Source organism: Scyliorhinus torazame, chromosome 2 (genome assembly GCF_047496885.1).
Source record: "Scyliorhinus torazame isolate Kashiwa2021f chromosome 2, sScyTor2.1, whole genome shotgun sequence".
Lineage (NCBI taxonomy): Eukaryota > Metazoa > Chordata > Chondrichthyes > Carcharhiniformes > Scyliorhinidae > Scyliorhinus > Scyliorhinus torazame.
The window spans coordinates 275121599-275245271 of NC_092708.1; the positions used below are offsets into that span (position 1 = coordinate 275121599).

Genomic DNA, 123673 nt, shown 5'->3' on the forward strand with positions numbered 1-123673 from the left:
CCCAGCTACAATTTTTCGTTTATCTTGCCCAGCGCAGGATTCTTTCCCGGTCTTGATACCGGTGCATTTTAGCGATTATTGCCCTCAGTTGTTTCCCAGCCTTGGGTTTTGGACGAAGTGACCGGTGGGCTCTGTCTATTTCTGGTGGGCTGGGGAAGAACATAGAACATAGAAAATACAGCACAGAACAGGCCCTTCGGCCCACGATGCTGTGCCGAACTTTTGTCCTAGATTAAGAACAAATTAATCTACACCCCATCATTCTACCGTAATCCATGTACCTATCCAATAGCCGCTTGAAGGTCCCTAATGTTTCTGACTCAACTACTTCCACAGGCAGTGCATTCCATGGGAAGCTATCCCTTCCCAACAATTCGGTGACGTTTACGTTAGTGATGGAAAGGGATAAGTATACACCGCAGAGCAAGAGTTATAGCTGGGGGAAGGGCAATTATGATGCCATTAGACATGACTTGGGGGGGATAGGTTGGAGAAGTAGGATCCAGTTGGGCACACTGGATAAGTGGAGCTTGATAAGTACGTACCGATCAGGCAGGGAGGAAGGCGTCGAGCGAGGGAACCGTGGTTTACCAAAGAAGTGGAATCTCTTGTTAAGAGGAAGAAGGAGGTCTATGTGAAGATGAGGTGTGAAGTTTCAGTTGGGGCGATTGATAGTTACAAGGTAGCGAGGAAGGATCTAAAGAGAGAGCTAAGACGAGCAAGGAGGGGACATGAGAAATATTTGGCAGGTAGGATCAAGGAAAACCCAAAAGCTTTCTATAGGTATGTCAGGAATAAAAGAATGACTAGGGTAAGAGTAGGGCCAGTCAAGGACAGGGATGGGAAGTTGTGTGTGGAGTCTGAAGAGATAGGCGAGATACTAAATTAATATTTTTCGACAGTATTCACTCAGGAAAAAGATAATGTTGTGGAGGAGAATGCTGAGACTCAGGCTATTAGAATAGGTGGCATTTAGGTACGTAGTGAAGAGGTGTTGGCAATTCTGGACAGGCTGAAAATAGATAAGTCCCGGGGGCCTGATGGGATTTATCCTAGGATTCTCTGGGAAGCCAGGGAAGAGATTGCTGGGCCTTTGGCTTTGATTTTTATGTCATCATTGGCTACAAGAATAGTGCCAGAGGACTGGAGGGTAGCAAATGTGGTCCCTTTGTTCAAGAAGGGGAGTAGAGACAACCCCGGCAACTATAGACCGGTGAGCCTCACGTCTGTAGTGGGTAAAGTCTTGGAGGGGATTATAAGAGACAAGATTTATAATCATCTAGATAGGAATAATATGATCAGGGATAGTCAGCATGGCTTTGTGAAGGGTAGGTCATGCCTCACAAACCTTATTGAGTTCTTTGAGAAGGTGACTGAACAGGTAGACGAGGGTAGAGCAGTTGATGTGGTGTATATGGATTTCAGTAAAGCGTTTGATAAGGTTCCCCACAGTAGGCTATTGCAGAAAATACGGAGGCTGGGGATTGAGGGTGATTTAGAGATGTGGATCAGAAATTGGCTAGCTGAAAGAAGACAGAGGGTGGTGGTTGATGGGAAATGTTCAGAATGGAGTTCAGTTACAAGTGGCGTACCACTAGGATCTGTTCTGGGGCCGTTGCTGTTTGTCATTTTTATCAATGACCTAGAGGAGGGCGCAGAAGGGTGGGTGAGTAAATTTGCAGACGACACTAAAGTCGGTGGTGTTCTCGACAGTGCGGAAGGATATAGCAGGTTACAGAGGGACATAGATAAGCTGCAGAGCTGGGCTGAGAGGTGGAAAATGGAGTTTAATGTAGAGAAGTGTGAGGTGATTCATTTTGGAAGGAATAACAGGAATGTGGAATATTTGGCAAATGGTAAAGTTCTTGGAAGTGTGGATGAGCAGAGGGATCTAGGTGTCCATGTACATAGATCCCTGAAAGTTGCCACCCAGGTTGATAGGGCTGTGAAGAAGGCCTATGGAGTGTTGGCCTTTATTGGTAGAGGGATTGAGTTCCGGAGTCATGAGGTCATGTTGCAGCTGTACAAAACTCTGGTACGGCCGCATTTGGAGTATTGCGTACAGTTCTGGTCACCGCATTATAGGAAGGACGTGGAAGCTTTGGAGCGGGTGCAGAGGAGATTTACCAGGAGGTTGCCTGGTATGGAGGGAAAATCTTATGAGGAAAGGCTGATGGACTTGAGGTTGTTTTCGTCAGAGAGAAGAAGGTTAAGAGGAGACTTAATAGAGGCATACAAAATGATCAGGGGGTTAGATAGGGTGGACAGTGAGAGCCTTCTCCCGCGGATGGAAATGGCTAGCACGAGGGGACATAGCTTTAAACTGAGGGGTAATAGATATAGGACAGAGGTCAGAGGTAGGTTCTTCACGCAAAGAGTGGTGAGGCCGTGGAATGCCCTACCTGCAACAGTAGTGAACTCGCCAACATTGAGGGCATTTAAAAGTTTATTGGATAAGCATATGGATGATAATGGCATAGTGTAGGTTAGATGGCTTTTGTTTCGGTGCAACATCGTGGGCCGAAGGGCCTGTACTGCGCTGTATCGTTCTATGTTTTATGTTCTAACAGATTGCCCAGCATTTGGGCCGCATAGTCTTGGGGTCCATGCCTTTGATCCCCTCCGGCAGGCCTTTCCTTTCAGACTCCTCTTATGTCGCGATTAACCTTGATATTTCCTTCTCTAGGGCGGTGATCTGGTCGCCGTGGTTTGTTGCAGCCTTTTTAAGCTCCTTTATGGTGCTTCCTTGGGCTTCCAATTGCCTCTACGCCTTGTCTAGGCCCACCTGCATAGTCACCGGAGCTTCCGTGACCTCCACCCTGACCGCCGCCTGGATGTCGGTTTTCGTCTCCTCTCGATGTTCTCTCCGTTCCCTTGAGAGAAACATCCTCCACTTAGCCACTTCCACCCATGTATCCACCTCACTCATTCACTCTTTCATTTATTCATCTCTGGATTGACATTCAAACTTGACCTTTAAATTTACCATACAGCAGCTAGTGCAGTATAAAGGGAGATTGTCTCCTTCAGGTCAGTGTGGATTCGTCCACCGAGCAGGGTCTTCCGGATACTGCATCAATGTAACCAGCTAAACACACAGTTTGCTGACTGATCTGTGTCTGACACAGCGGCGGGATTCTCCCTTTCTGCTCTAAGGTCAGGAACACCATCATGGGACCTGTGCCGTTCTACGATGCCAAAATCCAAATCGGGGACCGATGAGGGCCTAGCAGCTGCCAAAACTGGGAAAACTCCCAGCTCCCGCGCCAAAAATGGCCGGAGAATGCCCAGGGCCCAGGTCCGTGGCCGCGCACGGTGACAGCTTACATCGGTCGCGTCGTACAACATGGCGCCGGCCCTGGTCAGCGCCACGGCTCCCCCGGCTGTGACACAGCCGCCACGCGAGGTTGACGAAAACTGAGAGCACACTTGTCCCGCTCCGTCGGGAACTCGGCCGATCAGATAACATCCTGAGGCCATCCCACCGCCGTGCACCGCACGCCGCGATGATGCAGATTTGATGGGGGCGGAGCATATAAAACCTGCGACAAACAGGCGCCGCCCCCGATTTCAGCGCAGAAGGGATTCTCCACCCAATCGCCAACTATGAAATTGGCGTCGGCAAGCGGAAAATCCCACCCTAAGTGTTGACGCCGACACAGAATCCGTGGAGTTCCACGACAACAAACCTGGCGCCGCACCTAGACCGATTCAGCTACTGTTAAGGGTCCAGCACGAGGGCCACGTGGAACACAATCGATTCCAATGAGAAACAGTGTGGCATTTGCTGGATTCGTGCTTAACACTCAGGAGGCTGACAGGCTGCAGCCGCAGATACACACTTCACTCCCCACACACATCCTAGCCAACAAGATGACAGCAATACACACTGCCCCACACTTCACGGATGCTGAGCTGTACACCCTCCTGGTCGCAATGCAGGAGAGGTGGATGACCCAATACCCTGGCTCGGGAGGAAGGCTGCCAGCCGCCACCATTCACTGTGGGCCCAGGTGGCTGAGGCGGTGATCGCCGCCAGCAACACTCTCTGGATCGGCCAGCAGTGCAAGAAAAAACTGTACGACTTCCTCAGGGCAGCCAGGGTGAGGAGGCAGCACTGTGCCCCTGGCACAAACCCCTGTCCCACACACCCGTAACCCCACCCCCCCAACCCGGAGGGCGGCAGAACCTCCACCCTGCACCAAACGTCGGCACCCATACCGGCTGCCATGGCCGGGTGCACTGGGGTGCATGGCCAGCAGCTACCCACACCCTGGGCTCTTTAATACTGTCATTTTCTGTTTGCCCCCCCCCCGCCCCCCCCCCCCCCCCCCCATCCCCAGCAGGAGGCCGTCAACAACCGCCAGGAGTGGGTGAAGACTGGAGGGGGACCGCCGTACCCGTGGCCCCTGACCATAACAGAGCAGAGGGCCCTGGATGTGGTCAGCGGCCATGAGGAAAGGAAGGCCGCCGAGTTGGAAATCAACCGCGGGCGAGGAAGTGAGACCCTGCAGAGTTGCGGTTCCCCATGACATCTGTGTCAACCCCTCCCGGACATCGGACACCTCACCCGACACCACTCCCACACCACCCACACCCTCACCCCACACCACTCTCAACCCAACACCCTCACCATCACCCCCGCACTCACCCCACACCACACTCACCTTCGTCCCCACCCTCACCCCACACCACCCTCACCCTCATCCCACACCACCCTCACCCCACCATCCTCACTCCCACCCCCACCCTCACCCCAAACCACCCCCACCCTCACCCTCACACCACCACCCTCACTCCCACCCTCTCTCCCACCCTCACCCCACATCACCCTCACCCAACCCTCACTCCCACCCCCACCCTCACCCCAAACCACCCCCACCCTCACCCTCACCCCACCACCCTCACTCCCACCCTCTCTCCCACCCTCACCCCACATCACCCTCACCCAACCCTCACTCCCACCCCCACCCTCACCCCAAACCACCCCCACCCTCACCCTCACCCCACCACCCTCACTCCCACCCTCTCTCCCACCCTCACCCCACATCACCCTCACCCAACCCTCACTCCCACACCACCCCCACCCTCACCCCACATCACCCTCACTCCCATACTCACCCCACATCACCCTCACCCCACATCACCCTCACCCAACCCTCACTCCCACACCACCCCCACCCTCACCCCACATCACCCTCACTCCCATACTCACCCCACATCACCCTCACCCCACATCACCCTCACCCTCACCCCACATCACCCTCACCCCACCACCCTCACTCCCACACCACCCACCCTCAGCCCACACCACCCTCACTCAAATCCTCACCCCACATCACCCTCACCCCACATCACCCTCACCCCCACCCCCACCCTCACCCCACATCACCCTCACCCCACATCACCCTCACCCCCACTCCCACCCTCACCCCACATCACCCTCACCCCACATCACCCTCACCCCACATCACCCTCACCCCCACCCCCACCCTCACCCCACATCACCCTCACCCCACATCACCCTCACCCCACACCACCCTCACCCCACTCCACATCACCCTCACCCCACATCACCCCCACACCACCCCAACCCTCACCCTCAACCCCACACCCCCCTCACCTCCACTCCACCCGCACTCCCCCCTCTCCGCCTCACGGTCTAATCATGCGCCTTGCCTTGTGTCTTACACGACCTGCTGGAGATGGGGCGGATCCCTCTGCTGTCCCTCGCCTCCAGCCAGTGCCACAGCCGGATCCCCGCTGTGATCCGAGCAGTGATACTGAGAGCACCTCGGACACCAGCCCTCCGCCCGAGACTCAAGAGACCCCGGAGCTCGAGTCTGAGAATGGCACGGATTTCCCATCACAGCTGTCTCCAACACCTCCACCATCCCAGAGACACACACCTTGGTTGGGCACCTTCGTGAAGAGGCTCTTGGGACACTCTCTGGTGCTCACCACACAGCTGATCTGGTACAGCAGGTGGAGGCAGGAGCACCCGAGAGGGCGGATGGTCAGAGGGCAGGCCAATCCCAGGTACTAGCTGCCGTCCAGAAGGGTTTCGGGCTTCTGGAACGGACAGTCCCATCAATCATGGTGATGCAGTTGCAGAGCCAGGGACGACATGAGGAGTTGTCGGCGAGCACCAGCACCTGTAGGTGCAGTTGGAGGAGTCCAACCGCGTGTAGGAGCAGGAGATGGTGCCGACCGTCTGTGCCACCCAATGCCAACACCGCACGGTGGAGGCATTGGGGGCGTAGGTCGTGGCTATGGATCGGCATGTCCAAGGCCTGGGGCATTCTGTGCAGGTGCTGGCCGAGGCCCAGGACAGGGTGGCCGCCTCACAGGCGACCATGTCCCAGAGCCACCTGGAAATCTCAGCGGTGCTCCTAGCATGGTCCAGTCACAGTAGGCCATGGCTGGGAACGTCGGCGGCATTGCCCCGACTCTGGCTGACATGGCGCAGACACAGAGAGAGGTGTCCCAGTCCCAGAGGGAGATGGTGCAGTCACTGGCTGACGTGCCACAAACCCAGAGGGTGGTGGCACAGTCGCAGCGTGATGTGATGCAGTCCAGACAGAGATGGTCCACTCTCTGTGCTCCATGGCTGCAAACATGCATATCCTGATCGAGACCAGAGAGGGCCTCCAGGACTGGCAGCGCCAGGTGGTGGGGGAGCCTCAGGGGATAGCTCCACTTGCACCCCCATTCCCTGGAGTAGCCCAGGGGTCATCGGGCACCTCAAGGGAGGAGGAAGTGATGAAACTTGCCATAATATGCACTCGTGTACATCATGAGGTAAAGACAGGCAGCGACAGACACGCAGGTTAGCTAATCAACACACAGGACAGAACACAACCAATCACCAGACAGAACACTAGAGGGGGACGTCCTATGATAAAACACACGAGGCATCAACACTCCGCCTCTTTCCACTGGTGTCAACTGTAGAGACAGTCAGGCTGTATATATCAGTTAGCACCTTCTACACGTGGCTCAGAGCTAGTCTGGTGTAATTAGTTATAGTAAGCACGCTTAGAGTAGTAGAGTGTCAACTAACAGCAAGCTGTGTGCATTGTTACAGTAGTTCAATAAATCGTATTGAACCAAGGTCTAAGTTTGGTGTCTGCTTTCCAGTCCAACTGCATCCAGTTACAGTCCGTGTTACTCCAGGGTGAATAACACAACATGATACCAGGTGACTGAAGACAGAAGAAGCTTTGGAAGAATATCAGGAATGTAGGACCAATCTGAAACGAGGAATCAAGAGGGCTAAAAGGGGTCATGAAATATCTTTGGCTAACAGGGTTAAGGAAAATCCCAAAGCCTTTTATTCATATATAAGGAGCAAGAGGGTAACTAGACAAAGGGTTGGCCCACTCAAGGACAAAGGAGGAAAGTTAAGCGTGGAGTCAGAGAAAATGGGTGAGATTCTTATCGAGTACTTTGCATCGGTATTCACTGAGGAGAGGGACATGACGGATGTTGAAGTTAGGGATAGATGTTTGATTACTCTAGGTCAAGTCAGCATAAGGAGGGAGGATGTGTTGGGTATTCTAAAAGGCATTAAGGTGGACAGGTCCCCAGGTCCGGATGGTATCTATCCCAGGTTATTGAGGGAAGTGAGAGAGGAAATAGCTGGGGCCTTAACAGATATCTTTGCAGCATCCTTGAACACGGGTGAGGTACCGGAGGACTGGAGAATTGCTAATGTTGTCCCCTTGTTTAAGAAGGGTAGCAGGGATAATCCAGGTAATTATAGACCGATGAGCCCGACGTCAGTGGTAGAGAAGCTGCTGGAGAAGATACTGAGGGATAGGATCTATTCCCATTTGGAAGAAAATGGGCTTATCAGTGATAGGCAACATGGTTTTGTGCAGGGAAGGTCTTGTCTTACCAACTTAATAGAATTCTTTGAGGAAGTGACAAAGTTGATTGATGAGGGAAGGGCTGTAGATGTCAAAGATCAAAGAACAAATAAATGTACAGCACAGGAACAGGCCCTTCGGCCCTCCAAGCCCGTGCCGACCATGCTGCCCGACTAAACTACAATCTTCTACACTTCCTGGGTCCGTATCCCTCTATTCCCATCCTCCCCTCAATTCCCATTCCCATCCGTCATATACATGGACTTCAGTAAGGCATTTGATAAGGTTCCCCATGGTAGGCTGATGAAGAAAGTGAAGTCTCATGGGGTCCAGGGTGTACTAGCTGGATGGATAAAGAACTGGCTGGGCAACAGGAGACAGAGAGTAGTAGTGGAAGGGAGTTTCTCAAAATGGAGAACTGTGACCAGTGGTGTTCCACAGGGATCCGTGCTGGGATCACTTGTTTGTGATATACATAAATGATCTGGAGGAAGGTATAGGTGGTCTGATTAGCAAGTTTGCAGATGACACTAAGATTGGTGGAGTAGCAGATAGTGAAGGGGACTGTCAGAGAATACAGCAGAATATAGATAGATTGGAGAGTTGGGTCGAGAAATGGCAGATGGAGTTCAATCCGGGCAAATGCAAGGTGATCCATTTTGGAAGATCCAATTCAAGAGCGAACTATACGGTAAATGAAAAAGCCCTGGGAAAAATTGATGTACAGAGAGATCTGGGTGTTCAGGTCCATTGTACCCTGAAGGCGGCTGCGCAGGTCAATACAGTGATCAAGAAGGCATACGGCAGGCTTTCCTTCATCGGAAAGGGTATTGAGTACAAGAGTTGGCAAGTCATGTTACAGTTGTATAAGACTGGTTCAGCCGCATTTGGAATACTGCGTACAGTTCTGGTCGCCACATTACCAAAAGGATGTGGATGCTTTGGAGAAGGTGCAGAGGAGGTTCACCAGGATGTTGCCTGGTATGGAGGGCGCTAGCTATGAAGAGAGGTTGAGTAGATTAGGATTATTTTCATTAGAAAGACGGAGGTTGAGGGGGGACCTCATTGAGGTCTACAAAATCATGAGAGGTATAGACAGGGTGGACAGCAAGAAGCTTTTCCCCAGAGTGGGGGACTCAATTACTAGGGGTCACGAGTTCAAGGTGAGAGGGGAAATGTTTAAGGGAGATATGCGTGGAAAGTTCTTTAAGCAGAGGGTGGTGGGTGCCAAGTCATGTTGCAGCTGTATAGAACCTTAGTTCGGCCACACTTGGAGTATAGTGTTCAATTCTGGTCGCCACACTACCAGAAGGATGTGGAGGCTTTAGAGAGGGTGCAGAAGAGATTTACCAGAATGTTGCCTGGTATGGAGGGCATAAGCTATGAGGAGCGGTTGAATAAACTCGGTTTGTTCTCACTGGAACGAAGGAGGTTGAGGGGCAACCTGATAGAGGTCTACAAAATTATGAGGGGCATAGACAGAGTGGATAGTCAGAGGCTTTTCCCCGGGGTAGAGGGGTCAATTACTAGGGGGCATAGGTTTAAGGTGAGAGGGGCAAGGTTTAGAGTAGATGTACGAGGCAAGTTTTTTACGCAGAGGGTAGTGGGTGCCTGGAACTCGCTACCGGAGGAGGTGGTGGAAGCATGGACCGTAGTGACATTTAAGGGGCATCTTGACAAATACATGAATAGGATGAATAGAAAATGATAAAGTAACGCAGAAACAATTAACAGTGTTATGAGTCCATCGTGAGAAATGTCCATATCCGTCTTGTGGGTGTGTTGAAGTGTCGTTACAAATCTATCAGTCGGGTGCCTTACGGCTTCTGCTGGAGTGTCTTAACGGTGGTAGTAGGGATGATGGTTTGATGTCATCAAGAGTACTGTCTGGCGTTGTGTGGTGAGGAACGTCCTGTGGACAAATGGTCTCGGTCACGTCCAGCGTGGGAAATATTGGCGTTTTAGTTCGAATCTCCAATAGATCCCGGCGGTTACGGCGAAAAAGTACTCCCGCAGACGATTTGACAATGTAGGACCGCGGTGCCTCCTGCCTGATCACCGTAGCTGACTCAGACCATCCGCCTTCTGGGTCCCTGATTCTGATGGCGTCACCTATTGTCAGTGGCCTGAGTGGGATCGCATGTTGATCGTAGTAGAGTTTTTGTTTGGAGCATATTGCCCGCATGTCGTCGAGAACCGGTGCGTTGCTGGGGTCTCGGAATTGCTTTGCCAGTAGGGTTGTCCGGATGTCTCTGCCTGAAGAACATTTGCGCTGGCGACAGTCCTGAGCTCAATGGGACTGCTCGGTACGATAACAGAGCTAGGTTGATGTCGGAACGTGACTCGGCTGCTTTGCTGATGAGCCGTTTAATGATGTGGACACTTTTTTTCCCCTGTTCCATTTGATTGCGGGTAGCGATTCTGTGTCGCACCATTGTCTGACCTCGACCTTTTCTTGTGTTTGTGGTATTGATTTTGTATGTCATCGTTCGTGAAAGCTGTTTTGCTTGTTTGTTCTGGAGCAGAGATTCTTTATCATGCCATGGCATGTTTGCAGTCGTGTCATTGTTTCGCAGTGTGCTGTGGCATTGTCCTTCACGTGCAGAGTTGTACCATGTTGTACAGGTCGTTGTTTCATTGTTGTCGTTCTTGTTGTTCTTTTTGTCGTGCTTGTTGATTCTGTTTTCGTTGTTTTTGCTTTTATTCATGTTCTTTTTCTTGTCGTGCTTGTTGTTTCTGGGATGCTTCTTGTTGCTTTTGTCGTTCTTGTTGCGCTGCATGTTGCTTTTGTTGTTGCTGTTGTTGTTCTTGTTTCTGATGTGCTTCGTGCGGTTTTTGTTGTTCTTGTTGCGCTCAATGAGTGTGCCATGTGGATGATTTGAGTCATTGTCACAGTTATTGGTGTCCGTGTCCTTTGTGGTCTCTGCTACATTGAGCGTATCTTCTTGAGAATTGTGAGAATGATCTGATGTTGCATTGATGTTGGTGACATCAGTCATTTGTGGTGGATTCGATTCCTCTGCTTTGCTTACTTGGTGCTCCTCTTCTAGAGTCATTTCTGGTTCACTTGAATCATCATTGAGTTCTTGGTGCTCCTCTTTTGGAGTCATTTCAGATTAATTTGAATCATCTGTGATCTCTTGGTGCTCCTTTTCTGGAGTCAAAATCTTCAGGATTTCTATTGACGTGGTCTCTCTGGACTCATGGATGGCCGTCCTCTGATTATTGAGAGTGCTTCTGTGCAAACGAGCTGAGATACGTCAGTCTTGCTGTGATCCTGCACATCCTGTATGGGAATTGTGATTTCTACGTCACTTGTCCAGGTCATCCCCACCCCCCCACTACTTGCCTTCAAACAACCGCGCAACCTCAAACGAACCATTGTTTGCAGCAAAATACCCAGCCTTCAGAACAGTGACCACGACACCACACAACCCTGTCATGGCAATCTCTGCACGACGTGCCAGATCATCGACATGGATACCACCATTACACGTGAGAACACCATCCACCAGGTACGCGGTACATACTCGTGCGACTCGGCCAACGTTGTCTACCTCATACGCTGCAGGAAAGGATGTCCCGAAGCGTGGTACATTGGCGAGACCATGCAGACGCTGCGACAATGAATGAATGGACATCGCGCAACAATCACCAGGCAGGAATGTTCCCTTCCAGTCGGGGAACACTTCAGCAGTCAAGGGCATTCAGCCTCTGATCTCCAGGTAAGCGTTCTCCAAGGTGGCCTTCAGGACGCGCAACAACGCAGAATCGCCGAGCAGAAACTTATAGCCAAGTTCCGCACACATGAGTGTGGCCTCAACCGGGACCTGGGATTCATGTCGCATTACATTCATCCCCCACCATCTGGCCTGCGAAATCCTACCAACTGTCCTGGCTTGATACAATTCACACCTCTTTAACCTGGGGTTACCCCATCTCTGGATGCTAATGGTCGCATTCCAAGCATTGTTTGGCATCTTTGAATTTGTCTATATATGTGTTTCTGGAACATATCTCTTCATTCACCTGAGGAAGGAGCAGCGCTCCGAAAGCTAGTGACATCGAAACAAACCTGTTGGACTTTAACCTGGTGTTGTAATACATTGTTCTCTTTGTGGAGTCGTGAAGTGTTCTCACTGCAGAGTCGATCTGTGCTCTCTCAGCGGAGTCGTTCTGTGCTCTCTGTGTGGCGTCGTCTTCGTCTTGGGTATTGCTGTCATCCAATGTACCGACGATCTGCCATGGCACCATGGTATTGGATTCATCTACCATGAGAAGAGTCGTATTGAGCTTTTCAACCGTGTTGCTGATGCTGTGATCAGGATCTCCGAATAACTAGGTCATGTCTGAGCAGTATTGTGTGTATTGTTCGTTGGACAAATCATCGCTTTCTGTTTCGGAGTTGTGATCGTTTTCTTCATGTTCAATGAACAAATCATCTTGTGTGGAGGCTGGGACCCTTCGTGGTGCGTGGAGCACTCTCTGTTTCTCGCCGTCAGGCCGCAGCATAATCCTGCACTCACGTGTTGGGATGTCATATATGCTGGGCTGAAGATTCTCCAATCCGAAGAACTCATCGTCGGGGTCTTCACGGTACAACACCTCTAGTTGCGGTTCGGATTTGGTACTGGGGTAGCCACCTCCCAAGATGAAATCTTCTTCTGAGTCGTAGTCTACAAGGACCATATCGTCTTCGAGGGCGGTGCTAACTGCTTGTTCCAAGTTGTTGTGACAGTTATTTTCAACTGCTGGTGTAAGTTCAGGCATTGTTCTGTTTTTTGAGGCAAGAAAATTGGGTTTTGCAGCTTTAAATTCATTTTCGTTCATTTTCGTGCATTTCCCTTTTAAGTGGGCATGGTCCTGGTCCTCTGACGTCATGACGCTCGTGACGTCATGCGTAGGACTTGATTGCCCATGCGCACTCCGAGTTTCCTGTCCTGTGCGCTCTTTTCGCAACTGCGCATGTACGGCTCCTTCCTCAAGATGGCTGCCGCTCAGAACTTCCTTCAATCCTGCCTCTGCCTCGTGGTAAGATTTGGCGCCATTTGTTCTGATTTTCTTTCCTAGTCAGTGATTCGGTGTTTGTAAAGACTGACAATATTGATTTTGTTTTTGTTCATAAGCAAGGCATTTTTGTATAGCAGGTTCTAGAGTTGGATGCTTATTTTGTGATAGTTCTTCCCTCAAATTTTTATCAGATAGTCCAGAAATTAATTGATGCATTATCACAGTGTCTCTGAAATCAGCATAATCACAGCCTTGTGGTGTTAACTTGAGATTTGTAATAAAATCAGAGATGGGCCCTCCGTTTCTCTGACAAGAGTTAAATCTTTCCAGCATCGCACCAGCCTGACTGTTACAGCGTTTAGCAAATTTTTGCAGTATACCGTCTACTTTGTATTGTCTTCACCTTCTAAGTAATTAAAGCAATTATACATTTCTCTAGCTTCATGCCCTCCTGTTGAGCGTAGTAGGGCTATTTTTGTTGCGTCAGAGGCAGTGCTTAAATCATTCGCTGTGATAAATATTTGGAAGAGCTGTTCAAACATTTTCCAGTTATAACTTAAATTACCGGCTGTTTCCAGCTGCCATGGAGTTCCAACAAGTTCCAACGAATCAGTTAGTCGTTGAGGATCCATTTGCTGCGAAGTCTTCCACAGTCGAATATCCAGTTTAAATTTTTCTTCTCTTGCTGGTGTATAGATAGCTTTCTGAAATCACTCCGGGTACCATATGTTATTCTCTAAGTCTGAATAAAGATTGTAGACTTCCAGTTAACACAAATACTTTATTCAATGGGTTTGTTCTGTTTCCAGAGCTTAACTAGATATAATACAGTCAAGAGGTATGACCAGCGAAGCTAAGCTAAGCTGCCTATGCTGAGCTGTCTCTGTCTGCTGCTGCTCCCTATGCTTCTGAAAGAGGCGGATCCTGCCTTGGGCTTGACCCTTTATACCCGTCTCTGATGCTGCCCTCTAGTGATGCTGTGGCTGTTACATCTGTCTGTGGTCCCTGGTGTATGTGCAGATGTATGTACAGATGTACAGATCACTACACAACCCTTCAACTATCCACCCTGTCCAAGCCCCTAATAATCTTGTACACCTTGATCAAGTCGCCCCTTAGTCTTCTCTGCTCCAGCGAAAACAACCCAAGCCTATCCAACCTCTCTTCATAACTTAATGTTCCATTCCAGGCAACGTATAAGATACTGCAAGGCCTGGATAGAGTGGACGTGGAGAGGATGTTTCCACTTGTAGGAAAAATTAGAACCAGAGGACACTATTTCAAATTAAAGGGACGATCCTTTAAAACAGAGATGAGGAGGAATTGTTTCAGCCAGAAGGTGTTGAATCTGTTGAACTCTTCACCGCAGAAGGCTGTGGAGGCCAATTCACTGAGTGTCTTTAAGACAGAGATAAATAGGTTCTTGGTTAATAAGGGGATCAGGGGTTATGGGGAGAAGGCAGGAGACTGGGGGTGAGAAAATATCAACCATGATTGAATCAATGGGCCAAGTCGCCTAATTCTGCTCCTATGTCTTATGGTCTTATGGTCTAACATCCTTATGAATCGCCTCTGCACCCCGTCTAGTGCAATCACATTTTTCCTATAAGGTGGCAACCAGAATTGAACACAGTACTCCAGCTGTGGCCTCACCAAAGTTCTATACAACTCCAACAAAGACTTCCCTGCTTTTGTAATCTATACCTCGATTGATAAAGGCAAGTGTTCCAAAAGGCCACCCTATTAACCTGCCCTTCTGCCTTCAGACATCTATGGACAAACAATACAAGCTCCCTTTTTTCCTCTGAACTTCCCAGTGCCATGTCATTCATTGAATACCTTCTTGTCACATTACTCTTTCAAGAGTGCATCATCTCACACTTTTCAGACTTAAATTTCATCAGCCACTTTTCTGCCCATTTGACCATCCCGTCGATATCTTCCTGTAACCCAAGAGGTAGGCATTTGTTTCCTGTTTCTGTTTTGGTGAATGTCTGAAGACCTATGCATAAACATTCACCTTTTATATTGTATTTGGACAACTTGTAAGTTATTGAACTAAGAGAACTGGCCCCACCTATCACAATCCCCTGATGAGATCACACTAATTTTGTAAGAACAAAAACGCAATATAACCAAGACTGTTTTGATACTTTTGCACTCTACACATTGTGTTGAATAGTGAGAGGATTCACAGGCTGATTAACGGACAGGTTTTTATATAAGAACATTAGAAAAAGGAGCAATAGTAGATTACAATTTGGGCTCTGAAGCCTGCTCCATTATTCAGTGCTATCATGGCTGATCTTCTACTCTAAACCCGCACCCATACTCCCTGAGATATCAAAAATCTGTCTATATTAGCTTAAAATACACTCAACGCTGAAGCATCCACAACTCTCCGGGATAGATAGAACATAGAACATAGAACATTACAGCGCAGTACAGGCCCTTCGGCCCTTGATGTTGCGCCGACCTGTGAAACCACTCTAAAGCCCATCTACACTATACCCTTATCGTCCATATGTCTATCCAATGACCATTTGAATGCCCTTAGTGTTGGTGAATCCACTACTGTTGCAGGCAGGGCATTCCACGTCCTTACTACTCTCTGAGTAAAGAACCTACCTCTGACATCTGTCCTATATCTATCTCCCCTCAATTTAAAGCTATGTCCCCTCGTGCTAGACATCACCATCCGAGGAAAAAGGCTCTCACTGTCCACCCTATCTAATCCTCTGATCATCTTGTATGCCTCAATTAAGTCACCTCTTAACCTTCTTCTCGCTAAGGAAAACAGCCCTCAAGTCCCTCAGTCTTCCCTCATAAGATCTTGCCTCCATACCAGGCAACATTCTGGTAAATCTCCTCTGCACCCTTTCCAATACTTCCACATCCTTCCTATAATGCGGCGACCAGAATAGCACGCAATACTCCAAATGCGGCCGCACCAGTGTTTTGTACAGCTGCAACACGACCTCATGGCTCCGAAACTCAATCCCTCTACCAATAAAAGCTAACACACTGTACACCTTCTTAACAACCCTCTCAACCTGTGTGGCAACTTTCAGGGATCTACGTACATGGACACCGAGATCTCTCTGCTCATCCACATTACCAAGAATCTTACCATTAGCCCAGTACTCTGTCTTCCTGTTATTCCTTCCAAAATGAATCACCTCACACTTTTCTGCATTAAACTCCATTTGCCACCTCTCAGCCCAGCTCTGCAGCTTATCTATGTCCCTCTGTAACTTGTAACATCCTTCCGCACTGTCCACAACTCCACCGACTTTAGTGTCATCTGCAAATTTACTCACCCATCCTTCTACACCCTCTTACAGGTCATTTATAAAAGTGACAAACAGCAGAGGCCCCAAAACAGATCATTGCGGTACACCACTAGTAACTGGACTCCAGTCTGAACATTTCCCATCAACCACCACCCTTTGTCTCCCTGAATCCCATGAGAATTCCAATGACTCAGGATCCTTTGACAGAAAATATTTCTCCTCAACTCACTCCTAAATTCTCAGAGCCTTATTCCTGAGACTTTTGCCTTGTGTTCTTGATCCCCCAGCCAGGGGAACAAGCTCACTGTGTCTATCCTGTCAAGTTATAATTTCATAAGATATAGGAGCAGAATTAGGCCATTTAGCCCATTAAGTTGCTCCGCCATTCGATCATGGCTGATCTCATCCTGGCCTTAACTTCACTGTTCTGCCCATTCTCTGTAACCCTTCAACCAATTACAAATTAAAAATCTGTCTAACTCTTCCTTAAGTCTCTTCAGAACCCTGTAGGTTTCGATGATATCCTTCATATTCTCCAATACTTTTTCTCTACTGATACTAAACATCATAAGTTCCTCACTCTTATTATCCCTCTATTTCGGGTATGTAATTTGTGTCTTCTACTCTGAAGATGGACAAAAACGTTTTGTTCAACGTTCCTGTCATTTCTTCATTCCCAGTGATAATTTTTCTGATCTCTGTCTCAAAGAGCACAATGTTTATCTTAGTGAGGTTCTTTTTTGTCTACTTGTAAAAATACCTGTTTTTATGGGCGGGATTCTCCCGCAATCGGCGGGGCGGGCCGTACCAGCGACAAAGAGTGGCGTGAACCACTCCGGCGTCGGGCCGCCCGGAAGGTGCGGAATCCTCTGCACTTCCGGGGGCTAGGCCGGCGCTGGAGGGGTTGGCGCCACGCCAACCGGCGCTGAAGGGCCTCCGCTGGCCGGCGAGTTGGCGCATGCGCAGGAGCGCCAGCGTGTTCTGGCGCATGCGCAAGGGTTTTCTTCTCCGCGCTGGCCATCGCGGAGCTTTACACAGGACGGCGCGGAGGGAAAGAGTGCCCCCACGGCCCGCCCGCAAATCAGTGAGCCCCGATCGTGGGCCAGGCCACTGTGGCCCCCCCCCCCCCCCCCCGGGGCCGGATCCCCCCGTGCCCTCCTGAGGACTCTGTAAGCTGCCCTCAAAGCCAGGTCCCGCCAGTATGGACCTTGTCTATTCCATGCCGGCGGGACTGGCCGAAAACGGGCGGGTGCTTGGTCGATCGGGGCCCGGGGAATTGCCGGGGGGGGGGGGGGCACTGCCAACGCCCCCTGACTGGCACAGTGCAATTCCCACCCCCGCCCAAAAAACGGTGCCTGAGAATTCGGCAGCCGCCGTCGGAGTGGCGGGACGCGATTCACGACGCCCCCCGTGATTCTCCGACCCGGTGGGTGGTCGGAGAATCCCGCCCTATATTCCTGGCTAATTCCCTTCATTTATTCATTTATTCCCTTTTCATCGACCTTTTGATTGCCCTTTGCTGGTTTCTAAAACACAACCATCCTCAGTGTTACACCTATTCTTTATTTTCATCTCATACTATCCCTAACTTCCCTAATAGCACAGGGATGAATCTTTCTCAGAGATGTTTTTAATGGAATGTTTTTTCGTTGAACACTTTGAATTGTTTCTTTAAATCATAGAATCCCTACAGTGCAGAAGGAGGCCATTTGGTTCATCAAGTCTGCACCGACCCTCTGAAAGAGCACCCCACCTAGGCCCACTCCCCGCCCTATCCCCATAACCCCACCGAACCTGCACATCTTTGGACTGTGGGAGAAAACCGGAGCACCCAGAGGAAGCCCACGCAGACATGGGAAAAATGTGCAAACTTCACCCAATGCCAGAATCAAACCGGGTCCCTTGGTGCTGTGGGGCAGCAGTGCTAACTACTGTGTCACCATACCTTTAAGCCTGTTTACCCAAACAATCCTTTGCTCCTTCCTTGGCTGTAGTCACCTTTACCGCAGCACATAGGAAAATGAGGGGTTGGTCCAATACAATGGGATGTACCAGATGGTTTCATAAGCTCCCACAATCCCCCAAATTAGGTGGTGGGGCACCCATTAGACTTGAGCATTGCACTGAATGTCAACCTAGAATTCAGCTCTATGACTGTCTGGAGTGGACTTTGAACCCTGGACTTTCTGATCCAGAGGTGTCCGCCACTAAACCAAAGACTGTATCCTGGTAATAATAAATCTTAAAATAATTCATGCAGCCTAAACTTTTGTATAGCACCTTTAACATAGTAAAATGTCCCAAAATGTTTTGCAGGAGCATTATCAAGAACATTTTGACATTGAGCTACATAAAGAGATGTTTGCTTTAACTGGTGGATTCTAAGGAAGGTCTGGCAGGGGAGAGAGAGATGGTGAGATTTGTGGGTGGGGTGGGGGGAAATGGGTGCATGATTTCCAGAGGTTAAAGTAAAAAATATTTCCCACATCAGTGTGAAATCTTGAATACTCATTTCAGATTTTTCACTGGCAAAAGATAGATGACTTTTTGCTAATACAGTACTGTCAGGTCTGTATAGTTAAACAGTCCACCTCACAGGACTGGGATCATTGGTGTCAATAATTACAACCTGCATTATTTAGCACTTCTTCACTCTGTAATTGTCTCAAAATAACTTTATAAGGATGTGGATGAGGAAAGAAGAGAGAAAGTATTAACTTAGCCATGTTAAGCCACAGTGTGAGAAGTAGACGTAATGTAAAGTTTGGTGAAAAGGTGGGTTTTGAGGAGATTTTTACAGAGGCAGGGATTGGTTAAGGAAGGGATTTGCAAGTGGCATGGTCACTGTGGGCTGAAGGCCATGCCACCAATTGTGATACAAAGGGAGACAGTGAACATAAGGGGCGAGATTCACCCCTACCCGGCGGGGCAGGGGGTCCCGGCGGGATGGAATGGCGTGAACCACTCCGGCGTAAGGCTACCCCAAAGGTGCGGATTTCTCCGCACCTTTTGGGGCCAAGCCCTCACCATGAGGGGCTAGCCCCGCGCCGGAGTGGTTGGCACGCCGCCGACCGGCGGGAAAGGCCTTTGGCACCACGCATGCGCAGGGTGGGGTGTCTCTTCCACGTCGGCCATGGTGAAGACTGTGGCCGAGGCGGAGGGAAAAGAGTGCCCCCATGGCACAGGCCCGCCCGCGGATTGGTGGGCCCCGATCGCGGGCCAGGCCACCGTGTTGGCACCCCCTGGGGCCAGATCGCCCCACGTCCCCCCCCCAGGACCCCGGAGCCCGCCCGTGCCGCCTAGTCCCGTCGGGAAGAGAGGTGGTTTGATCCTCGCCGGCGGGACAGGCATTCCAGCAGCAGGACTTCGGCCTATCGCGGGCCGGAGAATCACCGGGGGGGGGGGGGGGGGCTCGCCGACCGGCGTGGCGCGATTCCCGCCCCTGCCGAATATCCAGTGCTGGAGAATTTGGCAACCGGCGGGGGCGGGATTCACGCCAGCCCCCGGCGATTCTCCGACCCGGCGGGGGGTCGGAGAATCCCGCCCAAGGTCAGAGTTGGAAGATTGAAGGATGTGTGAAGGTTAAAGCTTGAGAAGGATGCAGTTTTTGGATGAATTGAGACTGTGGCAAGGCTGGCATTTATCACTCATTTTGAACTGCCGCAGTGCATATGGTGTAGGTACACTCACCGAGCTGGAAGAGAGGGAGTCCCAGGGTTCGATCTAACAACAGTTAAAGACGGCGATATAGTTCCAAGTGAGGATGGCGTGCGACTTGAAGGGGAACTTGGAAGTGATGGTGTTACCATACATCTGCTACCCTTGTCCATCTAGTTGATAGAGGTATTGGGTTTGGGCATTACCATCAAAGGAGCTTTAGTGAGTTGATGCTGTGCACCTTATATATAGCAAACACTGCCACCACTGCACACCAGTGTGACCACTGGATGTCTCAAAGTGACTTGGGCGGCACGGGTACAGTGGTTAGCACTGCTTCCTCACAGCGCCAGGAACCGGGTTCAATTTCGGCCTTGGGTGTGGAGTTTGTACTTTCTCCCCGTGTCTGCGTGGGTTTCCTCCGGGTGCTCCGGTTTCCTCCCACAGACCAAAAATGTGCAGGTTAGGTGGATTGGCCTTGATAAATTGCCTTTAGTGTCCAATAATGTGGTTACAGGGATAGGGTGGGGGACTGGGCCGAGGTAGGGTACTCCTTCAGGGGGTTGGTGTAGACTCGATGGGCTGAATGGCCTCTTTCTACACTGTAGGGATTCTATGGTCTTACAGCCAATGAGGTACTTTTGAAGTATAGGCACTACTTTGATGCAGAGAGCATGGCAGCAAATTCACACACCAAACTTCTACAAACATCAATGTGATAATGAGCAGGTCATCTGTTTTTGTGATGTTTTTTTTTAAAATATTTTATTGAAAATTTTTGGTCAACCATCACAGTACATTGTGTATCCTTTACACAATAATATAACAGTATAAATTACAATGACCTGTTTTATAAACAAAGAAAAAATAATATATAACAAAAACTAAAACTAAAACTAAATGGCAACTGCCTTGTCTCAGATAAACACTCTCCAAAAATGTGATTGAACAGTCCAATATACAATTATTTATAGCAACGACCTATACATATTATACATATATATTAACAACCCTGAGAGTCCTTCTGGTTCCTCCCCCCCCCCCCCCCCCCCCCCCCCCCCCCCGGGCTGCTGCTGCTGCCTTCTTCTTTTCCATTCCCTCTATCTTTCTGTGAAGTATTCGACGAACGGTTGCCACCGCCAGGTGAACCCTTGAGCCGATCCCCTTAGGACGAACTTAATCCGTTCCAGCTTTATAAGCCCTGCCATGTCATTTATCCAGGTCTCCACCCCCGGGGGCTTGGCTTCCTTCCACATCAACAGTATCCTGCGCCGGGCTACTAGGGACGCAAAGGCCAAAACATCGGCCTCTCTCGCCTCCTGCACTCCCGGCTCTTGTGCAACCCCAAATATAGCCAACCCCCAGCTTGGTTCGACCTGGACCCCCACTACTTTCGAAAGCACCTTTGTCACCCCCACCCAGAACCCCTGTAGTGCCGGACATGACCAGAACATGTGGGTGTGATTCGCTGGGCTTCTCGAGCATCTCGCACACCTATCCTCTACCCCAAAAAATTTACTGAGCCGTGCTCCAGTCATATGCGCCCTGTGTAACACCTTAAATTGAATCAGGCTTAGCCTGGCACACGAGGACGATGAGTTTACCCTACTTAGGGCATCCGCCCACAGCCCCTCCTCAATCTCCTCCCCCAGCTCTTCTTCCCATTTCCCTTTCAGCTCATCTACCATAATCTCCCCCTCGTCCCTCATTTCCCTATATATATCTGACACCTTACCGTCCCCCACCCATGTCTTTGAGATCACTCGATCCTGCACCTCATGCGTCGGGAGCTGCGGGAATTCCCTCACCTGTAGCCTCGCAAAAGCCCTCAGTTGCATATACCGGAATGCATTCCCTTGGGGCAACCCATATTTCTCGGTCAGCGCTCCCAGACTTGCGAACTTCCCATCCACAAACAGATCTTTCAGTTGCGTTACTCCTGCTCTTTGCCATATTCCAAATCCCCCATCCATTCTCCCCGGGGCAAACCTATGGTTATTTCTTATCGGGGACCCCACCAAGGCTCCCGTCTTTCCCCTATGCTGTCTCCACTGTCCCCAAATTTTCAAAGTCGCCACCACCACCGGGCTTGTGGTGTATTTCTTCGGTGAGAACGGCAATGGGGCCGTCACCATAGCTTGTAGACTAGTCCCCCTACAGGACGCCCTCTCCAATCTCTTCCACGCCGCTCCCTCCTCTTCTCCCATCCACTTACTCACCATTGAGATATTGGCGGCCCAGTAGTACTCACTTAGGCTCGGTAGTGCCAGCCCCCCCCTATCCCTACTACGCTGTAAGAATCCCTTCCTCACTCTCGGGGTCTTCCCGGCCCACACAAAACTCATGATACTCTTTTCGATCCTTTTGAAAAAAGCCTTCGTGATCACCACCGGGAGGCACTGAAACACAAAGAGGAATCTTGGGAGGACTACTATTTTAACCGCCTGCACCCTCCCTGCCAGTGACAGGGATACCATGTCCCATCTCTTGAAGTCCTCCTCCATTTGTTCCACCAATCGCGTTAAATTTAACCTATGCAATATACCCCAATTCTTGGCTATCTGGATCCCCAAGTAACGAAAGTCCCTTGTTACCTTCCTCAGCGGAAAGTCCTCTATTTCTCTGCTCTGCTCCCCTGGATGCACTACAAACAACTCACTTTTCCCCATGTTCAGTTTATATCCTGAGAATTCTCCAAACTCCCGAAGTGTCCGCATTATCTCTGGCATCCCCTCCGCCGGGTCCGCTACATATAACAACAAATCATCCGCATACAGAGATACCCGGTGTTCTTCTCCTCCTCTAAGTACTCCCCTCCACTTCTTGGAACCCCTCAATGCTATTGCCAGGGGCTCAATCGCCAGTGCAAACAATAATGGGGACAGAGGGCATCCCTGCCTTGTCCCTCTATGGAGCCGAAAGTATGCAGATCCCCGTCCATTCGTGACCACACTCACCACTGGGGCCCTATACAACAGCTGCACCCATCCAACATACTCATCTCCAAAACCAAATCTCCTCAGCACCTCCCACAGATAATCCCACTCCACTCTATGAAATGCTTTCTCGGCATCCATCGCCACCACTATCTCCGCTTCCCCCTCTGGTGGGGGCATCATCATCACCCCTAGCAGCCTCCGTATATTCGTATTCAGCTGTCTCCCCTTCACAAACCCAGTTTGGTCCTCATGGACCACCCTCAAGACACAATCCTCTATCCTCATTGCCATTACCTTGGCCAGAATCTTAGCGTCTACATTTAGGAGGGAAATAGGTCTATAGGACCCGCATTGCAGCGGGTCCTTTTCCTTCTTTAGGAGAAGCGATATCGTTGCCTCAGACATAGTCCCCTTTCCTTTGCCTCATTAAAGGTCCTCATCAGTAGCGGGGCGAGCAAGTCCACATATTTCCTGTAAAATTCAACTGGGAATCCATCCGGTCCCGGAGCCTTCCCCGCCTGCATGCTCCTAATTCCTTTCACTACTTCCTCTATTTCAATCTGTGCTCCCAGTCCCACCCTTTCCTGCTCCTCCACCTTGGGAAATTCCAGCCAGTCCAGAAAGCCCATCATTCTCTCCCTCCCATCCGGGGGTTGAGCTTCGTATAATTTTTTATAAAATGCCTTGAACACTCCATTCACTTTCTCCGCTCCCCGCTCCATCTCTCCTTCCTCATCCCTCACTCCCCCTATTTCCCTCGCTGCTCCCCTTTTCCTCTATTGGTGGGCCAGCAACCTTCTCCCCATATTCGTACTGTACACCCTGTGCCTTCCTCCACTGTGCCTCTGCAGTACCCGTTGTCAGCAAGTCAAATTCTACGTGTAGCCTTTGCCTTTCCCTGTACAGTCCCTCCTCCGGTGCCTCCGCATATTGCCTGTCCACCCTCAGAAGTTCTTGCAGCAACCGCTCCCGTTCCCTACTCTCCTGCTTTCCTTTATGTGCCCTTATTGATATCAGCTCCCCTCTAACCACTGCCTTCAGCGCCTCCCAGACCACTCCCACCTGGACCTCCCCATTATCATTGAGTTCCAAGTACTTTTCAATGCACCCCCTCACCCTTAGACACACCCCCTCATCTGCCATTAGTCCCATGTCCATTCTCCAGGGTGGGCGCCCTTCTGTTTCCTCCCCTATCTCCAAGTCCACCCAATGTGGAGCGTGATCCGAAATGGCTATAGCCGTATACTCCGTTCCCCTCACCTTCGGGATCAACGCCCTTCCCAAAACAAAAAAGTCTATTCGCGAATAGACTTTGTGGACATAGGAGAAAAACAAAAACTCCTTACTCCTAGGTCTGCTAAATCTCCACGGGTCTACTCCTCCCATCTGCTCCATAAAATCTTTAAGCACCTTGGCTGCTGCCGGCCTCCTTCCAGTCCTGGACCTCGACCTGTCCAGCCCTGGTTCCAACACCGTATTGAAATCTCCCCCCATTACCAACTTTCCCACCTCTAGGTCCGGGATGCGTCCTAGCATACGCCTCATAAAATTGGCATCATCCCAGTTCGGGGCATATACGTTTACCAAAACCACCGTCTCCCCCTGTAGTTTGCCACTCACCATCACGTATCTGCCCCCGCTATCCGCCACTATAGTCTTTGCCTCAAACATTACCCGCTTCCCCACTAATATAGCCACCCCCCTGTTTTTCGCATCTAGCCCCGAATGGAACACCTGCCCCACCCAACCTTTGCGTAGTCTCACCTGGTCTATCAGTTTCAAGTGCGTTTCCTGTAACATAACCACGTCTGCCTTAAGTTTCTTAAGGTGTGCGAGTACCCGTGCCCTCTTTATCGGCCCGTTCAGCCCTCTCGCGTTCCATGTGATCAGCCGGGTTGGGGGGCTTTTTACCCCCCCCTTGTCGATTAGCCATCCCCTTTTTCCAGCTCCTCACCCGGTTCCCACGCAGCTGTGTCCCCCCCAGGCGGTGCCCCCCCGCCCATCCCACCCCATACCAGCTCCCCCCTCTCCCCAGCAGCAGCAGCCCAATAATTTCCCCCTCCCACCCCCCCCCGCTAGATGCCCCACTAGCGTAGTTACACCCCCCATGTTGCTCCCAGAAGTCAGCAAACTCTGGCCGACCTCGGCTTCCCCCCGTGACCTCGGCTCGCACCGTGCGACGCCCCCTCCTTCCTGCTTCCCTATTCCCGCCATGATTATCATAACGCGGGAACCGAGCCCGCGCTTCCCTCTTGGCCCCACCCCCAATGGCCAACGCCCCATCTCCTCCACCTCCTTTCCTCCCCCCACCACCTCCTGTGGAAGAGAGAAACGTTACCACATCGCAGGATTAATAACATAAAGCTCCTCTTTCCCCCCTTTTTACCCCCCTCTTCGCCCCCCATACTCGCCCCACCACTTTGTTTCAAACGTTCTTTTTTTAATAACCCGCTCATTCCAATTTTTCTTCCACGATAAAAGTCCACGCCTCATCCGCCGTCTCAAAGTAGTGGTGCCTCCCTTGATATGTGACCCACAGTCTTGCCGGTTGCAGCATTCCGAATTTTATCTTCTTTTTGTGAAGCACCGCCTTGGCCCGATTAAAGCTCGCCCTCCTTCTCGCCACCTCCGCACTCCAGTCTTGGTATACGCGGATCACCGCGTTCTTCCACTTACTGCTCCGAGTTTTCTTTGCCCATCTAAGGACCATCTCTCTATCCTTAAAGCGGAGGAATCTCACCACTATGGCTCTAGGAATTTCTCCTGCTCTCGGTCCTTGCGCCATCACTCGGTATGCTCCCTCCACCTCCAGCGGACCTGCCGGGGCCTCCGCTCCCATTAACGAGTGCAGCATCGTGCTCACATATGCCCCGACGTCCGCTCCCTCCGCACCTTCAGGAAGACCAAGAATCCTTAGGTTGTTCCTCCTCGCGTTGTTCTCCAGCGCCTCCAGCCTTTCCACACATCGTTTATGGTGTGCCTCGTGCATCTCCGTCTTCACCACCAGGCCCTGAATGTCGTCCTCATTCTCGGCAGCCTTTGCCTTCATGACCCGAAGCTCCCGCTCCTGGGTCTTTTGCTCCTCCTTTAGCCCTTCGATCGCCTGTAATATCGGGGCCAACAGCTCCTTCTTCATTTCCTTTTTGAGTTTTTCCACGCAGCGTTTCAAAAACCCGTGTTGTTCAGGGCCCCATATTAAACTGCCACCTTCCAACGCCATCTTGGTTTTTGCTTGCCTTCCTTGCCGCTGCTCTAAAGGATCCACCGCAATCCGGCCACCTTCCTCTCCTTTTTTCATCCGTATCCAGGGGGGATTCCCTTCTGGTTCACCGCACAGTACTTTTAGCCGTTAAAATTGCCGTTGGGGCTCTTATTAAGAGCCCAAAAGTCCGTTCCACCGGGAGCTGCCGAAATGTGCGACTCAGCTGGTCATCGCCGCACCCAGAAGTCCCTGTTTTTGTGATGTTGACTGGAGGACAAATATTGGACAGGACACTGGGGAGAAGTCATATAAAAACACAAGTTCTGATGAAGGGTTATTGATCTGAAATGTTAATTGTTTCTCTCCATAGATGTTGGCTGACCTGTTGTTTTTATGTCAGATTGCCAACATTTACAATATTTTGTTTTTGCACAAAGGAGAAACTAATTTCTTTGAAATGGTGCCATGGAATTGTTTCTGTCCGCCTGAGAGAGTAGACCGAGCCTCTGTTTAATCGCCCATCGAAAAGGCAGCCCCACCGACAGGTCAGCACTCCTCAGTACTGCACTGTAGTGTCAGCCCTGATTTTGTGCTCAAGTCTAGTGGGACTTAGAATCATAGAACCATTCAGTCCATCGAGTCTGCACTAACCCTCTGAAAGAGCATCGACCCAGCCCCAATAAGCCACCCTATCCTTGTAACCTAACCTCCTGTACATCTCTGGACACTAAGGGGCAATTTAGCATGGGCAACCAACTAACTTGTACATCTTTGGAGTGTGGGAGGAAACTGGAGCACCCGGAGGAAACCTGTGTAGACACGGGGGGAATGTGTAAACTCCACACAAACAGTGACCCAAGCCGGGAATTGGACCCGGGACCCTGGCGTCATAAGACAGAACTGCTAACGGCTGTGATACCATGCAACCCATAACCTTTTGAGCGACTGACAAGAATGTCACAGCTGACACATTCTGAAGAGCTTTCTCAGTAGCAAATCACCAACTTTGACCCTCTTCTTCTGCTCCCTCTGTCCTCACTTCCAACATCTGGCATGAGGACAACATGGACTTTTCATCTTGAAGATTAAAGCTGCACCTTTCTTTGTTGGTAACCCATGAATTCAAATGACTCTGTAGCACCTCAACCCTTTTCCCTAATTAAACCCATCTCCTCCATGAGACCAATTTCATGTGCCTGCAACCCTCTCCTAACCAGATAACTAACATTATTTGTCCACTGTTCACCCACATCAGAAATAGTTCCTCCACCATTCAAAATTGCCAACATCATTTCACTTCTCAAAGTAATTCATTTTTCTAACTAGCACCAAATTCTCACCCACCTTTTCTTGGTAAGGTCTCTGAACATCTTGTTGTCATTACTTCCTCTTGTCTCATCTTATTCAAATTGCTTCAGTCACGTTTCCACCCTGCACTCAGGCTACCATGATCAATAAACTTCAGCAGAAAGTGCACTCCAGAAAATCTGAAGAACGGGAAGGCATACCTTAGTTTAATTGCTCTTCTGCAGTATATCATGTAAACCTTGAAAGATTGCCAGCTGGGAAAAGTCAAGCCTTGGTACCAGAGTGCCGATGAAGTGGTCTGCTTTGTCCATTGAGCATCTTCATTGCTGTTGGAACTGCACTCATCCAGGCCTGTGGGGAGTATTCCATCACACTCCTGACTTACACCTTGTAGGTGGTGGTGTTGCTCTTTTTAGCCTTAGTTTATTAGCTATGATTACGTCACCTTTGCTCACGAGTCGCCAGGTATCTTTCTGATACCGCCACGTGGTTCAAGTTCAAGTTATGATTAATAATACAGCACACCGCTTAGTAAGATTTAAATCAACGGTCATTTATTATATACAACAAGTAATGTTTATACAATAATCCTACTATCTATATAATAAACCTATCACTACTGGCCAATGCTTAACTTTAGGAAGAGCCCACCAGGTCAGGGAAACGAATGGCTTATCCAATCGGATCTGGCCCGCGGGATTCAAAAGGCTGATACAGGTCGATGGCTAGGAGTCTTTATCGGATAGCGATCGCTGGATTCAAACGTACAGTTGCCGGTTGCTGTTCTTGCGAAGGTCTCGAGCAGGCGAAGAAGGGAGAGAGAGCGATCTGAACTTGGCCCCTCACTTTATAGGGCCCAGGGGCTTCCCGCCTCTCGGGGCGGCCCTTGACCCTGAGTCCCAAGTGATTGGACTTGTTCCCAATCACTGGGTTCGATACGTCCAATTGCGAGGCGATTCCTTGATCGGGGGGGGTGGTCGTTCACCTGCCTTTGTTTCGGCCACTGCAGGCGCCGACAGGACTGGCCCGGCATTCAATTGCTAATATGTTGCAATTGTTCCCGGGGATAGCCGATTAAACTGCAGATGTCTGGGTTGATGGGCTGTTAAGAGTCCTGAGTATAACTGCAGATATCTGGGTTGATGGGCTGTTAATAGCCCTGAGTATCGATCTGAGCCGACTTCCCCAGAGCCGAATATGATATTCTGCTTGCAGCTGTCCGTTTGTGTCTTGTTACCTGCTTTTCCCATCAGCCTTTCCGGTTAGCCATTTTAAATCGGGTTTTGGCCAAATTAATCGGGAAGCAGCCATTTTACGTGGCTACAGTGGACAGGCTTTGGGGAGTCAGGAAGTGAGTTACGTACCGCAAGATTCCTAGCCTCTAACCTATTCTGACCTGTAGCCACAGTATTTAGATGGCTGATCCAGTTCAGTTGTTGGTTAATGGGAACCCCCAATATATTGATTGTGGGGGATTCAGCTATGGTAATGCCATTGAATTACATGGGGACATGATTAGACTCTCCCTGGTTGGAGACAAGCATTAACTGATACTAAGTGACGTGAATATTACTTGCCACTTCAGCTCAAGCCTGAATGTTATGCAGGTCTTGATGCATGTGGGACCTATGTCTGGAAGTACGTTCCACGCGCTTGTCAATGGTATCGAGTAACAACCCGGAGACACAAATTTCAGTTTGAACAATTGCAATGCTTTATTGCACTAAAAGCAACTTACAGGCAAAATACCGTAATTACATAAACTAAAACTATTCTTGTGTGTGTATATGTGATATTACCCGTCTGCCCTCTGGTTGATCAGGCTTGGTGCAGGGGCACTCCTTCACCATGTCTCAACATCCGGCCATCTTCTGGAGAGTTCACCACAGTCTCTCTCTCTCTCTCTCTGGATTCTCCTGCCTTGAATGTGTCGTGTTGGGTGTTCCGATACACAAACGAACCAACACGGTTGTGGATGGTACAACTCTATTTTATTATTCTGTACAATAATAACTATTAACTTCTGGCTGTGGTCCGTACTTTACCAGCTAACCTGTGGACCCAGCCCTAGCACTATCTTAGTGAGGCACTCAGCACATGGTGTATGTCTGAGTGGCACGCTGTGAGCTCTGTGCTCTGAGCTATCTCCTGGTAGAATGAGCGGGAACTGTGGTGTTCCCTGTTTTATAGTGCGTGTGCTCTCACTGGTGATTGGCTGTGATGTGTGTGTGTGTGTTGGTTGGTCCATCTACCTGTCCATCAGTGTGTGTGTGTGATTGCACCATGATATGTTTATATGGATATCATGACAGAATGGTCATAAGCTTTTTTTTGTACAGCACGGTGGCACAGTGGTTAGCACTGCTGCCTCACAGCACCAAGGACCTGGGTTCAATTCTGACCTCGGGTGACTGACTGTGTGGAGTCTGCATGTTCTCCCTGTATATACGTGGGTTTCCTCCGGGTGCTCCAGTTTCCTCCCATAGTCCAAAGATGTGCGGGTTAGAGGGCTTGGCCATGCTAAAATTGCCCCTAAAGGTCCAAAAGATGTGCAGGTTAGGTGAGGTAAGTGCTCTTTCAGAGGGTCGGTGCAGACTCGATGAGCCGAATGGCAGAAGCACTGTAAGGATTCTATGAGTTATCCTTTCTTCACAACTACTAGAATTCAACTTATCAAGTGATTTATTTCCTGGGCCCATTGTGCTGAATGGCCCGTAGTTAGTGCCTCTTTTCTCTTGTCTTATTCTACACAATAGGATACAATGGATCCACCTTCTGGTGGGAACATCTCTGGCTCCAAATGTAATAAAGTTTTTTGTGGTGTTGTTACAGTCCAATAGTCCAGGAAATGCCACATCTTGCAGGTTGTTTACAATGAGTATCTAGTGGTGAGATTTAATTTCTTTTATTCATTTGTGGGATGTGGGCATCGTGGATTAGGCCAGCATTTATTGCCCATCCCTAGTTGCCCTTCAGAAGGTGGTGGTGAGTTATCTTCTTGAATAGCTGTCCTTGAGGTGTAGGTACACCCACTGTGCTGTTAGGGAGGGAGTTTAAGTTTGAGATTAACTCTTCACTGGGTGTCACAGATTTCCTCAGTATCTGAGGATTGTGAAATCATCCGCGAACATCCCCAATTCTGACCTTGTGGTGGAGGGAAGGTCAGTGATGAGACAGCTGAAAATGATTTTATTCTGAGCATTACCATCCTTAGCAATGGAATGAGATAATCGGTCTCTAACAACTCCAACTCCAACCTATGAAGAGCTTTCCCGGTGATAAAATCTTACTGAGGTTCCTTGATGTCACTCTCAGTCAAATGCTGTGATAATGTTAAAATCTCACCTCACTTCTTGAGTTCAACTCTTTCATCCATGTCTGGACCAAAGCTGAAATGATGTCAGGAGCTGAATTGGTTGGTGGAACCTAAACTGAGCGTCAGTGAGCAGGTTATCGATGAGTAAGTGAAAGCACTGTCGACAACACTTGCATCACTTTGCTGATGATTGAGAGGAGACTGATGGGGTGCTATTGGATTGGATATATTCTGCATTCTGTGGGCATTATGCACGTGAGCAATTTTTCACATCGCCAGTGTTGTAGCTGTACTGGAACAACATGGCTAGGGACACGGTTAGTTCAGAAGCACAATTCAGCACTATAGACAGGATGTGGTCGCAGCCTTTGCTCTATACAATACCTTCAGCCATTTTCTGATATCATGTGATGTGAATCGAATTAGCTAAACACTGGTATCTGTGATGAGGGAGACCTCAAGAGAAGGCCGAAATGGATCATCCACTTGGCATTTCTGGCTCATAGAACATAGAACATAGAAAATACAGCACAGAACAGGCCCTTCGGCCCACGATGTTGTGCCGAAACTTTGTCCTAGATTAATCATAGATTATCATTGAATTTACAGTGCAGAAGGAGGCCATTCGGCCCTTTGAGTCTGCACCAGCTCTTGGAAAGAGCACCCTACCCAAACTCAACACCTCCACCCAACACCAAGGGCAATTTGGACATTAAGGGCAATTTATCATTGGCCAATTCACCTAACCCGCACATCTTTGGACTGTGGGAGGAAACCGGAACACCCGGAGGAAACCCACGCAGACACGGGGAGGACGTGCAGACTCCGCACAGACAATGACCCAAGCCGGAATCGAACCTGGGACCATGGATCTGTGAAGCAATTGTGCTATCCACAATGCTACCGTGCTGCCCTTAAGAACAAATAAATCTACACTATATCATTTTCCCGTAATCCATGTACCTATCCAACAGCTGCTTGAAGGTCCCTAATGTTTCCGACTCAACGACTTCCACAGGCAGTGCATTCCATGCCCCCACTACTCTCTGGGTAAAGAACCTACCTCTGATATCCCTCCTATATCTTCCACCTTTCACCTTAAATTTATGTCCTCAGTGTTCCACCTGGGGAAAAAGTCTCTGACTGTCTACTCTATCTATTCCCCTGATCATCTTATAAACCTCTATCAAGTCGCCCCTCATCCTTCTCCGCTCTAATGAGAAAAGGCCTAGCACCCTCAACCTTTCCTCGTAAGACCTACTCTCCATTCCAGGCAACATCCTGGTAAATCTTCTTTGCACCTTTTCCAGAGCTTCCACATCCTTCCTAAAATGAGGCGACCAGAACTGTACACAGTACTCCAAATGTTGCCTTACCAAAGTTTTGTACAGCTGCATCATCACCTCACGGCTCTTAAATTCAATCCCTCTGTTAATGAACGCGAGCACACCATAGGCCTTCTTCACAGCTCTATCCACTTGAGTGGCAACTTTCAAAGATGTATGAACATAGACCCCAAGGTCTCTCTGCTCCTCCACAATGCCAAGAACTCTACCGTTAACCCTGTATTCCGCATTCATATTTGTCCTTCCAAAATGGACAACCTCACACTTTTCAGGGTTAAACTCCATCTGCCACTTCTCAGCCCAGCTCTGCATCCTATCTATGTCTCTTTGCAGCCGACAACAGCCCTCCTTACTATCCACAACTCCACCAATTTACTGACCCACCCTTCAACTCCCTCATCCAAGTCATTAATGAAAATCACAAACAGCAGAGGACCCAGAACTGATCCCTGCGGTACGCCACTGGTAACTGGGATCCAGGCTGAGTATTTGCCATCCACCACCACTCTCTGACTTCTATCGGTTAGCCAGTTCGTTATCCAACTGGCCAAATTTCCCACTATCCCATGCCTCCTTACTTTGTGCAGAAGCCTACCATGGGGAACTTTATCAAATGCCTTACTAAAATCCATGTACACTACATCCACTGCTTTACCTTCATCCACATGCTTGGTCACCTCCTCAAAGAATTCAATAAGATTTGTAAGGCAAGACCTACCCCTCACAAATCCGTGCTGACTATCCCTAATCAAGCAGTGTCTTTCCAGATGCTCAGAAATCCTATCCTTCAGTACCCTTTCCATTACTTTGCCTACCACCGAAGTAAGACTAACTGGCCTATAATTCCCAGGGTTATCCCTAGTTCCTTTTTTGAACAGGGGCACGACATTCGCCACTCTCCAATCCCCTGGTACCACCCCTGTTGACAGTGAGGACGAAAAGATAATTGCCAACGGCTCTGCAATTTCATCTCTTGCTTCCCATAGAATCCTTGGATATATCCCGTCAGGCCCGGGGGACTTGTCTATCCTCAAGTTTTTCAAAATGCCCAACACATCTTCCTTCCTAACAAGTATTTCCTCGAGCTTACCAATCTGTTTCACTGTCCTCTCCAACAATATCGCCCCTCTCATTTGTAAATACAGAAGAAAAGTACTCATTCAAGATCTCTCCTATCTCTTCAGACTCAATACACAATCTCCCGCTACTGTCCTTGATCTATCATGTGATGAAAATACCCTCGCTCTCGTCATTCTCATATTTCTCACATATGTGTAAAAGGCCTTGGGGTTTTCCTTGATCCTACCCGCCAAAGATTGTTCATGCCCTCTCTTAGCTCTCCTAATCCCTTTCTTCAGTTCCCTCCTGGCTATCTTGTATCCCTCCAATGCCCTGTCTGAACCTTGTTTCCTCAGCCTTACATAAGTCACCTTTTTTCTCTTAACAAGACATTCAACCTCTCTTGTCAACCATGGTTCCCTCACTCGACCATCTCTTCCCTGCCTGACAGGGACATACATATCAAGGACACGTAGCACCTGTTCCTTGAACAAGTTCCACATTTCACTTGTGTCCTTCCCTGCCAGCCTATGTTCCCAACTTATGCACTTCAATTCTTGTCTGACAACATCGTATTTACCCTTCCCCCAATTGTAAACCTTGCCCTGTTGCACGTACCTATCCCTCTCCATTACTAAAGTGAAAGTCACAGAATTGTGGTCACTATCTCCAAAATGCTCCCCCACTAACAAATCTATCACTTGCCCTGGTTCATTACCCAGTACTAAATCCAATATTGCCCCTCCTCTGGTCGGACAATCTACATACTGTGTTAGAAAAGCTTCCTGGACACACTGCACAAACACCACCCCATCCAAACTATTTGATCTAAAGAGTTTCCACTCAATATTTGGGAAGTTAAAGTCGCCCATGACTACTACCCTGTGACTTCTGCACCTTTCCAAAATCTGTTTCCCAATCTGTTCCTCCACATCTCTGCTACTATTGGGGGGCCTATAGAAAACTCCTAACAAGGTGACTGCTCCTTTCCTATTTCTGACTTCAACCCATACTACCTCAATAGGGTGATACTCCTCGAACTGCCTTTCTGCAGCTGTTATACTATCTCTAATTAATAATGCCACCCCCCCCCCCCCCCCACCACCACTTTTACCACCCTCCCTAATCTTATTGAAACATCTATAACCAGGTACCTCCAACAACCATTTCTGCCCCTCTTCTATCCAAGTTTCCGTGATGGCCACCACATCGTAGTCCCAAGTACCGATCCATGCCTTAAGTTCACCCACCTTATTCCTGATGCTTCTTGCGTTGAAGTATACACACTTCAACCCATATCCGTGCCTGCAAATACTCTCCTTTGTCAGTGTTCCCTTCCCCACTGCCTCATTACATGCTTTAATTATTGCAAATACTTCAGCCTTGTCACTGAAATGCTGGGTACCTCCATCATTGAGGATTGGGATGTTTGTGTAGGCTCCTCCTCCAGTTAGTTGTTTAATTATCCAGAATGCAGCTGAACTGCAGGTCATTAGAGCTTGTCTGGCACAGTGGGCTAGACAACTGGTTTGCAATGCAGAACAAGGCCAGCAGCGTGGGTTCAATTCCCGTACCAGCTTACCAGAATGTGGCGACTAGGGGCTTTTCACAGTAACTTCATACTTGTGACAATAAAAAGGTTATATTATTTGATCTGATCCTTTAGTTGTGGGATTGGATGGTTGTACCTCTCTATGCTGCTTCTGCTGTGTGGACTGAGAAAGCTAAGGAGCTGCAACTCCTCGCTAGCAAGCATGACACCTGGGGCTTCTTCAGTGCCACCAAGGCAATATATGGACCTAACACCAGAGGCCTCAAACAGATGCGGAGTAAAGACAGAACCCTCTTGAGAGGCAGACAGAGGAAACATTTGCCCTCGATGGAGAGAACACTTCTAAGAACTCCTAAATCGTGATACAATCATGGATGAGGATGTGTTTCAGGAAACCCCCAACTATCCATCAAAGATGATCCTGGACTCCCACCATGCATGGATTCAGTCAAAGCCACCATTAAACACATGAAGAATGGAAAAGCCTTGGGAGTGCGCAGGATTCTAGTGGAGATTTTCAAACTTGGAGAAGAGATCACCCGTCATCTTCAACAGCTGTTGCTGAAAATCTTGGGCAGAGAAGAAATTCCCACTGATCTCAGCAATGCCGACATCTTCAATAAAGGAGACAAAACGGACTGTGGAAACTACCGATGAATCTCCCTACTCTCTATCACCAGGAAGATCATCACCCGAATACTCGCGAGCTGCCTTCTCCCAGTCTCTGAAGAAATCCTTCTGGAAAGCTAGTGCAGCCTCCGACCAAACTGTAGAACAATGGACATCATTTTTATTGCTTGACAACTTCAAGAGAAATGACAGGAGCAACATCAACCACTCCACATGGCCAAGGTCAGCACATGGCACAGTGGTTAGCACTGGGACTACTGCGCTGAGGATCCGGGTTCGAATCTCGGCCCTGGGTCACTGTCCATGTGGAGTTTGCACATTCTCCCCGGTCTGCATGAGTTTCACCCCTACAACCCAAAGATGTGCAGGTTAGGTGGATTGGCGACGCTAACTTGCCCCTTAATTGGGAATAAAAAATAATTGGGTACTCTTAAATTTATTTTCATGGCCTTCATCAATCTGACCAAGACTTTTGACTCAGTGAATCGGGAAGCACTATGGAAGATGCTGTCAAAGGCCGGCTGTCCAGAGAAATTCATCAACATCATCTGACTCCTTCACGAAAGGATGTCGACGACAGCCCACAGAAACGGAAATAAGACAGAAACCTTTGAGGTCAAGACTGGAGTCAAGCAGGGGTGTGTCATCACCTCCATCCTTTTCTTCATCTTGTCAAGAGCAAGTTTTCCAGTGGAGTGGATGTCATCTACAGGGTGGACGGAAAACCTTTCAACCTCAACTGGCTGAAACCTAAGAAGAAAACAACACTGACTTCGCTCGTGGAACTTCAGTATGCAGGTGACATTGTCATCTCCACTCTCTCAGAAGAGAATCTCCAAGCCATGCTTGACAGCTTTGTGGAAGCACACTGAAGAATCGGTCTCAGCCTCAACCTCAAGAAGACTCAAGACCTCTACTAATCTGGCCCAGAGCAAGATCCGGCCTCTCCCTCCATCAAGATCAATGGAGAAACCCTCCCATGTGTGGAATATTTCCCCTATCTTGGGAGTCACCTCTGAGGCTGACATAGTTGCGGAGATCCTACATCGTATCCAATCTGCGAGCCCAGCTTCGGACGTCTTTAACGACTGCCACATTCATGCTGACACCAAGATCCTCATACATAAGGCTTTTACATACATCCACCCAACTCTTCTATACAAAATTGGACCACCTCAAAGCCTTGGAGAGTTGCCATCAATGCGGTCTGAGATGAATTCTCTACATTAGCTGGGACGACAGGCCTACTAAAATCAGAGTCCTTGAAGGTGCCAAGAGCACCAGCATTGAGATCATAATCATCCGAAACAAACTCCTCTGTGTCGGCCATGTGCTTAGGATTTCAAAGTCCCAACTTCCGGTGGCGGAATGTAGGAGGAAGTCGCACATTGGGTATCTCCTGCTCTAGGGGCAATTTTTCAACAAATAAGTGCAGGAAGACAAAAACCAAAAGAAAGCCGCCGTGAAGAAGGAGCGAGTGAAGGTTCGCCATCGAGCGAAAGGATCAGCTCGGCAACGGAAAAGATGGCCGATGCTAGGTTGCAGGGTGGGGCCGCACTGTTCACAGCAGAAATGATGACCAACATGATGGTCGTGGAGCTGGTAAAGCAGTTTGAAAAGCACATGGAGGTGGTGGCGACGCTGAAGGTACTTGTGGAGGAGACGATTGCCCCGGTGAAGGCGGCCGTGTCGAAGACTTTGGCTGAGGTGCGGGGCAGGGTGAGAAACTGAAGGGAGTGGAGGAGGCCTTGTCGCAACACAGCGATCAGCTCACCTCTCTGGGTGAAGAGCTGCAGAGGGTGGTGGAGGCCAACAAAGGTCTACGAGCGAAGGTGGAGGACCTGGAAAACAGATCGAGGCGGTACAATCTGAGGATCATAGGCCAGTCCGAAGGGTTGGACGGCCTGAGGCTGATGGAGCATTTTGCCAAGGTGTTGGCAGAGCTGTTGGGGGAGGGGGAAGATCCCTCCCGGTACGAACTGGATCGGGCTCATCTTTAGGTACACCTAAAAGCTTAAATCGAAGGCCAATGAGCAACCAAGAGTGGTGATTATTTGTTTCCATTGTTATGGGCGAGGCGTTATCAGAACCCCAAAATGTATCATGGAGTTCAACCAACCTCTCCCTTTAATGTATTTGTTGCTTTTCCGAGCACACGGCTTTTTCCCTAGGTGTGGGATTACAATTATGGACACGTGGGTTTTTAAACACAAAACACTGTTTATGCCATGAACTCAACTTAACATCTTAAATAAACATTGGATCTCTTAACACTCCTTACTTCAAACATAACTCAGAAAATATTGTAACAGTAAATAATTCCTTAAAATGTTCCTTCAAACTTCCAAGAGACTTAACACCTTTAAACAAAATCACATCAGGTTAAAAGATATATATTTTTTCTGTAGAATGGCAGAGATATATTAGCTTGGTTGATTTCAGCTCCAGCACCTTGGTTTCTTCTTGCAGCTCTCTGGACACACACAGGCATACAGTCATTGCTTTTTAAACTGAAACTAAAAACCTGCAAAACCAAACTGCAAAATGGCTGAACTGAACTGAGCTCCATCCACTCTATGACATCACTGTTTTCTTAAAGGTACATTGCTTAAACATCCAGTTCTTAAAGGCACTCTCGCATGACACCATAGATACCATGTGAAGGAGAAGGTCCTGAGTTGGGCGAAGCAGAAGCGAGAGGTGCAGTGGGCTGGAGCTGGTATACGTATATGCCAGGACTTAACCGTGGGGTTGGCGGGGAGGCGGGCAGCCTTCGGCCAAGTGAAGACGGCACTGTATAACAGCAGAGTGCGGTTCGGCGTAGTGTACCAAGCTAAGTTGAAGGTGACCTACAGCTCCAAAGACTTTTATTTCAAGACAGTGGAAACGGCGGAGACATTTGTGAAGGCAGAAAGACTGGGGCAGAAGTGAGAAATGGGACTGAGGACTGGTCTTGGACTGAGGGTAGAGGGGATGGAGGATTGTATATAGTTTTATTTTTTATTTCATGTTGTTATACGTGTTAAATGGGGTGATGTTGCCTATTTGAGTAAGGTAAGATTTGGGGTTTGTTTGTTTGCACTGGGTTTGTGTGTTTGAAAGGGATTTCTTTGTTTTCCTGGGACTGGGGAGGTGATTGGAGGGGAGTTGGGCCTCCAAACCAGCAAGCTCAAGCTGGCTAGTGAGTGGGAGTGTGGTGGGGGGAGGGGCTGCGGTCATTGGAACCTGATCGAACAGGTTTCGACGGGCCTAGGAGGTGTGAAAAGTGGGCGGATGGGATTGATACTGGGAGAAGTGTTTTCGAGAGGAAGTGAATGGGGGGGAGGGATTCTGGTGGGGGGGTGGAGCGCGGGGTTCGATAGCAACAAAGGGACGGGGCGGGCCAGGCCCAGTGAGAGGTTTAAGGGGCCAGAGGGTGTTTGCACACGTAAAAGCTTAAAGGCTGATGTTGTCATGCTACAGGAGACTCATCTGAAGGTGAAAGACCAGGTGAGGCTCAGGAAAGGTTGAGTGAGCCAAGTATTTCACTCGGTGCAGGGCGTGGGGGTTGGCAGGGCGTGGGGAGGTAGTGGTCTTGGTGGGTATGAGAGTGAGGTTCCAGATGGAGAAGGTGGTGGCGGACCAGGGGGGCAGATACGTGATAGTAACAGGGGGGTCGGAGGGGAGGTTGGTGGTGATGGCGAGTGTGCATGGCCCTAACTGGGATGATGCAGTTTTGTGAGGAAGGTGCTTGGGGCCATTCCGGAATTGGTTTCGCACGAGCTAATATTGGGAGGGGATTGGAATCTGGTACAAGAGCCAAGGATGTATAGGTCACAGCTGCGCTCGCTTGCCCAATCGGTTGGGGGGGGGGGGGGGGGGGGGGGGGGGGGGCACTGTCTGGGCTTATGAGGGAAATGGGGTGGGACCTGTGGAGGTTCGTGCACGCGAGGGAGCAGAAGCATTCGTTCTTGCCTCAGTTCATAAGGTTTATTCGCAGATAGACTTTTTTGTCGTCATTGCTGCGGGTATTAGAGGATCAGAGTATCCGGCGATAGCGATCTCGGATCACACACCGCATTGGGTGGGCATGGTCCTGGAGAAGGGAGTAGCGCAGAGGCCAGGATGGAGAATGGACGTGGGGTTGCTGGGGGATTGAAGTTTCTTGAGAAGATCGGGAAGGTGATTGAGGAGTATGTGGGCTTTAGCTATACAGGGGATGTATCGCAGGCAGTGGTTTGGGAGGCCCTGAAGGTGGTGATGAGGGGGGAGGTGATATCATTTAAGGCCAAGGTGGATAAAGTGGAGAGGGAAGAGCAACAAAGGCTGATAGAGGAGATGTTGGAGGTGGACAGGAGGTACGTGGGGTTGCAGATCCGACACTTGTGGACAGAAGAAGGGAGCTACAGGCCAGCTTTGATCAGTTGTCCACAGGGAAGGCGGTGCACCAACTGAGGTGGGTGAGGGGAGTGATTTATGAGTATGGGGAGAAGGCAGGGCACATGTTGGCAGGCCAACTTTGGAGGGAGGCGGCGGTGAGGGAAATAGTCCAGGTGCGGGATAGGATAAGGAAATTGGTTGTGGCCCTGGACCAGTTTAATAAAGGGTTTGAGGAGTTCTATGAAAATTTGTACAGGTCGGAGCCACCGGGAATGATCAGGGGATGCGGGAGTTTCTGGATGGATTGGAGTTTCCGAGGCTGGAGGAGGAAGATGGGGCCAGGCGGGAGAGACAGTGGTGTAATGTTCTTGTTGGGCGCCTAATTTATATTACACGGCCCTATGAAGTACTGATGTTTTTGGCCAAGGGTGGTATCACGACCGGTACAGGCTTGGAGGACCATAGGGCCTGTTCCTGTGCTGTATTGTTCTTTCTTCTTTAAGAACTTGTAGCTAAAGCTCTCAACGATTTTGTAACATTGTGTCAACTAAATACAAAACAATAGATGAATAACAGTATGATCATGCACAAGCAACCTCTCTCTTCCAGCTCTCCAGTCAGTCTGAGGTCACCTGACTCTAACATTCACTTATATACTAATGAGACTCCTAGTGGTCAGTCGGTGAATTACAACACAACCATATCACTACATCCCCTTTCTTTTGAAGGAATAAATTAATACATTATCATCATTTTGGAAGGCCTAATACAGGTAGAGAATATACAGTGAATGGTAGAACCCTCAAGAGTATTGACAGTCAGAGAGATCTTGGTGTACAGGTCCACAGGTCACTGAAAGGGGCAACACAGGTGGAGAAGGTAGTCAAGAAGGCATACGGCATGCTTGCCTTCGTTGGCCGGGGCATTGAGTATAAAAATTGGCAAGTCATGTTGCAGCTGTGTAGAACCTTAGTTAGGCCACACTTGGAGTATAGTGTTCAATTCTGGTCGCCACACTACCAGAAGGATGTGGAGGCTTTAGAGAGGGTGCAGAAGAGATTTACCAGAATGTTGCCTGGTATGGAGGGCATTAGCTATGAGGAGCGGTTGAATAAACTCGGTTTGTTCTCACTGGAACGAAGGAGGTTGAGGGGCGACCTGATAGAGGTCTACAAAATTATGAGGGGCATAGGCAGAGTGGATAGTCAGAGACTTTTTCCCAGGGTAGAGGGGTCAATTACTAGGGTGCATAGATTTGAGATGCGAGGGGCAAGGTTTAGAGGAGATGTATGAGGTAAGTTTTTACACAGAGGGCAATGGGTGCCTGGAACTCGCTACCGGAGGAGGTGGTGGAAGTAGGGACGATAGTGACATTTAAGGGGCATCTTGACAAATACATGAATAGGATGGGAACAGAGGGATACGGACCCCGGAAGTGTAGAAGATTTTAGATTAGACGGGCATCATGGTCGGCACGGGCTTGGAGGGCCGAAGGGCCTGTTCCTGTGCTGTACTTTTCTTTGTTCTATGTTTTTTGGTATCAGTATTTTACATGTAATATCATCAGCCTGTTAGTCTAACAGTATTAATTTTTTTCATTAAAATGTTTTAAACTGGTTTACAAATGTATATGTATACACAAGCACAGCAAGCATATTATGTACAAATAGTTCAAATCTACAAATTGAGTCGATCAGGTTTTCTTCTCACTCTGGTTGATCTTCTCAAAGTTTGACCTTGCTGCTCAGAATTGTAGATTCAATGTTCTCCGTGACATTCTCATGCTCAGGAACTGAACGATCTGACACTGCAGCTGACGTTCATTCTGACGTAGATTCGTTATCCATCATGTTGTTGTGAAAGTCTTCTCTGGTTTTCAAGAGTGTGCGATGATTTCTTCATAAAACCAACCCTTCCTCTGTCTGTACGTTATAGGAATGAGGTGCTACTTCTTCAAGTACAATGGCTTTTCTCGACCAATTGCTCAAATCTTCTATTCTCACAATGTCATCCCTACTCAGAGGAGGTAAAGTTCTAGACACTCTTTCAGTGAACTGCTTTTGTTTGGCTTTAATGTTCTGCATTTCCTGCAGTCCCACTGCATTCTCCTCCTTCTTTTCCAAGTGTGGAAGTGTGGTACGCAACCTTCTATTCATGAGAAACACTGCTGGCGATCTACCATGTGACAATGGTGACCTCTGTATCCCAATAGTGCGAGATATAGATGAGATTGGCTGTCCATTGCCCTCTTCAACAATTTCTTGATAATATGTACACCTTTCTCGGCTTTGCCATTGGCCTGTGGTACAATGGACTAGACGTGACGTGATTGAAATCATAGATGACTGCAAAGTGTTGCCTCACTTTACAGCTAAAACAAGGACCGTTGTCACTCACGACGACTTGAGGAATTCCATGTCTAGCAAAAATTGACTTGGTATGCAGTATTCCACTGCTTGTCGTTACGCTTGACAGTAGAGTCATTTCAGGGTAGTTTGAAAATTAGACTATGATAATTAAATAATCTTTCCCTCGTAGGTGAAAGAGATCCATAGCTACTTTCTGCCATGCTGCCAGAGGTAAATCAGATATTTGCATAGGTTCTCTTGTTTACTTGGCATGTGTCACAACAACTGACCATCCTTTCAATATCCTGGTTTATACCTGACCAGTACAGAGTCACAAGCTCTCCATTTACACTTCTCAATCCCGAATTGTCCTTCATGTATTCCTCTTAAGTACATCCTTGCAAAGAGATGAGGTATAACTATAGTGTTCAAATGAAGTACCACTCCATTCACTCTTAGTTCAGATCTTATATTGTGGAACTCCATACATTGACCTCTGGGCGAGTGTGAGTTAATGTTCCTCATCACCTCTTGAAGAATTTGATCCTTCCTGGTCTTTTCTTGGATCTGCCATAGTTTCCTATCTGATATTGATAGCAGTGTGGATATAAGAATGACATGCAGATCTACATCTTCAGCAATTTCACGACTAATATTTTGTATTGGCACTCTCGATAAAGCATCTGCTAACAACAAATATTTACCTAACGTATAGATGAGATTGAAATCATAGCTTTCAAACTTCATCATCAACCTCTGAATGCACGGAGACATTTGGTTGAGATTCTGTGATGATGTTAACCAATCATCACAACAGATGATCTGTATCAACTGTGAAAGTTGGAAGCCCATACACGTAGTCGTGGAATTTCTCCAAGCCTACAACGAAACCTAGGAACTCTTTATCAATTTGTGCATACCTCTGCAGCTGTTGTCGTGTTGGATCGTGATGCACAAAGCAGAAGGACCTGGTGGAATATAGGCCCATATCACTATTGAACACGGATGTGAACGTATTGGCTAAGTTCTTGGCAGGGAGGATGGAGGAGTGTGTCCCCGGGGTGATGGCAGAAGATCAAACAGGCTTCGTGAAGGGCAGGCAGCTCGCGAGTAATATAAAACGGCTGTTGAATGTGGTGATGAATCCATTGGGGGCTCTGGTACCGGTGGTGGTGGTGTCCATAGACACGGAGAAGGCATTGGTACTTGTTCGAGGTTTTGGGAAGGTTTGGGTTTGGGACGAGATTTGTGGCATGGGTGCGGTTGCTGTATGTGGCGCCAAGAGCTAGGGTGAGGACGAATGATATGAGCTCATGAAGCTTTGACTTACACAGGGGTACGAGGCAGGGGTGCCCGCTGCTGTTTGGACTGGCCATTGGCGACGGCTCTCAGAGGGTTGGCAGAATGGCGGGGGATTATGAGGGCTCAGAGGGAGCATCGGGTGTCGCTCTATGCTGTATGTTTCAGATCTGTTGGAGAGTATGGGAAGGATTATGGGCCTGCTGGAGAGGTTTGGAGGGTTCTCGGGGTATAAGCTGAATGTAGGGAAAAGCGAGGTATTCCCGGTGAATGACCTGGCACAGCGAGCTAATTTAGGGGGGATGCCATTTACGGTAGCGAGGGATAGGTTTAGGTATTTGGGGATTCAGGTAGCGAGGGAATGGACGGGGCTCCATAAGTGGAACTTAATGAAGCTGGTGGAGGAGGATAGGGACGATCTTAAGAGGTGGGATACACTGCACTTAACGTTGGCGGGGAGGGTCCAAGTGGTGAAAATGAATATCCTGCCGAGGTTCTTGTTTATCTTTCAAGCTCTCCCGATCTTTACACCAAAGACCTTTATTCGGAAAGTGGATACGATAATCTCTGACTTTGTATGGGCGGGGAAGGTGCCGAGGGTGGGGAGGACCCTGCTGCAGAGGCAGAGGCAGCCTGGTATTGCCGAACATGCTTCATTATTATTGGGCGGCGAATGTAGACAAGGTGCGGCGATGGTGGGAAGGAGAAGGGGTAGAGTGGGTTAGGATGGAGGAGGAATCTTGTAAGGGGTCTAGTTTGAGGGCTATGGTGACGGCAGCGTTGCCAATGGCTCCGAGTAGGTATTCAAGGAACCCGGTGGTGCAGTCCACAGTGAAGACATGGAATCAGTTGAGGAGGCATTTTATGATGGAAGGGATGTTGGTGCTAACGCCGCTGTGCGAGAATCATGGGTTTGAGCCGGGGTGGGGGGGGGGGGGGGAGGGGGATGGATAGTGTATACCGGAGGTGGAGGGAAGTGGGGCTGGTCAAGGTGAGGGATCTGTAATTGGAGGAAGGGTTCGCCAGTCTGGAGGAGCTAAGGGAGAGGGTAGAGCTGCCGAGGGGTAGTGAATTCAGGTATCTGCAGGTTAGAGACTTTGGGCAAAAGGTCTGAAGGAGGTTCCCTAGGTTGCCGGGAAACACCCTGCTGGAGCGACTGCTGCTCCCGGATGTGGAAGGGGCGGGAAGAATTGAGGATATATACAAGTGGCTAGGGGAGCAGGGAGGCGAGCGGGTGGTGAAGATCAAAGAGAAATTAGAAGCGGAGTTGGGAGGGGAGACCAATTGGGGAGCGTGCAGTGTGGCACTGCTTAGGGTAGGCGGGACCTCCTCATGTGCAAGGATGAGCCTGATACAGTTTAAGATGGGGCACAGGGTGCATATGACTCGGGCGAGTATTAGTGGGTTCTTCCAGGGGGTAGCAGATGAGTGTGAAAATGAAATGAAATGAAAATGAAAATCGCTTATTGTCACAAGTAGGCTTCAAATGAAATTACTGTGAAAAGCCCCTAGTCGCCACATTCCGGCGCCTGTTCGGGGAGGCTGATACGGGAAGTGTGGGCGGGGTCAGCGAATCATGCGCACATGTTTTGGGGCTGCGAAAAATTGGGAAGATTCTGGGCGGGAGTGTTTGTGGTCTTAGCCAGGACAGTGGAGGAGGCGAAGGACCCGGGTCCTTTGGTGGTGATATTTGGGGTTTCAGAGAAGCCGGAGCTCATGGAGAGGAGGAAGGCTGATGTCTTGGCCTTCGCCTCTCTGATTGCACGGCGGCGAATTTTGCTGGAGTGCCGGTTGCCATCGCCACCGGGGGTATCGGCTTGGTTGGGTGACCTGTACGACTTCCTGCGGTTAGAGAAGATAAAGTATGAGTTATGGGGCTCTTCAGGGGGTTTTGAGGTCAGGTGGTGGATGTTGGTGACCGTGTTTGAGGGGCTGTTCGGCGCGGGGAGGGGGGGGTGAAAAAAAGGAAAAATCTGTACAGACTGTGTGGTTGATTGACGTATGTTTGCCGGGGTGTTTATTTGCTGTAACCTGTTTTTTTTTTTTTTTTTTAAATATTTTAATTATCCTCCTTTTTCACATTTTCTCCCAAATTTACACCCCCGAACAATAAACAAGTAACAAAGATGTCAATCCCCATATCAATAACAATGATCCCATCCTTCCAACAAACCCCAAATATTAGCCCGCATGTTCACACAAACAAATGACAAAAAGGAATCAGGAATCACCCATAGTCACCATTAACACACACCGGCCCCTCCCACCCACCCCAACTAATGTTCGATGTTATCCAGTTCTTGGAAGTGCATGATGAATAATGCCCATGAATTGTAGAACCCCTCCATCCTTCCCCTCAGTTCAAACTTAATCTTCTCAAGAGTCAAGAATTCCAACAGGCCCCCCCGCCACGCCAGGGCCCAGAGTGGAGAGGTTGCTCTCCAACCTATCAGGATCCGCCTTCGGGTGATCAACGAAGCGAAGGCTACAACATCTGCCTCCGTACCCTGGCTGGTCCGACATCCCGAATATGGCTTCCTGGGGGCCCGGGTCCAGTTTTCCGTGCACCACTTTAGAAATTACCCTAAAAACCTCCTTCCAGTAATCATCTAGCTTTGTACAGGACCAAACATATGAATGTGATTAGCGGGCCCCCGCCCCGCAATGTTCACACACATCTTCCACTCCTTCAAAGAACCGGCTCATCCTCGCCCTCGTGAGGTGCGCTCTATGTACCACCTTCAGCTGTATCAGCCTCAACCTCGCACACGAGGTGGAGGCATTCACTCTCCGGAGCACCTCACACCAGAACTCCTCCTCCATATCCTCTCCCAACTCTTCCTCCCACTTTGCTTTGATCCCTTCCAGTGGTGCCTTCTCCTCTTCCAAAATAGCTCCGTACACCGCTGACACTACCCCCTTCTCCAGTCCCCCTGTCATCAGCACCTCCTCCAGCAATGTGGAGACAGCCTCCACTGGGAAGCTCTGATCTCCTTTCTGGCAAAATCTCGAACCTGCATGTATCTAAACATTTCCCCCTGCTGCAGCCCATACTTCGCTTCCAGCTCCTTCAATCCTGCAAACTGACCCCTAAGAAACAAATCTTTTAGTGTCTTAATCCCCTTCTCCTCCCATTTCCAAAAATTTCCATCCCACCTCCCTGGCTCAAATCTGTGGTTCCCCGAATCGGCATTTCCCTTGACCCTGCCCCCAACCCGAAGTGTTGGCAAAACTGCCTCCAAATTCCGAATGAAGCTATTATTACCGGGCTCCCTGAGTATTTCCCCGGGGCTATCGGGAGCGGCGCTGTTGCTAGTGCTTTCAATCCAGAACCCCTGCACAAACTTTCCTCCATTCTGACCCACTGGGAATCAACCCCTCTGACCCAACTCCGCACCTTCTCCACATTCGCCGCCCAGTAATAATACATCAGGTTTGGAAGACCCAAACCCCCTGCCTGCCTTCCCCTCTGTAGCAGCACCTTTCTAACTCTGGCCATCTTCCCTCTCCATATGAACAAAGTAATCCTTCCCTCAATCTCTCTGAAAAAAGCCTTTGGCAGGAAAATCGGCAGGCATTGAAAAATAAACAAAAATCGCGGCAATTTGAAGATTAAAAATGTGTCAACGAGGTGAAGTCTAACACTGTCCTCTGGTTACCGGCACTTCCACCACTGGAAACAGTTCCCCTCTATTTACTCCATCAAAACCCTTCATGATTTTGAAAACCTCTATTAATTTAAGTTAGGTGTATTGGACATTCTGAATTCTCCCTTTGTGTACCCGAACAGGCTCCGGAATGTGGAGACCAGGGGCTTTTCAAGGTAATTTGATTGCAGTGTTAATGTAAGCCTACTTGTGACAATAAAGATTATTATTATTAATAAATTGTACCTTAACCTTCTCTGCCCTAAGAACAATCCCCGCTTTCGTCCCTTCACATAACTGAAGTTTCTTATTTCAGCAAATCTATTCTGTACCCTCTCCAAGACATTGACAATTGTCCAAAATTAGACAAAATACTTCAGTTGGATTCCTAACCAGTGATTTATAAGTATATATAAGCACAGCAGGCGGCAAAGAAGGTAAGTGATTATGTTGGCCTAACAGGCTAATGTGCCACCCCTATTCAAAAAGGGAGAGAGGCAAAAAGGAGGAAGCTATAGACCGGTATCATGACCTCGGCGGTGGGGAAATTGCTGGAATCAATCATTGAGGCGATAACTGAACATTTGGAAAGACAAAGCTCAATCCACCATTGTCAGTATGGTTTTATGAAGGTCAAGTCATGCTCGACAAACTTGAGAACACAACCAGCAAGATGGATAATGGGGAACCTGTGGATGTGGTATATCTCGACTTCCAGAAAACGTTTGACAAGGTACCGCATAAAAGATTGATCCAGGTGAGATTGGGATAGAATACAAGATTGGATTGAGGATTGGCTGACTGACAGAAAGCAGAGAGTGGGGTTAAATGGGTCCTTCTCTGGCTGGTGAACTGTAACTAGTGGAGTGCTGCAGGGTTCAGTCATCTGACCTCAACTGTTTACAATCTATATATATGATCTGCAAGCAGGGACAGAGTGTAACATAGCAAAATTTGTGGATGATACTAAAATAAGTGGGTAAGCAGGCAGCGAAGAGAAGATACAGATTTTACAGGTGGATATAGATAGGCTAGAAGATGGATAAGTGTGAGGTTATCGATTTTGGCCAGAAAAATTGTCAGGCAAATTATTATCCAAATGGAAAGCAGATTCAAAATGCACCTGGGCAGAGGGATCTGAGTGTCTTTGTTCATGAATCGCAGAAAATCTGTGCAGGTACAAAATGTAAGAAGAAAGGAAAATGGAATGTTAGCATTTGTCTCAAAAGGACTGGGGTATAAAAGTAGAGAAGTGTTGTTGCAATTCTATATGGTGTTGGTGAGACCTCATCTGGAGTATGGTGTCCAGTTTTGGTTGCTTGTTTACTTCTCACAGAGGTTGGTGAATTTGTGGAACTCGCTGCCCCATAGTGCAATGGAGTCTGAATCATTAAATGGTTTCAAGAGGGAGATAGATATATTTCTGATTTTAAAATGGGTTAAAGGGATATGGGGAACAGGTAGAGAGGTGGCTTTGAGACCAGGAACAGATCAGACATGATCTGAATGAATGGTGGAGCAGGATCGAAGGGCTGAATTGCCTAGTTCTGCTCCTAATTCCTATGTTCCTGTAGTAAAAGGATTAGAGTATAGAAGCAGGGTTGTCTTGCAATTATACAGGGCCTTGACGAGGCCACACCTGGAATATTGTGTGCAGTTTTGGTCTCCTTATTGGAGGAAGAATGTTCTTGCTTTAGAGGGAATGCAGAGAGCCATTCCTAGGATCCTGGACTGTTGTACGAGGAGAGGTTGAGTCAGTTAGGACTTCATTTGTTGGGAGTTCCGAAGAATGAGGGTAATACATACATAAAAGATAGGAGCAGGAGGAAGCCTTTTGGCCCTTTGAGCCTGCTCCGCCATTTATTACGATCATGGCTGATCATCCAACTAAAATTCTAACAGGGGTAGATGCAAGAAGGATGTTCCGATGGTGGGGGTGTCTAGAACCAGGGTCACAGTCTGAAGATATGGAGTATACCATTTAGGACAGAGGTGGAGACATTTCTTCACCCAGAGTGGTGAGCCTGTGGAATTTGCTACACAGAAAGTAGTTGCGGCCAAAAACAGTTTGATATAGCACTTGGGGGCGAAGGGGCTCAAAGGATATGTGGTGGGGGGTGGAAAAGAGGCAATTAGGCTATTGAGTTGGATGATCATAATGAATGGCAGAGCAGGCTCAAAGGGCAAATGGCCTCTGCCTGTTTTCTATGTTTTGCATAATCTTTGTGGAGCTCATAAAGCCAAAGATACTAAAGGCTAAAGGATTTTATAAAAATGTCTTCTTAATCTGCCTTCCCATTTTCAAAAATTTGTGCCGTTAAGTTGCATGCCCCTCTGTTCCTGCTTCCCTTTCAAATTGGACCATTGAGACATTTCTTCACTCTTCCTTCTGAAAAGCATCATTTTACCTTGGAGAAGTCAATATTTTCCTGCTTCTTCGACTGTGGTAAAGACTCAACAATAGATTGTTATGGTAAAATAACAAAGCTTTATTTACGAAACAACTGCATGCAGTTTTGGCTGAAAGTTGAGGTCGGAGAGCAGTTACTACCACTGCTGATTTCTACTCAAGTCTGCGCTTTTACAGAAAATCAGTTCAGTATTTATACATTATCATTATCAAGATTGCGTGACTACAGCTTAGTCAGGAATTCGATCGGAAGTAGAAAAGGAAGCAATGTCATAAACCTGCTGACCTCCAAGGACTCTTTGTCTCATCACTCATACCATTTTCTTGTCCTTTGATAGGACATTAAAAGGTCGGAGGAGACTCATCCATTCCTTATCTTATTCATACTGCCCTGGGTTATGTCGAGTTAGCTTTATCAGAAATTACAGAGGTCAGGTATTTTGGAATAGCTTGACCTTCTCTGATCTTGTTCATGCTTTAGGTACTGGTATATTGGAATGGCTAGATCAGCATTTCTTACAAAGGGGTCTGGTGCATTGAAATGGCTAGGTCAGCTTTTCTTACACTGTACCGAATAGTTGACCAGTTTTCCTATCATGCCATTACTTAATTCGTACATCACATTCCCTCCTTTTGTCATATCATGACTAGTTAAATAGGGATATCCATGACTCGATTGAAAATGCATTTACACAAGCAACCAAGCAATCCTATCCCCAGTAGCATTAGTAGTAGTAGAATGAAGGCCTTAAAGATCCAATCAAATAATCCGTGACCCAACTATCCGAGCCAACCCGGCGGGTTATAGTCATGAAATTCACTGCCAATCTCTTGAATTTGATCAGCCTGTCTCTTAATGTGGTCGGCCAGGTTAGTGATATTTTCAGAGCCATCTGGAATATAAATACTGCACTCCTGACCTACAAGTGCACGTTCCTCCCTGCGAGGCTAACAGATAATCCAAAGCCAGTCGATTTTGTAATGCCACCGTCCGGACAGCCACCAGCTCAGCTGAGACCTCAGCCAGTGCCTGTCGTTTCTCTGGCTTCTGACGTTACGTTCGCCAGTTGTTCTTATGCTGAGGCCACGTGGATCAGTTCGTTGGCTACCTTACCCGTTCCATACAGTGGAAAGGCCATCATGAATAACTGTTCCGTTTTAGAAATAGTCCTTTTGGCTCGCAAGAGGTAGGTGACGCATTTGGGGTACGATATATCCCAGAAAGCAGGATCCTGTCCAATCAATATGGAGCCACTGGTATGCTTTAGTGCCGCATATGAAATATGTTCCATTATAGGCTGTAAAATCATCAGCTAATGTCATCCAGGGGATTGGGAATGTCTGTCCCCATGATCTATTAGAGGTTATATTCCATACCCTGGACCAATCAGTTAAACATGCCCTTGTTGGATATGCCTGGTACCGGTCCTTGCCAGTCAACTGTAAGGTTGCACCTACTTTGTCCCATCAACTTTCCTTTCCCTGATTTATTAAAACACATGGAACCTTGAACATTATTCGAGTGGACAGTGAGGGTGGGTGGAGTCAAAGCATGATTATAAGCAGGTTGATACGAAGCCGAAAATTTAGTCATCATAGCCAGCAGATCTCCATATTCCCATATCTCCCGATCCCCGTTTGATTTTGTCGTAAAATCCATTCAACTATCTCTGCGATATGGAAGGGGGGGGGGACTAGAGAGGTATTCCTTCCCTCGAATGGATGGGGATGTGGGTACAAACCCAACACTTGCTTACATTCAATTTTTCAGCATTAAGATATGACATATATAAATAGGTATTAGCATGCAGTTCCAGGGTAGTTTGTTTTTTTAGTTCGTGGCCCTTGAGGCCAAATAGTCCAGAGTCCAAAAATTATGAAGATCTTCATCCTGTTTTCGCGTCTGGGTTGGAGACGATCTTCTTGCAATCGGATAGATGTATCCAACTTGAACGTCCTTCAAGCTTGACAGAAGTCGGTGTAGTCAGTAGTACTAGGAAAGGTCCGCTCCAGCGGTGTCCTAGTTTCTTTCTATCCCAGTTCTTCACTAATATATAGTCTCCGGGTTCGATCACTGGATATCGAGGGACGGCTGTCCCTGCTGTCACTGGGAGATGTGCCTGCTTCACCTGAGTGGAGAGACTTCAGAGAAAGTGTTAATTGCTTCACCTAGTTCTGCATCTGTTTCCCCCATCACATGGAGGTCTACTCCCTCCAGGGGTTTTTCATGGGCATCCCAAGGAGTCCTCATTGGCTGACCATAGACTATCTCTGCAGCTGTCAGTCCGGTCTGCGAATGTGGAGTCACCCGCTTGTGAAACAGTGCCAATTGACCTTTAGTCAATTTAACCCAGTTAATTTAGATAATTTTTCTTTTAAAGTCCCGTTGGCTCTTTCCACAATTCCTGCAGCCTCCGGGTGATATGCACAGTGCAGTTGCTGTTTAATTACGAGTGCTTCACACAATTCAGTATTGATCCGAGCTACAAAACGTGGTCCATTGTCTGAGCTCACCATTTTGGGTACCCCAAAACGAGGAATAACTTCTGTTAACAACTTCACCACCGTATGTGCAGTACAATTCGTGATGGGGAAGGCTTCAATCCATTTACTAAACACATCGATTATTACTAAACAATATTTATAGAACTGTACTTTTGGTAATTCAATAAAATCAAGCTGTATACAGGCAAAAGGGCCATCTGGCAGGGGGATGGTTCCTGGAGGGCATTTAATGCCTTTACCCTTATTATGTTTCATGCAAATGAGGCATCGATCCAGCCGCGTTTGCGCTGCTGTATTCAAATCTGGGTGCCACCAAATTTTCAGGAGTAGCTGCACCATACCCTCCTTGCCAAGATGGGTACAAGAATGCAAATAATCAATAAGTACCGGCAATAAAGAATTTGGAATACAAACTTGACCAACTGGAGTAAGCCAGAGATCCCGTGTCAAGGAGTGCGCACACCCCATTGACTTCCATAGTGCGCGCTCAGAATTAGAGGCGTCCCTCTGTAAATTTTGAACCTGTTATCTCTGGCATGCCCTTCGTTCCTAATGCAGGTACCTGATTTAGAGCCTGATTAGCCCCACTGGGAACAATCAAAGAGACTGATGGAGCCGCAGCCTTAGCAGCTGAATCAGCACGGGCATTCCCTAATTGAACAGGATGTCCCCCTTTGTGTGTGCAGCACATTTAATAATTGCCAATGAGGAAGCTGAATAGCGAGATTTTTAACCCAAAGAGCGTTTTGAATGGGAGCTCCCGCAGGGGTGAGAAAGCCTTGTTGTTGCCAGAGGCGGCCAAAATCGTGGGTCACGCCAAAGGCATACCTAGAATAGGTGTAAACGCTTTCACTTTTATCTGTCGCCAAAATACATGCTCGAGTAAGGGCCATTCGGATGGTCTTCCTATCTTTGGAACTGGAAGAATCGGGGTGTTACAGGGCGATTGGCATGGTATCAAAATTCCCTGTTGAAGGAACGATTGAATCATGACCGAGACTTCTTCTTCAGCCTCGGGGTGTAACGGGTACTGTGAAATGGAGGGCAAGGGCGTATCAGGCTTGACTTTAATAACAACGGATGGTACATTAGTGAGACCAACCTCGTTTGGAAGCTGCCCATAAATCCGCAGGAATCGGAGACTGGACTGATCGATGGTGGTGCAATGTACCATTGAGACAAAATGATTGTGGAAAATATTCTAATGTGCCTGTCGTCCAGTAAAGAAAGGATCAGCTTGTCCTCGTAGTGCAGCTGCCAGAAATCCCAAGGATTTGGCACTGTAGCCTTCGTTGACAGTAAAGGTCACGTGTGGTGCCAAGAGTCCTGACTGATGCCAGAGGCCGTGGGGTACTGCAACAAGCAAGTACCCTCAGCAAGGCCAACAAAGGAAACGGATTGTAGAGAACCAGGAAGTGGCCTGGTATGGAGAGCATTGGCTATGAGGAGAGGTTGGATAAACTCAGTTTGTTCGCATTGGAGCAACGGAGGTTGAGGGGCGGCCTGATGGAAGTCTACAAAATGAGTGGCATTGACAGAGTGGATAGCTTTTTCCCAGGGTGGAGGGGTCAATTACTAGGGGACATAGGTTTAAGGTGCAAGGGGCAAAGTTTAGAGGAGATGTGAGAGGTAAGTTTTTTTTTTTTTTAAACTGGGTAGTAGGTGCCTGGAACTCGCTGCCGGAGGAGGTGGTGGAAGCAGGGACGATAGTGACGTTTAAGGGGCATCTTGACAAATACATGAATAGGATGGGAATAGAGGGATATGGACCCTGGATGTGGAGAAGATTTTGAGTTAGACAGACAGCATGGTCGGCGCAGGACTGGAGGGCCGAAAGGCCTGTTCTTGTGCTGTACCTTCCTTTGATCTTTGTTTGCTAATATCCTACTTAAACATATTTTCCTATTTAAACTTATAGGCTCTACAAACTTTGAAATTATGCCCTACATCATTAATAAAATAAAAGTGGTCCTAATACTAGCATATCACTGTATGTGTATACACATCCATGCTATTAATCCCATGGATACTGGGGGAAAATTGCCCAGAAAACCAGTTTGTCCCTTTTTTTTTTAAATTTAGGAATACCCAATTATGATTCTCCAAATAAGGGGCAATTTAGCGTGGCCAATCCACCTACCTTGCTTGGGTTGTGGGGTGAGACCCACGCAGACACAGGGAGAATGTACAAACTCCCAACAGAAAGTGATCCAGGGCCGGGATAGAACCCGGGTCCTTGGCGCCATGAGGTAACAGTGTTAACCACTGAGCCACTGTGCTGTCCCTAGTTTGCCCCTATTTAAAGGACAGAATGCAAATAGAAGTCAAGAAAATATATTAGGTAAAATGAGAATTACCTTTAATTAATTGGTGTCATCCACAATCTTTCCAAATCTATGACATTTTTTATTTGCAGTGAACCCAGTTATTTACAAACCTTGGAGCCTCTCAAACTCAACTTGTGAAATCCATCCTCTCTGTGACACTGACTGAGATCCTAATCTAGTTTCTGGTCCAATTCCCAAATAACACAGAAGATCAATGTACTAATAACTGGCTCTTTGCTAAAATATGGGTGGTTATAAGCTGTAAACCCCTCTACAGTGGGAGTCTGGCTTCTTAGAACAGGCATACAAGTCAGGATAAAGCAGTCTTGCATCTGTAATTTACATATTGAGAATCCAACAATCATGTGCGAAGACATGCTGTGTGTGTTTTTGATGGTGTCCATCAATAAACCAATAGGTTCATAGTACCCCATTCAAAAACTGGAATTTAACATTTAGGTTCTGAGTGAAGCTTAACAATTGAAGTGCTGTACATACGGACTTCTTGCTGCTTCCCATAGGATCATTTTGTCATGAGCCATCACTGCTTCTCCTGAAATACATTTACACTACAAACAAAACCACTTTGCACCAATACTGCAGCAGATACATTTTGCAGAGGTTACAGAACGAGAAAGAATTCAGACCAGCCCCCTATTACCCATGGGGAAAGATGAAGAGTCTGTTCTGTGGCAAAGTTCTTTAATCCTCTTCCTTGCCCAGTCCAACAGAATGTGGTGCAGGAAATGGCAAAAATCAATATTTTAAAGCAAATTTAACAGCAGCACATAGTTGGATTCAGCTTGAAATTTTCAGCAAAAGAAGATAGTACAGAAAGAGCCCAGGATAGTAGAGAATGATCTTAAACTTCTGAAAGAAACATTGTGAAGTTTGAGCCTTAAACTTAACATTGCTTGATTGGTAAATTCCTTGTTTCCAGGAGCTTCACTTAGTTTGTGAGGTGGTAGGAGCTGGTGTATAATTATAGAACATTCCCCAAACTGCTTTTGATTATGCAGTATTTCAAACTATGATCAGATATTACCCATTCCTTAGATTGTAAAATAATTCACTCGACAGGATCTTAAACTGCAGGCACGTACAAGTCCGAGCCTCCTCTTGTAACAAGTGTTTATATGGCCTGTTCAGTCTTAAGTTTCAGCTCAAAGATAATCCCTGTATGTTGATTGTGGGTGATTCAGCGATGTGGTAATGTCATTGAATCTGGAGGGCAGAATGTCAAGCCTGAATGTTGCCTTTACCTTGCTATGTGCAGGCAGACTGCTTCCGTACTTGATGAATGAGAGATTTCATTGAAACATATAGGATTCTTAAGGGGTTTGACAGGACAAATGCGGAGAGGATGTTTACCTCTTGTGAGTGTCTCGGACCAGAGGGCATAGTCTCAGAATAATGGGTACCAATTTAAGACTGAGATGAGGAGGAATTTATTTTCTCAGAGGATTGAGTATCTTTGGAACTCTGCGGCAGAGAGCTGTGGGAGCAGAGTCACTGTGCATATTTAAGGCTGAGGCAGATAGCTCCTTGATCAGTAAGGAAATCAAGGGTTACAGGGAAAGGGCAGGAAAGTAGATGTGAGGAATGTCAAATCAGCCATGATCCTATTGAATGGCAGAGAAGGCTTGAGGGGCTGAATGGCCTACTCCTGGTTCTTATGGTTTTACGATGGTCCAATCATGAATACGCTCTTGTTAAACCATGTTATCTATCAGTTATCATGTTACCGTTTTTGATGATTTGTAAGGGGGAAAAATTGTGTTTGAAAACTTTAATAAAATATATATATATTTTTTTAAATGAATACGCTCTTGTGAGCTGCTAGATCTGTGCTGAGTCTGTCCCATCTAGCAGTGGTAATGCCACACAGAGGACATCTTTCATTGTGTTAAGACAGGGCTTTGTCACCACAAGACTCATGGTCATCTGACCAATACGGTAACGGACAGTTGCATCTACAATAGATTAGTGAGGGCAAGATTAAGTCATTTTTTCTTTTTTTGGTTCTTTCTCCTCGTGCCTCAGGTCCACCTAGCTGATATGTCCTTCAAGAATTGGCCAGCTCCGTCAGTGGTCCTCCTAAGCCATTCCTGGTAATGGGCAGTGAAGTCCCATATTTGAAACACTTTGATTAGATTCCATGTCATTTTGCGCCCTTACTGGTCTCAACATTTCTTCCAAGTTGGTGTTCAATATGGAAGGGTACAGATTCATCAGCTGAGGATAGATGATCGGGCACAATCAGCAAGGGGTTTCCTTGCCCACATTTGACCTAATGACAAAAGACACATCACACCATCCTGACTTTTAACCCTGTGCTAAAACGGTACCATTGTGGTTAGCACAATTGCTTCACAGCTCCAGGGTCCCAGGTTCAATTCCCAGCTTGGTTCACTGTCTGTGTGGAGTCTACACATCCTCCCTGTGTGTGGGTGGGTTTCCTCCGGGTGCTCCGGTTTCCTCCCACAGTCGAAAAATGTGCAGGTTAGATGGATTGGCCATGCTAAATTGTCTTTAGTGTCCAAAATTGCCCTTAGTGTTGGGTGGGGTTACTGGGTAATGGGGATAAGGTGGAGGTGTGGGTTTGGGTAGGGTCCTCTTTCCAAGAGCCGGTGCCGACTCGATGGGCCGAATGGCCTCCTTCAGCACTGTAAATTCTATGATGATAAACTCCAGTGGCTCGATGTTACCAGTTGAAGGATTGTGCCTGATTTTCCTCCTGAATGACTTACATCTCGATTAGATTCCATGATATCCTCATGGTCTTGTTGAAAATGCCAGATATTCCATGCTGATGTTCCTGCTGACTCCCAATTCCTCCCTCCATTACACAACAGAAAGCAGACAGCAGGAGGCAAATTTCCAGTGTATCACTAACTTTTAATTGGTCAGGAACCCAGAAGGAAGTCAAATTGGTTTCCCTAAAGACCCCAAATGTTTTCAAAGATTCAACATATTTGAGCATATATTTCAAAACATCACAAAATCCAGACCTTCTGATTCACATCAAGTTTTCAAAAAAGAAAAGTACAAAAAGCAAAATATCGCAGTTACTAGAAATCTGCAATAAAAACAAAATGCTGGGAAACATTCAGGAAGCCCAGTCACTGACCTGGAACTTTAACCCTTCCTTGCTCTCTTCGCTAATTGACCTGCTGAGTGTTTCCAGCATTTCCTGTTTTTATTTCAAAAGTATGCTGGTGTTTCTTTAATATGTAAGAAAAGTTCAATTCAGGGTGAAGTAAAGTTTATGGTGTTCAAGGCGTGTTTACTTTAAGGGGTCACCACCAGCATGGAAAACTTTCTCGATAGGACAAAAATCTTTTACATATTAACTTTGCAAAGAAAGGAACATTCTGGAAACTGAACGGGGAAACAGTTTGTTTTCATTTCATTGTAACACTATAGAAATTTTGCATCCAGAGCAATGCTGTGCTCAAACTTACACCAACACAGTTTGCAATTTGTTGCTTTGAGCCTCTTACATCTCATTGAAGGTGATAAAACTGCAGCCAGCCCCGCAGAGAGACATGACGCTCACTTTCTTCAAAATTGTGCACTGGCATTAATCGGATCAGGAACACAGCAAATTCAGTAGATAATTATAATCCACACAGGTTGCACCCAGTTTTATGGTTCTCTACTTCAGATAAGATTACTCCAATTACAAAAAAAGTCTCTTCTCAGCATGAATATTTACAGTACATCTTGGAAACACTTACTCCAAAAACAGAGATACTAAATGTAAAACTGATATAAAGCAAGTTGATCCATGAACGGACGGACCAGGTTATCTGTCGCAAAGTAGAAAACTAGCCCAAATGTAATGGAGATTGGAAGTGCTGGTAAAGCCTTCTTAAAGATGGCAAGCAGCAGGAGAGTAAGGCACAAACCCTGAAACACAAAGAGGCGGAGGATTACTAATCATGGATATTTTCTCGAAACCTCTCTCAAAAAAATAAACTGCGGAAAAAGGAGCAGACGGCTTTAGAGTTTATATAGATTATAAGCATTAAATTCCTCATTTTGGTTGGTTGAGGTGGTGTGCCTAATGGGCGAGTAAAACCCAAACAACCACATGCGCAAGTGAGACAAGGAAGGGGGGCTGGGTAGAGCGCGCGCGAGGGAGGGAGGGAGCGAGAGCGCGAGGGAGGGAGCGAGAGCGTGCGCGCGAGGGAGGGAGCGAGAGAGAGCGCGCGCGAGTGAGGGAGCGAGAGAGAGCGCGCGCGAGGGAGGGAGCGAGAGTGTGCGCGCGAGGGAGCGAGCGAGAGAGCGCGCGAGGGAGGGAGCGAGAGAGAGCGCGCGAGGGAGGGAGCGAGAGAGAGCGCGCGAGGGAGGGAGCGAGAGCGAGCGCGCGAGGGAGGGAGCGAGAGAGAGCGCGCGAGGGAGGGAGCGAGAGAGAGCGCGCGAGGGAGGGAGCGAGAGAGAGCGCGCGAGGGAGGGAGCGAGAGAGAGCGCGCGAGGGAGGGAGCGAGAGAGAGCGCGCGCGAGGGAGGGAGCGAGAGAGAGCGCGCGCGAGGGAGGGAGCGAGAGAGAGCGCGCGAGGGAGGGAGCGAGAGAGAGTGCGCGAGGGAGCGAGAGAGAGCGCGCGAGGGAGGGAGCGAGAGAGAGCGCGCGAGGGAGGGAGCGAGAGAGAGCGCAAGCGCGCGAGGGAGGGAGCGAGAGAGAGCGCGAGCACGCGAGGGAGGGAGCGAGAGAGAGCGCGAGCACGCGAGGGAGGGAGCGAGAGAGAGCGTGAGCGCGCGAGGGAGGGAGCGAGAGAGAGCGCGAGGGTGGGAGCGAGAGAGCGCGCGAGGGAGGGAGCGAGAGAGAGCGCGAGCGCGCGAGGGAGGGAGCGTGAGCGCGCGAGGGAGGGAGCGAGAGAGAGCGCGAGCGAGGGAGCGAGAGAGGGAGCGCGAGCGAGGGAGCGAGAGAGGGAGCGCGAGCGCGCGAGGGAGGGAGCGAGAGAGAGCGCGAGCGAGGGAGCGAGAGAGCGCGAGCGAGGGAGCGCGAGAGAGCGAGAGAGAGCGCGAGCACGCGAGGGAGGGAGCGAGAGAGCGCGCGAGGGAGGGAGCGAGAGAGAGCACGCGAGGGAGGGAGCGAGAGAGAGCGCGAGAGAGAGCACGCGAGGGAGGGAGCGAGAGAGAGCGCGAGAGAGCGCGCGAGGGAGGGAGCGAGAGAGAGCGCGCGAGGGAGGGAGCGAGAGAGAGCGCGCGAGGGAGGGAGCGAGAGAGAGCGCGCGAGGGAGGGAGCGAGAGAGAGCGCGCGAGGGAGGGAGCGAGAGAGAGCGCGCGAGGGAGGGAGCGAGAGAGAGCGCGCGAGGGAGGGAGCGAGAGAGAGCGCGCGCGAGGGAGGGAGCGAGAGAGAGCGCGCGCGAGGGAGGGAGCGAGAGAGAGCGCGCGCGAGGGAGGGAGCGAGAGAGAGCGCGCGCGAGGGAGGGAGCGAGAGAGAGCGCGCGCGAGGGAGGGAGCGAGAGAGAGCGCGCGCGAGGGAGGGAGCGAGAGAGAGCGCGCGCGAGGGAGGGAGCGAGAGAGAGCGCGCGCGAGGGAGGGAGCGAGAGAGAGCGCGCGCGAGGGAGGGAGCGAGAGAGAGAGAGAGCGCGCGCGAGGGAGGGAGCGAGAGAGAGAGAGAGCGCGCGCGAGGGAGGGAGCGAGAGAGAGAGAGAGCGCGCGCGAGGGAGGGAGCGAGAGAGAGAGAGCGCGCGCGAGGGAGGGAGCGAGAGAGAGAGAGCGCGCGCGAGGGAGGGAGCGAGAGAGAGAGAGCGCGCGCGAGGGAGGGAGCGAGAGAGAGAGAGCGCGGGAGGGAGCGAGAGAGAGAGCGCGAGGGAGGGAGCGAGAGAGAGAGCGCGAGGGAGGGAGCGAGAGAGAGAGCGCGCGCGAGGGAGGGAGCGAGAGAGAGAGCGCGCGCGCGAGGGAGGGAGCGAGAGAGAGCGCGCGCGAGGGAGGGAGCGAGAGAGAGCGCGCGCGAGGGAGGGAGCGAGAGAGAGCGCGCGCGAGGGAGGGAGCGAGAGAGAGCGCGCGCGAGGGAGGGAGCGAGAGAGAGCGCGCGCGAGGGAGGGAGCGAGAGAGAGCGCGCGCGAGGGAGGGAGCGAGAGAGAGCGCGCGCGAGGGAGGGAGCGAGAGAGAGCGCGCGCGAGGGAGGGAGCGAGAGAGAGCGCGCGCGAGGGAGGGAGCGAGAGAGAGCGCGCGCGAGGGAGGGAGCGAGAGAGAGCGCGCGCGAGGGAGGGAGCGAGAGAGAGCGCGCGCGAGGGAGGGAGCGAGAGAGAGCGCGCGCGAGGGAGGGAGCGAGAGAGAGCGCGCGCGAGGGAGGGAGCGAGAGAGAGCGCGCGCGAGGGAGGGAGCGAGAGAGAGCGCGCGCGAGGGAGGGAGCGAGAGAGAGCGCGCGCGAGGGAGGGAGCGAGAGAGAGCGCGCGCGAGGGAGGGAGCGAGAGAGAGCGCGCGCGAGGGAGGGAGCGAGAGAGAGCGCGCGCGAGGGAGGGAGCGAGAGAGAGCGCGCGCGAGGGAGGGAGCGAGAGAGAGCGCGAGGGAGGGAGCGAGAGAGAGCGCGCGCGAGGGAGGGAGCGAGAGAGAGCGCGCGCGAGGGAGGGAGCGAGAGAGAGCGCGCGCGAGGGAGGGAGCGAGAGAGAGCGCGCGCGAGGGAGGGAGCGAGAGAGAGCGCGCGCGAGGGAGGGAGCGAGAGAGAGCGCGCGCGAGGGAGGGAGCGAGAGAGAGCGCGCGCGAGGGAGGGAGCGAGAGAGAGCGCGCGCGAGGGAGGGAGCGAGAGAGAGCGCGCGCGAGGGAGGGAGCGAGAGAGAGAGCGCGAGCGAGGGAGGGAGCGAGAGAGAGAGCGCGAGCGAGGGAGGGAGCGAGAGAGAGCGCGAGGGAGGGAGCGAGAGAGAGAGCGCGAGCGAGGGAGGGAGCGAGAGAGAGAGCGCGAGCGAGGGAGGGAGCGAGAGACAGCGCGCGCGCGAGGGAGGGAGCGAGAGGGGGAGAGCGCGCGCGCGAGGGAGGGAGCGAGTGGGGGAGAGCGCGCGAGGGAGGGAGGGAGCGAGAAAGAGCGCGCAAGGGAGGGAGGGAGCGAGAGAGAGCGCGCGAGGGAGGGAGGGAGCGAGAGAGAGCGCGCGAGGGAGGGAGGGAGGGAGGGAGCGAGAGAGAGCGCGAGCGCGCGGGAGGGAGGGAGCGAGAGAGAGCGCGAGCGCGCGAGGGAGGGAGCGAGAGAGAGCGCGAGCGCGCGAGGGAGGGAGCGAGAGAGAGCGTGAGGGCGCGAGGGAGGGAGCGAGAGAGAGCGTGAGGGCGCGAGGGAGGGAGCGAGAGAGAGAGCGAGGGAGGGAGCGAGAGAGAGCGCGCGAGGGAGGGAGCGAGAGAGAGCGCGCGAGGGAGGGAGCGAGAGAGAGCGCGAGAGGGAGGGAGCGAGAGAGAGCGCGCGAGGGAGGGAGCGAGAGGGAGGGAGCGAGAGAGAGCGCGCGAGGGAGGGAGCGAGAGAGAGAGCGCGAGGGAGGGAGCGAGAGAGAGAGAGCGCGAGGGAGGGAGCGAGGGAGAGAGCGCGAGGGAGGGAGAGAGCGCGCGAGGGAGGGAGCGAGAGAGCGCGCGAGCGCGCAAGGGAGCGAGAGAGAGCGAGTGCGCGAGGGAGGGAGCGAGGGAGGGAGCGAGAGAGAGCGCGAGCGCGCGAGGGAGGGAGCGAGAGAGAGAGAGAGCGCGAGCGAGAGAGAGCGCGAGCGCGCGAGGGAGGGAGCGAGGGAGGGAGCGAGAGAGAGCGCGAGCGCGCGAGGGAGGGAGCGAGAGGGAGCGCGAGGGAGGGAGCGAGAGAGAGCGCGCGAGGGAGGGAGCGAGAGAGAGCGCGAGAACGCGAGGGAGGGAGCGAGAGAGAGCGCGAGAACGCGAGGGAGGGCGAGGGAGGGAGCGAGAGAGCGCGAGCGCGCGAGGGAGGGAGCGAGAGAGAGCGCGAGCGCGCGAGGGAGGGAGCGAGAGAGAGCGCGAGCGCGCGAGGGAGGGAGCGAGAGAGAGCGCGAGCGCGCGAGGGAGGGAGCGAGAGAGAGCGCGAGCGCGCGAGGGAGGGAGCGAGAGAGAGCGTGAGGGCGCGAGGGAGGGAGCGAGAGAGAACGTGAGGGCGCGAGGGAGGGAGCGAGAGAGAGCGCGAGCGCGCGAGGGAGGGAGCGAGAGAGAGTGCGAGCGCGCGAGGCAGGGAACGAGAGAGAGCGCGCGAGGGAGGGAGCGAGAGAGAGCGCGAGGGAGCGAGAGAGAGCGCGAGCGCGCGAGGGAGGGAGCGAGAGATAGCGCGAGCGAGGGAGCGAGAGAGGGAGCGCGAGCGCACGAGGGAGGGAGCGAGAGAGAGCGCGAGGGAGGGAGCGAGAGAGAGCGCGAGGGAGGGAGCGAGAGAGAGCGCGAGCGCGCGAGGGAGGGAGCGAGAGAGAGCGCGAGCGCGCGAGGGAGGGAGCGAGAGAGAGCGCGAGCGCGCGAGGGAGGGAGCGAGAGAGAGCGCGAGCGCGCGAGGGAGGGAGCGAGAGAGAGCGCGCGAGGGAGGGAGCGAGAGAGAGCGCGAGCGCGCGAGGGAGGGAGCGAGAGAGAGCGCAAGCGCGCGAGGGAGGGAGCGAGAGAGAGCGCGAGGGAGGGAGCGAGAGAGAGCGCGAGCGCGCGAGGGAGGGAGCGAGAGAGAGCGCGAGCGAGGGAGCGAGAGAGGGAGCACGAGCGCGCGAGGGGAGCGAGCGAGAGAGAGCGCGAGCGCGCGAGGGAGGGAGCGAGAGAGAGCGCGAGCGCGCGAGGGAGGGAGCGAGAGAGAGCGCGAGGGAGGGAGCGAGAGAGAGCGCGAGGGAGGGAGCGAGAGAGAGCGCGAGGGAGGGAGCGAGAGAGAGCGCGAGGGAGGGAGCGAGAGCGCGAGGGAGGGAGCGAGAGAGAGGGCGAGCGCGCGAGGGAGGGAGCGAGAGAGAGCGCGAGCGCGCGAGGGAGGGAGCGAGAGAGAGCTCGAGCGCGCGAGGGAGGGAGCGAGAGAGAGCGCGAGCGCGCGAGGGAGGGAGCGAGAGAGAGCGCGAGCGCGCGAGGGAGGGAGCGAGAGAGAGCGCGAGCGCGCGAGGGAGGGAGCGAGAGAGAGCGCGAGCGCGCGAGGGAGGGAGCGAGAGAGAGCGCGAGCGCACGAGGGAGGGAGCGAGAGAGAGCGCGAGCGCGCGAGGGAGGGAGCGAGAGAGAGCGCGAGCGCGCGAGGGAGGGAGCGAGAGAGAGCGCGAGGGAGGGAGCGAGAGAGAGCGCGAGCGCGCGAGGGAGGGAGCGAGAGAGTGCGAGCGCGCGAGGGAGGGAGCGAGAGAGAGCGCGAGCGCGCGAGGGAGGGAGCGAGAGAGAGCGCGAGGGAGGGAGCGAGAGAGAGCGCGAGCGCGCGAGGGAGGGAGCGAGAGAGAGCGCGAGAGCGCGAGCGCGCGAGGGAGGGAGCGAGAGAGAGCGCGAGCGCGCGAGGGAGGGAGCGAGAGAGAGCGCGAGGGAGGGAGCGAGAGAGAGCGCGCGAGGGAGGGAGCGAGAGAGAGAGAGCGCGAGCGCGCGAGGGAGGGAGCGAGAGAGAGAGAGCGCGAGCGCGCGAGGGAGGGAGCGAGAGAGAGAGAGCGCGAGCGCGCGAGGGAGGGGGGGCGAGCGAGAGAGGGGGGCGAGCGAGAGAGGGGGGCGAGCGAGAGAGGGGGGCGAGCGAGAGAGGGGGGCGAGCGAGAGAGGGGGGCGAGCGAGAGAGGGGGGCGAGCGAGAGAGGGGGGCGAGCGAGAGAGGGGGGCGAGCGAGAGAGGGGGGCGAGCGAGAGAGGGGGGCGAGCGAGAGAGGGGGGCGAGCGAGAGAGGGGGGCGAGCGAGAGAGGGGGGCGAGCGAGAGAGGGGGGCGAGCGAGAGAGGGGGGCGAGCGAGAGAGGGGGGCGAGCGAGAGAGGGGGGCGAGCGAGAGAGGGGGGCGAGCGAGAGAGGGGGGCGAGCGAGAGAGGGGGGCGAGCGAGAGAGGGGGGCGAGCGAGAGAGGGGGGCGAGCGAGAGAGGGGGGCGAGCGAGAGAGGGGGGGCGAGCGAGAGAGGGGGGCGAGCGAGAGAGGGGGGCGAGCGAGAGAGGGGGGGCGAGCGAGAGAGCACACTGACCCCAGTTGGAGCACAGGGTGTCTCCACAGGGATGGCCCATACATTCCTGGTTCCCCAGCTATGATGTGCTGGGCAATCCCTCTATGAGGTTCCCATGTAAAAGTTTACTTGGCAATTACCCAGAAATGTTAACTTCTTCTGAACAATTGTGCTGGGCTGGGAACCATCTGATAGAAGCAATATAATTCACAAAGTTTCGATGGTTCTGCCAGTATTACCCTTATAGCTAATCTTGAGTTAGAAGGAAAAGAACACCTCTACTCAGCAACAACTTTAAAAACCTAGATCCAGCCTTGCACACACATATATGACCCTCCCCCCCCCCCCCCCCCTCCTCCGTGGGCACTTTTGACTTCATAGCAACATAATTGGTTGTGTATATTTTCCATACTGTCCTGGAAACTCCCGTGTTGCATACTCACAATTAATATTGCTACAAAGCAGGCCAGAGTCGTATTCCAGTCTCCACTTGCTGCTGCAGATGCTTTTCCAACAAGAACACTGTAGAATATGAAATCACCCAAACCAAGTTTCACACCCCCTAAAAGAAAAGCAAAAGGGAATTGGACAAGTGTATAAAAGAATAGATCCCAATGACGAGGGTTACAAGGAAGAGATGAGAGAAGGGGGGGGGGGTGGAACAGTAACTGTCAGAGAATAGCAAATCAAAAATAAGAATAATACTCCTGCACAAAGGTTTTCTTAAAAATATTCAGCTATATTTATAAACAAAGGCCGAAGCAGTCAAGCTCTGTATACTGCTATTGGATCCAACATGGCCACTGAACATCAATCACAGAATGTGCTGAACCACACAAACCAAATACAAACATAAAAAATAGGAGGAGGCCATTCAGCCCGTCAAGCCTGCTCCGCCATTCATTATGATCATGGCCAATCATCCAACTCAATAGCCTAATCCCGTTCCCCCCCCCCCCCCCCCCCCCATATCCTTTGAGCCCCTTCGCCCCAAATGCTACATCAAACTGCTTCTTGAAAACATTCAATGTTGTGGCTTCAACTACTTCCGGTGGTAATTAATTCCACAGGCTCACCTCTCTCTGGGTGAAGGAACTTTTCCTCATAGATCATAGAATTTACAGTGCAGGAGGCCATTCGGCCCATCGAGTCTGCACCAGCTCTTAGAAAGAGCACCCTACCCAAGGTCAACACCTCCACCCTATCCCCATAACCCAGTAACCCCACCCAACACGAAGGGCAATTTTGGACACTAAGGGCAATTTATCATGGCCAATCCACCTAACCTGCACATCTTTGGACTGTGGGAGGAAACCGGAGCACCCGGAGGAAACCCACGCACACACGGGGAGGATGTGCAGACTCCGCACAGACAGTGACCCAAGCCGGAATCAAGCTGGGACCCTGGAGCTGTGAAGCAATTGTGCTAACCACAATGCTACCGTGCTGCCCTAAAAAATTGTTTCTACAGAACTTCATCCTAAATAGTCTACCCCGTATTCTCAGACTGTAACCCCTGGTTCTGGGCTCCCTCACCATTAGGAACATCCTTCCTGCATCTACCCTGCCCAGTCCTGTTAGAATTTTATAGGTTTCTTTGAGATCCTCCCCATATTCTTCTGAACTCCAGCAAATACAATCCTAACCAATTCAATCTCTCCTCATAAGTCAGTCCTCCCATCCTGGGAATCAGTCTGGTAAACCTTCGCTGCACTCCCTCGAGAGCACAAACATCCTTCCTCAGAAATGGGAGACCAAAATTGTTCACAATATTCCAGGTGTGGCCTCACCAAGGCCCTGTATAATTGCAGCAAGACTGCTCCTGTACTCGCAATGAAGGCAAGCATACCATTTTATTTGCCTTTTTACCACCTGCTGTACCTGCATGCTTACCTTGTGACTGGTGTACGAGGACACCCAGGTTTCGTTGCAGATTTCCCTCTCTAATTTATGGCCATTCAGACAATAGTCTGCCTCATTTTTGTACCAAAGTGGATAACCTCACATTTCATTACACTGCATCTGCTATTCATTTGCCCACTCACTCTACTTGTTCAAATCTCACTGAAGGATCTCTGCAGCCTCCTCACAGCTCATCCTCCCACCCAAATTGGGAGTCATCTGCAACTTTGGAGATATTACATTTTATTTCCTTATCTAAATCAATACATAGTGAATAGCTGGGGTCCTTGCACTGATCTCAGAGGTACTCCACTGGTCACTGCCTACCAATTTGAAAAAAAGACCATTAATTCCTGCTCTTCGTTTCCTGTCTGTCAATCAGTTTTCTATTCACCAAGGGGCTGGTTTAGCACACTGGGCTAAATCGCTGGCTTTTAAAGCAGACCAAGGCAGGCCAGCAGCACGGTTCAATTCCCGTACCAGCCTCCCCGAACAGGCGCCAGAATGTGGCGACTAGAGGCTTTTCACAGTAACTTCACTTGAAGCCGACTTGTGACAATAAGCGATTTTCATTTCATTTCATCTCAATACACTATCCCTAATCCCATGCACTTTAACTTTAAATGCTAATCTCTTATGCGGAACTTTGTCAAAAGCTTTCTGAAATACCGAATCCACTGGCTCCCCTTCGTCAACTCTACTACTTACATTCTCAAAGAATTCCAGTAGATTTGTCAAGCATATTTTCCACTTCATAAATCCAGGTTGGCTCTGTCCGATCCTACCAGTGTTTTCTAAGTGCTCAACTATAAAATCTTTGATAATGGATTCTAGAATTTTCTCCATTACCAACGTCAGGCTTACTGGTCTATAATTCCCTGTTTTCTCTCCCTCCCCCATTTAAATAGTGGAGTTACATTAGCTACCCTCCAATCTACAGGAACTGTTCCAGAAACTATAGAATCCTGGAAGGTGACCACCAATGCTGTTTCTAGAGTTATCAGCTTCACTCCATCAGTTTCCCCAACTCCATTTCTCTACTAATATTGATCGCCATCAGTTCCTCCAGCTCACTAACCCAGAGTTCCCCAACATTTTGGGTATTTGATTTGCATCCTCATTTTTGAAGATGGAACCAAAGACCAAAGTATGTATTTAGTTGCTCAGCTATTTCCTAGCCCCCTAGAATACATTCCCCTGTCTTTTGTGCCAGACAAGAATAACCAATTGTTGCAGTTTCCCCCATGTGCTCAAATGTTTGCCATTGCCTATCCACGGTCATCCCATAAATAACATTTCCCAATCTATCATAGCTAAGTAAGAAGTCTTACAACAACAGGTAAGGTCCAACATGTTTGTTTCAAATCACTAGGTGAGGAAGGAGCAGTGCTCCGAAAGCTAGTGATTTGAAACAAACCTGTTGGGACTTTAACCTGGTGTTCTGTGACTTCTTACTGTGCTCACCCCAGTCCAATGCCGGCATCTCCACATCATATCATAGCTAACTCACACCACATAACATTGTAGTTTCCTTTATTAAGATTCAAGACCCAATCTCAAAATCAACTACTTCACTCTCTTATCTTTGTTTTTTTTTTGAATTTAGAGTACCCAATCCATTTTTTCTAATTAAGGGGCAATTTAGCATGACCAATCCACCGAGCCTGCACATTTTTTTTAGGTTGTGGGGGCGAAACCCACGCAAACACAGGAAGAATGTGCAAATTCCACACGGACAGTGATCCAGAGCCGGGATTGAACCTGGGACCTTGGCGTCAATAATTTCCTGTTTTAATGCCATTCCCAACATCATCACTACAGTTTGTATACGCTAGGGATCGATATACAATGTCCACTAACGTCTTTTTCCCCTTGGTTTTTCTCAGCTCTACCCACAAATTTCACATTGACAGAGCTAATATCCCTCCTCACTATTGCATTAATTTCCTCTTTAACCAACAATGTAACCCCACCACCTTTTCCTTTTATGCCTGTCCTTCCTAGCTACTGAATACCCCTGGACATTCAGTTCCCACCCCTGGTCACCCTGCAGCCATGTTCTGTAATCCCGATTATATCATACCCATTTACCTCTATTTGCTCGACTAGTTCATCCGCTATATTGCGAATTCTCCACGTGTTAAAGCACAAAGCCTTTACGCTCGTCTTTTTAACATTACTGGTCCCACTCCCAATATTTTTCACGGTGTTCCTGTGTTTCTCTGCCCATCACTTTTTTTTATTCTTCTTTGTCTTTTGTTTTGTCCTTGTTATCTGCTCCTGTGACTCCTTGCATAGATTCCCATCCCCTTGGCCATTTTAGTTTAAACCCTCCCCAATCACTCTAGCAGATAATCCAGCCAGGTGTAACCCGTCCAGTTTGTACCGGTCCCACCTCCTCCAGAACTGGTCCCAATGTCCCAGGATTCTGAAAAGCTCCCTCTCACACCGTCTCTTCAGTCACTTATTCATCCGATATAGCCTGCTATTTCTACTCCGACTAGCACATGGCACTGGTAGTAATCATCTACGGTCCGACTTCTCAACCTTCTCCTAACTCCCTATATTCTTTTTTTTTAAACCTATGTCGTTGGTACCGATGTGTGCCATGACACTGGCTGTTCACCCTCCCCTTCCAGAATATCCTGTAACCGCTCCGAGATATCCTTGACCCGAGCACGAAGGAGGCTACATACCATCCTGGAGTCTTGTTTACGGCCACAGAAGCACCCATCTATTCCCCTTCCAATTGAATCCCCTATAATTATTACATTCCCGCACTTTTTACTCCTCCCTTCTGCAACAGGTGATGCAACAAATTTGGCTGTTGCTGCTTTCCCCGAGAGGTCATTCTTCTCAACAGTATCCAAAGCTGTATATATGTATTGTAGGAGAATGGCTACAGGGAGATTCCTGCACTGCCTGCCTAGCTCTCTTGCTCTTCCTGGTGGTCACCCATTCCCTTCCTGCCTGTGGCTTCACCACCTCTATCTGTGTTATCCACGACACTCTTTGCCCCGCGGATGCTCTACAGTGTCCCCAGCCGCCGCTCCAGCTCCGAAACCTAGGATTCCAGGTGCTGTAGCTGGAGACACTTTCTGCACACATGCTGGTCCCGGGCATTGGAAATTTTCCTGGCTTCCCACGTGGAGCAAGAGGAGCAAACCAAGGCTTTGAGCTCTCCTGCCATGACTATATGTTCGAATCCCTGCTCTTCTGACATAAACCGATGATCTAGACATTGGTGTACAGGGCACAACTTCAACATTTTCATATGATACAAAACTTGCAAGGATTTGGAATCAAGGGGGATAGTGATAAACATCAATAGGATCTAGGTTGGTGGAATGGACAAACAAATGACACATGAAGTGTGAAGTGATTTATTTTGGTAGGAAGAATACGGAGAGACTACATAAAATAAAAGGCACCATTCTAAAGGCGGTGCAGGAGCAGAGGGACCTAGGTGTAAATATGCATAAGTCTGAAGGTGGCAGGATAGGTTGAGAGAGAGATTAATAAAGCATACAGAATCCTGGGCTTTATCAATAAGGGAATGCTGAATGCAAAAACAAGGAAGTCACGTCAAACCTGTCTAAAACACTGCTTTGACCTCAATTGGAGTGTTGTGTCCAGTTCTAGGTGACACTTCAGGAACGACGTTAAGGCATTGGACAGACAGAAAAGATTCAGAATGGTTCCACAGGTGAGAAACTTCAGTTACATAGATGGATTAGAGAAGCTGGGATTGTTTACCTTGGAGAAGGTGGAGGAGAAATTTGATAACTGTATTCAAGATAGGGAGACAGTGCCCATTGGTGGAAGAATAGAGGCTTGACAGGTGAAAGGGGTTGAATACGACCGTAACAACCTATTCCTTCCAATGGTACGGTACTTACTTTCCTCTGGATCTTCAATTGCCAGTGGAGGACTTGGCAAAGACTGCACAACCGCTCGACTCTCCTGGGTCGATTCCATAGGACCCAATCTGGCATCTCTGCTGTTTGTCCACGCTTGGGTGAATCCTCCATCATCTCTATGGGTCACGCCATCATCTACAAAGGTCTCACCATTGTCTGCACATGTCTGATTAAGGGCAAGGTCTACAGAAATTAACAGAGAAGCCACATTACTAACACACACACACACAGTTACTGTTTCCACAAAGTCAAATTACAAGATTTGATTGTGCCAGAGTATAAACCTCAACAGGCAAAGGCCCACATCAGCTTGTCACAGATCAACAAATTGAAAAAGGTGGTGAAAAAAAAAAATCACAGGCCAACTTCATCCAGTCAATGATGACACTTGGTGCACTTTGGAATACACTGCTAACCCTGGTAGCAGATTAGAACACAGAACATAGAAAAATACAGCACAGAACAGGCCCTTCGGCCCACAATGTTGTGCCGAACATTTGTCCTAGATTAATAACAAATTAATCTACACCCCATCATTCTACCGTAATCCATGTGCCTTTCCAAAAGCCGCTTGAAGGTCCCTAATGTTTCCGACTCAACTACAACAAAGAACAAAGAACAAAGAAATGTACAGCACAGGAACAGTCCCTTCGGCCCTCCAAGCCCGTGCCGACCATGCTGCCCAACTAAACTATAATCTTCTACACTTCCTGGGTCCGTATCCCTCTATTCCCCTCCTATTCATGTATTTGTCAAGATGCCCCTTAAATGTCACTATCGTCCCTGCTTCCACCACCTCCTCTGGTAGCGAGTTCCAGGCACCCACTACCCTCTGCATAAAAAACTTGCCTCATACATCTACTCTAAACCTTGCCCCTCTCACCTTAAACCTATGCCCCCTAGTAATTGACCCCTCTACCCCGGGGAAAAGCCTCTGACTATCCACTCTGTCTATGCCCCTCATACTTTTGTAGACCTCTATCAGGTCGCCCCTCAACCTCCTTCGTTCCAGTGAGAACAAACCGAGTTTATTCAACCGCTCCTCATAGCTAATGCCCTCCATACCAGGCAACATTGTACCTCCACCAATCATGCATTACTCCATCAAAAACTTTTCACCCCTGCAATAATAATCCAGAGTTCTGAATTTCATACTATTCTGAGCCTTAACATTTGTCAGTCAAGAGCAAAAAACTTAAAAGTCTCCAAGCAGTGTACACTTAAAATCAGCTTGGAAACACAACCAAAATCTACTGGACCAAAATTCAATGCACATATGGAGCACAGCTTATTTTTGTCCTAATATTACACGTCAATTTGTCTGCTAACATTTCCTAAAGCTTCCCTTGGGGATGTTTACTACTTTAAAGGTGCAACAAAAATGCAAGGTGTTGACAGTTCTTCCCTCGCCCACAAGCTCCACCACTGAAAATGATAAAGGAGCAACATCACGCCAAAGTTAATCTCCAACTGCATCCTAGGTCACTGGTACACGGATCACCATTCAGCATTGCCAGGTCATAAGGCTGGACTGACTGATTTAAGAACTAGGAGGAGTAGACCATCTGGCCCTTCGAGCCTGCTCTGCCATTCAATGAGATCAACTATGGTCATCATCAAACTACAGTCCAACATCACCTTGCAGGTGAGACAGGTAGAGTGACTGTGCCATTTCAAAGTCAAAATACATATTTCAACCATGTTTGATGGTGCCTAAGCAAAGCTCAGCTCGGATACTTGAATATATTGCTGTACAATTTTTTTCAAAAAGGTGAATACGCAGTAGGAAGCAATCAGTTGGAACAAATGGAGCAGGGATGAGCATGGGAACTCTTTTTTTTTTTTTAAACATATATTCCTGTAACTTGTAGCATACTTTAGAGAGCCTGGTATCCAGAATACATGTTTTCACAGACCTTTGTGGCAAAGCTCTCGACGGACATCTCTGCTTTTGAATACGTGCCCAATATCCACATAATAAATACACAAATGCATAGTCAAAACAGATTGCATTTATATAAAGGCATGTCATGCAGCAACAACTCCTTGCAGGGTTAATGTAATCCTACTTGTGACACTAATAAAGATTATTAAGGCACATCATAAGCATAACCAGACGGAATTCTTACTAAGCCCCATAAACAGATATCAGGACAGGTGACCAAAGGTTTAGCCAATGCAGTAGCTTTTGAGGAATGTCTCAATGAGAGAGAGAGAGAGCGAGACAGGTCTAATGAAGGCATTCTGGGACTCAGCAATTTGACAACTGAAGCTGGCCACTGATTAAGGAATAATAAAAATTGGGGTGTGCAAGAGACTATAATTGGAGGAGCAGAGAAAAAGAGTTGAATTGTGTGTTTAAACTATATTGCATTCTGGTCAGACTCTATCCAATGCCCCGGGGCTAGAAAATCATAAGACTATTCCTTACCATCACAGGATTCGTAGGGTCAGAATGCAGAAAAAGACTTCCTGCAGCCTTGACACAAGGTAACTGATGTGACATTCTAGAAGTGCACAAGATTACTAGAGAAGCCACTGGGAGGAAAGAGGTGCTGTTCTAACCTTTTATAGAACAGTGGTTTTGTAGGAAAGGTTATGTTTGATAATTAGTTTTAGTTTAGTTATGTATCATGATCAATGATCAAGTAACCCAAGTATATCAATTACCCTAATATGATGTCCAGCATAATTGTGGGCAACGCAAGATGCTGGTATAGCATGCTTGCCTTTAGTCTTGGTCAGTACATCCTTAAAAGGTGGGAGAGCAGGTGATGTGTTGTAGCTGTAGCATTAGGGCGCTGGCAGATACCAGCATGATCCATATCATCCACAACTGCAGCAAGCATCTGAAGCTTGAGGACCTTCAGCTCAGAGTTGATGAGCCGGAGTCCAAGCTTTGGATAACACAATGCATCAGGAAGGGAGAGAATTACCTGGACACTCTGTTCCAAGAGTCAGTCACACCTCTTAGATCAGGTATGTCAGATTTAGTCCGTGGTCACAGACAGGAGTGAGACAGGTATTGGAATCCAGAAGGCAGCACTGGAGGAGCCTCAACCGTTGCACTTCTCCAACAGGTTTGAGATCATGCAACCTGTGCAGACGAGGACAGTGAATAAAAAGAATGAGGAAATGACCAGAGCACCATTGTGCAGGGGGCCATTCAAGTGGATGAGTAAAAAGCAATGTGGGTGTAGTAGGGGATAATATAGTTGGGGTGGCACTGGTTAGCACTGCTGCCTCACAGCACCTGGAACCTGGATTCAAGTCCAACCTTGGATGACTGTCTGTGTGGAGCTTGCACATTCTCCCCGCAACTGCATGGGTTTCCTCTGGGTGCTCCGCTTTCCTCCCAAAGATGTACAGGTTAAGTGGATTGGTCATTCTAAATTGCCCTTTAGTGTCTAAAGGTTAGGTGGGATTTATGGAGTTACAAGGATAGGTTGGACCGGAGTGGGCCTAAATAGGGTGCTATTTCAAAGGGTCAGTGTAGATGTAATGGGTCGAATGGCTTCCTTCTGCACTGTAGGGATTCTATGAGTTTGGGGGATAAATACTGTTCTCTGCCTCCTGAGAGTGTAAGTGACAAAGGCCGTGTTGCCTGCCTGGTGCCAGCGTTCAGGACATCTCCCTGGGCTTGAGAAGAATGTGGATGGGGAAGGATCCAGTTGTCATGATTCACACAGGTTATCAATGGCATAGATAGAATAAGAGATTCTACTGAGGGAGTATAAACAGCCTGTGGCAAAATTAAAAAGCAGAACCACAAAAGGTAATAGTTTCTGGATTGCTACCTGAACCACAAGCAAATTGGCACAGGATAAATCATATAGCTCAAAAAATGGTGTGGAAGAAATAGGTTTCAATTCATAGGGCAGGAGCGGTGGGGGGGGGGGGGGGGGGGGGGGGGGGGGGGGGGGGGGGCTGTACCAAGACACTGCACCTACACATTAACACACCACATGCACACACCTAGGTTATGGGATGTTTACCTCACGGCCTCCAACTCTCGTTGTAGAATGTGGTGCATTGGCCAATCTTTTACTGCAGTTATGTGGTGTCTTACCAAATAGTCCTTAGTGAGGACTATCTCTTTTGCTGGGTATTCGTCATTCTCTGTTTTAAGTTTCCAAACTGTCTGCACCCAAGCACAGAGATGAGCTTCAATTTCCCCTACTGGAGCAGAGGAGAATGAGAGGGGGAAACATGATTGAGATGTACAAGATTATGAGGGCACAGATAAGAGTAGACAGGAACAAACTTTACCCTTGGTGGAGGGGGGAGGCATAGATTTAAGATAGGGGGAAGGAGGTTTAGAGGGTTTGTGAGGACAAACCTTTTTACCCAGAGGCTGATGGGAGTTTGGAATTTGCTGCCTGAAAGGGTGGTGGAGGCAGAGACCCTCATAACATTTAAGAAGTATTTGGATGAGCACTTCCATCCCAGGGCTTGCAAGGCTATGGGCCATGACCTGCGCAGACTCAATGGGCCGAAGGGCCTTTTCTGTGCCATATGATTCTATGGATCTTAAGACACTCATGCACTTTTAAACATCAATCGCACAATCACAAAGGTAGATGGTGGAGAAAAGCATAAATTATTTTTATTTACACTATGCATTTCCTTTTAATTATCTGTTTTCTACACCTGATCAAGTAAAGCATCCTCTGCTACTTGGGATTTTTTTCCTATATCATAATTGAAAGAAACAATGTTATATAAACATTGTTCAGAAATTAAGTGGAACACTAAAACATAGAATTAGAGAAGGACGACCGTTTTACACATGCTGAAACACTGCATTGGATTTGCACTGTTTTATTATATAACTTAAATTAATTTTTTGATTTTACTTGGAAGTTTTCTATAAAGCTTAGCAAAAACTCACCAGCCGATTTGGAACCGGAATCATTTGGAGCACCTGGCCTGGCTTCTGGATCAATATCTGCCATGTTAACCAACCATACCATTGTCGCTATGCAAGAGCAAACAGGAAAGTTAATCCAGTGAAAGGAGACTTTTAGTTAAAGAATCAAAATGAAAAAAAAATAAAAATATTAACTTACAGGAATAGATCAGAGCTGGAAATATTGGTTCATTTCTCTCTTGGGCAGTCTCAACTAGAATGCGCAACGGGCCCTTGGGGCATAGGACCGCTACCAGATCTGAAAAATAACATTTAAATCATAGAATCATAGAATTTACAATGCAGGAGGCCATTCGGCCTATCGAGTCCTCACTGGCCCCTGGAAAGAGCACCCTACTTAAGCCATCACCTCACCCTATCCCTGTAGCCCAGTAACCCCACCTAACCGTTTGGACACTAGGGGGCAATTTAGCATGGCTAATCCACCTAACCTGCACATCTTTGGACTGTGGGAGGAAACCGGGGTACCCGGAGGAAACCCACGCAGCCACAAGGAGAACGTGAAAACTACACACAGGCAGTCACCCGAGGCCGGAATTGAACCCGGGACTCGGGAGCTGTGTGGCAGCAGTGCTAACCACTGTGCCACCGTGCTGCCCTGACACATTTTGTATCATCATTTGATGGAAAAGTTAAAAGAAAATGTAAAATGGAATAAAACAATTGGCACACTTAAGCCTGGTCTTCTAGGTGGCAGTGGTCATGGGCCTGGTAAAGCAACCTTGGTCAGTTGCTGCAGTGGACCCATTAGATGGCACACACTGTTGCCACTGTGTGCCAGTGCTGAAGGGAGTGAATGGTGAATAGGGTGTCAATCGAGTAGGGTGCTTTGTATTGGTATCAAGCTCCTCGAATGCTGTAGGAGCCACACTAATCCAGGCAAGGGGAGAGTATTCCATCACACTCCAAACTTGTGACCTACTGTAGTTGGTGGACAGGCTTTGGGGTGTCAAGGGTAGGTTACTCTCTGCTGAATTCCCAGTTCCCGATCTGCTCCTGTAGCCAGTTTTGTGGCTGGTTCAGTTAAATTTCTGGCCAATGGTAATCCCTAGGAATCCAGCAATTGTAAATTTTTAAATGTCGAGGGGACATGCTGAGATCTACTCTTGTTGGAGATGGCCATTACCTGGCACTGGTGTGTCATGAATGTACTTGCCACCTTTCAGACCAAGCTTGAACGTTGTCCAGTCTTGCAACATGCAGGTACAGACTGCTTTATTATGAGGAATTGCGAATGTTACCGAACACTGCAATCATCAGCAAACATCTTCACTCAATCTTAAATTTACAAAGCATAACACAGCTGGAGGCAGACAGGCCTATATTGCTAATTACATGGAATGTACAGCACAAACTGGCCATTCAGTTCAACTGGTTTATGCTTCCCACAAGATCCTTTCCACCCTTAGAATCTCTACAGTGCAGGAGGAGAATATTCGGTCCATCGAGTCAGCACTGACCTAGGTCCAACTCCACTGCCCTATCCCCATAACCCCACCCAACCGGTGGACACTAAGGGGCAATTTATCATGGCCAATCCACCTAACCTGCATATCTTTGGACTGTGGGAGGAAATCAGAGCACCCAGAGGAAACCCACACAGATAAAGGGAGAACGTGCAAACTCCACAGTCACCTGAGGTTGGAATTTAATCAGAGTCCCTGGCGCTGTGGGGCAGCACTGTGTCACCGTTCACCTAACCCTGTCAACGAATCCTATTATTTCCTCCTTCAAGTGCTTATCCAGCTCTCTCTTAAATGCATCCAAGTTATTTACCTCAACCACTCCAGATGGTAGCAAGTTCCATATTCTAAATTTTCTCTGGGCAAAGTGGTTTCTCCAAATTCCTTATTGGATTTGTTAGTGACTATTTTATATCACTGGCCTCTGGTTTTGTATTCTCCACAACTGGACACATTTGGATACCTCTAGCAACCTACCCTATCAGACCCTTTCAATCTTTCAAGTGGCCTATGAAGTTCTCTCCTGGAGAGAAGAGCTCCAGTATGTTAATCCTTTCCTGACAGTTAGAGCTTCTCAGTTCTAGTATAATCCATGTAGATCTTTTTTGTACCTTCTCCTGTGCCTCTATATTGTTATAATATGGAGACCAGAACTGTGCAGTTTTCTAAGTGTTAAGGTTTAATGCAAATTTAATATAGCATGACTGCTTTTCCATTCGATCACCCTGGAAATGAACACGGGTGTGCCAAGTGACTGTCCAGCCATCTTAACTTTAAAAAAAATATTCAGTACAGTGAATACCTTGCAGCTGTGCTACTGAACAATGTCAAGAGAAAACATTCATTGTTTGAACACATAGCCAGTATCTTTCAATTTTTGACAGTCATTAAAATCATTCCCCAGGCCAAGTGCAAACTCGGTTTTGTTTTCTTGCTCATTTTTGTAGGTATAACTTGCTTGATTAGTGCGAATCAGTATATAAGTTTATAATTAAAATTTCTGCTTGTTCATATCATGACTGACTTGCCTTGACTGATTTGTTTACTGACAACACAATGCACAAGCACCCACATACTAGTTAGGAAAGAAAAGCCTGATTTTTGGATCAGATTTCAAAATGTATATTTTATGGATTTTGCTTTCCTAAAACAACATTCAAGAAAGCCTCAACTGGGACAGTAACCCTGCAACTTGTAATTCATTGGTCAGCCAACTCTTCAAATGGGGCAAGATACCGCACACAGATCTGGGGAAAAAAACAGAACTGAAATATTATGAGGCTCAGTGAACATAATGCTTTCTTTTTATTCATTTACGGGATGTGGATTTCACTGGCTAGACCAGTATTTATTTCCCATCCCTAGCTGCCCGAGAAGCCTTCTTGACCCGCAGTGCCGTTTGGGAGGGAGTTCCAGGATTTTGACCCAGAGACAGTGAAGGAACGGCAATACATTTCTAAGTCAGGATGCTGAGTGGATTAGAGGGGTACATCCCGGTGGTGCTGTTTCCCATGTATCTACTACTCCTATCCTTCTAGATGGGTTTGGACGATGCTGCCCATGGAACCTTGGTGTATTTTGTAGATGGTACACACTGTTTGTTGGTGCAAAGGGAAACTTCCGCCCGACTATCCACCACTGAACCACCACCTCTGCTGGGTCTGTCCTGCCGGTGGTATAGGACATAAGCAGGGATGGTGACAGTGGCGCCTGGGGCATTATCTGTAAGGTATGATTCCGTGAGTATGACTACTAGTCTGTGAGACAGCTCTCCCAATTTTGACACAGACCCCAGATATTAGAAAGGGAGTCTTTGCAGGGTCAACAGGGCTGGGTTTGTCACCGTTGTCCAGTTTTGTTCCTTTTTGTTTCCTTTGTAGTGTTGAATACAACGGAGTAGGTCATTTTGGAATCAATCAAATTGCTGTGGATGGACTTGAGTCACATGTAGGCCAGACCAGGTAAGGACGGCAGTTTTCCTTCCTTCAACTAAGGACATTAGTTGAGTTTTTAGGACAATTGACAATGGTTTCATGGTCACCATTTGAATTTTTAAGTTCCACCATCTGCCGTGGTGGGATTTGAACCTTGTTCCCCAGAGCATTACCCTGGGTCTCTAGATTACTAGTCAAGCGACAATACCACTGTGTCACCACCTCAGTGTATTTTGTCATTGAAAATTGGGGTCCTTCCTATTTTGGGATATTGTGATGGAATCAATTTGAGGCACGTTCTTCAATTAATATTTGGAACTCTGACTGAAGAATTAGATAAATGAGGTGTTCAAAGTATCTTTGAGTTATATATCTCCAAGCACAATGTAACATGATATTTTGCTATAGGTACTTTTGAAGTGTACACTGTTGTGATGTAGGAAGTGCAGCAGCCAACCTACACACAAACTCTCATCATTCAGCAATTAAGAAACCGACCATCCAGATTATATGCTTTAGCCACCGTAGTGCTTTTTCAATAATCCAATGATCCAAGCATTGGGAATTACTGAAGTAGAACAAAGAAAGGGTTTGATCGGATTTAAAATGAAGACAGATGTTGAAGTTAATTTGCTGGTGCACCATTGGCTAGACAAGGCCCGAGGTGAATGGAGCATGGTATTTAGCTAGAGAATGCAGACAAGCAGACATTGGGTTCAGAGGAGATAAAGGAGCAAATTTGACATTTAGAGGAGTGGTAAAGGTGAAGGTGACAGATATTACAGGATGGAAGGTAGACTCAAGAACAGATGTTAGGATGAAGGTTCAGCTGAGAGCCAATCATAGGAAGTCAAAGATTCCGCAGTTCCAGCCTTAGCTTGTTAATTGAGGGAAGTGGAAGGGATCAAGGTCAGCGTGTAAATGCTGGCAGGAGCAGAATGCAGTGGCTTAGTTTTTCCCAATACTGCTGCATGATCTGGGTGATGATTAGACACTGGATAATTTGGTAGGCTCTTTTCAAATACTTTAAGCTTTACCAGACTTCTTTTCACATTAGCTTTGGTTTCTTCTAAAAAGGAATATTCTTCCTCCGAAGGTTACTTGCCCAAACTGCTTTTATTCATTCATGGAATAGGAACATATCTGGAAAGGCCAGCATCCATTGCCCATCCCTAATTTATCTGGAGAAGGAGTTTCTGGTTTTTGACAGAACAACAATGAATGGCGATATATCATTCCAAATGAGGATGGTATGAAGTTTGGAGAGGAACCTGCAGGATGTGATGTCCCCATGCATCTGCTGCCCTTTTCCTTAAAGATGGCAGAGGTCACCGCTTTGAAAGGTGCTGTCAAAGGAACCCTGACAAGTTGCTGCCGTGCATCTTGTAAGTGGTACACACTGCTATCACTGTCAGCTGGTGGTAGAGAGAATGAATGTTTAAGGTGCTGGATGGGGTGATCAAGCAGGCTACTTCGTCCTGAGCGATGTCAGGCTTGCGTATTGTTATGACTGCACTCTGCAACTGCATATTCCATCACGTACCAGACTTTTGTCTTGATGAACAGTCACCACAGAATTCAACCTGACCGGTCCTAGTAGCCACCATATTTACATGGCTGGTCCAGTTATGTTTCTATAGAATCATAGAATTTACAGTGCAGAAGGAGGCCAATCGGCCCATCAAGCCGGCACCAGCCCTTGGAAAGGGCACCCCAATTAAGCCCACACCTCCACCCTATCCCCATAACCCAGAAACCCCACCTAACCGTTTTTTTGGACACGAAGGGCAATTTAGCATTGCCAATCCACCTAACCTGCACAATCTTTGGACTGTGGGTGGAAACCAGAGCACCCGGAGGAAACCCACACAGACACGGGGAGAACGTGCAGACTCCACACAGACAGTGACCCAAGCCGGTAATCGAGCCTGGGACTCTGGAGCTGTGAAGCAACTGTGCTACCCCCACCATTTATTAAAGTTTTTTAACACAATTTTTCTCCCTTACAAACAATAACCCCCCCCTCGTAACAAAAAAAAAAAAAAAAAGAAATCGCGCAGAGCTATAGACATGGCAAAATGATATATTTACACAGCTTTGTACACTGGCCCTCACCCGTACGTGCCAGTTTCCCCAACCCTTCATGTTATCTCTTGCCCATCCACCCTTCCAGGCAGGTCCCCCCCCCCCCCCCCCCCCCAGGTTGCTGCTGCTGCTGACCGACCTTCCTCTAACGCTCCGCGAGATAGTCTAGGAACGGTTGCCACCGCCTGTAGAACCCCTGCGCAGACCCTCTCAAGGCAAACTTAATCCTCTCCAGCTTTATGAACCCAGCCATGTCGTTTATCCAGGCCTCCACGCTAGGGGGCTTCGCCTCCTTCAACATTAGCAAGATCCTTCGCCGGGCTACTAGGGACGCAAAGGCCAGAATGCCGGCCTCTTTCACCTCCTGCACTCCCGGTTCGTCCACTACTCCAAATATTGCTAGCCCCCAGCTTGGCTTGACCCGGACTTTCACCACCTGAGATATTGCTCCCGCCACTCCTCTCCAGAACCCCTCCAGTGCCGGGCATGACCAAAACATATGGACATGGTTCGCCGGGCTCCCCGAGCACCTTCCACATCTGTCCTCTACCCCAAAGAACCTACTCACCCTCGCCCCCGTCAAGTGCGCTCTGTGGACCACCTTAAATTGTATCAGGCTGAGCCTGGCACACGAGGAGGAGGAATTAACCCTACCTACAAACAAAGAACAAAGAACAAAGAAATGTACAGCACAGGAACAGGCCCTTCGGCCCTCCAAGCCCGTGCCGACCATACTGCCCGACTAAACTACAATCTTCTACACTTCCTGGGTCCGTATCCTTCTATTCCCATCCTATTCATATATTTGTCAAGATGCCCCTTAAATGTCCCTATCGTCCCTGCCTCCACTACCTCCTCCGGTAGTGAGTTCCAGGCACCCACTACCCTCTGCGTAAAAAACTTGCCTTGTACATCTACTCTAAACTTTGCCCCTCTCACCTTAAACCTATGCCCCCTAGTAATTGACCCCTCTACCCTGGGGAAAAGCCTCTGACTATCCACTCTGTCTATGCCCCTCATAATTTTGTATACCTCTATCAGGTCGCCCCTCAACCTCCTTCGTTCCAGTGAGAACAAACCGAGTTTATTCAATCGCTCCTCATAGCTTATGCCCTCCATACCAGGCAACATTCTGGTAAATCTCTTCTGCACCCTCTCTAAAGCCTCCACATCCTTCTGGTAGTGTGGCGACCAGAATTGAACACTATACTCCAAGTGTGGCCTAACTAAGGTTCTATACAGCTGCAACATGACTTGCCAATTCTTATACTCAATGCCCCGGCCAATGAAGGCAAGCATGCCGTATGCCTTCTTGACTACCTTCTCCACCTGTGTAGCCCCTTTCAGTGATCTGTGGACCTGTACTCCTAGATCTCTTTGACTTTCAATACTCTTGAGGGTTCTACCATTCACTGTATACCTAGGGCATCAGCCCAGACCTTCCTCGATCTCCTCCCCCAGCTCCTCCTCCCATTTACCCTTTAACTCTTCTACCAGCGCTTCCCCCTCTTCTTTCAACTCCTGGTGTATTTCCGATACCTTGCCCTGTCCGACCCATACACCCGAGATCACCCTGTCTTGAAATTCTTGTGCCGGGAGCAACAGGAATTCCCTCACCTGTCGCCTCACAAAAGCCCTCACCTGCATATATCTAAAGGCATTTCCCGGGGGTAACTCGAACTTCTCCTCCAGTGCCCCTAGGCTCGCAAATGTCCCGTCGATGAACATGTCCCCCATTCTTCCAATCCCCGCCCGATGCCAGCTCTGGAACCCCCCGTCCATCTTCCCCGGGACAAACCGGTGGTTACCCCTGATCGGGGACCACACCGATGCTCCCATTGCACCCCGGTGCCGTCTCCACTGGCCCCAGATCCTTAGCGTTGCCGCCACCACCGAGCTCGTGGTATACTTTGTCGGCGAGAGCGGCAGCGGTGCCGTCACCAACGCCCCCAGGCTCGTTCCTTTACAGGACGCCATCTCCATCCTCTTCCATGCCGCCCCCTCTCCCTCCATAACCCACTTGCGGATCATCGCCACATTTGCTGCCCAGTAGTAGCTCCCCAGGTTTGGCAGCGCCAACCCTCCTCTGTCCCTACTGCGTTCCAGGAACCCTCTCCTTACTCTCGGGGTCTTATTCGCCCACACACACCCCTTCTGCACTGTAAATTCTATGATCTATGATCTACAATACTGCTGCCTACTCTCTTAAAAAAGGCCTTAGTGATCACGATGGGAAGGCACTGAAACACACACAGAAGCCTCGGAAGGACCATCATTTTGACCGACTGCACTCTACCCGCCAGCGAGAGCGGTAACATGTCCCATCTTTTGAAATCCTCCTCCATTTGCTCCACCAATCTAGTCAGATTCAGTTTATGTAGGGTCCCCCAACTCCTGGCTATCTGGATCCCCAGATACCGAAAGCTCCCCTCCGCCCTCCTGAGCGGTAGGTCCCCTATCCCTCTTTCTTGGTCCCCCGCCTGTAATACAAAGAGCTCATTCTTCCCTACATTGAGCTGATAGCCCGAAAACTCCCCAAACTCCCTTAGAGTCTGCATGACCTCCACCATCCCCTCCATTGGATCTGCCACGTACAGCAACAGGTCATCCGCATATAGCGACACCCGATGCTCTTCTCCCCCTCGGACCACCCCCCTCCATTTATTAGACTCCCTCAATGACATGGCCAATGGTTCGATCGCCAATGCGAACAACAGGGGGGACAGGGGGGCACCCCTGCCTCGTCCCTCGGTACAGTCGAAAGTACTCCGACCTCCGCCGGTTCGTCACTACACTCGCCATCGGGGCTCTGTAAAGGAGCTTAACCCAATTGATAAACCGTACCCCGAACCTACGCAGCACCTCCCAGAGGTACTCCCATTCTACTCGGTCAAAGGCCTTCTCCACGTCCATAGCTGCCACTATCTCCGCCTCTCCCTCCTCCGATGGCATCATTATCACGTTTAAGAGCTGCCGCACATTGGTGTTTAGTTGCCTGCCCTTTACAAATCCCGTCTGGTCCTCGTGAATTACCCCTGGGACACAGTCCTCGATCCTCGTGGCCAGCACTTTTGCCAGCAACTTTGCATCCACATTGAGGAGCGAGATCAGCCTGTACGATCCACATTGCCCTCCTTGTCCCACTTTAGGATCAAAGAAATTGTCGCTTCCGACATTGTTGGGGGCAGGGTCCCCTCCTCTCTTGCCTCATTAAAGGTCCTCACCAGTAGCGAGGCCAACAGGTCTGCGTACTTCCTGTAATACTCCACCGGGAATCCATCCGGTCCCGGGGCCTTCCCCGCCTGCATGCTCCCCAAACCCTTGCTCAGCTCCTCCAACCCAATTGGTGCCCCCAAACCAGCCACCTCTTGCTCCTCCACCCTCGGGAATCTCAGCTGATCTAGGAATCGTCTCATCCCCTCTTCCCCCGCTGGGGGCTGGGATCTGTACAGCTCTTCATTAAAGGCCTTGAATACCTCGTTTATTTTTGTTGCACTCCGAACCGTGGCTCCCCTTCCATCTTTGACTCCCCCTATTTCCCTCGCTGCCATCCTCTTACGGAGCTGGTGTGCCAGCATCCGACTAGCCTTTTCCCCATACTCATAGGTCGCCCCCTGCGCTTTCCTCCACTGTGCCTCCGCCTTCCCTGTGGTCAACAGGTCGAACTCCGTCTGGAGCCGTCGTCTTTCCCCAAGTAATCTTTCCTCCGGGGCCTCTGCGTATCTCCTGTCCACTCTCAAAATCTCCCCCACTAACCTCTCCCTTTCCATACCCTCGGTCTTCTCCCTATGAGTCCTAATGGAAATTAGCTTTCCCCTGATCACCGCCTTCAACGTCTCCCATACCACCCCCACCCACACCTCCCCGTTGTCGTTGGCCTCCAAGTACCTTTCGATACACCCCCTCACCTTCCCACACACCACCTCGTCCGCCAGCAGTCCCACATCCAGCTGCCACAACGGGCGTTGGTCCCTCTCCTCTCCCAGCTCCAGTTCCACCCAGTGCGGGGCATGGTCCGAAATGGCTATAGCCGAATACTCCGTCCCCTCCACCCTCGGGATGAGCGCCCTACCCAGAACAAAGAAATCTATCCGGCAGTAGGCTTTGTGTCCATGGGAGAAGAAAGAAAATTCCCTGGCCTGCGGCCTTGCAAACCGCCATGGGTCCACTCCCCCCATCTGATCCTTAAACCCCCTAAGTACCTTGGCCGCCGCCGGCCTCTTTCCCCTCCCATTATCATGCCTCCTATCTCCAGGTCCGGAATGCGCCCCAACATGCGCTTCATGAATCCTGCATCATCCCAGTTCGGGGCGTATACGTTTACCAACACCACCCACGTCCCTTGCAGCCTACCGCTCACCATTACATATCGCCCTCCATTGTCCGCTACAATAGTCTTGGCCTCAAATGACACCCGCTTTCCCACCAATATTGCCACCCCTCTACTCTTCGCGTCCAGTCTAGAGTGGAATACCTGTCCTACCCATCCCTTTCTTAACCTGACCTGGTCCGCCACCTTCAGATGTGTCTCTTGGAGCATGGCCACGCCCGCCTTCAGTCCCTTTAAGTGCACGAACACTCGAGCCCTCTTCACCGGCCCATTCAGGCCCCTCACATTCCACGTTATCAGCCGGACTGGAGGGGCTCTCACCCCCCCATGCCCCGCCGACTAGCCATCTCCTTTTCTGGGCCAGACCCGTGTCTACGCCTCCCTCACCCTCCAGTCCCCCAGAGGGGGGACCCCCGTCCCGACCACCTCTTGTGTCCCATTCCCTTTCGGCCAGTGCAGCAGCAACCCTTTCCCCCCCCCCCTCTCGACCCCTGTCTAGCTTTTTTGCTTCCCCCCATGTCACTCCCGTAAGTCAGCTGACGCCTGCTGACCCCGGCTTCCCCCGCCGTCCCATTGACCTCCCCGCGTGGGAGTCTCCCAATCCATATGCATTCCTTCGTTCCCCTTCCCGCCTTTCTTCCCGCGCGCGGGAAAAAACCCTGCGCTTCCCAAAGCCCGCTCCGCCCCCTCTGGCGCAGCTCCTGTCGCGGCCTTGTCTCTCTCCCCCAGCCCATGTAACATTTCCTGCTCGTGATTGACCCCCTATATACAACAACCATCACACATCAAACCCCAAAACATCCCCCCCACCCTCACAAACCCTCAGTTAGAGTCCAACTTTTCGGCTTGTACAAAGGTCCACGCCTCCTCAGGCGTTTCAAAGTAATAGTGTTGGCCCTTGTATGTGACCCACAGTCGCGCTGGCTGCAGCATTCCGAATTTCACTTCTTTCCGGTACAACGCTGCTTTGGCCCGGTTGAAACCCGCTCTCCGCTTTGCAACCTCCGTGCTCCAGTCCGGGTATATTCGGATCTCTGCATTGTCCCACTTACTGCTCCGCTCCTTCTTGGCCCATCTCAGGACCTCCTCTCTGTCCGTGAACCGGTGGAACCTCACCACCATTGCCCTTGGCGGCTCATTTGCCTGGGGCTTCTTCGCCAGTACCCGATGTGCCCCGTCCAACTCCAGCGGCCTCGAAGGGGCCTTCGTGCCCATCATCGGCTCGAGCATCGTGCTCGCGTATGCCCCGGCATCAGCCCCCTCCACTCCCTCAGGGAGGCCCAGGATTCGCAGATTCTTTCTCCTCGACCTGTTCTCCAGCTCTTCGAGTCTTCCCGCCCACCTCTTGTGTAGCGCCTCGTTCTGCTCCTCTCTCACCGCCAGGCCCACGAGCTCGTCCTCGTTCTGACTGATTCTTTTCTGTACCTCCTGGATCTTAGCTTCGTGGGCCTTCTGCGTGATCCCGAGTCCTTGTACATTTCTTTGTTTGTTCTTTGTTCCTTCAATTGCCGAAAGCATAGGCGTCAACATCTCCTTGCGCATCTCCTCGCGCTGCTCCTCGAAGCAGCGCTTGATGAACTCCTGCAGCTCCCCTTTGTCCCTGGCCGCTGCCATTTTGTTTTCTTTCCCTCACTTCTCCCGTTGCTCCAGTGCCGCTCCTTTGGCCATTACACTTCTGGTCCATTTCATAGAAATTGGCAGTGTTGCTTCACCAGTCTGCCCCAAAAAGTCTACGGAAACTCCTGAAAAAGGTCTGAGAGTCGGCTCCAGACGGGAGCTGCCGAATGCTCGACCTACTCCTCCATGGTCGCCACCAGAAGCCTCGTCCCTGCTTCTTCAATGGCCCTGGTAGATCTTTTCACAGTTGTTCCCTCTGCTGCTAGAATTCACCTTTGATAGAGTCAAGCCAGATTGCAGCTTTAAGCTTCCCCCGCCTGCATGCTGGAAGAGGCCCTCGTCTACTGCTGCAGCTCAAGCCAAATCTTTCACTGTTTCTGCCGGGTCTGGTAACCAAAAGACACAACACTCCTGGGGGACACTGTCAGGGGAATGCTGCAGCCTTCTTACCACACCGGGAAATGTCAAACAAATGCCGTGGGGGCCCTGTAAAAGAGCCCAAAAGTCCGTTCCAAGCGGGAGCTGCCGAATATGCGACCTAGCTCTGCATAGCCACACCCGGAAGTCTACCCCCACCATCTCTGTTCAGTGGTCAGGTCCAGGATGCTGGTGAGGACTCTGTATGGTAGTGTAGTAATGTCGTTGATTACCAAACAGACATCATTAGATTCTCTCACGTTGGCATTCATGCTGCACAAATGTATATGCCACTTAGCAGCCCAAGCCTGAATGTTAGCCAGATCTTGCTGCATACAGACAGATTGCTTTAGTATCTGAAGAGTCAACAGTACTGAACAATAATCATCAACAAATATCCTCATATATGACCTATGATGAAGAGGTCATTGATGAAGTAGCTAAAGATGACTGGACAGTGCCTTGGTGAGCTCCTGCAGTGATGTGCAAAGACGATTGGTCTCCAACAACCATACCATCTTCTTTTGTGCTAACTAAAAAAACAGTGGACAGCTTTCTCCGATTTTCATTAGCTTCAATTTTGCTAGGATTCTTTTATGTCACTTAATCAAAGGCCTTTATAGGTCTTTTGTTCATGTTTGAAGCACAGTAGCCCTGGCAGAACCCAAACTGAACACTGGCGAGCAGGCTATTGTTAAGTGCCGCTTGTTAGCATCTTCCATCATTGATGATTGAGAGTGAACTGATAGGGTGGTATAACTTAATGATTTCAGAACATCACAAAGCTCTTTGTAGTCAAATATTAGTGAAGTATCTGTGATGTGTGGAAACGCAACAACCAATTCCCACAACAATGAGATAAAGACTGAATAACCTTTTTACTGATGTTGAAGGCTTAATGTTGGCCAGGAAAATGGGGGAAATTCACTTGCTCTTTTAAAAATAATGGCATGGGATCAGTTCCATCTACCAGAGAAGGCAGATATAATAATCTTTATTATTTTCACAAGTAGCTTACATTAACATTGCAATGAAGTTACTGTGAAAGTCCCCACAATCCGGCGCCTGTTCGGGTACACCGAGGGAGAATTCAGAATGTCCAATTCACCTAACAGCACGTCTTTCTGGACTTGTGGGAGGAAATCGAAGCACCCAGAGGAAACCCACGCACACACGGGGAGAACGTGCTGACTCCGCACAGACAGTGACCCAAGCTGGGAATCGAACCTGGGACCCTGGAGCTGTGATGCAACAGTGATACCCAAGGTGCTATCGTGCCGCAGTGTCTCTCAATGATTCAGTGATGGAATCACTACACCGGGGCAAGGCTGCTGGTCATTGTTTGCATCTCTCCATTGTAAATTTCCATCCTCTCTGATCAATGAAAGGATCATCCGCGAGGACAAAGCAAGGACCAACGTCTGTACCACTAATAAGCAATACTAGCACATACTGGCAGGTGTCCAAGAGGTGGAACACTTCGAGAGGACCAATTCTCATCATTAGGAGATAGAACAAATCATTCCTACTCACTTCAGCCTCCAAGCAATCACTATCACAAACTTTGCCTATCTCTATTCTATTCCATTGCAATTAGAGCTCTTGCACAGCAAATACAACTTCCGACATTGTTACCTTTTTTCTGATTTAAGTTCCTGTGAAGTGCTATGGTACTTGCACTGTGTTAAATGGTAGATAAACACAAGTTGTTGTTGTAGTACTCCTCCTAGCTTCCCATCACACCCTCTCCAATTCCAACTCATTCATTTCCAGGAACACAATAGTAAAACTGCTTCTATATTCCCTTTTTCCACATCAGTAAAATCAGGTTATTCAGTTGTCCCATTGCGGTTGTGGGAGCTTGCTGTGTGCTAACTGGCTGCGCTGTATCCACACGTCACAGGTACTTCACTAATACTTGGCTGTAAAGTGCTTTATGTTATGAATTTGTAAAATGTATGATATAAAGGCAATTCCTTCTCTTTTTCTTGTACAGTATGTTGCTTCCAGTCCTCTCCATTTAGAAACCTCACAATGCTGTTCTACATAGAACCACAACTGTGGAGGCCACTTGGTTCATCGAGTCTGCACTGACCCTCAACAAGTACTGATAGTTTTAGAATGCTGGTGTTAAAATGCTGGGACAGCCAGTCTTTGTTCAGCTACTACTCAGCCAAGAAAGGTATTCATCATGCAACTTTTCCTCCACAAATCACACTGTCAGACAAAGTTTTTCTTTTTCAGAAATTAAAAATACACATCAGCCATGCTGATCTGTTTTGTAGTAAGGAACGGTAAAGTTGCCATAGTCCCAGATGATAATAATAAGAAGAATAGCTTATTGTCACAAGTAGGCTTCAATGGAGTTACTGTGAAAAGCCCCTAGTCGCCACATTCCGGTGCCTGTTCGGGAAGGCCGGTACCGGAATTGAACCCGTGCTGCTGCCTTGTTCTGCATTACAAACCAGCTGTTTAGCCCACTGTGCTGGTTTCATAGGCTGCTTTCCCCTTTGAGGGGGAGAGCTGACTGGTGGTGATTTAACCTGAGGATCACCACACCTCAGGCGAGGCAGAGCCTTCATGAATAACCTCAGCCAGTATGGGAATTGAAACCGTGCTGGTTTGCATCACGGCCTTGCTCTGCATCACGAACCAGCTATCTAGCCAACTGAAGTAGTCAGGACTAATGCACTGTGTTACTAATTGCCACACAATGGCACAGCCACAGAATTAAATGTGGGCCGGTTAACACGAGGTTTACCTCCTGGCCGATTAAACTAAAACCATTTTCTTCATCACAATTTTCAGAAATTTCCAGGCAGGAAAAGAGTTAGGTTTTCAAAACCCAATATTACGGAACCACTGCAGTTCAACATATCTCTTTCCTGAACTATGAGCTCTATACACTTTGCTTTTCAATATTACAACCAAATTAGCTGTGTATTCCTCAAAGGCCTCCATTCACTGAATCATTCTCCCACCCAGTGCCTCCTGCACTGATAGTGGCAGATGGAGGCTTGCAAAGAAAAACACCACAATAAAAGGACTATTCTGTTTGATGTTCAAAGCTTTAATCTACCTCACAAGAACAATATGACTGTACCTGAACATGTAGATGCAATGAATAGTACACTTGCCTGGGGGTAGGGAGCACACTACAGGGAAAGTATTGTGTGTCTGCTACTTTTAATTATTTTAAACTGATAGCTGTGTGTGGTTTTGGCCTTTGCTTTTGCACAGGCAAGCCCTTGGGAGTTCTGCAGACATCCTTCCTCATTGACAACAAAAGACAAGTCACTTGAATATCACTTTAAACGGGTGAAATGGGAAATTTGAATTAATCAGTCGGGAGTAATAGAGAAGAGATTATTTTACATTTGAGTCAAGGTGGAGTCCTAATTTCAGCTGTTCGGAGGATCTCTGGAAAGCAGACATATATAAACTGACATTAAATTGTTCTAATGTGTCACATTACTACAGCTTTAGGAGTGAATGGAGTATTCTAATTTGGGGATGGTGGACAGTGAAGAAAGGAAGTTAGTTCTGGTGATGTACTTAACACTACCACCCATTCTGCAAACATGGTAATCTGGGCTCTCCCTCCAAAAGGCTGCAGATATTTCAACTGAGATAGAACATAGAACATAGAACAATACAGCGCAGTACAGGCCCTTCGGCCCACGATGTTGCACCGAAACAAAAGCCATCTAACCTACACTATGCCATTATCATCCATATGTTTATCCAATAAACTTTTAAATGCCCTCAATGTTGGCGAGTTCACTACTGTAGCAGGTAGGGCATTCCACGGCCTCAATACTCTTTGCGTAAAGAACCTACCTCTGACCTCTGTCCTATATCTATTACCCCTCAGTTTAAAGTTATGTCCCCTCGTGCCAGCCATATCCATCCGCGGGAGAAGGCTCTCACTGTCCACCCTATCCAACCCCCTGATCATTTTGTATGCCTCTATTAAGTCTCCTCTTAACCTTCTTCTCTCCAACGAAAACAACCTCAAGTCCGTCAGCCTTTCCTCATAAGATTTTCCCTCCATACCAGGCAACATCCTGGTAAATCTCCTCTGCACCCGCTCCAAAGCCTCCACGTCCTTCCTATAATGCGGTGACCAGAACTGTACGCAATACTCCAAATGCGGCCGGACCAGAGTTCTGTACAGCTGCAACATGACCTCCCGACTCCGGAACTCAATCCCTCTACCAATAAAGGCCAACACTCCATAGGCCTTCTTCACAACCCTATCAACCTGGGTGGCAACTTTCAGGGATCTATGTACATGGACACCTAGATCCCTCTGCTCAGCCACACTTTCAAGAACTTTACCATTAGCCAAATATTCCGCATTCCTGTTATTCCTTCCAAAGTGAATCACCTCACACTTCTCTACATTAAACTCCATTTGCCACCTCTCAGCCCAGCTCTGCAGCTTATCTATATCCCTCTGTAACCTGCTACATCCTTCCACACTATCGACAACACCACCGACTTTAGTATCATCTGCAAATTTACTCACCCACCCTTCTGTGCCTTCCTCTAGGTCATTGATAAAAATGACAAACAGCAACGGCCCCAGAACAGATCCTTGTGGTACTCCACTTGTGACTGTACTCCATTCTGAACATTTCCCATCAACCACCACCCTCTGTCTTCTTTCAGCTAGCCAATTTCTGATCCACATCTCTAAATCACCCTTAATCCCCAGCCTCCGTATTTTTGCAATAGCCTACCGTGGGGAACCTTATCAAACGCTTTGCTGAAATCCATATACACCACATCAACTGCTCTACCCTCGTCTACCTGTTCAGTCACCTTCTCAAAGAACTCAATAAGGTTTGTGAGGCATGACCTACCCTTCACAAAGCCATGCTGACTATCCCTGATCATATCATTCCTATCTAGATGATTATAAATCTTGTCCCTTATAATCCCCTCCAAGACTTTACCCACTACAGACGTGAGGCTCACCGGTCTATAGTTGCCGGGGTTGTCTCTGCTCCCCTTTTTGAACAAAGGGACCACATTTGCTGTCCTCCAGTCCTCTGGCACTATTCCTGTAGCCAATGATGACATAAAAATCAAAGCCAAAGGTCCAGCAATCTCTTCCCTGGCCTCCCATAGAATCCTAGGATAAATCCCATCAGGTCCCGGGGACTTATCTATTTTCAGCCTGTCCAGAATTGCCAACACCTCTTCCCTACGTACCTCAATGCCATCTATTCTATTAGCCTGGGGCTCAGCATTCTCCTCCACAACATTATCTTTTTCCTGAGTGAATACTGATGAAAAATATTCATTTAGTATCTCGCCTATCTCTTCAGACTCCATACACAATTTCCCATCCCTGTCCTTGACTGGTCCTACTCTTTCCCTAGTCATTCGCTTATTCCTGACATACCTATAGAAAGCTTTTGGGTTTTCCTTGATCCTTCCTGCCAAATACTTCTCATGTCCCCTCCTTGCTCGTCTTAGCTCTCTCTTTAGATCCTTCCTCGCTACCTTGTAACTATCCATCGCCCCAACCGAAACTTCACACTTCATCTTCACATAGGCCTCCTTCTTCCTCTTAACAAGAGATTCCACTTCCCTGGTAAACCACGGTTCCCTCGCTCGACGCCTTCCTCCCTGTCTGACCGGTACATACTTATCAAGAACACGCAGTAGCTGATCCTTGAACAAGCCCCACTTATCCAGTGTGCCCAACACTTGCAGCCTACTTCTCCACCTTATCCCCCCCAAGTCACGTCTAATGGCATCATAATTGCCCTTCCCCCAGCTATAACTCTTGCCCTGCGGTGTATACTTATCCCTTTCCATCATTAACGTAAACGTCACCGAATTGTGGTCACTGTCCCCAAAGTGCTCTCCTACCTCCAAATCCAACACCTGGCCTGGTTCATTACCCAAAACCAAATCCAACGTGGCCTCGCCTCTTGTTGGCCTGTCAACATATTGTTTCAGGAAACCCTCCTGCACACACTGTACAAAAAACGACCCATCTATTGTACTCGAACTATATCTTTTCCAGTCAATATTTGGAAAGTTAAAGTCTCCCATAATAACTACCCTGTTACTTTCGCTCATATCCAGAATCATCTTCGCCATCCTTTCCTCTACATCCCTAGAACTATTAGGAGGCCTATAAAAAACTCCCAACAGGGTGACCTCTCCTTTCAATCAACTACCCTTAATTAGGTAAGGATACCAAGGAATATGGAACAAATCAATTGAGCTGAGCTACTCAAGATTTGCTTTGGCTCCACTGAAAAACAGCACAAATGTCATGTCTGAGCACCAACCATCTACTTCTTAAACCTTGTGACCATTTAGGGCAATGTTTTCAACGGTTTTCCCCCCAGGACCCACTTTTACCAACCGGCGGACCTTCTGGACCCCTGGGCGGCCGACGTTCGTGACCCATGCCAGTCGACCTTCATGACACACCATTGTTGCTTATCATTAATGCAACAGATGAGCACGTTTGGTCCTCACGATCTCACTTACTTCATCATTCAATGTTACATTTCTGCTGAGGACTTCAGTTGACGATTTAAGTTCTCACTGCATCCCTTGAAAAAAAATCAAGAGGTTGTCCTCGAACCCGAATGCCTTTGAAGATTTGAGGGTTTTAAACTTTCATTTGCCAGTACTTCCCTGCATATAACACACTTGGGCTTTGCATCCTGATTTGCATTGGCACAATTAAAGCCACACCTCAAGAACAAAGAACAAAGAAAAGTACAGCACAGGAACAGGCCCTTGCGCCGACCATGCTGCCCGTCGAAACTAAAATCTTCTATATTTCCAGGGTCCGTATCCCTCTATTGCCATCCTATTTGTCAAGATGCCCCTTAAATGTCACTATCGTCCCTGCTTTCACCACCTCCTCCGGCAGCGAGTTCCAGGCACCCATTACCCTCTGTGTAAAAAAACTTGCCTCGTACATCTCCTCTAAACCTTGCCCCTTAAACCTATGCCCCCTAGTAATTGACCCCTCTACCCTGGGACAAAGCCTCTGACTATCCACTCTGTCTATGCCCCTCATAATTTTGTAGACCTCTATCAGGTTGCCCCTCAACCTCCTTCGTTCCAGTGAGAACAAACCGAGTTTATTCAACCGCTCCTCATAGCTAATGCCCTCCATACCAGGCAACATTCTGGTAAATCTCTTCTGCTCCCGCTCTAAAGCCTCCACATGTTTCTGGTAGTGTGGCGACCAGAATTGAACACTATGCTCCTAACTAAGGTTCTACACAGCTGCAACATGACTTGCCAATTTTTATACTCAATGCCCCGGCCAATGAAGGCAAGCATGCCGTATGCCTTCTTGACTACCTTCTCCACCTGTGTTGCCCCTTTCAATGACCTGTGGACCTGTACTCCTAGATCTCTTTGACTTTCAATACTCTTGAGGGTTCTACCATTCACTGTATATTCCCTCCCTGCATTAGACCTTCCTCACATTTGTACGGATTAAGCTCCATCTGCCATCTCTCCGCCCAAGTCTCCAAACAATCTAAATCCTGCTGTGTCCTCTGACGGTCCTCATCGCTATCTGCAATTCCACCAAACTTTGTGTCATCTGCAAACTTACTAATCAGACCAGCTACATTTTCCTCCAAATCATTTATATATACTACGAACAGCAAAGGTCCCAGCGGAACACCACTAGTCACAACCCTCCAATCAGAAAAGCACCCTTCCATTGCTGCTACTCTGCCTTCTGTGACCTAGCCAATTCTGTATCCATCTTGCCAGCTCACCCTTGATCCTGTGTGACTTCACCTTTTGTACAGTCTGCCATGAGGGACCTTGTCAAAGGCCTTACTGAAGTCCATATAGACAACATCCACTGCCCTACCTGTATTAATCATCTTTGTGACCTGCTCGAAAAACTCTTATCAAGTTAACGGGACACAAACGCCCCTTCACAAAACAGTGCTGGCTCTCGCTAATATGACCACTTGCTTCCAAATGGGAGTCGACACTGTCTCGAAGAACTCTCTCCAGTAATTTCCCTACCACTGACGTAAGGCTCACCGGCCTGTAGTTCCCTGGATTATCCTTGCTACCCTTCTTAAACAAAGGAACAACATTGGCTATTCTCCAGTCCTCCGGGACATCACCTGAAGACAGTGAGGATCCAAAGATTTCTGTCAAGGCCTCTGCAATTTCCTCTCTTGCCTCCTTCAGTATTCTGGGGTAAATCCCACCAGGCCCTGGGGAATTATCCACCTTAATATTTTTCAAGACGTCCTACACCTCGTCTTTTTGGATCTCAATGTGACCCAGGCTATCTACACACCCTTCTCCAGACTCAACATCCACCAATTCCTTTTCTTTAGTGAATACTGATGCAAAATATTCATTTAGTACCTCGCCCGTTTCCTCTGGCTCCACACATAGATTCCCTCCCTTGTCCTTCAGTGGGCCAACCCTTTCCCTGGCTACCCTCTTGCTTTTTATGTACGTGCAAAAAGCCGTGGGATTTTCCTTAACCCTATTTGCCAATGACTTTTCGTGACCCCTTTTAGCCCCCCCGACTACTTGCTCAAGTTCCTTCCTACTTTCCTTATATTCAACACAGGCTTTGTCTGTTCCCAGCCTTCTGGCCCTGACAAATGCCGCCTTTTTCTTTTTGATGAGGCCTACAATATCTATAGTTATCCAAGGTTCCCAAAATTTATCGTATTTATCCTTTTTCCGCACAGGAACATGCCGGTCCTGAATTCCTTTCAACTGACATTTGAAAGCCGCCCACATGTCAGATGTTGATTTACACTCAAACATCCGCCCCCAATCTAGGTTCTTCAGTTCCTGCCTAATATGGTTATAATTAGCCTTCCCCCAATTTAGCACATTCACCCTAGGACCACTCTTATCCTCATCCACCAGCACTTTGGCCCTATCTTCCTTATTACAAAATAATCCATCTTCAGTTCATCATAGTCCTGCTGCTTCCTTGCTGGCAGCTATAAAATGGAGGAATCTCACTTCCATTATTTCACACCCAAAGCATGGGCTACATCTGGCTGAAAGACTCCATCATTCTTAAAGGCCGGTCGCGGCCGGCATTTTTATTTAAACTTTGAAACTTTATTTCCGATACCTGATTTTTCCAAGTCTATGACTTTTTACTACTGAACATAAAAACAATTTCAGTTGAACATGCGCATGTTTTTAAATATATTCCCATTTCTTTACAAATTTAACCAAGTATAGAAAAAAAGTACAATCTTGTTTTTACTTTACAAACTATGACTTTAGACAAGATGAAGTAACTTGTCAAACACAATGTCGCAATATTTCTTGCTGGTTCCACTGCTTTGCACTATCCAAATATCCATGTCATCTTCTCCATTCTCACCAAAAGCACTTACTTCCTGGTTTCCAGCGAGTGGCGACACAAAATGACGACTGTAGGTTTCTTCCAGTGTTGACATGTGACAGCCGTATTGACTGGCCTCGCTTGATCGGTATTCCTGGCTGACAAACCTGGCCTGGCTTCCCTCTCACTGTCCAGTAGCTGCATGCCCACCAGTCACAGACTGCTGATCACTTCCTGACCAGTACTTCACAGCGTGGGAGTGCAGGTGGATGTTTGACCATGGAGCCGCAAGTCACATACTGCCGACTGGTGGCGGCGATGTGCCGAGCTGTGCGCAGAGAATGAGCAGCAGAGCCGAGCTCCAATCTGGGGCCACCACCATTTGCATTGTGCGCCCATGTCAGCCCCTGTCCCTACCATCCAAGGGCACGGTGACCAGCACACAGCCCAGCCTAGCACCGCCCCATCCCCAAATGCCACAACCAATTGTGCATTCTTACAGACGGTTGCAGTTGTTCGGGTCTTCTTCCCCGCAATCAGGAACACCACAACCGATTGCTCCACTACCCTCCAGAGTTTGAAAAACCCTGATTTGGGACACAAATCTTTTCCTGAGGCACACATTGCCATTATCTGCCATTAGGTTGACTCCCTAAAGATGGAGAGCTCCAGTTGACATCGATTAGGCACAGAGCAGTCTGCAGGGAGGCTCCAGCAGACACTGATTAGACTGAGTAAGTTGGCTTTCTTATAAACCCATCAGATGAAGAATTGGGTTTAAAGGTGGAATTGATTTGGCAGTCAGTGACACAGTCATACCTTTTCCTGAACATTGTTTTGATTCACAGAATTATTGAAGTTGAGAGTTAATACCTAAAACTGAATCTCGAGCTAAATAATTCAGCACAGAATATTTGCCACAATTCAGAGAACATTGACCACATTGATTTCTACAAAGCAAAAGTAGTTAAGACACTTGTTTGGGTTTGTCCGATTCAGTGAAATGACTGCAATGGACTTTTTGCAAAACAACCTTAATAAACATCAAGGTTGTGGGCATAAATCCCATCAGGACAAGTTGTGAAACTAATTTAGTAACTTGTCATTTGTGGGCTTGCACTAGATAAAAATGGTCATGAAACTACTGGATTGTTGTAAAAATCTAACTGGATCACTAATTTCTATCAAAGAGAGAACTGCCACCCTCATTCAGGCTGGTCCACCTAATCCTCCATCCTGTAGTTGATTATTGATGCCCTCAGAACATTTAGGGATTGACAATAAATATTGCCAGTGGTGTTCATATTCCAAGAACAATGAGTGATCATGCACGATCATGCACATGCAATAGCACTAAGCTACTCCACCTCATTTCAGCTCACTTTCCTTATCATGAGAGCAATATACGAAGCTTACCTGCTGCCCCACCTTGCCAGAAACCACCCAAGAGCCAGGTTCCAAAGGGGCACTGCTCAGAGTACAAAATAGTAAAAGAAAACCCCACTAGCCCTCCATGCTTCCCATATTGTGGCCGAGTGAGTAAATGCACAGTGCCATGAGATATTCAAATATGAAAAGCATCTGCTTGGTTGCCAATTATTTTCTATGACTCAAATTAAGGTCAGTTAGTGAGTGGGGAATGTGGGTAACTATTGCCTTGAACATGACCATATGAAAGGAGGGAAATTCAAAAAAGCCTGCCCTCCATCACATCGCTTTTGATTGATTGATATTTATTGCCACATGTAGCGAAGTAAAGTGAAAAGTATTTTTCTGCGGCCAAGGGAACGTACACAGTACGTACATTGTAGACAAAAAAGAACAATCGACAGAGTACACTGACAAATGGTACATCGACAAACAGTGATTGGTTACAGTGCGGAACAAGGGCCAAACAAAAGCAGCATAGGGCGTAGAAGTGTTCTTACTTAATTGTGCATGTAGGTAATTCAGGCAAAAATCAAACTCAGCTGCAGTGGGCTTCCAGAGGATAATATCCTCATTGTCTTCATAGTCCAAGGTCTCATCAAGAATTACATATCTTTTATGGCAAAATGTTGACATATTAATTTACTCCAAAGTGCCAATTTAGTGCCTTTTGTCTGTTAAGACTGGGGAAAAACACCACGCAGAATGCTTCCTTAAAGGCAGCAAAAAAAATAATTTTTAAAAAATCAGCATAACTTACATTCTTCACATTTACATAATCCGTGCTGTGCCTGAGCACTGCCTATTTTTTTAACATCTGACTATTGAACTCCCATAAACAAACTTTTGGCAGCTCCAATTAGCTCTTGTGAAACACATCATCTGCTGGTTTCCATTTCAATAAATTATCCTGTTTTAGATCAATCCTTAACAGCTAACGAGGTTAGGAACCTAACCTCTTCTGAACCTTAAGCACCAAGAGGTCGAATGAATTCGGCATCCATTATGTATAACATTCAAACTGCATTAGCAAAAGCACACCTGCTATATTGGGACAATACCAAAATCCAATAATAAAAGCCGCATTCATTCCACATTGTCAAAAAGGGATTTAAACACTTGGGGATTTTGCTCAAATAAAAAGCACTGCTGTTGAAAGATGTACATTTCTTTGTTCATCTCTGTTCTCTGGAAACAAAGCACCAATGAAATAAGAGTGGATTTTCACTGGATAAGAAACTGCTCTTGGATCAAGTCAATTACAACTGACATTTATAAAGCACCCAGGAAGAGAGCCCACAGCACTCATATTTATTTTGGATATTTTATTTTAGTAATTTGAGGAATTAAGTGACTGATTTGTGGAGTAATTAATAATCAGTTATTAGACAATTCCCAGTAGTTTTGTTTATTTTCTCAACAGCAGTGACTAACTATACTTAAATATACAGCTCTAACCCCATTCCTAAATGACTAAACTAAACCATAAACACATTTAATGCAATTAAAAAATAATTTCCTTGTGTGTAGGAATTGTTACTCTGACACTCACTGTTGCACCCAACCCAAATCAGAATGTGTACACTGACACTTCACAGATCTGCTAAAAATTCCACATTAAAATGCTAGGCAGTTTCCCGGCATTACCAAGGGCTCCGAATCAGGGACAGCAGAGCAATCACAAAATTCACACCTTCAAAATTAACGCAGAGAAGGCTTAGAGGTCATAGAATTTTACAGCAGAGAGAGGGGTCCTTCATCCTATCAGGTCTGCATCAAGCATCTATCTATTCTAATCCCATTTTCCAGCACTTGGTCTGCAGCCTTGTATCCTATAGCGTTTCAAGTGCTCATCTAAATGTTTCTTAAATGTGGAGAGTTCCTGCCTCTATCACCTTTACAGGCAGTGAGTTCCAGATTTCCATCACCTCTGGGGTTAAATATTTCCTCAAATATTATAATAGATGATAGAACTGTGTAAAATGCTTGTTAGGCCACAGCTGATGTACTGTGTGCGGCCCTGGTAACCACACTATAGGTAGGATGCGATTGCACTAGCGAGGGTACAAAGGAGATTCACCAGGGGCGCAGAGGAGATTCACCAAGATGTTGCCTGGGCTGAAACGTTCCTGCACTGAAGAGAGGTTGGTTAGGCTGGGGTTGTTTTCCTTAGAGCAGAGAAGGTTTTGGGGGGGGAGACCTGATTATGAGGGGTGTAGATAGGAAGAAACTTTTCTTCTTAGTAGAGGTTAAATAACCAGGAGAATGGATTTAAGACAAGGGCAGGAGATTTAGAGAGGATTGGAGGGAAAAGAATTTCACCCAAGATGTGGTGGAAATCTGGAAATTCATAGATGCATAATACTCATTTAATACCTCACCTACGTCTTCGGCATGGATTGGGTTAACTGTCAGATTTATAGCTTTCATTTCAGCAGGTTAGATTCTGACATACACGCAAGGCATCGAGAAAAAAGTATTTACTTCATTCCCATGTTTACTTGGAGCCTTCCTCCACTTATTTTGAGTGCGCATGAGAAGAGGGAGGGGGAAAAAGTTTTTAAAAAGGGTGATTTGGGGGGAAAATCCACACATCATTAATCTGGCCTCATTAGATTAGAGGAGGGAAGAACAACAAACGTGCATTTATAAAGCAGATTTCTTCTCTGGACGTCCCAAATTATTTTTAAAGTGTAGTCACTGTTGTAGGAAACGCAGCAGCCAAATTGGCACGGTCTTACAAGTAGCAAAGTGACACTATCGACTAATCTGTTCATTGGAAGAAAATAATTTTTGTATTTAAAAAGACCAGTCTTAAAACCGAAATGAAATTTGACAGTATCAAGTATATAAAGGGATGTAGAATTTGGTCTTGTATTTCCAAATAAATTTGTGTATGTGAACCAAGTTTAAGACTTTGGGACTAAGTTGATACAACTTGTAGTGCCAGAAAATTCCAGAAATGGACCTGGATTACCTCTCTCCCTTCAAATCATTGGACAAAACATATCAGTGCATTTAAGCCAGCTCACTGCATACAACTGTGCCAATACCAGTAACGACTTGAAGATTGACACCCAATCCACTTTTAGGGTAGGAGCTAACTTGAGGGACCTTTGAGAAGAGAGCAAGCTGATTTATGCAGATGCACAATCAGCAGAATTTAACTTGCACAGGTGAGTATTTAATACCTGGCCCATGGAAGGGCAGGTTTCAACAAGTTACACTTTTCCTCACTTGCCATAAGTTATCAGAGCCACTGGGTTCCACAAAAACCTAAAGCTTTTAGATTTAAGTCACCAATCTGCAGTTACAAACACATCACATTCACTCCGTCACAACACTCCCTCTCCAAGACTGAGTAAATTGGACTTTACCTCTCTGACCAGCAGCCCATGGCAAAATACAAGCATGAACTCTCATTAATGGATCTTACCGTATATTGAAATCACAGCCAGAATTAGCCAGGCAGTCCATTCTGGGAGGTATTTGATGAAAACCAGAGCCATCAAAGCGCTGATCATGATCAGGTAGGCCTGCTGGAGTCGAAGTGGCCCCTTCCAGTGGATACATACCATCCCGACCACTCCAAAGTTCCAGATCACCAAAGCCAATGTGAAGTAATCCATGGCAATGTTGTAGGTTTTGAAGACTTCCCTGCAGAAGAAATACAAAACAACCTTGGTTTACTGAATGAATCACAGAATTTCAAATGTTACAGCACAGGAAGCCGCCATTTCTGCACATTCTCCCTTTTCAGGTAACAGTAATTCCATTTTGAATGCCTCACTTGAACTTGCCTTCACCACAATCTCAGGCAGTGCTTCCAGAGCCCAGCATGAATTGTTCCCTGCATGAAAAAGCTTTTCCTTGTGTCTCTTTTGCCAATTCACAGAATGCTACAGCGCAGAAAAGGCCCTTCAGCCCATTGAGTCTGCACCGACGCATGAAAAGCCCTGACCTGCCCACCTAATCCCACTTGCTTGGCATGCCAAGTACTCATCCAGGTACTTTTTAAAGGATGTGAGGTACCCTGCCTCTACCACCCTCCCAGGCAGTGCATCCCAGACCGTCACCACTCTCTGCGTAAAAGAGCTTTTCCTCAAATCTCCCCTAAACGACCCACCCCTCAAAACTACCCTTCAACTAAGGGGAACAGCTGCTCTCTATCCACCTTGTCTGCCACTCTCAATGTTGTGCATCTCATCAGGTCACCCCTCAAGTCTTCTCTGCTCCAGAGAAAACAACCAAAGCCTATCCAACCTCTCTTTATAACTTATTCTATCCCAGGCAACATTCTGGTGAATCTTCTCTGCACCTCCTCCAGTGCAATCACATCCTTCCTATAATGTGGTGACCAGAATTTTACACAGCACTCCAGCTGTGGCCTCAGTTCTATACAGCTCCATCATGACCACCTGCTTTTGTAATCTATGCCCCAATTGATAACGGCAAGTGTCCCATATGCCTTTTTCACCACCTTATTAACCTGTCTTTCTGCCTTCAGAGATCTATGGACAAGCTCGTCAAGGTCCCTTTGTTCTTCGGAACTTCCCAGTGTCAGAGCTTTCATGGTATACTCCCTTACTTTAAATCTGTGCTGTCTCATTCTCGATTCACAAGTGGGTTCAGATTTTCTGTATCTAGGCTGTCCAGATCCTCATGATTTTAGAAAAATTCATTCGCGGAATGCGGGTGTCACTGCCTAGGCCAGAATTTACTGCCCACCCTTAGTTGCTGTTGAGAAAGTGGTGGCGAACAGAGCAGAAGGAGGCAATTCGGCCCATCGAGTCTGCACCGATCCACTTAAGCCCTCACTTCCACCCTATCCCCGTAACCCAATAACCCCTCCTAATCTTTTTGGTCACTAAGGGCAATTTATCATGGCCAATCCACCTAACCTGCACATCTTTGGACTGTGGGAGGAAACCAGAGCACCCGGAGGAAACCCACGCAGACACGGGGAGAATGTGCAGACTCCGCCCAGACAGTGACCCAGCGGGGAATCGAACCTGGGACCCTGGCGCTGTGAAGCCACAGTGCTAGCCACTTGTGCTACCCTGGTGAGCTGCCTTCTTGAACCATGTAGTCCCCAAGGGTGGTTAGCACTGTTGCCTCACAGCTCCAGGGACCCAGGTTCAATTCTCGCCTTGGGCCACTGTCTGTGTGGAGTTTGCACTTTCTCCCCGTGTCTGTGTGGGTTTCCTCCGGGTGCCCCTCCTACAGTCCAAAGATATGCAGGTTGGGTGGATTGGCCTTGATAACTTGCCCTTTAATGTCCAAAAGGTTAGGTTGGGTTACGGGGATAGGGTGGAGGCACAAGTAGGGTACTCTTTCCAAGGGCCAGTGCAGACTGGATGGGCCAAATGGCCTCCTTTTGTACTGCAAATTCTATGATTCTATGATCCTCATTGGTCCTCAGTAAAGTTGAGAGGATGTCGAGAAACCAATGGAAGAATATGGGACAAAACGGAACGAGGGCTAGTCAGCCAGAGAGCTCAGGTTCAGTGCTGAGTGCAGTGGGAGGAAAGATGGCGGGAGCAAGCTTGCCGGGTGGGGCTGCACCCATTACGGTGGACACGCTGGCCGAGGTGATAGAGGAGGATTTTGAGTGGCAGTTTGAGAGGCATGGGAAGGAGATGATGGGTATACTGGACAATATGGTGGCCCCAGTAAAAGAGACTCTTGGAAAGATGTAGACGGCGGTGCAGGAGCAAGGAGAGCTGTTGAAGAGGGTGGGGGAGGCATTGTCGCGGCACAGTGACCAGCACGCCTCGATGGGAGAGGAGCTGCGGAAGGTGGAGGAGAGCAACATGGGGCTGAGAGCCAAAGTGGAGGACCTGGAGAACAGGTCATGGCGACAGAATCTTTTGATCGTGGGACTGCCTGAGGGGCTGGAGGGCTAAATGCCAACAGAGTACCTTTCGGAGATGTTTGCCAAGTTGTTGGGAGGAGGAAGAGAACACCTCCCTCCTTGAGCTGAATTAGGGATCATTGGTCGCTTCGGCCGAAGCCAAAGGCGAACACAAAGAGCTGCGATAGTCTGTTCTCACAGCGATCAGAGGAAGGAGACGGTGCTGAGATGGGTCAAGCAGAAATCGGGATCCAAGTTGGGAAGGCAGTTGTACTTGAATATACTAAAACGTCACGGTGGAGCTGGCAAGACGTCAGGCGGTCTTCAACAGGGCTAAGGCAGCGCTTTATACGAGCAATGTGCGGTTCGGGGTGGTTTACCCTGCGAAGTTGAGTGTTACGGATAACTCCAAGGACTATTACTTTGAGACGGTGGAGGCACTCTTGAGCGCTGAAGGATTGGACTTTGTTTTTATATGGGAGGGGATGGTTTGTGGACATTGGGATGATGTGCTGGGGTTTTCTCCCCTTGGTTTGAGGTTTATCATGTTTGGTTGTTCAGATTGGCTGGGTGTGGGGGTGGTTTTATTATTTTTTTTGTACTAGGTATGTGGGGAAGGGGCTCTGGCAAGGGCTAACTCGCTAGCCAAATTAAGTTGGTTAGTGAACAGGTGGCGGGGAGGGGCTGCGTCTAGCCGAGCGTATGTGGACTGGTTTTGATTGGCTGGGGAGGTGTGAATGGTTTGGGGGGGGGGGGGGGGGGGGGGGGGGGGAAGAGAGAGAGAGAAAAGAGTGCACGGGGAAGAGGGGTAGCGGTCTGATGGCGACTGCCGGATAGGGCTTGCTCATGCTCAGGGGTGGGGCGAGGGACTCCCAGTCCGAATGACAGCATAGAACATGCTAGGGTTGGATGGACCAGTGAAGCAGGCAAGGGTTTTCTTGTATTTAAAGACCTTGTGAGCCGATGATGCGCATTTGAGGGTGAAGGACCAGGTTAGGTTTCAGAAGGGTTAGGCGAGTCAGGTGTTCCACTTGGGCTTTGATAGCAGTGCATGGGGGTGTGTGTGTGTGTATACGCGCGTGCGTGCGCACATGCTCGTTGGGGGGGGGGGGGTGAGGAAAGCTGACTACTCGGTGATTGTCACTTCAGATCATGCTCAGCATTTGGTGGATGTGGTCCTTGAGAAAGGGCCTGCACAAAGGTTGGATATGCGGCAGTTTGCAGATCCAAGTTCTGTGAGGATGGGAAAGGTGATTGATGATTATGTAGGGTTCAATAAGAATGGGTAGGTCTCGCCGGTGGTGGTAAGGGGTGACATCATCTTGCTTAATGCGCATGTGAATAGGGAGGCAAAATAGGAGCGTCAGCGGCTGGCGAAGGGCAAGAAGGTGCAAGGTTGGGGTAGAGAGAAAAGCTGGTTACTGTCAGCTGGAGTGGGGGGTGTTTCTTTGAGTTATTGGGGTGTTGATTGGTGGAGTGGGGGGTGGTTTCTGATGTTCTGCAATCTTTATGTATAAAATGTTAAAATCCGAAAATATTTTCAAAATAAAATTTTGCACCGTCTCTCCACATTCTTGCTACCAAAATGACTCACCTCACACTGATACTTTGAACTTCACCTGCCACTGATCTGCCCAATCCACCAATATGTGGTTCTTTGGATGTTCAAAACTATCCTCAGCACAATTGATAATGCCTCCAATTAGCAAAATGGCATCAGGATTTGTGGCAGACAAATAATTAAATAAAACACTAGCGCAGATACACTTAAGAAAAAAAGTTTGAACTTACCCCAAATAGATGAATGAGAAAAAGAAAAGCAGCAAGAGTGATGAGATTATCAGCCATCCGTGAATGACCTGTTTAAATAAGACCAAAAATAAGGCTTCAGGCATGAAAAAGTTTGGCTGATTTTGCCCTCCACAGGGCCACATTAATTGATAGAAATACAATTTGGTTTTGATCCCCACGACATGACAGTAAATAATAATAATCTTTTATTGTCACAAGTATGAAGTTACTGTAAAAAGCCCTCCGTCGCCACATTCCGGCACATGTTTGGGGAGGCCGGTACGGGAATTGAACCTGCATTGCTAGCTTTGTTCTGCATTACAAACCAGCTGTCTAGCCCACTGAGCTAAACCAGCCTAAAAGGGCAGAGTTCCTCTTCAGATAGCTTGTGAATTATATGGATGTCTGCATACAGTGATTTAGCGGCTATGACCAGTTTGGTCTCTAAGAGGTGAAAGGTGCTACCCATCTGGACCAGTTCATGGACTGGTGCACTAAATTTCGGTTGACAGTCCACTGCAAGATTGCAGAAGAGCTGCGCTGCGCTTTTTATAAAGATGATTTTAAGCCAAAGGACCTATCTCAGTTGGATGTGTTCTCCTCTCTTGTTCCACCATGGTATCCACCCACTGCCAGATTTGCTTAATCCTTTTCCACTGGCCCCAGCCTGTTGAGGTGCACACTGCCCACCAGGAATATAAAGAATAGGAACAACAAAGACCTGCTCCATCATTCAACATGATTATGGTTAATCTTCTGCCTCAACTTCCCATATCCAATGATTCACTGACAGGTCAAAAATCTATTTATCTCAGCCCCGAATATACCCTGCAATAGAGCATCCGCAATCCTGTGGGGTAGACAATTCTAAAGGTTCACAACCCTTTGGGTGAAGACGTTTTGCATCTCAGTCTGAAGGTGATCAATCCCTTGCCTTGAGACTGTTCTAGATTTTCCAGCCAGGGGAAATGAAATCTGTGCCTACCCTGTCAAGTTCCTTCAGAACCTTGCGTATTTCAATTAAAAGGGAATTGGAGTACAAGAATAAGAAAGTCTTTCTGCAGTTGGTGCGAATACAATTGGAGTAGTGCATTCGGTTTTGGCCTCCATAGCCAAGAAGGGACATATTTGCCTTGGGAGGCGGTAGATTGGTCCCTGGAATGGGTGGGCTGTTCTATAATGAGAAGCCGAGTAAACTCAGCCCATCCTATCTGGAGATTATCAGAAATAAAGTCCGACATTCCATTTTCCTTCTTAACTGCTTCTTGTACTTGCATGCCAACTTGGTGTACTAAAATACTGATTTTTTAATTCTTACTATTGTTACGACACCCTGAGCAAGTGCACAGTCAGTTCCAGCCCCAACTTGGCCCCATTGGTGTACCCAATGTAAGTGAATTAACCAATAATTTGTATGTTTTCCTGAGGTCTATAACCTTTGATTGCTCCAATTAATTACAGGCATCAGATTTATAGGTAAAACGATAACAAACTGGTTATTTATAACAAGAGTAATCCTAGATTTGAGCTAGGGATGTGGGATGCAAATCTTCGGAGATGAGAGGAGAAAGGAATTAGGACACCAAAAGATTTGTTTCTTGGGGGTCGTTTTGCGGGATTGAAGGAGCTGGGAGCGAAGTATGGGCTGGAGCAGGGGAAATATTTAGATACATGCAGGTTCAAGACTTTGCCAGAAAGGCGATACAGAACTTCCCAGTAGAGCCGGACTCCACATTGCTGGAGGAGGTGCTGACGACAGGGGGACTGGGGTAGTATGGTGGTTTACGGGGCTATTTTGGAGGAGGAGAAGGCACCGCCAAAAGGGATCAAGGCAAAGTGGGAGGAAGAGGTGGGAGAGGGGGTTCTGGTGTGAGGTGCTCCGGAGGATGAATGCCTCAACCTCGTGTGCGAGGTTGGGGCTGATACAGCGGAAAGTGGTGTATCGAGCACACCTTAAAAGGGTGAGGTTGAGCCAGCTCTTTGAGGGAGTAGAAGATGTGTGTGAGCATTGTGGGAAAGGGGGGGGGGGGGGGGGGGGGCAAACCACATTCATATGTTTTGGTCCTGTCCAAAGCTGGAGGATTACTGGAAGGAGGTTTTTAGGGTAATCTCTAAAGTGGCGCACATGAAACTGGACATCTGGAGGCCATATTCAGGGTATCAGATCAGCCGGGGTTGGAAACGGACGCGGACGCAGATGTTGTAGCCTTTGCCTCGTTGATCGCCCGAAGGCGGATCCTGTTAGGGTGGAGATCAACATCTCCACCACCCTCTGCCCTGTGCCCTGGCGTGGCGGGGGGACCTGCTGGAATTCTTGACGCTTGAAAAAGGTCAAATTTGAACTGAGGGGAAAGATGGAGGAATTCTCCAATTCACGGGCGTTATTCATTATGCACTTTTGAGAATTGGATCACAGCGAACATTGGGGGTGGGTGGGAACTGTGTGTTATTGGTGACTATGGTTGATTCCTTTTTGTTATTTGTTTATGTTAACATGAGGGCTAATGTTTGGGGGTTTGGTGAGAGGATGGGATCGTTGTTATTGATATGGGGATTGACAATACATTCGTTACTGATTATTGTTGGGTGTAAATTTGGGGAGAAATGTGAAAAAAAAGAATAAAAAATATTTTTTTTAAAAAAAAATTTATAACAAGAGTAAAGGAAATGGAAATAATGGAACAATGGTCTACCAGTCTATCTATTCCCAAAACCCCATCCCACCCGCCACCCAGACACACAAGACGAACAAATATACAAATAGGGGAAGGATTAAAATAACGGGAATTGAAGGAAAAGGTTTGAGATGAATCTTCGCTGCCAAGGTTATGGCCTCTATAGGTGCCGGTCTTCTCAGAATGTGACCCTCTGGGGAATTGATTTATACAGGAGATTCAGGCTGGTACTATTCTTTCCTTTGACCACCAGATGGAGCCTCAGTCTCCCTGATAAATTACTAGAGCTTTATACCTGAGAAATTACAGCAGAACCATTTTTTGTTTGCCTGATCTCGGTGCAGAGATTCTGCTTGTATCGTGACAAGAGTCCTCAGACTGGGTTTTCCCAGCCATTCAGACAGAGGATTAAATGGTCACAGATCTGGTAGGAAGCCTGCTTGCAGCCTTCCACTCCAGTAGTTCCCTTCACAGATCTGACTGCTGTCTGCAGTCGTCCAAATAGGTGTGCCTTCACAGGTCTGGCTGAGAGCCCCTTAAGTCGACTGGCACAGAGCGCAAGAGTGAGAGAGAGCCTTGAAGCTGCTTCCTGGCTGAATCTCTTCACAGAATTCAGGACAATACGGAGCACTTCACATGACCCACCTTTCTTCTGGAAGGTTCTAAATGCCTCCACCAATCGCAAGCGACAACAGGCAGTCTCAAATTCCTAACTCACGGATTGGCTGCTTGCCAAGTCTATCAAACTGACATCACGGGCTCTGCCACAGAGCATAAAGGGGAAGTCCTAAGGTAGTTCATTGGACCAGGGGTTTTTCGGTTTGCCTAAAGATTGTAGCTTAAGCAAAAAAGTCTCAATGTTGCAGCAGCTAGCAAGACTGTAGATTAAAGGCAGTCAGCAGGATAGGAATTTGAAAAGAAACAGAACGGACGAGGTTTTACAAGAGTATCCTTACACTACCAAAGTGAATCTCAGACTGCCCCCATATTATATTCCATCTGCCACCTTGTTGCTCACTCAATTAACCTGTCTATCTCGTTGCAGGTGGTGTCCTCCTCACAGCTCATGTTCCTACCTACGTTTTTGTGGTCAGCAAATTTGGATGCACGATTCGGACTCTTCATCCAATCATTAATATAGATTGTATAAAACTGATCCTTGCAGTACTTCACTAGTTTCAAACTGCTAACGTAAAAATGCCTCATTTATCCGTACTCTGCTTATTATTCATGAACCAACTCTTCATGTCATACCACCCCCAAAACTAAGCCTTTTTCTTGCATATTAATCTTGTGGCACTTTACTAAATGCCTTTTTGAAATCATGGCACACACCTCCTGGCTCCTCTTTAATCTATCTACTAGTTACATCCTTAACCGGGCGGCACGGTAGCACAGTGGTTAGCCTGTTGCTTCACAGCACCAGGGTCCCAGTACGATTCCTGGCACGTTCTTCTAGTGTCTGCGTGGGTTTCCTCCGGGTGCTCCGGTTTCCTCCCACAAGTCCAGAAAGACGTGCTTGTTAGGTGAATTGGACATTCTGAATTTTCTGTGTACCCGAACAGGCGCCGGACTGGGGCGACTAGGGGATTTTCACAGTAAAGTCATGGTGGTGTTAATGTAAGCCTACTTGTGACAATAATAAAGATTATAAAATAATGCAAGAAATTTAGTCGACCACAATTTCCCTTTGATTGATGATAGAGTCAATATGGTTCCAAATATACTGTTCAGACTTCTTTCATAATACCAGATTCCAGAATTTCCAAATGATCGATGCCAGGCTAATTGGCCTCATCTTTTGAATAGCAGTGTTACATTTGCTAACTTTCAATCCGCTGGGACTAGAAAATCCAGGGAATTTTGCTAAATCACACTGGTACATCCATTATCGCACCCCTGCCATTTCCTCATGATAGTTCTCCTGTTTCTGCCTTTATGAGACCAACACTGGCTTTAGTAAAACTCCTTAATTAATATTTGGACGGGAGGAGAAAGACGGGCAGGGGAGAACACGGACAGGGAGGGGAGAGGAGGCAGGGAGAAGGAAATTGGGCAGGGATGGGAGGTTGAGCTGACAGACACAGCCTCGTCCTAGGAGAATCTGGAGACAATGAGGGCTTCTCTGGTCCTCCTGGCATATCAGGCCCCTGCTGCACCATCTTCCATTCTCCGGATCCTCCTCGGGCTCGTCCTCCCGTTCCTCCTGGACCCTCTTTTCCTCCTCAGACAAGGCCGCATGTTGCACCCCAGTCTCCTCCTCCAGCCGTCGCCCTGCTGCTGGGCCAGATTGTGGAGGGCATAGCAGACCATCACAAAGCAAGAGATCCTCTGGGGGTTGTACTGCAAGACACCACCAGAACGGTCAAGGCATCAAAACCGTATTTTCAGCAGCTCGATGCACCGCTCAATGACAAAACAGGTGGCATCATAGGCCTCACTGTATCAGGTCTTCGCCTCGGTCTCAGGCCTCTGCACTGCCGTCATCAGCCATGAGCTTGTCCCCCATAAGCCAACCAGTCATCCTGGAGTGGTCCTCAAAGACACAGGGGATCTCAGTGCCTTAGGATGTACCTGTCATGCAGTCTCCCAGGATAGCAGGCACACGTGCACATGATTCTGAGATGGTGATCTCTTGGTGGGCCTGGTCCAGGTCGACGATGATATAGTCTGGTGCCCGTGTCACGCGAGGGAGATGTTAGGAAATTGGGTCCAGTAATGAGACCCCCAATGTAACAGGCAATTTAGGGGTTAAACAGACGGAGGGTGAAAAAAACCTGCTAGCACAGAGTCAGAGGGATACATCCACACATTGCAAAGTTGCAATGTCCCAGTCAGACTTAAAATCATTAGTGGGTATACACAGGATGGCTCAGACTCATTATTCGCTGGGGCACTCCTGTCTGACCAGTTATTAGCCCATTACAGAGTCTAACAATCAGTTAGGGCTTCTACCCCAGGATCCTCGCCTCCCCCACCCTTAACATGACTGTTCCACCTTCACATAAGAGTGCCATCCAGCGTGCCACTTGTGCTGACAAACCTTGCTCTGCACATTCACCCCTGGCCACAACAGGAGCCCCTAGATCCCAGACTCTGCCGGGAATATTAGGAACACCGTGCTCAGCTGCCCTCCGCTCATCCACACACTTACCCTTTGGGTGCGAGAAGATCTACAGTGAAGCCCTGCTCTTTAGTGTTTGATAGAGGCAGCTGCTTCTACAGTGTTGATGCTCCTAGCGATCAGGCACACTGTTCAGAACAAAGTTTGCTGGAGATGCAATGCACTAATCTCCTCTGAGGCATAGTACATGTGCCCTCGAGGAGGCACTTGAGAGTTAATGTGCGTGAAGTGCTATCACAACTAACAAGGCTAATTCCTCATTTCAAATAGCCTTCATCAGCTCTGAAGATAGAAGCTGTTCACAGTCAATGGGACTGAAATCGAATTTCAGGATGGAGGCCACAGTAGTGCTCTGTCCTGGAAGTGTTTGGTAGGACAGACAGGCTGCAGCTGTGGTTGCTCTTGTTATGGGACTGCACAATATTTAAAGATGGCTTGAAGGCCTCATTGACACAAAGCTCCTCAACCCCCAGCCCAGAGGCGACTACCGACCTGGAACGCATCAACCCCCCGGCCAAGCACAACCCCCACTAGCACTGGGGCAGCAGCTCCGGTTCTGCATGCTGGAAAATGGAAATGGCTACTCACATCCTCACTTCCCCTTAGTAGCCATTGCGCCAGGTTCCCATTTTTGAGAAGGAGTACTAAACAACGCCAGCGTGACTTGACGCTGAGGAATCGAGCGAGTCGGGGAGACCACTGCATTAGGCATCAATCTCGTTAATGTGTTTGATATGAACGCAAATGAGGGTTCGTGATATTCTTGCCATTTTCAGGCAAGATCCAGAACACGCCATGGGAGTGGGCTGGGTCAATTGCAAAATGGTTTGTGCCCGGTGCAAAATCTCAATTTTGCCCTCTACTGCTTTTCATCCGGTATGCACCGATCTGCTCCAGGCTCAACGCAGTTGCTGAATCATGCCTGTGTACTCTCTCATCAATACTATGCTCAACTTCACTAGTAAGCCACTTGCAAATCTCCAACTATTTCTTATATAAGTTACTGTGAAAAGCCCCTAGTCGTCACATTCTGGCGCCTGTTCGGGGAGGCCAGCACAGGATTAGAACCCGTGCTGCTGGCCTTGTTCTGCATCACAAGCCAGCTGTTTGACCCACTGTGCTAAACCAGACCCTGCTTAATGCTTTGACTAACAGTGGGACTGCTAGGCAGCCTTAAAAACTATTCCCAGTGCATTCTAGAATCATAGAAGTTACAGTGCAGAAGGATGCCATTCGGCCTATCGAGTCTGCACCAAGGCCTTTGACAAGGTCCCTCATGGCAGACTGGTACAGAAGGTGAAGTCACACGGGATCAGAGGTGAGCTGACAATGTGGATACAGAATTGGCTAGGTCATAGAAGGCAGAGAGTAGCAATGGAAGGGTGCTTTTCTGATTGGAGGGCTGTGACTAGTGGTGTTCCGCAGGGATCAGTGCTGGGACCTTTGCTGTTCGTAGTATATATAAATGATTTGGACGAAAATGTAACTGGTCTGATTAGGAAGTTTGCGGACGACACAGAGGTTGGTGGAATTGCAGATAGCGATGAGGACGGTCAGAGGATTTTGCAGGATTTAGATCGTTTGGAGATTTAGGCGACAAAATGGCGGATGGAGTTTAATCCGGACAAATGTGAGGTAATGCATTTTGGAAAGTCTAATACAGGTAGGGAATATACAGTGAATGGTAGAACCCTCAAGAGTATGGACAGTCAGAGAGATCTAGGTGTACCAGGTCCACAGGTCACTGAAAGGGGCAACACAGGTGGAGAAGGTAGTCAAGAAGGCATACGGCATGCTTGCCTTCATTGGCCGGGGCATTGAGTATAAGAATTGGCAAGTCATGTTGCAGCTGTATAGAACCTTAGTTAGGCCACACTTGGAGTATAGTGTTCAATTCTGGTCGCCACAGTACCAGAAGGATGTGGAGGCTTTAGAGAGGGTGCAGAAGAGATTTACCAGGATCTTGCCTGGTATGGAGGGCATTAGCTAGGAGGAGAGGTTGAATAAACTTGGTTTGTTCTCACTGGAATGAATGAGATTGAGGGGCGACCTGATAGAGGTCTACAAAATGATGAGGGGCATAGACAATGTGGATAGTCAGAGATTTTTTTCCCAGGGTAGAGGGGTCAATTACTAGGGGGCATAGGCTTAAGGTGCAAGGGGCAAGGTTTAGAGATGTACTAGGTAAGTTTTTTTACACAAAAGGTAGTGGGTGCCTGGAACGCGCTGCCGGAGGTGGTGGAAGCAGGGACGATAGTAACGTATAAGGGACATCTTGACAAATATATGAATAGGATGGGTATAGAAGGGTATGGACCCCGGATGTGTAGATTTTAGTTTAGACGGGCAGCATGGTCAGTGCAGGCTTGGAGGGCCGAAGTACTGTGCTGTACTTTTTTGTTCTTTGTTCAACCCACTGAAAGAGCACTCTACTTAAGACCACACCTCCACCCTATCCCCATAATCCAGTAGCCCCACCGTAATCTTTTGGAGACTAAGGTGCAATAGCATGGCCAGTCCACTTCACCTGCACATCTTTGGACTGTGGGAGGAAACCGGAGCACCCTGACGAGACCCACGCAGACACGGGAGAAAGTACAAACACCACACAGACAATCACCCAAGGCCACAATTGAACCTGGCTCCCTGGAGCTGAGGCAGCATTGCTAACCACTGTGCAGCCTGACATGTCATTCCTAATTGCCACCCTCCACGCCAAGGTACTTTCTTACTACGGTCTATATGTCACCTGTTACTATCAGGGTTACTCCTTCTTTTCCATTCTGTCTGTCATTTCTAAATGTTGTGCATTCTGGAACATTTATTTCTTGAACCTGCATCACCTTGTGACCATGTCCTTGTAATGGTGACTATATCTAAATAATTTATTTCTATTTGTACCACGAGTTCACCAATTTGCCACAAATGCTTTATGGTGCTAAAGGGCCCTTTTTCCCCCTATAAACTACTGTTCTTGCACAGCCCTTATTTGCTGATGCTATTATTGTTAAAACGTTGCCTCTTCCTGTCCCACTCTGCTTGTCTTTATCCAAATCCCTAAACTTATTGCTGCAACTTTTTTCTTTAGATTTCTAAATCTCTCTGCATCTGCCACCCCCTTTCCTTTAGTTTAAACCCCTATCCACAGCCATGATTATACCATTTGCCAAAAATCTGATCCCAAGCAGGTTTAACTGGAGTATATCTCAATGGAACAGCTCCCTTTTTCCTCAGTGCTCGTGGCAGTACCCCATTTCTTCTTTCTTCTCATATGTTGAATCTTATTTTGCCTAGGATGGGAGCCGTTGGCAAGATTAACATTTTCTGCCAATCATTTACTGCCCTGAAAGTGGTGGCGTGTTTTGAATACATTTCCCCCTGCTCAGGTGGATTTTAAATTAGGTTCAGGTTCCAAAAAACGAAAATCCTCCTTCCTGCACCATTTCGCCAACCATACGTTAACATATTTCATCCTATTATTCCTATTCACACCAGCAAATAGATATTATTGCCTTTCAGATGTTGCTTTTTCCTCCCTGGCTCCTGCAACATTAGATGCGGTTTATAAGGGGGATCAGGACGGATTTACAGAACGAAGGAGTTCAATGAGGAAATGACTAACCTGGCGGACAGGGGAAATTCTTTAACTTAAATTTTTTAAAATTTCAGCAAATGCCTAAGCAATTAGTTTGCAAGAATCTGAAGAACAGTAGACAAATTAGGATTGAAGAAAAGTTTTGAAGTGGACTGGAAGTCGGCTAAACCAGAGAAAGCAAAATATGAATAAAGCAACTTCACCGTGGGAAGGAATCAGTATGGAGGCGCCACTGGGACCAGAGCCAAGGCCACTTGTTTAGTCTACAGATATTTGGGAGCTGTGAACAGGGAAACAATAACATTTGCTGACAATGTCAAAATTTCCTGGACAGGGGGAAGAGATGTCGAAATGATACAGAACAGAGAAACATTAACTTAGAAGTGAGAGCTTAGTTGTGCAGAACTATTTTACCCACTTCTCCAAAGATGCTGCAATCTTATTTTTGGTTATTCCATGAATCACTGGAAAAAGTGAAGTCAGAAATTTACATGAACAAAGTTTTGAGCAAAATGTGAGTCTTGAACCTGTGAACACATACCTTGTAGCACCTGTACTTGTAGAGAAGTACAAGAATTAATGTCATTACAACAATGACACTGATCATAATGAGGGCATTCAATATGGAGTTTACAGCTCGCTCTCCAATGGTGTCTGTGTCCTCTGTGAACGGAGTGTACAACCTGAAGGCAAATATTCCACAAGTCAGGGCATTCTCATCAGAATAATGATCCAATACCAGTTTTCGTAGCAATTAACAAAAATTTAAGATTCTCAAAAGGCAACACAAAATATGAATAAAGCAACTTCACCATGAGAAGGAGACAGTATGGAGGCACCACTGGAACCAGAGCCAAGTCCCAATTGTTCTACAATAGAAACATTTAGAAATATATCCCCAATTTCTGACCGCTTGACATGTTTTAAAGGATTTGACAAGCTCTCCTCTCATTTTTATAATCTATTGGAGCGCTGACACATCTTAAAATGTAGTGAATGCAATTACTGGGTGTGCAATGTCCCAACTCAAAATTCCCCAACACTTGAGCTGACCTGACACAGCATTGAAAATGTGTGCAAAAAAGAGGCCGGCATTCTGGCCTTTGCATCCCTAGTAGCCCGGCGAAGGATCTTGTTAATGTGGAAGGAGGCGAAGCCCCCTAGCGTGGAGGCCTGGATAAACGACATGGCTGGGTTCATAAAGCTGGAGAGGATTAAGTTTGCCTTAAGGGGGTCTGCGCAGGGGTTCTACAGGCGGTGCAACCGTTCCTAGACTATCTCACGGAGCGTTAGAGGAAGTTCGGTCAGCAGCAGCAACAACCCTGGGGGGGGGGGGGGGGGGGGAGAATGGGGGATTGCTTGGGCGGTTGGATGAGCAGGAGATAACATGAAGGGTGGGGGAAAGTGGCACGTGCGGGAGAGAGCCAGTGTATAAAGCTATGTAAATATATCATTTTGCCATGTATACATCTTGCTCAGTGCGTTTTCGTGTTATTTTGTTACGGGAGGGGGGGGGGGGGGTATTGTTTGTAAGGGGAAAAAATTGTGTTGGTAAAAAACTTTAATAAATATATTTTTTTTAAAAAAAAGAAAATGTGCGCCAAATGGGCAGGTTCACTAAAACCAGACAGTCAGGGAACTTCCTGGTCCAGCTATGCCCATAAAGTCTGTTCCTGCTCTCCCTGGAGTCTTTCCCACATTATTCCGACCCTCCCCACCTCCCTGCATCCCAGGACACTTCACCCAGGGCCCTCCCTCCCCCTCCCTTCCCCTCCCTTCCCCCTGCCTTGGATGGTCTCCCATGTACCCTGGAACTCTCCCATTGTTTTGCTCTGTATCCTTGGGGTCGCTCCCTGTTTTCATCATCAATATGCTCGGCCAAGTTCTATGGATTCCTGAACACCAGATGTGGTCTCACCAACACCCTATACAATTGCAACAACATTTCTACTTTTATACTCCAGTCCTTTTGCAGAAACGCTAACATTCTAGTTGCCTTTCTTATTACATGTTGTACCTGCATCCCGACTTTCTGCGATTCATGAACAAAGACGCCCTGATCCCTCTGCCCAGACCCATTTTGAATCTGCTTACCATTTATAATTTGCCTGACTATTTTTTTTTCGGCCAAAATGGATAACCTCACACTTATCCACATTAAACTCCATCTGCCAAATTTGTGGTCCAATCTCCTAGCCTATCGATATCAGTCTGTAAAATCTGCATCGCCTCTTCACTGCCTGCTTTCCCACCTATTTTAGCATCCTCAAATTGTGCAATGTTACACTCTATCCCTGCTTGCAGATCATTCATATAGATTGCAAACAGTTGAGGCCCGAGGACTGACCCCTGCGGCACCCCGCTAGTTAGTTCGCCAGCCAAAGAAGGACCCATTTAACCCGACCCTTTGTTTTCTGTCAGTCAGCCAATCCTCAATCCAATCCAGTATTCCACCCACAACGATCTCACCTTCTGGATCAATCTTCTATCCAGCAACTTGTCAAACGCCTTATGGAAGTCTAGATATACCATATCCACAAGTTCCCCCTTATCCACCTTGCTGATTACGTCCTCAAAGAACTCAAGCAAGTTTTTCAAGTATGACTTACCCCTCATAAAACTATGCCGACAATGGTGGATTGAGCTTCGTCTTTCAAAATGTTCAGTCAGCTTCTCCTTAATGATTGATTCCAGCAACTGCTGCCACCTCCTTGAATACCCATGGGTGCAGGCCATTAGGTCCCGGAGACTTATCTGCCTTTAGTCTCATTAGTTTATTCAATACCTTCTCCCTAGTGATGGTTTTGCACTAGGTTCCTCTGCATTAACTGCAGTTCTTGGAAAATAGTTAACCTCGACCATGAAGACAGAGGCAAAATATTGGTTTAGTGCCTCTGCCACCTGTGTTCCCCATTATTACCTCACCAGTATCGTCCACCAAAGAGCCAACATTTGCTTCAGCTATTCTCTTCCTCTTTAAATACTTATAGAAGCTCTTGGTATCAGTGTTTATGTTTTCTGCTGATTTCCTTTCATAGTTCATCTTGGCTTTTTTGTAAAAATAGTTTTTTGTTGACCCCTAAAGTTCTCCCAATCCACCAGCTTACCTAATGGTATCCTCTATTTTTGCCTTTTATGTCCTCCTTGACTTCCTTGTTCAGTCATGGAACGTTCTTCTCCCTTTTACAATTCCTCTTTCTCTCAGGAACATACTTTAATTGAAGTGTATAATATCTCTCTGAACATCCACCTTTGTTCCTCAACTGTTCCTCAATTATTTGTGCCCATCTACTTGTGCCTATATTGCCTCTGCTCAATGCTAAAACACACTAAACGTGAATTGGAAATTCTAGCATGCTATGATCACTTCTTCCAAGGGGATCCTTAACGACACGACTATTTATCAACCCTGTGTTACGCAACATTAAATCCAAAATAGCCTGCTCCTTAGTTGGCTCCATGACATATTGCTCTAAGAAACAATCCCCCATGCATTCTATGAAATCTCCCTCAAGGCTCCCCTTGCCAATTTGATTAGTCCAGTCAATATGCATGTTATAATCACCCAACATTACCGTTTGCCCTTCTCACAAGCCCTCATTATTTCCTGGTTTATACCATGGCCCACTTTGGAAGTATTGCTCGAGAGTCTGTAAATTACTCCTGGAGTTTTGTCCACCCAGATCGATTCAACATCTTGGCCCTTAGTGCCACTATAATTTCTTAATACAGCCTTGATGTCATCTTTAACCAAGAAAGCAGCTCCACCTCCTGTTCCAAGCTGGGTAATAAATACCCTTGGGACATTTAAATCCCAGTCCTCCTGCAACCATGTAACAGTGGGTTATCAGACATTAATAAAGGAGGTCAGAATGCGTGAGAAGCGTAGTGTACAAGAAAATCTTGCAAGGGAAAGATAAATCAGTACAACATATTTAAAAACCTTGCAGGTGCAGACGGCCAGCCCCTCCCCCGTGCAGGCAGGCGGGCAGCCCCCCCCACCCCCCGTGCAGCCCCCTCAGTGCAGATCAGCAGCACTCCAGTGCAGACAAGCAACACTCAGTGCACACTGTTTCTATACATCAAATTCCAATGCTGTGGAAACTGGATTAAATCAGTTGCACAATTTACCAGCTACAGTTAAGTGCAACTCAGCTGACTTGTTTCAGGAATGCAACTACCCAAAAGAGCAGCATTCAATTCATACAATTTACAGTGCAGAAGGAAGCCATTTGGCCCATCGAGTCTGCACTGGCCCTTGGAAAGAGCCCACGCCTCCAACCCGCAACCCCACCTAACCTTTTTGACAATAAGGGGCAATTTAGTACGGTCAATCTACCTAACCTGCACATCTTTGGACTGTGGGAGGAAACCCGAGCACCCAGAGAAAACCCACGCAGGCACGGGGAGAACGTGCAGAGTCCGCAGTCACCCGAGGCCGGAATTGAACCCGGGACCCTGAAATGGATCCAAAATGGAAACTCTTGCAGGAGAGGGTGATGGACCAGGGGACTAACTGCTTAGTACTTTTACACCATTTGGTGGTCAACCATTTCTTTCCTGCCTGTGTATGTACGTACACACCCCCCCCCCCCACACACACACCCCCCCCCCCCCCCACCCACACCCCCCCCCCCCACCCACACCCCCCCCCCCCCACCCACACCCCCCCCCCCCACCCACACACCCCCCCCCCCACCCACACCCCCCCCCCCCCACCCACACCCCCCCCCCCCACCCACACACCCCCCCCCCCACCCACAAACCCCCCCCCCCCACCCACACCCCCCCTCCCCCACCCACACCCCCCCTCCCCCCCCCCCCACCCACCCCCCCCCCCACCCCACCCCCCCCCCCCCCCCCCCCCCCACCCACCCCCCCCCCCACCCACACCCCCCCCCCACCCACACCCCCCCCCCCCACCCACCCCCCCCCCACACCCCCCACCCCCCACCCACCCCCCCCCCCCCACCCACACCCCACCCCCCCCCACCCACACCCCACCCCCCCCACCCACACCCCCCCCCCCACCCACACCCCCCCCCCACCCACACCCCCCCCCCCACACCCCCCCACACCCCCCCCACCCACACCCCCCCCCCACACCACACCCCCCCACCCACACCACACCCCCCCACCCACACCCCCCCCACACACACCCCCCCCACACACACCCCCCCCACACACACCCCACACACACACCCCCCCCCACACACACACACCCCCCCCCCCACCCACACCCCCCCCCCCCCCACCCACACCCCCCCCCCCCCCCACCCACACCCCCCCCCACCCACACCCCCCCCCCCACCCACACACCCCCCCCCCCACCCACACCCACCCACCCCCACCCACACCCCCCCCCCCCCACCCACCCCCCCCACACCCCCCCCCCCCACACACCCCCCCCCCCACCCACACCCCCCCCCCCCACCCACACCCCACCCCCCCCCACCCACACCCCCCCCCCCACCCACACCCCACCCCCCCCCACCCACACCCCCCCCCCCCCACCCACCCCCCCCCCACCCACACACCCCCCCCACCCACACCACACCCCCCCCACACACACCCCCCCCACACACACCCCCCCCACACACACCCCCCCCACACACACCCCCCCCACACACACCCCCCCCACACACCCCACACACACACACCCCACACACACACACCCCACACACACACACCCCACACACACACACACCCCACACACACACACACCCCCCCCACACACACACCCCCCCCACACACACACCCCCCCCACACACACCCCCCCCACACACACCCCCCCCACACACACCCCCCCCACACACACCCCCCCCACACACACCCCCCCCACACACACCCCCCCCACACACCCCCCCCACACACACCCCCCCACACACACCCCCCCACACACACACCCCCCACACACACACCCCCCACACACACACCCCCCACACACACACCCCCCACACACACCCCCCCCACACACACCCCCCCCACACACACCCCCCCCACACACACCCCCCCCCCACACACACCCCCCCACACACACCCCCCCACACACACCCCCCACACACACCCCCCACACCACACACCCCCCACACACACCACACACACACCCCACACACACACCCCACACACACACCCCACACACACACCCCACACACACACCCCACACACACACCCCACACACACACCCCACACACACACCCCACACACACACCCCACACACACACCCCACACACACACCCCACACACACACCCCACACACACACCCCACACACACACCCCCCACCCCACACCCCACACACACACCCCCCACCCCACACACACACCCCCCACCCCACACACCCCACACACCCACCACACACACACCACACACACACCACACACACACCACACACACACCACACACACACCACACACACACCACACACACACCACACACACACCACACACACACCACACACACACCACACACACTATTGCAGGGGCAGGCCAGTCGATTTCGGCGGCGTGAGAACAGCTGGTGAGTCAGTTTCAGCGGGAGCACTGCGGAAGGAGGTTGCTGGGAGGTAAGTCAACCTTTAAAAGCACTTGTCTTTGCAGGGGCAGGCCAGTCGATTTCGGCGGGAGTGGAGCTGGCTGGTTAGTCAATTTCAGCAGGAGCTGAGAATTTTTCTTTTTTTTTTTTTAAATTAGTTTTTTAGGCGGGAACAGGAAGTCGACCCGCGGACGTCTGGGAAGACCCTCACCAATAAATTCTGGTGGAGAGGAAACCCGAGACACTACACGTGTAGTGTCTCCCACCCGCCCTCCTCCTCTAACCTAATAATAAAACCCATTGGTCTGAGGTAAGTACCATATTTTATTATATTATTATTATTTTTTATAAAAATTTAATTTAGTTGTTAGCCAGATCTTGGTAGAAAGTTAGAGGAATGGCAGGGAAGGGAGTGCAATGTTCCTCCTGCAGGATGTTTGAGGTGAGGGATGCAGTTAGTGTCCCTGCTGATTTTACCTGCAGGAAGTGCTGCCATCTCCAGCTCCTCCAAGACCGAGTTAGGGAACTGGAGCTGGAGTTGGAAGAACTTTGGATCATTCGGGAGGCAGAAGGGGTCATAGATAGCAGTTTCAGGGAATTAGTTACACCAAAGATTGGAGATAGGTGGGTAACTGTAAGAGGGACTGGGAAAAAACAGTCAGTGCAGGGATCCCCTGCGGTCGTTCCCCTGAGAAACAAGTATACCGCTTTGGATACTTGTGGGGGGGACGACTTACCAGGGGTAAGCCATGGGGTACGGGCCTCTGGCACGGAGTCTGTCCCTGTTGCTCAGAAGGGAAGGGGGGAGAGGAGCAGAGCATTAGTAATTGGGGACTCTATAGTCAGGGGCACAGATAGGAGATTTTGTGGGAGCGTGAGACACTCACGTTTGGTATGTTGCCTCCCAGGTGCAAGGGTACGTGATGTCTCGGATCGTGTTTTCCAGGTCCTTAGGGGGGAGGGGGAGCAGCCCCAAGTCGTGGTCCACATTGGCACCAACGACATAGGTAGGAAAGGGGACAAGGATGTCAGGCAGGCTTTCAGGGAGCTAGGATGGAAGCTCAGAACTAGAACAAACAGAGTTGTTATCTCTGGGTTGTTGCCCGTGCCACGTGATAGTGAGATGAGGAATAGGGAGAGAGAGCATTTAAACACGTGGCTACAGGGATGGTGCAGGCGGGAGGGATTCAGATTTTTGGATAACTGGGGCTCTTTCTGGGGAAGGTGGGACCTCTACAGACAGGATGGGGGGGAGATTTGTTAGTGCTCTTTGGGGGGGTTTAAACTAATGCAGCAGGGGCATGGGAACCTGGATTGTAGTTTTAGGGTAAGGGAGAATGAGTGTATAGAGGTCAGGAGCACAGATTTGACGTCGCAGGAGGGGGCCAGTGTTCAGGTAGGTGGTTTGAAGTGTGTCTACTTCAATGCCAGGAGTATACGAAACAAGGTAGGGGAACTGGCAGCGTGGGTTGGTACCTGGGACTTCGATGTTGTGGCCATATCGGAGACATGGATAGAGCAGGGACAGGAATGGATGTTGCAGGTTCCGGGGTTTAGGTGTTTTAGTAAGCTCAGAGAAGGAGGCAAAAGAGGGGGAGGTGTGGCGCTGCTAGTCAAGAGCAGTATTACGGTGGCGGAGAGGATGCTAGATGGGGACTCTTCTTCCGAGGTAGTATGGGCTGAAGTTAGAAACAGGAAAGGAGAGGTCACCCTGTTGGGAGTTTTTTATAGGCCTCCTAATAGTTCTAGGGATGTAGAGGAAAGGATGGCGAAGATGATTCTGGATATGAGCGAAAGTAACAGGGTAGTTATTATGGGAGACTTTAACTTTCCAAATATTGACTGGAAAAGATATAGTTCGAGTACAATAGATGGGTCGTTTTTTGTACAGTGTGTGCAGGAAGGTTTCCTGAAACAATATGTTGACAGGCCAACAAGAGGCGAGGCCACGTTGGATTTGGTTTTGGGTAATGAACCAGGCCAGGTGTTGGATTTGGAGGTAGGAGAGCACTTTGGGGACAGTGACCACAATTCGGTGACGTTTACGTTAATGATGGAAAGGGATAAGTATACACCGCAGGGCAAGAGTTATAGCTTGGGGAAGGGCAATTATGATGCCATTAGACGTGACTTGGGGGGGATAAGGTGGAGAAGTAGGCTGCAAGTGTTGGGCACACTGGATAAGTGGGGCTTGTTCAAGGATCAGCTACTGCGTGTTCTTGATAAGTATGTACCGGTCAGACAGGGAGGAAGGCGTCGAGCGAGGGAACCGTGGTTTACCAGGGAAGTGGAATCTCTTGTTAAGAGGAAGAAGGAGGCCTATGTGAAGATGAAGTGTGAAGTTTCGGTTGGGGCGATGGATAGTTACAAGGTAGCGAGGAAGGATCTAAAGAGAGAGCTAAGACGAGCAAGGAGGGGACATGAGAAGTATTTGGCAGGAAGGATCAAGGAAAACCCAAAAGCTTTCTATAGGTATGTCAGGAATAAGCGAATGACTAGGGAAAGAGTAGGACCAGTCAAGGACAGGGATGGGAAATTGTGTGTGGAGTCTGAAGAGATAGGCGAGATACTAAATGAATATTTTTCGTCAGTATTCACTCAGGAAAAAGA

At 48.8% G+C, this 123673-nt stretch overlaps 1 protein-coding gene across 1 annotated transcript; it reads right to left on the reverse strand.

Moving 5' to 3' along the window:
* Window positions 1–56955: 56955 nt before the first annotated feature.
* On the reverse strand, window positions 56956–117267 carry LOC140407247 (presenilin-1-like). Its single transcript, XM_072494880.1, has 9 exons — window positions 117001–117267; window positions 115073–115282; window positions 105138–105205; window positions 100929–101149; window positions 75015–75113; window positions 74837–74923; window positions 69925–70128; window positions 64567–64685; window positions 56956–57990 (listed from the first exon to the last, which is right to left on the reverse strand). Exons 1-9 carry the CDS (start codon window positions 117265–117267, stop codon window positions 57835–57837), a joined length of 1431 nt encoding a protein of 476 aa, XP_072350981.1. The 3' UTR covers window positions 56956–57834.
* Window positions 117268–123673: the final 6406 nt, after the last annotated feature.

Excerpts from the sequence above, each read along its gene's own strand:
- LOC140407247 (XM_072494880.1), bottom strand. The coding sequence starts at position 117,267 with ATGGCCTGCACCCATGGGTATTCAAGGAGGTGGCAGCAGTTGCTGGAA. Across the intron at positions 115,283-117,000 it reads ATAGAAGATTGATCCAGAAG|CTACGAAAACTGGTATTGGA; the intron begins GTGAGATCGTTG and ends TTTTGTTAATTG. Across the intron at positions 75,114-100,928 it reads GGCTGTGATTTCAATATACG|ATCTGGTAGCGGTCCTATGC; the intron begins GTAAGATCCATT and ends GTTATTTTTCAG.